Source organism: Hyaena hyaena, unplaced genomic scaffold (assembly GCF_003009895.1).
Source record: "Hyaena hyaena isolate Hyena2069 unplaced genomic scaffold, ASM300989v1 scaffold_294, whole genome shotgun sequence".
NCBI lineage: Eukaryota > Metazoa > Chordata > Mammalia > Carnivora > Hyaenidae > Hyaena > Hyaena hyaena.
Window position 1 is genome coordinate 1,362,087 of NW_024080923.1, and position 141,322 is coordinate 1,503,408.

The 141,322-nt window shown below is 46.0% G+C and overlaps 1 protein-coding gene, 1 non-coding gene and 1 pseudogene across 2 annotated transcripts; all 3 read right to left on the reverse strand.

Annotated features, from left to right (window-relative positions):
- Positions 1-4,793: 4,793 nt before the first annotated feature.
- Positions 4,794-4,878, reverse strand: TRNAR-CCG. Its single transcript has one exon. It is a non-coding gene; the product is annotated as a tRNA-Arg (tRNA).
- Positions 4,879-6,523: 1,645 nt separating this feature from the next.
- LAMB4 (laminin subunit beta 4) lies at positions 6,524-101,353 on the reverse strand. Its single transcript, XM_039247246.1, is given in 36 exon segments — positions 6,524-6,663; positions 11,026-11,179; positions 12,456-12,629; positions 15,566-15,704; positions 19,051-19,258; positions 22,930-23,074; positions 27,188-27,393; positions 30,373-30,533; positions 33,780-34,155; positions 38,173-38,269; positions 43,256-43,419; positions 43,422-43,457; positions 44,551-44,775; positions 46,487-46,644; positions 47,098-47,329; positions 49,228-49,371; positions 51,164-51,341; positions 57,462-57,489; positions 57,491-57,574; positions 58,366-58,481; positions 61,041-61,226; positions 74,169-74,319; positions 74,855-74,934; positions 77,480-77,541; positions 77,544-77,588; positions 79,942-80,127; positions 85,419-85,521; positions 85,523-85,611; positions 86,579-86,699; positions 87,660-87,874; positions 88,045-88,108; positions 89,248-89,436; positions 90,508-90,581; positions 92,930-93,065; positions 96,251-96,408; positions 101,320-101,353. Coding segments are annotated over 36 exon segments (5,058 nt in total).
- LOC120241871 lies at positions 78,790-78,914 on the reverse strand (annotated as a pseudogene).
- Positions 101,354-141,322: the final 39,969 nt, after the last annotated feature.

Consider the following 141,322-nt stretch of genomic DNA (forward strand, 5'->3'; position numbering starts at 1 on the left):
CCCCAAAGGGCATGTTGGTTCAGCGGTTTCACAAGACGAAGTTCCAGGTGACATCCCAGGAGAGGTTCGCTTTTCTATCTGGTATAAGGCGGCAGGTGGTCCGTGGGAGTCAGGCATAGACGGCTGTACTCCACACGGTCATTGTGTCTCCTCTGAGCCCCAGGACGCTAGTCTACATGGGCAGCATCGGTCTGATCTCTTGGTTTAGCAAACGGGAACCACTAACGAGAGATGGGCTGTGATTGGGGAGGGCGACATCCGGGTGTTTATGCCCCAAGAGCCTCTGCAAGGTTGTCACAACTGGCTATGTCCCTTGACCAACTGTCACGGGTCCTGATAAGTGGCCTTCCTACACACTCTCTTTGATTCACAGTTGTTACCCTCTCTCCTCACCCATGGTCAAGTGTGGCGATGACCCCCGTCCTGTGCTGCTCAACCCTTTATAGCTTCCCTCCTCCCTGACCACATCTTTGTCCACTGTCCCCCGATTAAACGGTTCCCACTCGGGGCGCCTGGGTGGCTTAGTCGGTTAGGCGTCCGACTTTCGCTTAGGTCATGATCTCGCGGTTCGTGGGTTCGAGCCCCGCGTCGGGCTCTGTGCTGACTGCCAGCTCGGAGCCTGGAGCCGGTTTCAGTCTGTGACTCCCTCTCTCTCTGACCCTCCCCTGCTCACGCTGTGTCTCTCTCTCTCCTAGAAATAAATAAAAATATTTAAGAAAAAAAAAACGGTTCCCACTCATACCCTCTGCGTCATGCTGGAAACTTGGCTGGTGGTCAATCAGGGACTTAAGTTCCTTTGGCTGTTTTCACCGGTAAGATCCTCATCTATGTGGTTATATCTGGCTCACCGTATTCCAACCCACTTGAAGGAAAGAAGAGAAACGGAGTGTATTAGTTTCCTATCACTGCTAGAACCAGTTAACCACACACATAGTAGCTTAAAAGGGCATGTGTTTATCTTACATTTTTGGAAGTTAGACATCCGATACAGAGTTCACTGGGCTAAAACCAGTGTTGCAGAGCTGTGCTCTTTTTTGGTGCAGTGGAGAAGAATCCCTTTCCTTGCTTTCTCCAGTGTCTAAGGTCCACTTACGTTCATCACAGTGCTCTTCCTCTAGCTTGAAGGCCAGCAACATCAGACGAAATCGCCCCCCATGCCGACACCTTGCTGATTCCCTCTTCCACCTCCGTCTTCCACTTTTAAAGACTCTAACGATTACATTGAACCCACCTGGATGATCCAGGCTAACTGCCCCATGTCATGGTCAGCTGATCGGTACCATAATTCCATCTACAACCCTAATATCCCTTTACCATGTGACATAACACAGTTCCAGGCTAAGGAGATTAGGATGTGGACATCTTTTGAGGGCCATTATTCTGCCTACAGCTTCCTTTTAAGGTTGCGTCCTTGAAGTTGCATACAACACTTTCATTACTATCTTGCTGGCCAGAACTCAGTCACATGGTCACATTGAACTGCCAGGGAGGTTGAGAAATACAGCTTCTTTAACTAGGCAGCTGTGGACCCAGTTAAAGCATGGAGGAGTCCTATTACCCAAGGAAAGAAGAGAGAGGAGGGATATTGAACAGCAATTTCTAGCCTGTTCCCCACCAAGCTTGTTTGTTCTTGGCAGGATCCGCTTTTGGTATCCCTTCATTTTGCCATCTTGGTGCTTTGGGCTAATTGCAGGTAACGATGGGCTCTGAGCTGCCCTTCACCTGAGACTGGCTTCTAATTTAGGAGAAGATAAGGTGGTTTCCTTAATGGACCACACCGGCTGCCTCAGAGGGATCTGTTTCCTGGTCTTCCTTAATGATTTTCTGATGAGACTCGCTGGTTTGCTGGTGTTTCTGTCTGCCCTCTGACCCACACCGCGTGTGACCAACCCAGCGCACTGTCCGCTGCCTTGCTCTCTTTTCCACATTCAGAGTCTTAGATCCTATCTGTCGCCCTTTTATTGGGTCTTGCCGGTCCCAGTCTCTGTAAGCCGGGCCACTACTCTCAGTCTCCGTGTTGGCCCTTCACTCAACCCCTGCTGTGAGATGCACAGGATTCAGTCTAGACTTCTCTCTCCTGGTCCCTCACACACCTCAAGAGGTTCCCTAAACCTCAACTCAAGTTTACGGAACTATTAGAATAATTGTAACAGAAGCAAAGGAAATGCATATCATGTCGGGGTGGCTCAGTCAGGTGAGCGCCCAACTTCAGCTCAGGTCACGATCTCATGGTTTGTGCGTTTGAGCCCCGCATTGGGCTCTGTGCTGACAGTGTGGAGTCTGCTTGGGATTCTCTCTCTCTGCCCCTCCCCCACTCATAACCCCCATCTCAAAACAAATAAATAAACTTAAAAAAAAGAGAGAGACTGTATTCATGCGGATGCAAGATAGAGCCATGCCTTCTTTCAGGGAAGCTGATGGAGGCTTCTCTATGCCATATACATGGATCTAAAACCAACAGAGAGTGAAAGTCTGTGTGACACTCTTCACAATTATAGCCAAACGACTCACAGGGCAAATTTTACTTCCTATACCTGACTTTGGGTTCTGGTCTCTAAGGAAGTATGTTCTTAACTAGATGACACAACCGTTGTACCATCGAATTGGAATGCACACCAATACCCAGCTATTCCTGGGTCCTCATGCTAGAGGGATAAACAGGCCAAAACGGGGGGGGGGGGGGATTTATACTTTTGACTGGGGTACTTGCTCTCAACTCTGAAAGGGTTGTTGTTACACAGGGGCAGCCTAGAGCGGTGTGACTACAATCTCGACAATCCAGTCCTGCCACGTCCAAGGGCAAAATGTAACGGGAGAGCCCTCGACCGCCTGCTGAAGGCAGAGGGAACGTGGAATGAGTGGTAAAGGAAGGAGATCATCAATCCTACGGCATCGTCTTGAGGAGTGACCGACACGGTTTGCAATCTCAATCTGTGTCTTTAAATTTTTTTAATGCTTATTTTTGAGAGGGAGAGAGAGAACGCAAGCAGGGGAGGGGCAGAGAGAAAGGTAGACACAGAATCCGAAGCAGGCTCCAGGATCCCAGCTGTCAGCACAGACCCAGACGTGGGGTTCGAACTCACAAACCAAGAGATCACCAACTGAGCCGAAGTCAGACGCTTAACCAACCGAGTCACCCGGGGGCCCCTGGAACCATTTGTTTTTGTTTTAGAATCAAAAGTGGGGTGAAGAATGCATCATGCTATTAGGAAGAGTTGGATTATAATGGGAATTCATAATTTTTTGTTGCTTGGCATCAAAATACTTCCTACCTTGGAAGATTCCAAAGACTGGTGGAGGTGAAACTCCCCTCCTACTACCCAAGCTAAAGGAGGCAGATGTACTCTCTTCTCTCTGGCAGCCAGGGCACATGAGGCTCAGGCTGGATAGTGTTCCCAGGGATGTTGAGTCATGAGAGAGTGATGCAAGATGCACGACAGTGGAGAATCAACCAGATGGTGCAGAGTGTCCAGTGGGACCAGCAATGGCATCCTCACCCAAGATTTCCTGGAGTGTGATCTCAGGCCTATTCCCAGAGGCATAATTGTCCTCGGTTGCATTTTCTCCAGTCATTTCTTCCATTTTATGTGCTATTAGATTATCTTTAAACAAATTCCTTTCCTGCATAATGAGCGTTAGTTTTCAACAGTTGCATCCAGGAACCAGACTGGCAAAATCATCATATTTAATTGGGCTTTTATTGTTAGTTATGTGGATTTTTTGCATTTTCAATATGAGTAGAGCCATAACAGATTATTAACAAGGCTTTTCTCCCCCTCTATTTAAGATTATTTTCTTAATATACAGGTTCAACTCTTAGAATCGATCTTGCCACACATTTCCAGATGACTCTGCAATGTATAAAAGATACTGTTTCACCAAATCTTTGCCTCGGTCCCTTCGGGAAGAACCGATACAGCAAGCAGTACAGGCTACAAATGATTTGTCTGAGGAAGATTTTTCCCATATGCCCATTTTTTAAGATAACCAAAGGTCATTAAACACCAAAGTTTAGAAAGCATAACCACTTTTTGATTTACAGTCTTTCCAAAAGACAGCACATACTTCCTAACCTCATCAAACTGGGATCCCCCATCTGTGAAGGTCTGGAGGAGATGACCGCTTTACGTTGCCCTTGCACTTGATTCCTGTGCTTTCCTGAGCGCTGGGGAATTTGCTGCCCCAGGTGACCTCAATAGCTTCCTGGTCAGAAGGAACAGAAACTCCTCCCTCTCCAACCCTTTCCACACTCTCTGCCTGGTACTTGCAGTCTCCAACCATTGAAAAGGTAGAACAGTGGAATGTTACTATTGCAAACAGATACCCCTGCTTGGGAAGTCTATCGTCTGTCCAAGGTGAAAGTCCGTGTCCTGGGGCAAAGCTGGAATGTGTTCCACTCTGTACACTGGAGCACACAGCTTAGACCCTGTGACAGTCTAGTTTGCAACTCTGGCTGACACACAGTTTGTGTGTCATTGGTTTTAGAAGTATCCAAAAGTCTAAGTGCTGGATAGATAGAGCATTACAATCATCCGTTTCAAGACAGATTTCTGGGTGGTCTTTCCGGTAGAAAAATGTCATTCCATTCTTCAGGATCTCCAGGGAAACTGCAATTTTCCTAAATAAGCTACTTAAAATTTTTTTTAATGTTTTATTTATTTCTGAGAGAGAGAGAGAGAGAGAGAGAGAGAGAGAGAGAGAGAAGGAGAGACAGCGTGAGCAGGGGAGGGTCAGAGAGAGAGAGGGAGAAACAGACTCTGAAACAGGCTCCAGGCTCTGAGCTGTCAGCACAGAGCCCAACCCGGGGTTCGAACCCATGGACCGTGAGATCATGACCTGAGCCGGAATCAGACGCTCAACCGACTGAGCCACCTAGGCGCCCCCTAAGTAACCTACGTTTTAAGAAATGTCATATTTATGTGTAATCCTAAAGCCTCTTTGTTAAATGTTTAAATCCAGTTCTTATGAGTCAGTCTTTAAAGGACATGGATCCAGGTGCTTTCCTCTTTCATACACCAGCGTTGGGGTCCGTATTCCTTATGCAAAAATGAGGGGCCAGATTCCCTTACGACAACCCCTCTGCAGGACGGCTTTCAGAAACAGAAGCCCTGTGCTGTGTTATAGATCATACACGCAAGACAAGTTAATGTGGACTCGGAGGCCTCTCTGGAAGTGAGACAAGATGATCTTTCATACTCAACAATAACAGCAATATTGCTACTCTTTCAAAAATCAGTAGATTTTGCACCAAAAAGGCTTGCAGACAAATTATGAGGAGTAGGTCAATATTTATCTTTATGAATATGGTTCCAGGGCCATTTGGGGAGGGCAGAATCCTCTGGTTGAGAGAATGGATATACAGGGAAGCAGATGTAAAAATTACATTTTGAATTCAATGCATTTTATTCAGGACAGAGTGATAGTTTCATACACAGCGTGAATACAAATAAAAATCAAATCCAGGACAATCTAGCACATGCCATCCAGATTTATTCCATTCTAGTGTTAGAGATATTGATTTATTTTAACTTAATTCGCTTACATTTATTTTATTTTATTGTGGTAAGAACATGTAATATGAGACCTACCTTCTTTTTTTCAGTTTATTTATTTTGAGAGAGCGAGAGAGAGCGTGAGCGAGAGAATCCCAAGTGGGCTCCGCACTGTTAATGGTAGCCTAACGTGGGGCAGGATCTCACAAACAAGGAGATCATGATCTGAGCTGGAATCAAGAGTTGGATGCCCAACCGACTGAGCCACGCAGGCGCCCTAAAATCTACCTTAACACACTTTTAAGTATGCGATACATTATCCTTGACTTACATATAATGTAAGGCAGAACTCTAGAACATATTCATCTTGCTTCACTGGAACTTTATGCCCACTGGTTAGTAACACATTTCTCCTGGTCCCCCAGCCACCAGCAAGTTATTTCACATGTAGGTTAGCTTGACTGAAATGATGATTAGTAAGTAGAATACTTATTTAGATTTGTACTTGCCATATATAACGAACTATTTTTATTTATTTATTTAAAATTTTTTAAATTTTCTTAAATTTATTTCTGAGAGAGAGAGAGACAGAGTGTGTAAGCAGGGGAGGGTCAGAGAGAGAGAAGGAGACACAGAATCTGAAGCAGGCTCCAGGCTCTGAGCTGGCTGTCCGCACAGAGCCTGATGCGGGGCTTGAACCCATGGACCGCGAGATCATGACCTGAGCCGAAGTTGGACGCTTAACTGACTGAGCCACCCAGGCGCCCCTATAACAAATTATTTTTAGGTTATGGAAGAGAAAGGAAGGCAAGAGAGGTTTCTGAAGCCAGAGGCGATTTCTCTGCTTCCCCCTTTCTATTCCACACGGAACAGCATTCCCTGGGCCCAGCTCAGATCTCCGGCAAGGAGCGGGCTCAGGATGGGGAGCAGGCAGGGCTGATCATTTCTGTTTCCCCAGTTCAGCACAGCTCCTCAGGTTTACTTGTCAGAAGCCAGGAGAGAAGGCACAGATGACTCCACCTCACCTCTGCCTAACTGTAGCAAGTAGCATATTTATTTTCTTGTTCAACAATCTCATTTTTAATGGCAACAACTTGATCTTCTAACTCTTTCAGGTGGTCAGCTTTTTCTTGTCTACTCAGATTCAAATCTTGGATCTTCTTTTCTAAATCTGAAGCAAGAAAAGGAAGTACAGGACGTATTATTTGTTTTCGGTGGATTCTGGTTACCCACCTTATATCTTCCACAGGGATTTGTGTGTCTCTTAAAGACGTATTTAGCTTTGTGTTTTGATTCAGCAGGCAAAACATTTATTTTCACTAGACTTCTCAAGGTTTTCACATAAATCAGGGCAGAAAAATTGATATTCTTGTCTAAATTGTATTTTACATCTAATGGCATTTATCAATGTCGCTTTAGACTTAAAGCGAGTTAGTTAGAATTCATTAGAAATGAAAAGACAAATGATGAGTTTTGATTGGATTTGGTGAATAATTTCAAAGATTTGTTCTTGCTGTTTTAACTGTTAAACAGACTGTCATTTCCATCTCTTCATTCTGCTCCGCTGATATGTAAGCCCTTGAACAGTAAAAGCAAAGTGATGCCTTTCACTCTTACCCACCCATCCACCTGCCCACCCATCCACCCGCCCACCCATCCACCCGCCCACCCATCCACCCGCCCACCCATCCACCCATTATCCCTTCTCCATTCGAATACCCGGCAATTGCGGTGAAGTCTAGCATGGAGCCCACAGAACAGCTGACAGTGTGAGGGGCCGTTAGGAAAGAAACTGCCCTTCGGTTGAAGTAAAGCTTTTTTTGAGAGAGAGCACGAGCAAGGCAATGAGCATGTACTTGAGTGGGGGAGGGGCAGAAGGAGGGAGACAGAGAACCTGAGGCAGATTCCGAGCTGTCAGCACAGAGCCCAACGAGGGGCTCGGACCCACGAACCGTGAGGTCATGACCCGAGCTGGCGTCGGATGCTCAACGACTGAAGCACCCCGGCGCCCCTGAAGGGGAACTTCTCAAGGAAGGAAAAGTACATGTCCCGCTTCACCTGGACAGATGTCACCCGGGTAGTACCGGGTGGCCCGGGGAATCGTCACCCTAGCCTGCAGCATGTGTGTAGAGGAAGGAAACAGGGTGCGGAAGGAATTTGAAACCGTTCTGTGAGCAGAAGCTGGGGATGTTCTACATAGAGAAAGAAGACTCGGGGGCATGCGCTGGAGTTACTTTCAAGTATCTGAGGGCTAGAAAAGCGGAGGAAATGTGACTTGTGTGATCCCGAGCAAACAGGATGGAAGTTCCAGGAAGGAAGATTTTGCCTGATTATAAAGAACTTTCTAGCAGTCGCAGCTGTTCAAAGAAAGAGCTGTCATGGCAGGTGGCGGGCATTCCGTCTCCAGAAACTTAAATCCAGGTCACCTGGGGCTGAAAAGGCACTTCAGCGCCGGAGGTATTTGCTCTAAAAGGAGAAGGGCCCCTGTGTTTCTGCCGCGGGAGTGGATGAGGCTGGGCCATTGCTCCTCGGCCGCCTGACCACGGCCTGCTCCGTCCTGGAAAGCCGGCCTCGGTGGATGCTGTCACCGGCCCCCCGATCGCCGGGGCTCATCCACACTTGGCCGCCAGGCAGTTCTGGGAGGCGGGGGACGGGCCCAGAGACGCTGGAGAAGGCGGAGCAGCTGTCGGTGAAGCCCGGCCCCAGGCAGGCCAGGCCCTGACCCAGGGGCTGAGAGCCCCTTCTGAGGGGCCCAGGGCAGACCCGAGGAAGGGCCACCCAGGAAAGCCGCAGAAACACAACACACGTTTGGGGAGTTGTTCGCTACGCCATGAACGGATAATGGAGCCAACTCTGTTTATAGAAAGCGTGATCCGGGGGCACCTGGGGGGCGTAGCTGGTTAGGCGTCCGACCTCAGCTCAGGTCAAGGTCTCGCGGTTCGTGAGTCCGAGCCCCGCGGCGGGCTCTGCGCCGGCAGCTCGGAGCCTCGAGCCTGCTTCGGATTCTGCGTCTCCCCCTCTCTCTGACCCTCCCCTGCTCGTGCCCTGTCTCTTTCGCTCAGAAATAAAAAAACATTAAAAAAAATATATGTGATCCAGAATTCTCTCCAGGTGTGCTTCCTATTTCCCGCTGGGACCCTGAATTACACCAAGTACTAGAGAGGGACCCTGGCTGGGGGCTGGGGTCCACTCTCACTCCACCTTGACCCTGACTGTGTAAATAAGGGCTCCTTTCCGGGATCCCAGGGGCACGTCTTCCAAACAGGTATGACCAGAGCACAGCCCTTATGCGGTTCAGACCCTTCTCGAGTGGCAGAATCAGGAAGGTGGCCAGACCGATGTCTTCTTTCCCTACCTCACTGAGCTGTGAAAACAGCTTTCAAAAGAGAGCCAAGAAAGTGGAGCGTGTTATTTTAGACTCCTCTTAGGGGGCCCCTAACTTCCCTTCCAAGCTAACTTCAAAACCTGTGAGAGTTTGAGTCTATGGGAACACGTGGGGACAATTTGCGCCTTGGCATAAGTCACAAGACAGAAAATACTCTTCCCATGCTTTGCTCCTGCAGTAACGACCAAGTTGTGTGAATAATAGCAGCTGATTTTCATGCTATTGCTTTTGGAGGGGAAATTAAAAAACGTTCTTTTTGACTCTTTCCTAGCAATTTCTTTTCAAAATCATTATGGAAATATGGAAAATGAAAACTGTGTAAATTACATAAATGTAAAAGCTGTAAATCATATAAACAAGTACATAGATAGAAAAAGTAGTGTTTTCTTTACTCCCGTCCCGAGATAATGAATGGTAACAGGCCGAGACAAATTTTTCCGGACTTTGGCCCACACCAATGGTTGATCTTCATTTTTTCCATGTCATAGTGACGAAATAAGTCATTCTAAGGTCAAAGACCCGTTTTATAACAAAGAAACGTTATACGTGAAGAGTCCCGGTTGTCTGAACATTTTGAGAGTTATTTATATCCCAAATGAACATGATTCGCTTTCAAGTTTTGGAGACAATATAAATACAACCAAAAATAAAACTAGACCACTCCTCATTTGATATTTCTTGATGATTTAGAGGTAGTTAAGGGCATGATGACTGACCAGAAAAATCATGAGTACAGGTTGTGGGAGAAGATTCTGATTAACTTTCTGATTGTATGTATTCTATGTTTACTACACTTTGTGTGCATTGATCAAAATCCTTCTTGATCAGAATCCTTTTCCACACTATAATTCCTTCTGCCATGCTGCCTACAGATCTCTGTGGCATGATCAGTGCCTTGGGGTCTCGATCATACGGACTCCAAAACAGTTATTTGCATGAGAGGGGAAAATAGGTTAGGATGGGGTATGTCAAGTTTGTCAACATCCACACTACTGATTCTCTGGGCAAAATGATTGTTCATTGTGAGCTGTCCTGTGCGTCATGGAATGTTTACCAATGCCCTGCACCCCCACCACTAGATGCTAGTGGTACCCCCGGCTGTGACAAGCGGAAATGTTTCCAGACATTTTTGTCCCCAGGGAAGGAGATAAAATTACCCCGGGTTGAGAACCAGTGGGTTAGGAAAAGGGCATTTCAGGTTGACCAAAGGCAATGCCAGTTAGTTCGGAGGAACACAGAAATGGCGGCTCACAGATACGCTTTGAAGTAAAACCATGCAAGTGGCTTGTTACACTGCCGTCCCCAAGGCACTGACCCAATTCCTCCTTCCTTTACTCAGTGGACTCGCATGTGGTTGAACTATGTCATGATAAATTGGTATTCATTCTACCAGGACGGTGCGGTACTACATTATTGTCAACTTGGTGGAGCGTGTAATAGGACAGAGAGGACTCCCATATAATCCAGTAATCCCCTTTCTGCGTATCTCTCTGAAGGAAATGAAATCCATATGGCAAAGAGATATCTGCATTCCCTTGTTCGTTGCACCATTATTCACAATAAATAAGATATGGAAACCTGAGTGTCCATCAATGAATAAAGAAAATGTGTGTGTGTGTATGTGTGTGTGTGTGTGCAAAATTCAGCCATAAAAAAAGAGTGAAATTCTGCCATTTGCAACAACGTAGGTGAAGCTGGGGGACATTATGCTAAGTGAAAATAAGCCAGAGAGAGAAAGACAAAGACTATATGATCTCACTCACAGATTCATGCGGAATAAAAAACAATAATAAGAAAAAGCCGAACTCACAGAAGCAGAGAGAATGGTGGCTGCCAGGGTCTGGTGGGTGGGGAAATGGGGAAAGGGTGGTAAAAGGGTATAGTTTTAAGATGAAGACTTTTGGGGATCGAATGGTCGGCGTGGCGCTGCCTAGTTAACGAGTGAATAAAGCTGTATTGCGTACGTGAGTAGATGTTAAACATTTTTACCCTAAAAAGTATGTGAGCTGATGGATTGTGTTGATCGGTAATTGCGGAAATCACGTTACAATGTATATGTCCATCGAGTTGTCACAGTGTACACATTAAAGGTATACAGTTTCACCTGCCGCATCAACCTCCACAAAGCTACAAAAAGGGAAGAGATACCTGCTACTCTTCTTATCTTGTCGTCTGTATCTACTGCCAGTTTTTCTGCCGCCTCTCTGAGCTGTTCCACTTTAATTAATGTTACCTTTGTTAGTGCAGTAGCACTTGTCTTCTGTTGAAGAACAGCATATTGGTTGGTTAGCTCTGCAAACTCCTGTAACAGAGAAACACTCCCGTCACCGGAAAATATTATAAAGCACGTATACATGTGTGATATTTGCCTGTTACTGTTCACAAAGGGCAAGAGGAAACCGCGATCCAATTGATATGTTGGCATCATCCTGACATTTCCAACAGGGCTTTTATTCGCATTGGTTTTTGTTTTTAGGCTGGAAAAAAAAAATCCTCAGCTTTAGCTAATTAAACATAAACTTGCTTGGTTACAAAAGAGCAACCGTGAGTCCACGTTAAGGCAATGATTTATGAGGCACCGACTGTTTGTGCTAAACTACTTAAGGTGGGAGACCCAGAGGGCTGAATGATGCAGGGCTGCCTTTGACAAATCTTTGGTTCGACTGGATCAAACAGCTGCCTATACAGGATGGAGGGCCCAGGGAGGGGTGAAGATTTAGCAGCAACGATACGTTGCTGGGCTGGCAAAAAGGTAAGAGAGAAATGAGGCAGGGAGCGAAGTGGAAGTGTTAGTATCCAGAGGTCCCCCAGTGTTAGAATGGAAGTCTCTGGGGTCAGCCTGAGTGGCTGACAGTCTAGAATGTTGAGTGAAGGCCAGGAAGGGCTCTGAAGATGGGGAGAGGGTGGGCGGGAGGTACCTCTCTCCACCCCTGTTCCGTAGACAGCATGCTCAAGTCCCAGGTGGTGGGAGGTGACCCCGCCCACTAGGAATTAAAAGCAAGAGAACAGACCGATTGTAAAAACACTTCAACGTCTTTCTTTTGGTTAAGCTCCTCTATTAATGCAGCCAACCAGAGACAGCCTGCTCAGAAAAGGAGTTGATGGTTTCTTTCAGCGAACTAGATTAATAGGGTATTTTCCGCAACTGTTTAATTAACGCACTCCGACTTTTGTAACGTGATCTGTTCTCTTTGGCAGGTGACTTTCACTTGTTTTCATTATAGGTTATGTGATTTATTTCCAGTAAAGGGTAAATATGCCCAGGACAGACCAACGGCACAGACTGAATGTTTGGAAGGGGCGGAAGAAGAGGCGAGGTACCACTGGTAGCCCCAGGAGGGGCGGATGGGGAGAGGAAGCACCCCTCGGACGGTCGAAGGGCGTTTGTCTTCCCCCGAGACAGCCGTGCACGACAGAAGAGACCTCATGACCGTGGCAATGAATCCCTACTAACACACACCACTGAGCAGGGCCCAGCACTGACGGAACAGCTCACGAATGGCACCACGAGGCGGGGTTAAAGGACTATCCTTCAAAGAAGCACTGTCTGCTCTTGGTGACACCGGTGGGCTAATGACCTGTTCGAGGCCCCCAGCCTGGCGTTGGGCCGACGCGGCCTGAGCTCTCACGCGGGTGGCTTGCTCCCCGTTCCTATGCAAGGCGGTCCGCAGCCGAGAGAGTCCACCTTCCAGCACCGAATGCTGCTTTGCTAAGTCCAGCCTGTTCTCCGTGTCCTTGGCTTCCTTTTCAGCCTGTCATCGATGGAAAGACCAGAAAGGAGAAAGTGTCTTCATGTAACAAACAACGCGAAAGCAAATGATCTAGTTATACCCTCCAAAATAAGCTAGGTGCGAACGGAAAGTAGATCATTCCTTCAATTTTTCTGTTCCATTAAAAACAAGGTTGTAATAAAATACTTCAGGCATACACAAGGATGTAAAAGTAAATATGGTACGTGTCTACACGCTCACCAGCCAGTTGAGGAATAAAGCACTCGTCAGTGAGCTCAGGCCCTCATCCCCTCCCCTCCGTCCCCCTAAAGGGAACCGCTATCCTGAATCTAATATTTGTCATTCTGTGTGTTTCTGCATGCTTTTCACTATTACGTAGTATTTTTTTTTTTTATCATATGCGGTATTTCTTTTTTAACTTTATACAAATAAATGATACTGTATATTTCTGCACCTTGAATTTTTAATTCAAAATTATGTGTGTATATTTCACCTTGGCTAATTTGCACCGCTCTTGTTTATTCAGTTTTAGCGATTTAAAGCATTCCAATGTTTGGATATATAATTTATATTCCTATTCTCTAGCTATTTATCGCAGGTGGCTTCCAATTTTTTCCCCTTACAAACAGTAATGACCATCTTGTACTTGTTGCTTATTTCTGTGACTATATTTGTCATATTTAGAAGTTAATACTGCCTAGTCATCTGTTATATCCTTTTTAGTTATTTATTTTTAGAGTGAGAGATCATGAGTGGGGGAGAGGGGAAGACAGAGAGAGAGTCTTAAGCAGGCGTCATGCTCAGCCCAATGCAAGGGGTGTGGGGGAGGGGGCTCAAGGCCACAACCCTGAGATCACCACTCAGATCCTGGGATCACCACTCAAGCGACTGAGCCACCCAGGCGCCCCTGTTATCTCTTGTATCTCAGTCTTTGCTCATACTTTCATGCCTTCTTTGATTTTCTGAAGCACAATAAACATTATGATTATGTGTTCTGTATCCAGTGATGGCAATATCCGCAGTCTCTTGTGTTCTGATTCTGGTGTTTACTGTTTCTGGTGACTCCTGCTTGAGGCAATTTGTTCTTTTATGTGTTTGAGCAGAAATGTTTGAGTCTCCGTTTTAAGGTGAATTCTCTTGTTTGCCTCTGTCAGGCACCTGAGGGTGGCCCAGGACCACCTTAAGGGACATTTTAGCCCGGGTTGTGGGGGCCACACAGGAAGTGTGAATATGACCCTCCAATTCCCGTGAGAGCCAGCTTGTGGTTGGATATTTGTAGTGAAGACTTTCCTTCCCTACGGCCCCAGTATCTTACGGGCGCTGCTGTGTGTGTGTGTGTGTGTGTGTGTGTGTGTGTGTGTGTGTGTGTGTGTGTGTGTGTGTGTGGTGGTTTAACATTTCACTAAGGATTTTGCCTTTCCATTTGGAGTCTTATTCTCACCTTGAATGGGCTTTGTTTTCTGTCTCTTCTGCACGCAGAGCGTTCGAATGCTCTCATGCACCAGGGGTCGGCAGAGACCCTCCCCGCTCTCGGGTTCATGCTTTATTACCTCTCTGGCGTCAGGCTTCCCCGTCACTGTTGGCCTTGAAGAGTTCCCCCATTTCTCACGAATTCAACTGTGTATTAAAATTTAAAACGATCCTCTGCAACACCTTGGGTATTTTTCTACCAGGAGGGCCCCTGGGGGCCTGGCCCACCGAATACAAGTCCCTTCTTGTGCCCTTGGACACAGGAGGAAGTTTTTCTAGAGTACAAGTCTAGGACTGTTTCTGTAAAGGACCAGATAGTCAGTGTTGCGTGCTGTGTCGTTCATAAAGTCCCTGCTGCAAGCACGCGACTCTGTGCCCTCCTCCATGCCCGACGGTACGGGGCTGTATCCCAACCCAACTTGGTGGCCTGGGGTGAGAAGGCCGTCAGTGTGTCTCTTTGGCCCACAGGCTCTATTTTGCCATCCCTGGTCTAGAGGACGTATATACCTACGTTAGCACCTGGTTCATGTCCAGCCCTTTTAATTTCCTGCTGCACGGCCTCCTGTCTCGTCGCTTTCTGCTCTTCCTTCCCAACTGCATGTACTTAGACCTATAAGACCCGGCTGCAGAACAGAGAGGGACCCGGCTGAGGAGCCAGCATTCCGCGGAGAAGGGGAGGGACTGGAGGAAGGCACTTCACGCAGCTTGGGACTGGGTCCCGTCCTGTCCTCCAGCGGCCAGACTCCGCTCCCAGATCCATTCTGTGGGCTAAACCAGAGCTTTGCACCCTGCCCCGAGCTCTGGACCGAATGCTTTCTGTAGGGTGAGATGTTCTTTTGGTCTTAACATAGTTGGATGAGATCTCATGCAAAACCTGGCGCTTACAAAACCCTGGCAGCAATTAGCTTTATTTCTTTGCTTGTGAGCTTTAGCAAGTCTATCTCTTTCCCTGCCGTCAGAGGGGATTAAACTCTGGCCTCAAATCTCCCTTTCATTAGCTGTGTGACCTTAGGCAAGTCACTTAACCTCCCTCAGTCTCAGTTTCCTCATTTATAAGCAGATAGTAGCACCCGCTTCACTCCCCAGGATGGGTCGACTATGAACGAAGTGATACAGTGAAAGCTCCACAGAACGTTGGGCGCCTGGGTGGCTCCGTCAGTTGAGCGTCTGACTTGGGCTCAGGTCACGATCTCACGGTTTGTGAGTTCGAGCCCTGCGTTGGGCTCTACTGTCAGCACCGAGCCCACTTCAGATCCTCTGTCCCTCTCTCTCTGCCCCTCCCCAACTCATGCTCTCTCTCTCAAACATAAATAAAACATTAAAAAAAAGAACATCAATTAATGCATACAACCACCGTCACTTCGTTTTATCCTATAATCATCCCGTCAGATGGGTTAGGCAAGCATGACATTGGCACGTGTAAAAACCATGCTGTGTCCACATTCAAAATCTTTTTCAGGTTAGTTTCAAAGAGGGTAGAGAGATACCTGCAGCGCGTTCTTTTCCATTTTTGTCATCTCTGCAGTCAGCTGTGTGATGGTAGAATTAACCCGTCCTTGGGCGATTTGAACTTGTTGCAATCTATTCAGCGTTTTGTCGAGATTTAATAGAACATTTGCTGCTTTTCTATGGTAAGATATTAACGTGTCAGATTAGATAAATATACAGTTATTCATTTATTTCACCTTGGGAGTTCATTTGACTCAACGGAAAAACTTGGCTGAATTATTTATAAAGTAAATTTAAATGACTCTTAAGCAAGGCAAAGTGCTAAAGTCTTTATTTTGAGAAACAGGTATAGTTACACGCCCGTAAGAGCGCATACATATGCGTATCAAGTAGATAGGGATTTTGACAGATATGGAAATCGGTGATACGGGTCTTGTTCCTTAGTTTCTCATAACCAGAGAGGGTTGAGGACTCTCGTCGCCAAGCTTTGAACAAAATAACTCTGCGCAGCCGATTCCAGTTCCCTGGTTTGTCAAACTTAGGCAATGCTCTCTAAATCCTTACTGGAGCGGGGGTGGGATAATCAAGAGACACCACAGACAGCGACGAGAACGAAAAGCCCTGCGTTTTCAGTTTTCAGGCTGTGTTTATTCAGGGTTATTTAAGCCTCACTGACATCCTAGCTGCCAGGGGCCCAGTCAGAGGTTAAAATCACAGGCATTCCAAGTGACAGTCTGTTTTACAGAAATAAGCTCACCTCACAGTCAGCGGTCAGCAGACCCCGAGGTCTGTGGGCTCAGAAGCACGTCTGGGAGAATGTACTTTGCAGGGGCACGATTAGAAGTGCGCGTGGAAGAGTGAGACTCACTAACTTGTGAAACACCCCCTTCCCCATGCAGTCCCACCTCTTCTTCTAGTGCATTCTCTCCCTCACTTTTTTAAAAAGGCTGTTATTGTTGTTTTTCTTTGTAAATTTTTTTACATTTATTTACTTTAGAGACAGAGAGAGAGATTGGGAGACAAAGCGTGAGCAGGGGAGGGTCAGAGAGAGAGGGAGTCACAGACTGAAACAGGCTCCAGGCTCAGAGCTGGCAGTCAGCACAGAGCCCGACGCGGGGCTCGAACCCACGAACCGCGAGATCATGACCCGAGCGAAAGTCGGACGCTTAACCGGCTGAGCCACCCAGGTGCCCTTATTTGTTGTTGTTGTTTTTTTTAAAGCAATTTTGGATCATAGCAAAATTGAGCAGAAGGTCCAGAGAGGTCCCTTATACCCGCTGCCACCCCCACCCCCCCGCCCCGCATAGGCATAGCCTCCCCAGTGATCAACAGCCCCGCCAGCCTGGTGTGGGTGTTAGCGTTGACGAACCCACATGGACACGTCATAAACACGGAAGTCCACAGCTTACACGGGGGCTCACCCTTGGTGTCCATTCTGTGAGTCTGGACAAATGCACCATGACAAGTATTCATCCTTAGAGTATCCTATGGCGTGTTTTTATTGTCCTAAAATGTCTCTCTGTTCCCCCTTTCCATTCCTCCCCTCAGCCCCCGGCAACTACTGATCTTTTTCGCCGTCCCCACAGTTTTGCCTTTACCCAAATGTCCTGTGGTTGAACCACACAGTGTGTAGTTTCCTTTCTGTGCCTCTACACTTACAGGAGGGGTTCAGGAGACTTCTCATAACACTCCCCCCAACCACCGTATCCTTTGATTGTATTCTTTTTCCTTCAGATTTTTTTAGATTCTTTTTTTTTAGTTTTTAGGGAAAGAGAGAGAGCACACATGTGAGTGGGGGAGGGGCAGAGAGAGAGAGAGATTGAATCCTAAGCAGGCTTCATGCTCAGTGCAGAGCCCGACGTGGGGCTTGATCCCATGACTCTGGGATTATGACCTGAGCTGAAATCAAGAGTTGGATTCTCAACTGACTGAGGCACCAAGACACCCCTCTTTTTCCTTTAGATTTTCATGTAGCTGCTTATTAAATTTAGAAAATACCAAAAATTAGAAGAAGAAGGAGGAGGAGGAGGAGGAGGAGAAAGAGAAGAGGCGGGGGGAGGAGGGGGAGGAGGAGGAAGAGGCAAAAACACAAAAAAAGAAACAATGTACAGAAAGGGAAAAACTTACCACTAATCCTACCACCTTTTAAGAAAGCAGCATAGGCCGGTGTTTTTACCCTACAATTATTTTTTCTTTCCATGACGGAGACCCTCTTTAGTGTATAACCTCATATCCTCTGCTTAAAAGCATTAGTATTACACTCTAAGAATCTCTGCGTGTTATTAAGAATCCTTCCTCAGCATCATTTTTAATAGCCGAGTGATTGTACTTAGTCTTAAGTACTAAGCCTGGCAGGGGCTGGGCTTACAGCTGAGGCTGGCACACCTCGTTTACACAAGTGGGTATGGAGACAGCGAGGTAGCTCAGGTCTCAAATGCTGGGCATCCAAAAATGGTGGTGGATACTGATGACGTCGCCACCATCCAACTGACCCTGTGACCCTGACCCGCAGCACCCCACGCTCATAAAAACATCAAGAGGCCTTTTCCGTTTTGCTCGGCTAAGTGAGCAAGGGCAAGGGGAAGCAAGAGGTAGTTGACGCGTCTTCCTCTGTCTCTAATTTTACTCCTGTGTTATTCCCGGGGCACCAGCGTTCCTTTCTTCCATCCCTTGCCACCATATCTTTGTAGTGTAGTCTTTAGAACAAAATTCAGGGGCGCCCGGGTGGCTCGGTTGGTTGAGCCTCCGACTTCGGCTCAGGTCACGATCTCACGGTTCGTGGGTTCGAGCCCCGCGTCGGGCTCTGTGCTGACAGCTCAGAGCCTGGAGCCTGGTTCAGATTCTGTATCTCCCTCTCTCTCTGACCCTTTGCTGCTCACGCTGTCTCTTTCTCTTTAGAAATAAGTAAAACATTAAAAAAAAATAAAACAAAATTTAGATCTTCAAAGTACTTACTGTCTACTTTGTACCAGACATAGGTAAACAAGAAAGGGAAAATATACCGATATTCCCGCCACTTGTTAAGATACTGGCATATAACTAATGTGCGACATTTATTATTTTTTTTTATTTTTATTTTTTTAAAATGTTTATTTCTAGGAGAGAGAGAGAGAGAGAGAGACAGCGTGAGCAGGGGAGGGTCAGAGAGAGAGGGAGTCACAGACTGAAACAGCCTCCAGGCTCTGAGCTGGCAGTCAGCACAGAGCCCGACGCGGGGCTCGAACCCACGAACCGCGAGATCATGACCTGAGCGAAAGTCGGACGCTCAACCGACTAAGCCACCCAGGCGCCCCTGGAAAGGCATTCTGAGTCTAAGGCAAATGGAGAACCTGTGTCCTCACCCACTGCCTCCCAATTCCCCAGCTGCACCTGCAAAGGACTTGCAGCCTTCACGGTGGGCATTGAACTACTGGAGGGTAATTTCATTTGGACGTTAAATAACCCCTCACACAAATATTTTGCAGATGGTCTTTTAGCAGATGGTCTGTGAGAAGAGGAATGGGAATATTATTATTGTACTTACTCAGCTCCGTTTGCTTTCACCAAAACCTTCCGGGCCTCATCCGCTGCCATATTTAGCCTGCCCTCATCTGCTCTGTAGTCCTCACAGAGCTGTGTCAGTTTCCGTATCTTGTCAAGTTCATGGGTCAGGTTTTGTGACGTTATTGGTAGGTGGATGTCAAGTACATGGCTTGCAACCTTCTCTATGTCCTCGGGAGGCACGTTTTCCTCTTAAATAAGAAAGTGGGTTTTAGGTCATTGTGTCTCCTTATTCAACACTATATCTTGTAAATACAACCAGAACGAACTCTAAATCAAATGTACTTGCACTTGATTATGTATCCCTAGAATAGAGGGATTAGGTTGCCTGTTTCCCCAGATTCTTCTTCATCCTCAGTTTCCCCTTCTCTCTGAATACATGCTGCACAAATGACTGCCGGAAAAATGAAAACCTACCGACTTGGAATATTGTTTATGTTCTGCAAAACATACTCCAAGAACTATTCAAGCACCGATTCAAAAGCAGTTAAAACGTTTAGATGCAGGTCGTTAAGATTCAAATACAGTAGGGGCGCCGGGGTGGCTCAGTCAGTTGAGCCTTCAACTTTGGCTCAGGTCATGATCTCATGGTTCATGAGTCCGAGCCCTGCATCAGGCTCTGTGCTGACAGCTCAGAGCCCTTTGGATCCTCTGTCCCCCCTCCCTCTGACCCTCCCCTGCTCACACTCCCTCAAAAATAAATATACTTAAAAGATTCAAATGCAGTGAGGCATTGGGGAAGCACCAGGTTTGGACTCAACAAAAGTCCATTCTAGTCCTCCATGACCTTAAAAACGCTCACCATCGTCACCCATCTCCATAACTGGACAACACCAAAGTCCTATTTTGAGAAGGCAATGTGATCATACAGAGGAGAGCACCTGATGAGTAATTTATTATAAAGAAACTGTTACATACACGCATGCCCTACTTTTCAGGAAAATAAAATTGGTCGTCCCTGAGAACTGAAGCAGAAGATGGATCATTAGGGTTCAGGCTGGTAACTCTTTGTGCCTTTCCGGCTCCTGACTGAGGCAGAATGCTACGTCCCACACGGGGAGATGGCGCTCTAATCCTCGAGGGGTTTCCCATCACGTGGGGGAATCTAAGCCGTTCCATGTAAATACTGATCACATAAGAACAGAAGCAATAGATATAAGACAAAATGAGGGCGCCTGGGTGGCTCAGTCGGTTAGGCGTCCGACTTCGGCTCAGGTCATGATCTCGCAGTTCGTGGGTTCGAGCCCCGCGTCGGGCTCTGTGCTGACAGCTCAGCATCTGGAGCTGCTTCGGATTCTGTGTCTCCCTCTCTCTCTGACCCTCCCCTGCTCGCACCGTCTCTCTCTCTCTCAGAAATAAATAAAACATTAAAAATAAAATAAAAAAAAAGATGAAATGGTATGGGGCCCAGAGGGAGGAGGAAATATTTCAGGAAGAACCTCAGAAAGGCACATAAACTGAGCATGGAGGACAGTGAGATTAGACGTGGAAATGTGGGGTGAAGGCAGGGGTCAGAGCATTCTAAACCGAGGGAACCTCCGGAGCCCAAACCCGGGAGCGATGATCAGATCTCTGCTGGTGGGAGAGTGGAGTCTAAATGGGGGTGGGGAGGGGCCCCGAAGTCCCGAAGGGCTGGGAGCAGGACACAGGAACCTCTCAGTGTGAGGCTGACGAACTTGGGCTTTCTTCAGGAGACGGCGGCACCCAGACAGCTTTTAGCTTTTGAGTGACATGAGTATATAACCCGTTTGTAATCATTTTTGCTTTAGCTGTTTTGTCTCATACAAAAGGAATGTTTTACTTCCTGTCATGTTTTAAAAAAAGGCGACAATTTGGTGAATAAATTAAAATCATACTTTAAACAGAATGTACTGTGCTCGGGGAGTTGGCTCTTGTAAGAGATAGTATTTCCTGTTATAAAAAATTATTGGCATTAATGACTAGATCACAAATTCAAAATTTGTATATGGGACTAACTTTGTTAATAGGGAATTCAGACCACAAGAGAATATTAAGAGGGTCAAGAAGAACTAAATAGTGTAGCCATCATGCAATTTAACAATACTTTTATTTGGCTTTCTGGAAAAGGTAGAGGAGAAGAAATTGGTGAGTGAAGGGTTATGGCTTCCCAGTGACTAAGGGTCTTGGGGCCCAGATCAGAGAAGCTTCTTTCATGGAATAGGATTTTTCCCTTTACCTAATTGTTGTTGTAATAATCTGGACACAGTTTTATTTTTCACTTCCTTAGGGTAATTAAAGTACATTTTTTAAAAATGGAAACGTATTCAGCAGCAACAAGAAATATGACTGGTAAGGGAATAGGTTCTATGACCCAGGGAAGGGGGTGGAAAGCAGCTGAACTTGCCCTTGAACCATCGCTGGGGCCCAGAGGTGTATTATTGCACTATTTTCACACTGCAGGTCTGGTAGTTCCGTTTAGTTTTGGTTTTCGTGCCCGAACTGACCCATATTTGCAGAAATCGCCAACACGTTCCTCACGCCAGCCAGTTCCTGGATCTGTGTCTAGCCGATACGAATCCGTCTAGCTGACTCACTGGAAATTTGCTTTTGAACAATCAGGCAAAATGTCCAGGGAACTGATTCTGCCCCCATTCATTTTTACTGATTACTTTGGTTATTTTTACTGATTATTTGTACTGCCTACGTTTCTTCTCATTTTGAAAATCAGGACTAGAGCAGCTAATACAGTATCTAGTAACACTGAGATGGGAAGAATAATCGGCCACAGGGGTCTCTTACAAATATTAAATAGATTAACGAAGTGGTTGCAACGATCGTAACAGACATCCCAGTTGTCAGTTAATGCACATGAGGAGCGTTAAATTATTGACTCTGGAAGATGGTGATGGAGAAGAAAGCCTCGTAAGATTAATTCTGTGTATTCAAACTACCTTACTTGCAGAGTGTGAGATTTTTAGGTCAATTTTCAGCTGTACTATGTGATTTTTATCTTCAGCTAATAATTCTCTATAGTTTAAAATAATCTTCTAAAAAATAAAATAAAATAAACCTTTCCCAAAATAAAGTACAATGAGGGATATAACATTGTAATTGTAACAGTAATGAATCACAAATAGTTCCTTTTGCTCAATCACAGAGAACCAATATGAAACTTGGGAAGTAATCCATGATAGTTAACATCGGATATTTTATTTTTTAAAAAATTTTTTTTAATGTTTTATTTATTTCTAGGAGAGAGAGACAGCGTGAGCAGGGGAGGGTCAGAGAGAGACGGAGTCACAGTCTGAAACAGGCTCCAGGCTCCGAGCTGGCAGTCAGCACAGGGCCCGACGCGGGGCTCGAACCCACAAACCGCGAGATCATGACCTAAGCGAAAGTCGGACGCTTAACCGACTAAGCCACCCAGGCGCCCCAACATCGGATATTTTAGATACCACTTCACTATAGTATTTGATAGACTAACCAAAATTTGGTACACCTTGATCTCATACAGTCTGTCAGCAGAGAACATCATGTTAGATTTTCCTAACCTTAGGGAATCTGACAGAATCACCATGTTAGACATTTTTCTTTAAAAAACATATAGCTTCAAACACCAAGTTCATTGCTTGAAATTTCAACTCAATTCTAGGATCTAAAAATTTTTTATCACTAAACTGATCTTACACAGATAGCTATATGTTTTGGGTACACAGTTCATATTTTGGGACTATTGTCATTAAGAAATATTAAATTAAGGAGTATATCTGATTTATGCATTTCATTTCCATTAAATGTAATTTGGAATTGGTTGTGCTGTTTGAGTATACATTAAACTTAAAAAAAGAAAAGAAAAAGTTAAAGAAACAAAAACTAGTCCCAAAATACATTTTTTTATTACCTGACAAAAACTTTTTCAGTTTTTTGATCAGAAGACTCATTTTTTCTTCTTCGGATTCACTTTGGTTTTTCATAGTCCTCAGTTTCTCACTCAGCTGTAAGGCATTGTCTTTGGAGACTTCTGTCAGTTTACTTATATTTTGGAGCTGGAATAAGAAAAGAATAACAAGACGAGGAAACACAACAGTTAGGAACATGTGTGACGTTTCATCACTTAGCTGGGCCAGCTGGAATTCACTAAAAACAAAACCGAAGTCTAGGTAATTAAACAAAAGATTTATTTTAAAGGATTCCTTTAAAAAGTGATATTTGTTTGCATTATCATGTTGTCTTAATAATGTGAATTTATCTTGTGGTGCCTGGCTGGCTCTGTCAGTAGAGCACGCAACCCTTGATCTTGGGGTCGTGAGTTTAAGCCCCATGTTGGGTATAGAGATTACTTAAAATCTCAAAAAAAAGTGAATTTCTCTCTGAAAACATTATTAGTGATCAACACTGCTATTTGAAATCCATAATGGCCTAGTATTAATGATTTTTCCTGACACAAATATGAAACACAAATTCTGATTTAATGATACTTTTGCATGCTACATCATCAGTAAATTATTTAGGACTCTTTTCGTGGCCATTGTGCTTAATAAGTTGAATTTTATGTCAGTAAAAATAGGCACTCTTCTCAACACTCCTCAAGTTCAAATAACGTACTTTCTTTAAAAGCTAAAAAGAAAGCATTCCTCCTTTTAATAAATGAGTTTGAACTCGGAGCAGCCTACAAAGATAAATCCCAAACTTTTGTACATTTGGTGGAGAAATGATAGGTTGAAAAGACTTGCCCCCCAGAAGTGCAAATTCTTAATTATGTGATTTGAGAAAGGTTCTGGGCTTTTCTTGAGATTCCAACAAGTTAGAGAAAGAGAGGAAAAAACCCAGAAAGCAATAGGACAATATCACCAGCAAGTTGAGCTGTACTGAATAAATTAATTGTGACAGAAGTGGAGCTAATTAGGATCAAACACAATTAGGAAAAAAAATCGCCCTTTATTTCCTCACAAAAGGAGCCAGCTTAATTTGAGCTGTACAGATTTTGTGGAAAAGGGTTTCATTGCAGCCATTGGCAAATGATGAAACAGAAAAGAAATATTTCCATGATTAAAAATATGTATCTTCGCTTGGTGGAGAGCTGTTCCTTAATTCTCTAGAACTTTGAAAACCTTATAACGGCTAGCTATTGCAAAGACAGTTCTTAAAAGTTCCCAGCGCAAGAAAAAAATGTAACTGTGTGAGGCGATGGATGTCAATCAGAGTTATTATATTAATCATTTTTGCCATATATACATCTATCAAACCATTATGTGATACACCTAAAACGAACACAATGTTATGTGTCAATTATATCTCAATAAAAAACGAAATAAAATGGTTAGCAGTAAATAAGAATGCATAGGAGTAAAACGAGAATTCCAGAAATAATTACTCTGGCCAGGAAAACACCAGAGTATAGAGATGGAATCTGTATGGGTTAGTCAATGCCATATTCCGAAAGAAAGAGGCCGCTAAATTACTTCACTCTTCAAACCTCTGTCTGCAATCCATCTTCTGTCACAATGGACTCCTGAGAATTCTCTTACAATCTTTTCTGGCGCTGTTCCCCCTTTCTAATCAAGAGGAAAAGAGCATACCATTTTATCAACATGAAAACTCCCGCCCCAATCCTTTCCAGTTCTTCGTGTGTATGCTGCTTAAGCCAGATTCTGCTAAAACACACTTCAGGGGCTATCTTTTAAAAGCTGAACGCAGAGCTTAGTTAAATGAGGTGAGATTTCTGTGTTTTTGAGAAGGGGCAGTAAGGATTACTGTAACCAGCAGGACGCAGGACCAGGGTTTGCATTTGTTAGCTCACTGCCGTGTTCCCAGCACCCAGGTAAATGTCTCACACATAATAGGTACCCAATGAATATTTGTTAAAAGAGTGAACAGCGTACAAGTGAAAACTATGTAGCGATGCAGAATTAGGACTGTGTAAATAAACATTTTCAACGTTTAGTGTGTGCAGGGATATCATCCTTCAGCTTGGCTCATCAGAGGCGAGTTCCAGAACTCGGGATTCTGGGGTGTGGGAGTAAGGGCTCAGGCTCATGCAGGTGAGGCTCATGGAGGAGACTGTTGGAGTGTGTGTGTGTGTGTGTGTGTGTGTGTGTGTGTGTGCGCGCGCGCGTGCGCCTGCAAGCACATGTATCCACGTGTATGTGTGTGTATGCACGCTCATCTCTTTCTCTCTCTCTCTCACACACACGCATGTGCACACACACATACACTCTTAAGCATGATTCTCGGCCATTCTCGAGCTTGGCCCTCTATCCTTCTATCGATTCTGAGACCCAGAAGTAATGGCGTACATTTCCTTTTTTGTGTTTTTCAGGAGTTGGTTTCTGTTGCTAACAAATAGGAATGCTAACTGCTCTAATATTTAACTTATGTTGTAAAAAGAAATTCAGCTCTCTGGTTGTTCCTCTTCATCAAAGACTCTATGTATATGGTCAAAAACAGAGCAACTTAGGGCACACGTCGTCATCTTGGTTACAGATGAACCCAGTGTATTTACAGAATACCTAAAATTGCATTCGTCATTTCAAGATGAACATAATGTATTCATAAAAAGAAACCTAAAGAAAACTAGGCAATTAGATATTATTCTCATTTACTGATATGCCCGGAAAAATAAATGAAAACATTTAAAATTATTAGAGACTCAATTATCAGGTACTTAAATATTAAAATGTCTATCAACATAAGAAGGAGTATGAGGCGTTTGGGTGTATTCCTATTAAAATATTTTTTGGGGCACATGGGGGGCTCGGGCATTAAACGTCCAACTTTGGCTCAGGTCCTGATCTCGTGGTCTGTGAGATAGAGCCCCGTGTCGGGCTCTGTGCTGGCAGCTCAGAGCCTGGAGCTGCTTCGGATTTCGTGTCTCCCTCTCTCTCTCCACCTCTCCCCCACTCTCACACACACTCCCTCTCTTAAAAGTAAGTAAACCTTAAACGATTTTTTTTAAATAAAATATTTTCTAAAATTAAATTCTAGGGCCACCTGGGTGGTCAGTCAGTCGAGTGTCTGACTTTGGCTCAGGTCATGATTTCACAGCTCTTGGCTCAAGCCCTGCATGGGGCTCTGTGCTGACAGCGCAGAGCCTGGAGCTGCTTCAGGTTCTGTGTTTTCCTCAGGTTCTGTGTATAAATACACACATATACAAAAATATATATTTACACATGTATAGGTAATACATATATAATAGAAAATATGTCAATATTCACACATACCTCTAAATGCACGTTTACATCCACACACATCTGTATTTTTAATCCTATCTTTCCAAGCATATGAACACCTAATATCTAGAAGCTATCCTTCCCCTTAGCAGTTAAATGGCAGTTTTAAAAATTTCAGTTTGCTCTTCTCTTTTTACTGCTACAGCCTTACAAGTAGAATAAGAGAAGACATATTTACCCGAGTCTTCCAACCTGGAACCTGGCCGCTCGAAGCATGAATCGCGGACTCTGTTTCCTGAGCTTGCTGGAGGGCTTTGCTGGAGAGGGTCCGGGAGCCACAGGGCGGGAGCACGCACGACATGTCCCCTGAGTCCCCAACACACCTCACAGGAGAAATGATTTAGGTTCAAAAGCAACATGCTGGCAGAGTTTTTTGCAACGCCACCCAGGGTCACTGAGGCAAAGCAGAGCTCTATGCACGTGCATTTCTTCAACAGTGGTTCACGGACACAACCAGGAAATCTTTCTAGGCACCGAAATATCTGAATCTCTCGTCGGCATCATGTCAATCAATGCCATTCTTTTACGCTGAAGTCTTTGGGGAAACCAGTCAAATATCTAGCGTTCCTCACATGTTCATTTCACTTTTTTTTAAATTAAAAATTACCTTTTACTTACAGTGGAGCAGGAGGTGTATATGACCATAATCTGTACCATTGTGGAAACAGCAAATAATATAAATAAATATAAGATACTAAATGAAGCCACAGTCTTACTCTGAATTTTCTCACACGTTGACTTAGAATATAAAAAACAAAATGTACATGTGTTTATATTGTTTCTATCTTATCGAACAGAGCATATATGTTATTTATATTTCACATTTATAAAATAAAAATAAGAAAATAAAACGTAAGGCAAGGATATACGATTGAAGAGATCTGTATACCAAGTAGAAACTACCAACACTATACCGTCATGAGTATTTACCTTTTCCATCAGTATTTGGATATCTGGTACTGTAATCTGTTTTAATTTTTCCGATGACCAGTTTTCTCTTGAGCTTAGCTTATCGAAGATGTGAAGTAAGTCACTCCTGGTTTTTTCAGAGTTTTTTATGATAGAAGAGGTCTCGTTAATTTTCTTTTCAGCAGACGATGACCTCTGATAATGCCTCTTGATAGTCTCTGAGCAATCTATATTAATGCAAATTGAGGTCAGATAAATTGTGTGAAGACAAATGCAATTACGTATTTGTTATCAGGACAACTCGTTCACAGATTGACCATTGTCTGGGTCGCAACGGTCGGTACAAAAATTCGTCATCGTCTTCCTTGAATTTACCGGCAATGGGAAGGACAGCATAAGGAAACAGATATCGGTAGAATGGGTATAGAGCGTTGAGGGTTGAGGTGTATCTTGTGGACAGGGGTTGAGTGTTGGCTTTACCCTTTACTGTCTGGCTGTGTCCTGGAGCAAATTGGCTAACTGCTTAGATTGTGTCTGTTTAATGGTAATTTGTGAGGATGCAGTGAAATAATATGACAACACTCTGCCAAGTGTTTCACAAATGTATTAGCTATGTATTGATTAGTATTAGTGGTGACTACCTATATGTACCTATATGTACCCTAACATGAGACACCAACCCAGTTTACCTAACTATATGGAAGAGTTGCCGAATTTGTCCGGGAAAGGGCCAGGGAATAAATGCTTTAGGCTTGCCGGCCACAGCCTGTCTGTCACAGCTTCTCACTTCTGCCCTGTAGAGTGAAAACAGCCACAGGCAATACGTCAGTAAGCAGGCGAGGCTGTCTCCTGACGAAACTTCACTTGTAAAAATAGGCTCTGGGTAGAAGCTGCTGGTGGATAGTAGTTTGCTGACCTCTGATGTTGAGGCTAATGAAAATGGCTCTCATTGCCGAGCGTTTTCTACCTGCCTGAACATCTGTCAGTTTCCGCCCTTCCTATCCACTGAACACCGTGAGGTCGCCTTGGTGCGATTGCCCCCATTTTCCACATGAGAAAATGAGCCTCTGAGGAGGTAAGTTATCTGCCTGAGGTCTCACTGACAGTAAGAGACAAAGTCAGGATTTGATTTTATAAGTCAAAGTCAGAAGTGCTCTTAAGCACTTTTCTGTATTTTCCAGACTTACAGTAAAATACACACTCGTGAATGTGATACGGTACGTTGTACTGCAAATGAGAGTCGAGGAGGAGTTGACATTTTAACTCTGTATCTTAGGAATGCGAGGTGCAGGGTCCTGATCTTGACCCCCACACGACCGTAATTCGGGCACGAGACAACGGCCCCTTCCTCTTGCTTGGGATGATTTTCTGCCTTTGTTTCTCTGGCAAACTTTATCTTCATTTGTGAACTCCAAGTCAGAGGTCACCTGCTTCCCAGAGCCTTTCCCAGTAAACCCAGGAAGAATTCTGTTCTGCTCTGTTCCTCTGTGGCTTGAAGATGCCGTAATACAGGCCTGTCGTTGTTTGGGGCTGCCTTCCGTGCCTGTCCTCCCCTGTGGACGGGAGTAACTCAGGGCAAGGACTTGCTGTTCGCCCCGCCCCATCTCTACTGCCCTGCGCACTGTCAGGCATCCAGGGGAAGCTTCAGGAATTGCTGTTGGATTGCGAGCTTGAGAGGATTAACCTGGGGGCAGTGTTCCTTTCTTCCTAGTTGGCTCCGGTGCCTGCTGATGCCTTTTTTTTTTGAAATCGTACTGAAAGGTAGCTCAATGTGATTTGATTACGTTTTGAAACATCCTGGGAAAGTTCCAGAAGCTCCACAAAATTGCCAGGAGTCCCCAGCAGAAAAAAAGTCAAGACCACCTTTATCTGGCATGTCCCAGACAGAGGCCCCTCCGCTGGCTGCGTCCTGGGCAGGGGACAAGGCGCAGAACGCTGGCTCCGGGGGACACTGGGAGGGGCCAAGCAGGCTTCAGTTGCCCCTGAGATGGACTCTGTCCTCACAGCCTAATCTACACTCTCTCTCTCTGTCCACGTGTGGATTTTTAGATGCCGGTCCAGATCGTCCGTGCCACGAACAGCTCTATAGTGGGCCATCTGGATGGCGACAGTTGAAGGTCCTTTTTCCGAGTCACTGCTTGTTCCTTTGACTCTGAGGGAAGAGCCAAGGCTTTCTGGGCATCACTGATGTCTGTGGAGGGACAAGTTGGTTTTGGAACATCCCAGTCTAGTTCTGCAGCACTCTGGAGGGGGGGCAGCCTCTGGGAACTCCCACAGCGCGCAGGCTTGAGGCACTGGGGCTCGGGCGGCTTGCTTTGCAACACGGCGAGATGATCGCGAGCTGCCTGCCTTCCCCAGCAGCTTCCCGGAGTTGGGAAATCACCCCCACACCAACCCCCCCAGCCACAGCATATGTGTCCCGGCACCCCACTGACGGGCACCTTCTTCCAGATAGGAATCGGAGCAAATCCCTTACTCTCCATAGTCCTTACGGAGCACCATCCCTAGCTATTACACTAAATTTAGACCTTCCTTGAGGGTCATAATTCTCTTTCAGGTCGAGATCCGATGAAAAACTGGAGCATGCACACAGGCTAAGGAGACGCTGGCAACGTCTGTGCCTTGAGATGAGCTTTGTGCACGTTTTCCCTGTACCTCTCCATTAGGTGGGTTAGGGGAGCGTAGGTTCAGGGCTGCCTCTCCCGGTAGTAACAGGTTATCTGTTTCTAGATATAAAACAGCGATCTCATCAGAGATCAGGAGATGAGCTAATCAAAGTTTTGCTTTTGCGTTCCATCTTGGCTCCAAGTCAATCTCTGCTCTGGCGTGATTCCCATTCATTTTAACAGTGTAAGATGAATGAAGGGCTTTTTGTACGTTACACGACTCCAAATCTCTACAAAGTTCTTATGAGACATGTTGCTGGGGTCCTTTTGACCTCACGTGCCTGTGCATTTGTGGTTGCTGGGAATGGAGGACCAGACATTGTTAGCTTTGCTCATCATTTCTGGCAAATGCCACCCAGGCTCTGCAACGTTTACAAAGTTGAAATACTCATGTACAAATAAGACCTTCAACGGGTGTGTTTTCACGTCCTCAAGTGCCCAGACACTATGTCAATGAGCACAGGGCAATTCACTCATGGAACACACTACGGACTTCATCAGCCTTTGTCCATAAACGTTGATGTGCCTCTTCTCTCTTACCCATGATGTGTGCATTACGGGCTCTGGAGCGCAAATCAGCTTCTTCCCGAAGATCTTCAAGTAAGCGGTCGGCTTCGTTCTTCATTGTCACCAGTGTTTCTCTCAGATCTCGAAACTCACGCACTGCTTTCAGCTGCACACTTAGCTGCGTGACTTGTTCCCTGGAGGGGAAATGAGAGTGAAGGTAGCAAAGCTTGTGTTACTTTTGATAGATCAGTGAAAAAACACCTAAAAAGTGCCCTCGTTATTAGGTAGCCTCATAATTCAAACAGATCCTTCTTCCCCGATGTTTTGTTTGACAGTTTATAGTTCTGTTTATGGTTTCTCTCTTTCTTGTTAATTCAGCTGCCTGGACTGTTTCAGCATCACTCAAACTAAGATCAGCCTACAAGGTCTAGTAGAACAAAGGCTTTGAATCTTTCCATTTCAACTGTTTATGCTCTTTCTGCCCTCCTTTGCTTTGGGTTTTCCAGAACATGTATTCAGACATGGTTCACTTAAATCAATGAGATCCAATCTACATTCAGTTTTCAACACAGAAGGCCTTAGTAAAACCAGCCTACGGTAAAATCCAGTTCTTTATTTAGAATAAATCTTGCTTGCAGCAAGGCTACTTCTAGTACTACTTCTGTACAAGGTCTCAATTTTTTTTTAAGATTATTTATCTATTTGGTGGGGGGAGGGACAGAGAGAGAGGAAGAGAGAAAGAGAACATTCCAAGCAGGCTCTGTGCTGTCAGTGCAGAGCCCAATATGGGGCTCAGACTCCTGAACTGGGAGATCATGACCTGAACTGAAATTAAGAGTTTATGCTTAACTGACTGAGCCACCCAGGTGCCCCAAGGGCTTAACTTTTAATTCCCACGAGTGACAAGGAAGTTTCCTTGTTGCCGTGAGCACCCCTGGGTATGTTCATTCTCCTCACCTTCTCCATGGCACACGTCTCTGTCCCACTTCAATTTACTGGGTTCAGCATACACAGTGGGTTCAAATAAATAATTGCTATATCCCTCGTGATAAGGAAATCCAGTGCAAATCTTGGAGGGCACCGTTGAGGAAAATTACAATATGAATCCACGAGGCTAATTTATCTTGGCTGAAGTGCCAAGCATTAACTAACGTTTCCTAGCATTTTCGGCTCTAACTCTCCCTTCTGATCTATAGACTTTTCCTTCACGGGCCAACTGTCAGGACTACAACTCATCAGACTAATAGTAATAACATCAACACCAACAATGGAATACGGTGTGGTTACTGCCATTATAATGGTTACTCCTGAAGCACTTACAACGCACCAGACATCATACTAGGTGGCTTGTCTGAGTAATTCTCACAAGACACCTTGAACAGAGATGCTATCCCCTTTCTTGATGAAGAAACAGAAGGTAGGAGAAGTGAAACAACTTGCCCAAGGCCACACAGCAGTGATTCCCGTCACGGAATCTATACCCACGACGTCCTCGGTTCCCTGTCCTCCCCCTCCTTTCATTTGTAATTTGCCCAGAAGACATTTGCCGTAGAATTAAACCCAGCCTGGTGAATATAAGCTGAATAAACGGGTAGCCTCCGTTTTCAAGGCTCCCCCAGGGAGGCAATGACCAGTGAAGCACAAAGAAGTGGGAAGATGGGGAAGGAAACACATGTCTTTTTCTGAGGAAATCATGGAAGGCGTCAGGGAGGTGGTGGTGTTTTGGTGGTTGCGGAGGAGGAATGGGAGCTCAGCAGGCAGAGCAGGAGAGGACAGGCGTGCAGGCTCCTGGCAGAAGAGGCCCAGTGCTCCCCGAGTTCCTCATCGCTGCAGGCCTGGCCCCGGGGGTCCTGTGGTCTCTTTGTTTAGCATGCCCACCGTGGACTGACTCATTCTGCTTTCTCAGTTCCACCTTGTTCGCCATTTGCTATAACTACAAACCTGTGGTCCATGGTCCCAAGCCCCTTCTCAACACACATTTATTTGGCCTGTGCAGTGCTTTTTCAAAGCAGTGTTGGGTTAGCTGGCTATATTTTAAAGTGGGCACATTTCCACAAAAAATCTGGAGGTCTGACATCTCTCAAAAAGTGGGAAGGTCTGGGGACACAGCTCCCCAAATTCTGCAGCGCAGCGGTCTTTACCTGTCTCACCTGCCGGCCTGACCTGGCCACGGGGCTTACCTGGGCCCTGCAGCTGCGTGGCCCTTCCTCTGAGCCATCTGGGGGGACTGTACCTCCTTCCTTTTGTAACTCTGTTCATTTTGAGAGAGAGAGAGAGAGAGAGCACACGTGTGCATGTTCATGTGTGAGTGGGAGAGGGGCCGAGACGGAGAGTCTCAAGCAGGCTCTGCACTGTCGGCACAGAAGCCAACATGGGGCTCGATCCCACAGACCGTGAGATCATGGCCTGAGCCGGATACTTAACAGACTGAGCCACCCAGGAGCCTGCCTTTTCCCTGTGTTAACTTGGAAGCGATCACTATATACTTCTGGGATTTTTGCCTAGCAACAATGAATGGCCTTAGATTTCCACCAGTGTTTCGTATAACACCAAACTGCAGCCTCAACTCTTCCTCAATCCAGGACCTTCTATGTGGGATGGGGGATATTTTGCCATAGATCACAATCATTTTGGTTTCTTAGTAGATCATTTGCTCATAGAAGGATGGAAACTATATCCAATGCATCCTGCTGTTGCCCAGAGCATTTAGCAAACTTTTTTCTGTAAAGGTCCAGGGAGTAAATATTTTAAGCCTTGGGGGCCATTAGTTTCTGTCACAACTACTCCACTGGGCCACTGTCCTCGGAAAGCAGCCACAGAGGGTATGTAACCACACGGCTTCGGTGCTGTTCCAGTGAGTCACTTACAAAACCAGGGCCTACTTGGATTTTGCCTACGGTGTGCTGACCCCTGGCCCAGAACAACCAACCAAACTTCCAGAAATGTTCGATGAATGAAAAGAAAAAAAAAAAAAAAAGGAATCAATGACATACAATAAAAATGACAATGCATTTGGAGGAAATGATCATACTTATTACAGGACTTTGCATTTGCACTCATGAATGAGTTTCTAAACAACTGAAGAATTTGGGAAGATGTGGCAAATTCCCCTGAGTGCATGATTGAAAAAAAAAATATTTGTATTATGAACTACCCTATTTCCGATTTTGCATCTTTTGGCTCCTGCTGGGTGTGTCTGGACTTTCCCAAATCAAGTTAAGGACTGCCTTGCTGTTATCATCACTGGCATCTGGAAAGATCACGTGTAATCCTAACTAGGTAAGAGACAGACAACCCTGATCGCCAGCCCGGTTATTAACCGAACAATTCTTTCCCTACTGTCCGCATAGGTACGTTTCTAAATTGAGAGCCGTTAAAGTTCAATAGGAGTTCAGGTGCACTGGGAACGTGGCTATCTAGCGCTTAGGCACAAATCTTACCGAACAGAGTCATGATAATCCTGGACTTTTAAGAATTCCCCAGATGAGCAAACGGGATGTTTTAAAATCCTTTCTATTTCAGACATGTTCTCTCTGAGGCCTTTGAAGTCAGCCTCACAGACAAGCAGGGTCTCTCTTTTATCTTCCATGTTCGCAGCCAGACCAATTAACCCTCGCACTGCTTCGGAGAGGGAGGAAGTAGTGTGGTCCCACTGATCAAAGCACCGGTGACACGGAAGGCGAGCAGGGAATTCCTGGCTGTGACCCCGGGCACAGCGATCACAGCGAGGGCCGCTCACACCCTCCCGACAGCGACACATGCCTGTGGTCTGGTCACAGACGGGCTTCTGGGTACCTTCTGCGGTACAGTCACAGGCTAAAACACAAGAAAGAGCAGAGGATGTCAGTCCTTTGGCTTTTTGCTTACGACTAGCTCAAGAATAAAGTCCACTCCTCTCTCCTGACAACGTCCCTAACGCCCATTTCTTTCACTCATTGAGGGAGAGACAGCGAGTGCCCGAGTGAGTGGGGAGAGGGGCAGAGAGGGAATCTCAAGAGACTCCACTCTATCTGTGAAGAGCCCGACCTGGGGCTCGATCCCACGAACCATGAGATCATGACCTGGGCTGAAATCAAGAGTCAGACGCTTAACCGACTGAGCCACCCAGGTGCGCCCCTCCCCGCTTCAATGCCCATTTCTAAGGTGAACACTTGAAACTGGTATAATTACAGAGACCTGGGCAATGGTCATTAAATAACTTCCGTCTTTCCATTCCACTAGCAAACCCGTTCGTGGTTCCTATCTGGAAAATATTAGGGGCCGTCTCTACTGTGAGTGTCCCTGCATGGGCTTCTTTACCAATTCGAGTAGCGTGGATCTACCACGGTATCGAGTAGTGGATGACACACCAATGGCTGCTGTCACCCCCCACGGGTGGCTCGGGTGTGTCAGAGACTCTCTAAGAATTCTCCTGACCCCCCCTTTGTCTAAGTTAAACCCAGCCTGGGTGTGCGGACCCATGCTGTTTTCCATTCTATAAGGAGAATTCATCCATTCTCACAAAAGGGAGGAAATTGCTTGTTCAGATTTACCCAAAGGGCGCGAAAGCCTGCAGACTGATGTTTGCAGAAGCTTTATTTAGAATTGCCAAAACTTGGAAGCAACCAAGGTGTCCTGCAGTAGGTGACAGATAAATACGCTGCGGTGGAAGGGATGCTTTTCAGGGCTAAAATGACACGAGCTTATCAAGCGATGAAAAGACACGGAGGGAACTTAAATGCATCATGTTACCTAGTGCAATAAATCAGCCTGAAAAGGCTCCGTACTCTAGGATGCTGACCACCGGACGTTCTGGAAGAGGCAACACTATGGAGACAGTCAAGAGACGAGCGGTTGGCACGCGCCGTGGGAAGAGGGGTGGAGAGAGAGGAACAGGGGGAACACAGAGGATTTTAGGGCAGTGAAAATACTCCATGTGATACCATAACGGTGGATACACATCCTTACACATTTGTCCAAATGCACAGAATGGAAAATACCAAGAGTGAACTGTGATGTGAACTATAGACTTTGGTGGTTATGGTTTGTAGTTTCATCAGTTGTAACAAACATGTCACTGTTTTGGGCATGTTGATAATGGGGAAGGCTATGCATAAGTGGGGGGCATACAGGAGATCTCTGTACCTTCCTCTCAATTTTGGTGTGGACCGAAAACTTCTCTCAAAGAATAAAGTCCTTTTAGAAAAGGAAAAAATCGGGGCGCCTGGGTGGCTTAGTCGGTTAAGCGTCCGACTTTCGCTCAGGTCATGATCTCGCGGTTCGTGGGTTCGAGCCCCGCGTCGGGCTCTGTGCTGACTGCCAGCTCAGAGCCTGGAGGCTGTTTCAGAGTCTGTGTCTCCCTCTCTCTCTGACCCTCCCCTGCTCACGCTGTCTCTCTCTCCCTCTCTCCTAGAAATAAATAAAAATATAAAAAAGAAAAAAGGAAAAAATTAATTTTGTCTTAGTTAAAACAAACAAACAAACAACAGCTAATGCTGCATGTACTTCATTTGAGTAGGTTTCTGATGAAGGCTGAGGATGGACGAGGGACAGAGCTATGGAAGTTACAGCAATTTCTAGAAGGTCAGGGGATCATTGGCCTATGTTACGGGACTAACTGCAAGGAACAAGGGATTTAAAAACGCATTTTAGGGGAGCCTGAGTAGCTCAGTGGGTCAAGCATTGGACTCCTGGATTCGGCTCAAGACATGATCTCATGGTTCGTCAGTTCAAGCCCCACGTGGGGCTCTGTGCTGGAATTCTCTCTCTCCTCCCTCTGCCCCTCCCTTGTTCACTCTCTCTGTCTCTCAAAAAAAAATAAATAAACTGAAAAAAATAAAATAATTTTAAAAATGCATTTTACAGCTTGAGTAAAAATGTCAATGACAAATAAAAGCTGATTGGCATGCTAGGCGCCTCGACTGGATGCCATGTGTCCAGCACACTCACTCGGCCTCGCAGGGAGCCCTCAGGGCCAGCACGATGTCACGTCACCAGCTGGAGGCCCACGTTCCCTTATTAACTGCCCTTCTCCAGGGGTGCTAGAGGGGTCTGTGCCCCGAGTTGATCATTTTCAAAGTTTTCTCTATAAAAGACGAAGTCATTTCAGAAAATAAGATTTTTGAAATATTAGAGGGGCACAGAGGAAGCGGCTCAGATGGATTTTCCAGGCACCCAAATTCCTCCCTGGTTTTTAATGCAACAATTATACTTAGAAAACTAAGTGGGCCCTGGGGAAACCACTGAGAATTTGAACGGGGCAAGGAGATAAAGGCACTTTATTTTGGCCATAGAAGCACATTGATAGGGGCGCCTGGGTATCTTAGTTGGTTAAGTGTCCGACTCTTGATTTTGGCTCAGGTCATGATCTCATGTTTGTGAGAACAAGCCCCACGTCAGGCTCTGGGCTGATAGCATGGAGCCTGCTTGGAATTTTCTCTTCCACTCTCTCTGCCCTTCCCCTGCTCTCTCTCTCTCAAAATAAATAAATAAATTTAAAGACAAAAAGCATGTTTATAAAAGAATACAAAGGAGGAAGGAGTTACCATGTGTGGCTAGGTAGAGGTGAAAAGCCCACCACATCTGATATTTCTTTGGACTGACTTCTTTTGACAGCAGACTTTAGAGATTCAAAAATCCCTCCTCCTAGAACCAACCCATATTCTAAGTCTGTGCCATCCAAGAGCACCTGGGGTGGCTCAGTCTGTTAAACATCCAATTTGGCTCAGGTCATGATCTTGCGTTCCGTGGGTTCAAGTCCCACGTCGGGCTCTGTGCTGACAGCTTGGAGCCTGGAGCTGCTTCGGATTCTGTGTCTCCCTCTCTCTGCCCTCTTGCCCGATCATACTTGCTCTTTCTCTCAAAAATAAATAAACATTAAAAAAAATTTTAAATCTGTGTTGTCCAATATGGTAGCCACTTAGCACAGGTGGCTATGGAAGTTTAAATGAATGACACACACAGCCTGTTCCTCATGTGCCCTGACCACATCGCAAGTGCTCGCCAGCTCACAGGCTGGCGGCTCCTGAACTGGGTAGTGCCGATTGGACCACTTCCATCTCTGTAGAAAGTTCCTCTGGACGGTGCTGCTCTAAATCCGACAATCAGTGCTAAGACATGGGACAAAGGGCACAAATTCCGGGAGATTGGGGCCCTTGCCTTACTGGTCATGACCTAGAGGCATGAATGCATGTTGTAAAATAAATGAATAAGCGAGTATGTGAAAGGCCCAAAATTATGAGATCCAAGGTGAGGAAACACCCCCTCTGCTGGCTTCCTACGGTCCATCTCCCAGCCTGTACTTCCATCGAGAAGCTGTTTTTGCCAACATGCTTCCAAATAGCAGAACACTGGCAACAAGTCATGACCTCCGAGGTCTGTTCCATTTTAGTGACTTTGACAAAATGCAATACGGGCTTTGACTTTTAGTATAGAGTAAAATTTAATCTAGCCTAAAGTTTTATTTATTTATATCTTATTTTATTTTATTGATTTTATTGAGAGAAAGCACAAATGGGAGATGGGCAGAGGGAAAAAGAATCTCAAGCAGGCTCCACACCCAGTGCGGAACCTGATGCGGGGTTTGATCCCACGATCCTGGGATCATGATCTGAACCCAAATCAAGAGTCAGACGCTCGACCTACGAAGCCACCCGGATGCCTTTAGCCTAAAGCTTAATACAGGAGAAAAAAAATCTTTTTAGAAGGCCTCAAAAAATATTACTTTCAAAACTAAGATTAAACTTTGTGAATTTCCTATCAAATAAGGGAATTTAAAATTCCGCTGGTTCCTACTGTGCGCATGGAAGGACCAGGTGGGTGGTCTTCACGATTTTAGAATGACGCGTACCTAACGAAGGCACGGCCCCAGTGGGTCACCACAGTAATCGTCCTTGCCCTCACTGCAGTGTTTCCCATCACAGCCTACTTTGCATGGATGCTGGCCTGTAAGCTGTGAGAACAGTCATGGCTGAGGAATTGACAAGCTTTACAATCTAAAAAAAATAATGCATTTTAATACAAAACACTTCTCCCTCCAGTGATTTAGAACATACAGCTGCGCGAAGGCCAAGGCAGGATGACGGTTCCCACGGCCAGCAGCCACCTCGACAACGCCGAGGATCAGGAGCTAATGTGTTTTGGCTCAGGGCCCCCCCGAATACACCGCCTGCCTCCAGCTGTTCAAGGCCAGGTGGCCCCACGCTGGGAAATATACACAGATGTAAATGAAAACAAAACACAAAATGGGAAGCGGGCTGCATTCTTTTCCTTTACAGTGTTATGGGAGTTCACTCCGAACACCGAGAGGCCACAGACCTGGACTGACATTCATCAATCATTTTGGCAAATCATGATTCCATTATGGAATGTGCGATGGGGTTTCTCCCAGTTGGGCTTCTGGTTTGCTCAACAAAACTTTTTTTTTTTTTTTTTTTTTTTTGGCAGTTGAGGCTTAATCATTTAATGACAGTTATTAACTGCATTTTGGGGAGAGGTCTGATCTTTTGTGCATCCTCCCAACTGGATCCTTGACCAGCTGTTCTGAAAATGGAGGAGGTTAGAAAATTGACCAGAGAAAAATACAGAAGCAAATCATTATTGTCACGGTCCTAGGTTATTCTTGACCAAATACATCTGCTTAAACAACTCCGTAAGTTGCTGGATTTATAAAATGGCTGCGTCTCCCAAGCCTCTACCCATCTTTGGAGTTCGATGAGCTTCTGCTCAAATATAAGGAGTTATGGGGAGCCTGCTGTCCTGAGTCATTCCTCGGGTTGCTCTTAACTGCTGGACGATGATTTCTTACACGGATGCAGAATCTGTTCCTTCGTAACTTGTTCCCATTTTTCAGTGTCCTGTCTTTTGGAGTTGTACAAAACAAGCAATCCCCCTTCACTCTTATAGTCCTTCTCTTGACTAGAGATGGCCATTCTCAATTTGCATTTGCTTCTTTTCCTCGGGCCGACTACCCCTAAGTCCTTCGGGCCGTCATCACAGAACAGCAAAGGTTCCATCTGCTCTTCCTGGGTGTCTTCCTGTGGCCACGTGCTACTCCATACGGCAATATGTTGTTTAAAACGGGTTCTCAGAGAGAACAGCAATGCTCCTACAGCTGTCTGACCTGCACAGGGGACAGTGGGATGATGACTGCCTTGAACGTGGACCTGGCACTCCTGATACTCCAGCCTGAATGGACAGGTCTCTTTGGCAGTCCGGCCACACTGCTGGCTCAGAGTGAAAATCCCCAGATGCTTTTCAGGCAAGCTGGTGCCAAATGATTACTCCCACCCCGTATTTATGCAATGGATTTAAAAACCCAATTGCGAAACTTTACTTTTACCCTGATAACGTTTCATCTTTTTTCCAGCCAACGGGACAGCCTGTCAGGATAGCTTGTCTCTTGTTCTGTCTTTATCACAAAGTGTACACTTTGCATATCTGCAAATCTGATAATATTTGATAACATGTTTCTCCAACTCCATCTAAATTGTTGATAAAAATATTGGATGGCACATTTGGATCTCTCTGTAATAAAGCACTAGGGATGCTTTACTGGCCGACATAAAGACACGTATCGGTGGTTGTTGAAACAGCTGGAAATCTAAATATCCACCTAAATATCCAATCTAAATATCTCTTCTATACTCCATTGAAGGTGTTCCCTGACTTTAAAGAGCAACCCTCTGGGGAGCCTGGGTGGCTCAGTTGGTTAAGCGTCCAATCTGGGCTCAGGTCATGATCTCGCGGTATGTGGGTTCGAGTCTTGCATAGGGCTCTTTGTTGACAGTTCAGAGCCTGGAGCCTGCTTTGGATTCTGTGTCTCCCTTTCTCTCTGCCCCTCCCCTGCTCACACTCCATCTCTCTCTCTCTTCTCAAAAATAAACATGAAAAAAATTTAAAGAGAAACTTTCCCCAGGGAATCCCCAATGGACCAGAAAATCCCAAATACAACTCTGGTTAAGCCAATGCCATCTGACTTGCAGCTTAGGCTTCCCTTAGCCTCCATGGCTGAACTGTGGTCTTTGTTGAGTGCTGCTTCAAATATACTTTCTAAAAGGTCTAAGAAGCATGCCAGACAGTGATGTCATAAACACTGGGAGTTCCTCTTGAGTTAGGAGGCCAAGAAGTCATGGGGAGGTCTACCATTTTGTTTCAGGACTAGTGGCTGCAGGTGTGAGGAGTGGAGGGGGATACAAGACAGGTGTGATCATCTAGGACTCAGATTCTGCTCTCCAGTGAAAGGAACCTGCGCTCCCTAAAGAAATGGCTGATTCTAGGATGGGGGAATACATCAGATGAGCTTAGAGTATCTTGCTGTGCAGAAAGTGATGAAAAAACCCAAACCCAACAACAATGGGATAAGTCAAAGGGATGCAGAAACCAAATGTAAGAGCTCCCAATGACCAAAGCTGGAGTAAGTTGAAGAGCAAACTGAAGCAGTAGCAGATTGTGACTTGAAGTGTAATATAAATACCCATGACTCCATATGAATATTAAAAAATAATAAATGAAGAAATGGGGGACGGCAGATAGATCTCCAGTACAGAAGGATTCCAAATAATTTATGGAGACACTCTGCCCTCAAGGAAGGAGTATAAAACCCCCCACCTCTCAAGCATGGGTTGGACAGGGGGACTTTCTTCCAAAGAGCATAACGGAAAGAAGGAAAAAGAGTAACTGTCAGTGGAGAAACATGACAAACACTACTTCAGCCAGGTGACCGAGATTTGTGTGGACAGTGATAAGATGTGCACATGGTGTAGAGCCCTGATGTGATGTGATGAGCGTCTCACTTTCCCTGTGTGGTCCTCATCCTCAAACCCATAATCCAAGTCTAAATCATGAGAAAAACACCAGCTAAATCTAAATAGAGGGACATTTTACAAAATCCTCCTCAAAATTATTAAGCTCTTCAAAAATAAGGAGGGTCCGAGAAACGTCACGACGAAGAGGAGCTAAGCCTACACAATGACGAAGTTTGTGTGATGTTCTCGATGGAGTCTTGGAACAGATAAAGGACATTACGTCTAAAACTCAGGAAGCCTGAATCAATTACGGACATTAGTTGACGATAATGTATCAATATTGGTTCATTCATTGTGACAAATCTACCATACTTATAAGATGTTAAACCTGATTTCCTTAGAGGAAATCTCGTGTGGGGCACATCTTCTCTGTACTATCTTCACAGATTTTCTGTAAATCTATTTAAAATAAAGAATTTATTAAGGGAAAAAAGGGCACAGTGAGTGTGTGGGTGTGAGTTGTGGGAGCAGGAGGGTTGTAGAAAAAGATGAAGAAGAGAAAGCAAAGCACATCCTGTATATGAGAACTGTCTTCAAAAGTTTACTTGCATTAGATTTGGCCTTTGAATAAGTTGAATAGTAGAGCTGAAATTGGAGGTGAGCCAATTTTTATTAGTTGGGAAAACTCCAGTTTCTTAAATTACTATTTTGATTTCAAGTAGACCCTGGTTCCTATATTGTGGATTCACTCTAAATTTCTTTCATTGTTTCATCCTTCCCTTCAATCTCTATTAATATGAAAAGTATTTCAAAGAATGTATTTATTAAGCCCCAAACCCTAATCATGACATGAATAGTTTTTTTTTCCATAAATAGATAATGTCATATTAATTTTAAACATTCTATGCTGGAGGGGGGTCTGGATGGCTCAGTCAGTTGGGTGTCAAACCCAGGTCATGGTCTCATGGTTTGTGAATTTGAGCCCCACATTGGGTTCTGTGCTGATAGCAGAATTTGCTTGGGATTCTCTCCCTCCTTCTCTCTCTCTCTGCCCGTCCTCCGCCTGATATCTCTCTTTCTCTCTCTCTTTCTCTCTTACTAAATTAATAAACGTAAAAAATTGTATGCTCGTTGTTTTATTTTATTTTATTATTTTTTTAATGTTTTTTTTTTATTTCTAGGAGAGAGAGAGAGAGAGAGAGAGAGAGAGAGAGACAGCGTGAGCAGGGGAGGGTCAGAGAGAGAGGGAGTCACAGACTCTGAAACAGGCTCCAGGCTCTGAGCTGGCAGTCAGCACAGAGCCGGACGCGGGGCTCGAACCCACGAACCGTGAGATCATGACCTGAGCGAAAGTCGGACGCTTAACCGACTAAGCCACCCAGGCGCCCCAACTCATTGTTTTATTGACTGAAGATCACATGTGCAGGTAAGAAGCATTAATTGTATATTAAGCAATGTGGGTTTGCTCCCAGTGTGTTGCTCTGCATTCTTTAGGAACAATTGATGCTGGTCTGGTAAATAACGAGGACATCTTCTCTTACCCATACATAAAACAATTGGTGAACTGTAGGAATGACAGCTCAGTTATTTTTTAATTATTATTATTTTTTAATTTTATGGAGAGAGAAAGAGCATGAGTGGGGGAGAGGGGCAGAGGGAGAGAGAAAGAGAATCATAAGCAAACTCCAGGCTCAGTGCAGAGCCTGATGTGGGGCTGGATCCCATGACCCTGGGATCACGACCTGTGGCAACACCAAGAGTCAGACGCTCAACTGACTGAGCCCGCCAGGCGTGCCGACAGCTTAATTGTTGAAAGTGGAGCTGTGCATCCTGGAAGTACCTGTTGGTTTTCATCCTGATAAAGAATTCTGATCAATAATCAATCTCCTAGAGCTTCCCTAGGATCGTACGTGTGAAAGAGGGAAAGAGAGGGTTGTCTGTGTTTCGCTGTGTGTGGATTCCGACTTCCCCAGTCAGAGGGGCCTGGAGAAAACCGAAGGAGGCAAAGCCTAACCTTGAGATGCTCCTTCTCTTTTTTGGTCCTTTTCATTCCTTGGTAAGTGCAGACTCTCTCCCCATAGAGGCCAGTCCAGTCTAAAAACACTAATTAGCAACAATACATAAAGAAAGCATTATTTACAAGTTTGGAAACCACGTCTCCTCATCACTTCCCACTCCCGGTAAGCTCTTGCCCGGTCACAGTGGCCACCGTGGGAGGGCCGGGGGTCACAGTCGCATGGCTGCCATCCTCTGCCAGGGACCAGGTTCCAGGATCTGTCAGCACAACTGGCCGGTGGCTTGGGGGGACAAGGCCATGTGCCAGGGTCCTGGAGGCAAGCTCCCTGACCAGGGGACTCTCAGCAGGAGTCACACCAGAAGGATGACAGGAACATCCTGGGACAACAGAGCCGCTGCCAGAGGTAAATTCGGCAATAACACAGCATTCAACAAGCCGCACAATCAGCTTTCCAGATCTGGACGTATCATTCCTCCAAAGGGCTCAAGGAAGAAACATCTTACAATATTTCAGATTTATCAAAGAATCTAAGTGAGCTGAATCCATTCAATTCTCTTTGATCTCCACAAATAGCAATTTCATGGGGTCCAGCCAACTGTGCTCTTTTTAAAAATTTTTTTTTCATTGTTTATTTTTGAGAGAGAGAGAGAGACAGAGCATGAGCAGGGGAGGGGCAGAGAGAGGGAGACACAGAATCTGAAGCAGGCTCCAGGCTCTGAGCTGTCAGCACAGAGCTCAATGCGGGGCCCAAACCCATGAGCCGTGAGATCATGACCTGAGCCCAAGTCGGATGCTCAACCAACTGAGCCACCCAGGCGCCCCCCAGGCAACTGTATTCTAAGAGCTCACAATTAGGATGACTGAAAACCTTGCTTTTTTCCTCATGCTATTCATTATCCGAAAATAAACAGTATATTAAATTGACTTGGGTCAACTGAAATAGTTGATAAAAACAAGCATTTTATCCCCTTAATTTTTTTTTCATGTTTATTTTTGAGAGAGAGAGTGAGCGAGCGAGCTAGCAAGCAAGCATAACCAGGGGCAGAGCGAGAGGGAGACACAGATTCGGAAGCAGGCTCCAGGCTCTGAGCTGTCAGCACAGAGCCCGAAGCGGGGCTCGAACCCACGAACTGTGAGATCATGACCTGAGCCGAAGTCAGAGGCTTAACCGGCTGAGCCACACAGGTCCCCCCCCTCCTTTTTTTTTTTTTTTTAATCCCAGAATCAAATCCTTGCCCTCTTCTACATCAGTGATTCTTGAATTTACACATTAAAGACACGGGATGAACTGGTTCCAGTGTAGGTTCCTGGAGATTCAATTCAGTGGATCTGAGGTACAGTCTAGGAATCTGCTTGTTCATATCCCTCCCCAGTCCCCGGGTGATTCTGGCACAGTGCACTGTGGGCCACACGTCACTGCCACAGCCACAGCCACACCCCCTACCCACTGCCGGAAGCCCACAGACTTACTTCTGCAGGTCTGATTGAGGGCGGATCCAAAGTGACCCGGTTTGCAGAACTGGCAGTTGGGCCCCTGAGTGTTGTGCAGACCCCTGCGGCACTCCCCTGTTACCCGGCTGCAGGACGCCGGGTCAGTCACATCGATGTTGTTATTGCAGGCACATGGCTGGCAAGGTGCTCCTGGAATTCTGGGATTTCCATAGAAACCCGCAGAGCATTCTGCACACTGCTTACCTGAAAGAAGGAGAGAGGGAAAGGGAGTAAGAGCGTGTGTGTGTGTGTGTGTGTGTGTGTGTGTGTGTGTGTGTGTATGGGAGGAAGCAGGGACGGAGATCAATATAGACAATAATGAATAATGAGGCTCTTTTAGGGATGATGGGGGGTCACACACTGGGGACGAAGAAGGAAAAATGTTCTGCATTAAAACAAAACGCTCATTTTAATTTATTATCCATTCGGAGAATAAGATGCTTGCTCAGAACTAAGACGTCCTTAGTGAAGAATGCATTCTAGTCTTTCTTCAAAAACTACAGAGCGGTAGGCACAGAGAATCCTGGATCCTCATATAATGCGGGTCAGCCGAATGTGCCTCGGGACCCAAAGCTAATCTCAGCCCCTGATCTCCCCGGGGTGCCCCGCCCTCACCTGGTCCTAGAGGTGAACTTGCGGCACCCTGGGATGCGTGTCTAGCAGTGAAGATGGGGACTGTGGTTTTCTCCATGTAATGAGCCCGGCAGCGGGGGGTCTTTATCGAGTGCTGTACAGAGAGACCACCTCTTCCCTCCTCCACTTGTTAGCCTTCAAACCCCTGGGTGCCTGTAGTCAGTTAGGTGCCTAAAGTGTGGGTCTGCTCCCCACATTTTGGTTCATCCTATTTAGGAATGCGCTTGTTGGCCGATCATTGTCTTAGTTCTTAAAAGCTGACCAACCAAGCCAGAGTGTCAGTGGAAGAGATCAGAATGATGTAGAGACACAGGAAGCAACTAAGACAAAATTAGCCATTAATTTATTATCGTGATGGTAGTTATCATTGAAGAAACAGCACCATATTTTCACAACATGATTAAATCAAGAAGCTTTTATAGGTTTTTATCCTTATTTGCATGATATACATATATAGACATATATACACTCATGCTTGAACTCTTCCAGATAAAACGTTTGGTAGAGAGACAGACACAAATGTTGAATTGACTTATACAGCATATGTGCGATACTCAAATCAATGCCTCAAGACATCTGAAAAAATAAGTTATATTTTTGAAATATCACACTGATTGGTTGGAATTATAGAAAGAAAGCATTTGATTAAAATTTTTTAATTGCTTATGTTAGATGTTGTATAAGATATACGTGTTACTTAATCAATTATGTATCTTACCTAACAAGTGATGATTTTAAAGAAATCAATTTGATTTGAATGCATTTGGTCAGTTAATTTTCCAGAACATTATTTGAAAACAGTTATAGCTCAGAGGGATGAGCTTTTAGTTGTCACTGGGTTTTGAAACATTCAAATTCTTTGTTCAGTAAAGTATCAGTGTACTAAATTGTGCCTTCTTTCTTTAGAGAGAAAGAGAGCAATAGAGTGCAGAGGGAGTGGGAGGGGCAGAGAGAGAGTGAGAGAGATAGAGAGATAGATAGAAAGAGCGAGCGAACGAGCGAGCGAAAGAGCAAGAGAGAGAAATCCCAGGCTGACACCACACTGAGCAGGGAGCTGGATTCCGGGCTCAATCCCATGAGGTCCTGACCTGAGCTGAAATCAAGGGTCAGATGTTCAATCAACTAAGCCGCCCAGGTGCCCTCCAGATCGTGTCTTCTTACTATTAACTTAAATTCTGTACCTCTCAATCGTTCAAGGCCGATACATTATGAGCGTGGGATCATGTTCTGAGACAGCAGCATGGGCTGCAAGGAAAGAGCCACCATGAGCTACACTGTGTACCTGCATAACCTTGAAGGCAATTGCAGATCACATCCGAGCTCCAAGCATCCCGATAACAGGCATGGGCAAAATACCGATTACTCGAGGGAACATCCGGGCAGGGACAAGGACAGCAGGGCTGTCCTGAAGGAGGGTCTCCATAGTAACCATCGATGCACCTGGCGAGACAATTTCTTTTTACCAAACGTGGGCAGGGAAAGCTCACATTAGCCGATGTGGATTTGCTGTGCTTGAGGACAGTGCAACCCTCAAAACTGAACACTTTAGAAGACGCTCGCTTGCTATGAAGCCCTTTTTCAATTTATAGTTTAAGTCCCGAGGTATCATCGTTAAACTCTAGACAGCAGCAGTTAACTTACGTGTCTTATTTCAGGGACCTAAAGAGCAAGGTGTCAAGCCAATGCCCAGCTCTGATCTACTCAGACACCGACTGCCTCCTAACAGAACTCTGACGGACACCAGGCTTGACACTCTGTCTGCCGCCTCCCCACCCAGAGATCATTCTACACTTAAACACGATGGAGCCTCTACTCGGTAGTTCTGCAGAGAGTGCAGGGAGGCCGGGGCGAAAAGAACTACAATACAAATCAAAGCGCATCTGAACCCCGTACCTTTCACAGTTTCTTCCAGTTGTAAAACCCCCACAACGGAAGCATGACCCTGTCTCTGGATCACAAAGTTCAGCAAAACCGTTACAAAGGCAAGGGCGGCAGCTGGGAAATCCAAAGTAGCCAGCCGGGCACCGATCACAACGGAGGCCGGCCACCTCCCCCTGGCAGGCGCACTGGCCCCTTATGTGGTCACGTACGCTGCTCTTTGAGCCTTGAGGGTGGCAGTGACATGCTAGATAAAAGAAGAGAACATGCTGGGGGGGGGGGGCACGCGGTGTGCTGGCAGAACCAAGTCTAGTCCTGATTTGTCATCCTGAACTTACTGTAACGTCCCAATCAGGTAGATAAAGCGCATCTGAAAACCTGGCATCCACCGGGAACCAGATCGATGTTTCTTAAACAATTCACTGATTTACTCAATGAACTAGGTACTGTGAGCAACTGGGTCTCATCAGCGCTGTTTATACAGAGGATCTGAACAAGGAATGTGCTTTTTTTTAATGTTTTTAATGTTTATTTATTTCTTTTTGAGAGAGAGACGATGGAGACAGAGAGTTCCAAGTAGGCTCTGCCCTGTCAGCACAGAGCCCAACGTGGGGCTCAAACCCATGAACCTGGAGATCATGACAGGAGCCGAAATCAAGAATTGGATGCTTAAGGGGCACCTGGGTGGCTCAGTGGGTTAAGTGTCCGACTTAGGCTCAGGTCATGATCTCACGGTTCGTGGGTTCGAGCCCCGCGTCGGGCTCTGTGCTGACAGCTCGCAGCCTGGAGCCTGTTTTGGATTCTGTGTCTCCCCCTCTCTCTGACCCTCCCCTGCTCACACTCTCTCTGTCTCTCAGAAATAAATAAAAAAAAAATGAAAAAAAAAAAGAGAAAAGGACTGGATGCTTAAGTCACTGAGCCACCCAGGCGCCCCAACAAGTAACATGTTTTTATTTTTTTTATTTTTTTATTTTTTTATTTTTATTTTATTTCTAGGATAGAGAGAGACAGCGTGAACAGGAGAGGGTCAGAGAGAGAGGGAGACACAGACTCTGAAACAGGCTCCAGGCTCTGAGCTGGCAGTCAGCACAGAGCCAGACGCGGGGCTCGAACCCACGAACCGTGAGATCGTGACCTAAGCGAAAGTCGGACGCTTAACCGACTAAGCCACCCAGGCGCCCCACAAGTAACATGTTTTTAATTACTTGAGTTTCCATTTCTCATGAGAGTCAAAACTTCAAGATTATAAAGAATAAAAGAAACCTTTCTCAAGGTGGTTGGATTTTTCTTTTTCCTACATGAGGTCACCGAGGCTCAATCCTTTTCTGACAAATGGGATCCTTTGAGCCAATCTTCCCTAATACAAAGATGTGATGTGGGAGACACGTTTGCTCCTCTGTGTATATCCCTTTGTGTATCGCAAGCATTTTTCTTTTCTTTTCTTTTTAAGAAAGGGGGAGTGAGTAATAATGGACCTAAGTCCTGGGTGCTGAGTAGACAATCACAGGTGTGCTGCCTTTCTCAATCATGACTGCAAAGCTATGCTCTTTTATCGGAAAGAATTAACCTACTTGGAGATTTTCATGGTTCCTAAGACAGGTTTCTGTGGGGAACAGTCTCCTCACTAACGGCTTATAGCACGAGCAGAGAACTACGTACCCTGAGCCTGACGGCCATGAGAACGTGTCACCACGTATGGACAGAGACCCATCCAAGCCCTGATTAATGGGGAGCTTCTAGAAGGAGTTCCATGGCTGTCTGTGACCCCAGCAGCACAGCGGGTAACATCCAGGTGACCCGGCCAGCCTCTGGGCTTCTGTGCCAGGTCATAAAGCGGGGTCGGCACGGTCAGCTCCTTTCCCGGGGCTCCCACACCCTCCCTAGACTGGGAGAAGCATAGGCCATGTTTTTGTCATCACTCACGGCTCCTGATGGAGCTCCGTACACGTTGGCACCCACCGAACGGAGGAACGAAATGCGATGGAAAAGTTTTCCATACACTTGATCTACACAGACAGCCTGAGTCATGTGGTCAAATTCCCAATCTCTACCCCTCTTTTCAGTTCCCACCCTGAGTTTCCTGCCTTCAAAACTCCAAGGCTGTGCCCGTGCCCGTCCGCCCCGCGTTGTTATTTTGCTACGTACGGAGGCAGCCATGACGCCCTAAACCGTGGCTTCCTGGCAGGCACCGGTCACAGCAGCGCCCGGCCACGTGGGGCTTGCACTGGCACTGGCCCCCAAGTCGGCTGCAGCTGGGCCCCACCGAGCCCTGAGGGTGACACTTGCAGGCTGTGGGGAGACAGAGGACAATCAGAGGCACAGGAAGCGACAGAGGGGCACCTGGTCCTGCTGGGCTTCAGTTCACCTTGATTCGGCACTTCTCTAATCCTTAGCTCCCTCATCTGTTAAATGGGGAGAACACAGGATCTACCCCAGGGGGTTAGAAGGACTGAAGACCGTAATGCCTGTGAAGTCTTTAGGACTGTGTGGCGTGTAGTAAGTGCTCAACAAACATTAGGTAATAAACAGATCTTAACAATAAATGCTACTTAGTAAGTTAGTGACAGGCTTAAAATTAGTTGTAATAATTAATAGTCCCAATATAATTATTATTATTATGATTACTTCAATTTCTGCTGATCCATGTTGGCGTGGGGCTATATGTTTGATTTCCCTCATTCTATGTGTTTCATGGGATGGTGGGCATCCTGAAGGCAGGGAAAACCATTTGCCCAGAATTCAGGAACCCCAGGCTTTCACTGCAGCTGTCACTCTATACCAGTGGTTCTCAACTGGGGGGAAGACTTCATCCCCCTAGGGAATATACGACAGAGTCTGAAGACTTTTTTGAATGCCCCACCTGGGGAAGGTTCGGCCGTATCAGGTGAGTCGCGGGTAGGAATGCCGCTAAACTTCCCATAATGCCCAGAACAGCCCTCCATGCCGATCCTCCTCCACAACAAAGCATTATCCAGCCCCAAATTTCAAAAGTGCTAAGGGTGAGAAATACTGCTCTATAACTTAGCAAAATGGACAAGTTACCTAGTGTTTTTAGACCCCAATAGTCTTGTTTATTAAATGAAGGTTTAGGGGCACCTGGGTGGCTCAGTCGATTAAGTGTCCAACTTCGGCTCAGGTCATGATCTTGTGGTTCATGGGTTCAAGCCCCGGGTTGGGTTCTGTGCTGGCAGCTCGGAGCCTGGAGCCTGTTTCGGATTCTGTGTCTCCCTCTCTTTCTGCCCCTCCCCCACTCATGTTCTGTCTCTGTATTGAAAAGAAATAAACTATAAAAACATTTTTTAAATAATAAAATAAATGGTTTAATAAAGGCTGAAGGATGAAAGAGGTTGTTTCGAGTTCATTCCAACCCTAAAATTCCAGGATTCCGAATAATTGTCCAGTAATATAGCATCCCAACACTCCTACAAGGCTCCTGTTAAATTTTTATTAATTTTAATTTTTTTAAATGTTCTTATTTTTGAGAGACAGAGAGTGAGCAGGAGAGGAGCAGAGAGAGAGGGGGAGGCACAAAATGCAAAGCAGGCTCCAGGCTCTGAGCTGTCAGCACAGAGCCCGACACAGGGCTTGAACTCATGAGCCATGAGATCATGACCTGAGCCAAAGTCAGATGCTTAACCAACTGAGCCACCCAAGTGCTCCTAATTTTTATTTTTTTAAATGTTTGTTTTTATTTATTTTGAGAGCAAGGGGAGAGAGAGAATGCGAGTGGGGGAGTGGCAGAGGGAGAGGGAGAGAATCCTAAGCAGGCTCTGCGCTGTCGGTGCAGAGCCCGATGCGGGGTTTGATCTCACAAACCGTGAGATCATGACCTGAGCTGCAATTAAGAGTCAGACGCTTAACCAACTGAATCACCCAAGGGGCCCTGCAAGGCTCCTTTCTTGTACCCTCACTATACTGTGCCCTGTGATTCCAACACAGCAAGAGACTGCTCTGTATATCTAATCATTGGGCAATTGGTATTGACATCGATTGCTCAGACTAGGTGCTAAAATAAATTAAATCAATTCACTCATGTTCAGAAAAGCAGTGCATCAGGAAAGTCCATTAAGCCAATACTCACCTATTGCCCCATTGTGTAGCCTGGCAGCCATGCTGGCTATAAGCCTTTCACACGCACCAGGGAGCCCCTGGGGTCCTGTTTGCAAGGCAATGTCAACACAGTTGTGCAGCTGGTACTCATCTAAGTCCTGCTTGCTGCAGAAATTCTCCAGGGAATCGATCTGGGGAATCAGACAAGGCTTTGGAAGTAATACGAAAAGAAAACGTACAATCACAATGGTCTCCCGTCCAAGATTCTAGTCATAAAAACAATTTGATCTATGAGAAGATGCTTACAACTGAAGATCTGAAGATTTTCACTTTATTTAAGAAATCTTTAAATGTGCACATTTGTTGACTTAGGACAAAGCAAATAAGACTTTTTTTTTTTTTTTTTTAAAAAAACCATCCTTAATGTATTTTTAGTTTGCTAATACATTTGTCTTAGATTTCAGAGAGTCTTAACTAGGCTACTTGTGATAAATTCAGACATTATGGCTTAGCGCATTCCCTAGTGTTACAGGGGAAGTCTAATTCCGCAACACTCTCCTTTTAAAGTTTTGTTCTTTTCAATTACGTACGAACAGTGGCATTCTACGTCAGGCCCTCTGCCTCTTCGACAGTCACAGTGTAGATGAAGACGCTAATGCTCTGAGAAGTCCTACAAGAAAGCTACTTTTAAACTCTGTGTCTCCATACTTATTTAACCACTTGCTCCTATATTCAAATAACACTAACATCCCATACGCCCAATTCCTCACAGACGCATTTTGTGACTTGCTGGCTTAGATCATACAAATGGATTGTTCTAAGCTTATTCTCAAAAATGGATCATCTATAGTTTGATACCCATGTGAATAAAAGCCATACAGTTATATTTCTTGAGAAGATTTTATCTAAGTTATAACTTATTACCATTAAAATTCCTTTAAAGTTTATTTATTATTTAGAGAGAGAGCACGTGCAAGTAGGGAAGGGGTGGAGAGGGAGACGGAGAGAATCCCAGGTGGGCTCTGTGCTGACAGCAGTGAGCCCGATGCGGGACTCGAACTCACAAACTACGAGATCATGACCCGAGCTGAAGCAGGACGCTTAACCCACCGAGCCACCTGGGCACCCCTAAAATGTTCTTGAGTGGCTTGGATGATGCAGAGGAGAACTCGTTGGTCCAGCGGAACTGATCACAACAGTCTGGTCGTTCTGAACAAGTGGAAGAAAGAGCAGCATTGCCATTGGGGCTGATTCAGCAGGTCAGGTTCAAAGAGTGAGCCGGGCGTCTGCCCTGGCCTTCCGCCTTTGTCCGTTCCGAACCTCTTTCCCATGATCCTTGACTTCAGCCTTCTTTCAACAGCTCTGCCCACCCCCAGTCGTCGACACACCAGCAGCGGAATCTCAACCCCGATGCCTCTTTCAGTGTCTCCACTCCGCAAACCTCTACCCTCACCCCCCCTGCACTTCCTCTGCCTCCTCTTGCTTCACTGAGAAAATAGAGCCCCCAACTTCCTGCCTCTCAAGCTCCCTGCTCACAGGTACCACCCCCCCCCCCCCCCCCGGCCCCCCCCCCCCCCCCCCCGCCATCCCTGGCTCAGCACTTATGAAGAAGTGTTCCAGGGGAAGAGGTGTCCACCGCTACACCCTCTGCCTTAGGGAAACTTCTCTGTGGGTTATGCTTTGTTTAAGCTCTTGCTTCAACCGGCATTTAAATGTGCCTAAATCTCTCCCATCTATAAAGTCTATTTCTCTTGCCACTGCCCACCATCTCTGCCCTTTGACTAATTCCTTGATAGCCAAATTTCTTGAAACATTGTTTCCTGACCACCCTCACTGCCTCTTCTCCCGCTTACTCTTCAGGCCAATGCAGCACCTCTTCTCCCACCCATCCTTAACTGTTGGGACCCTCAGGTTCTCTCACTCCACACCCCCTTCCAAGGTGGCCTTGACAATGGTGTCACTTCAGTTACCATCAATACGTTGTTGACGTCTGGATCTATCTAGATCTCTTGCCCACATCTCAGTTAATGCGTTCCAGATCTGCACAGAGAAGCTTACTGCTTGTCCCACAGGTACCGCAAACCAACACACCCGAAACTCACTTTCCTTTCTGTGCCTATTGGTAGGAAATAACGCCACCATCTGCCGATATACTTGGTGTAGAAAACTGAAGGTCATCTTTTCTTTCTTAAGTTTATTTATTTATTTTGAGAGTAAAAGAGAACACAAATGGGGGATGGGTAGAGAGACACAGAGAGAGAGAGAGAGAGAGAGAGAGAGAGAGAATCCCAAGCAGGCTCCTTGCTATTAGCACAGTGAGATCATGACCCGAGCCAAAATCAAGAGTCAGACGTTCAACTGACTGAGCCACATAGGCACCTCAAGAAGGTTATCTTTGATACTTGCCTCTTGGTCATCAACACTCCCCACCCACCCCACGCCCCCCTAACATCGAGTTGATCACAGGCTTGGTCCATCTAGCCTCTTAAATGTGTCTAGGATGCATTAAATGTGTCTTAGTTCCCCCATCGCTACTCTAATTGAGGGCATCTGGGTCACCATGGTGGAAGCCCAACAGAAGTCCCATCTTCTGCTCTTACCCCTTTCCCCCACCAATTTCCTACTCTGTAGTCACGCTGATTCCTTAAAAGGCAGTTTGTTCAGATAACCTCTCCTTAAAACCTTCAGTGACTTCCTATTGCCTCAGGGTAAAATCTAAATTTCTTCTCTTTTCATTCTGTCAGTCCCCTAACGTCTTGGCTCAGTGGTTCTCAGAATGGGAGGTGCTACCCCCTAAGGGGCATTTCGGAAATTCCAGGGGTGGTTTTCGTTGTCATGGCCATTGGAATGGGGTGTGTTAATTGGCTTTTAGTGGGTGGGGATTGGAAATCCCATACATATTGACAAAAAAGAAAATCATCCCATGTCTCCTACAGCTTTTGAATGTTTTACCAAGATCCATGAGGGAGAAATCCTTATTCATAAGTTGAAAGACCTGCTCTATGTTTTAAAAAACATGTTACACATGTTGTAACACATGTAACGCAAGTAACCTGCTTTCACACCTGGCTCACATAGAGTGATTCTACCCATACAAGTGTGGCCATGCCTCATTATGTCTTCTGCGTATTCATGCTTGTGCAGATACATATTGAAATACCTAATGTTTCTCTATAAATTACTCTCCTTTTATGTCTCTTTGTATTTGCACATCACATTGATATTATTTGGAAAGTGTAGGCTATAGGGCCTATGAATTGCATTTCAAATTGGTAGAGTGTTACAAAATAATCATAATAAAATACGAATGGGTTGGGGAAGGGCGCCTGGGTGGCTCCGTCAGTTATGCGTCTGACTCTTGATTTCAGTTCTGGTCATGATCTCACCGTTTGTGAGATGGAGCCCCACGTCAAGCTCTGTGCTGACAGCACAGCGCCTGCATGGGATTCTCTCTCCCCCCTCTCTCTCTGCCTCTTCCCAATTTGAGCTCTCTCTCTAAAAATAAATAAACTTAAAAAAAAAAAAAAACACGAGAGGAGGCTGGGCCAGGTGATGTTGAGAATCACTGCTGGAGCCACAATGAGCTTTTCAGTTCAGTGACCCGTTGTGGCTCTTAGTAGCTCTCCTACCGCATGGTCATTTCCCATATGATTGTCTGCCTCTCTCCTTTAGGGAGTGACTCCCCACATGTCGGGATAGGTGCTTGTCTTGGTCACACCTGTGCCTACCATCGTGTCTAATTTACAGGAAATAGTTCACAAATATTTGCTCAGTAAAGAAGGACATAGACGTGACTAGTGTGGTATCTTCAAGTGGATACTAAAATGACTACATTCTCCAAACACAAACCAAGAGAAAAGACATGCAGAAAGAAACCAGATAGGCTAGGATTGGGGATGAGGGCAGCCACCTGGGGACTAATTACCTATAGTTCTTTGTCGCAGGCAGTTTAGACGAGGCCATACCTGACACCAAGCAGATGGACCAGATGGTAAGAGTCCCCGTCAAGCTATAGGATTTTGCAATGTCGTGACTCTCTTCTTCTCCTAGAAACATCTCAAGACTTTGTTGACCAAGTCAACCAGATCCTGAGGAGTATCTTGGTTCTTATCAATTTGAATTTCATGGTTACTATTATAATAATATAATCCCTTTGTGATTTAGGAATTCCGTAATGTCTTCCTTTCCCTTTCTTTAATCTGCCTGGTTCCCAACTTTTAGCTTCTTTCCCCCTAAATTAAATCTGTTGGGTTTGATTTTCTTCCTTTATGACTCCTTGGTGGCCCATGCGTGCAGTTCTATTTAAAGCTCCTTGGGAGAGAATATGACTTACACGGAGAGGGAAGTCAGGAGAATTTAAGTCCTCATTCAAGAGTTTGTTTCAACTTTCCTCTTCCTTTCTACCATAACAGGCCAGAACCTCACAGCAATCTCACACGGCCCTCCAGGTGAAGGACTTAGAGCATCTTTGGTGAAGGTCACCAGATTAAATAGAAATCACCCAGTTGGAATTGAATTTCAGAGAAACAATGAATATTTTTTAGTATGTCTCACATAGTATTTGAAGGCAATATTTGGGACATATTTATTCAATTTTCAACTCTAGCGGGGGGCCCTGTGTTCTCTCTCCTTCTCCCTCTCACCACCCCTTCCTCCCTCCTCCTTCTCTTCCCTTCTCTTCCTCTTTCCTTCCTTCCTTCCTTTTTCCTTTTTGCTAAATCTTGCAATCCTACATCTGGTAAGATAATCTTACACAATTTTTTTTGATATTACAATACCTCCTGAAGTCACTGAATAGAATTCAAGATACACCTGTCTCATTCTGAATTCCATGGTAGATGACAAAGTAGCGAAGTTCCAGGGTATAAATTTAAAATGTCTGATGGTAAGAAATTGAACATTGAAAACACAATTCATGAAATATGGACATACAGCTAATTAAATCAGAGGTCGTTACGCTTCCTGTAAAACGCTAGACAGTAAATATTTTTGGCTTTGTGGCCCTTGAGTTCTCTGTGACAAGTACTCCACTCTGCCTCTGTGACTTAAAAGCAGCTGTGGATAATAAAAAACAAATGACCATGACCGTGCCGTGTTCAAATAAACTCTGTAGGGCAGTAGTTTGCCAATGAAATCATGATATTAGAAGATTCTCATGAATATTTAAAAACGCAACTGTAACACGTTAACTTGCTTCTGGGGCCTGGATGGCTCAGTTGGTTAAGTGTCCAACTTCAGCTCAGGTCATGATCTAGTGGTTTGTGAGTTCGAGCCCTGCGTCGGGCTCTATGCTGACAGCTTAGAGCCTGGAGCCTGCGTTGGATTCTGTGTCTCCCTCTCTCTCCCCAGCTCACACTCTGTCTCTCTCTCCCTCTCAAAAATAAACATTAAAAAATATAAGTTGGTTTTTGTCCACAAAATTACTTTTCGGAAATCCCACACAATTCCATACAATTCTCCTAGGGGGTGGATGAAACCAGTACTCACACATATTGCCAATCATCCTGAATGCACATTGGAGAACACCTTCCAGAAATTCATTTGACAGGTTATTTCAAAAGCCAGAAACCCTGGGCGTGTAGGGAATAGATAGGTAAACAAAGGCTTAAGTTTCCTCAGTGCCCAAACTCTGCCGAGTGACCAGCCTGGGCCTGAGGCTGGGGACAGAATGAAGGGACTGGAAGGAACACTTATGGCCCAACTCTGTGGAGGAACGACACTGAAGGAAGTCATTCGAGGAAATATTATGCATCATTCCTAAAAATAAGAAGACTACATAAACACCATAAGAAAATGCTCGTGATACAATGTGAACTGAAAAATACCCGTGCACAGACGTATACAAGCACCCCGAAGACGACACTGTAAGAGCACAGTTAGGTAAAAGCGGAGCTTACACGATGACGACCGTGAACATGGCAGAACATCTCCTGGAACTTTCTGCAGTGCCAGCACGTCGTGGTGGCTCAGAGCAGGAACTCTGCCACCAGGGAGTCTGGCTCTGACTCCTGACGCCTCACTCACTAGCTCCGTGACCCTATGCCTCGTTTCTGTCGTCCATAAAACGGGGACAGTGACAGTCCTTACCTCATAGACTGCTGTGAAGGCTAACTGATAGAGTCCGCAAAGCACGGCAGACCGTTGCTGACAGCTGCTGTGCCATAAGGGTTTGCACTTGGTGTTAGGTGACGTTTATAGAGAATAAGGGATTTTTTTTTTTTTTACAAGGAAAAAGCTTCTAAAGAAACATTTCACCACCGAGCCTCAAAGTAGAATTATAATGGGGCTCAGTTTAGAAGGCAGCACCCACGTTGCTTCGTGATACTTACTGAATCAACCAGGATGTGTGAATGAGCCTCCTTCCGAAGGCTGGGGAAAATAGACATCTATGGAATATTGTACATCTGGCTCTAAACAGATGGGTGTGGGAAGCAGCACGAGTCTGTATTAAGAGAAACAAAGCAAAAATTCAGTGCCAAAAGTACAGTTATGTAACCTAAGCAGCCGTAGTAGTTGGTGGAGTTCTGCTGGCGTTGATGTGGGCTCCGCCATGGAGCAGAGGCCGGGTCTAGACCAGCTTGGGTGGGTTGAATGGACAGCAAAATCACACTCGGATTCTCTGTGGCTCCTCCAGAGGATTGTGCCAAATAGCAAGGCCTGGGGAATGATTAGCCACGTGTTGTCATAACAGCTCTGGGAAGAAGATGGAATAGATGTCCCTCTTCCTGTCTACCATGCTCATCTCAACAGGGTCTCCATTTTGTCTTGCCACAAATCTCTGATGCAAAATTAGTGGCCTCCAGAGCGGTAGCTTTTTACCTGGGAGCCTCTCCAGCTGTTGAGATAATGCCCTATCGTTTCTCTCGAAGCGTTTCACTTTCTCACCTCTCAAGGCCATCTGGGGAACGGGAAAGGAATGCTCGACACTGAGAGTCTGGAGGTCTGGACTGCGATCCTGATTCTGTTATACGCCAGCTAAGAGCCTGGGGCAGGGCTCCAAGTGTTCTCCTTCTCAGTTCCCTCCTCACCTGACGAAGACTTTGTCTTCCTCATCAAGTTGTCAGCAAGATGTGCCCTTAAATGTGAAGCTCAGGGTAACACACACCAAGCACTTAATAAATGTCACCGTCTCCTTTAACACACCTCTTCTCCTGCCTAGTTCTTTGCTACGGACTGATAGACATACGAAACTCTAAGAAGGCTTCTGTGTTTGAGGACAGGTCCCGGGCATACCTGGAAGTCGCCGGTAAAGGGAAAGACTGAGGTCGCGGCCGTGGAGTCTCAGGTGTACAGTGCTGGCTCTCTCCGAGGGGATTAACCAGGACCTGGACAGCCCAGTCGGCTGCGGGCTACAAGGGAGTGACATAAAAGCATGTTTTTGTGAGGATGTACGTACCACACACACCTAACGGACAGCCCTTGCAATCCAATCTGTCACCCACAGCCCTCTCAGAAAATGGAAGTTTGGAGCCGAAAGGAGTCTTAGAGGTTGGCGGTCAGCTCTAGCTCGCTGGTGGCTGAATGGAGGTCTGGGGAGACAGAACACTGTTCCTGGCCAGAGCTGTAGTTCAGAGGCTCCAAAGACTCTGGTGCTCCTGACAGGGCTAGTCTTCTTCTTCTTATTTTTTTTTTTTAATGTTTTATTTATTTTTGAGAGAGAGAGAGAGAGAGACAGCATGAGCAGGGGAGGGTCAGAGAGAGAGGGAGACACAGAATCCGAAACAGGCCCCAGGCTCTGAGCTGTCAGCACAGAGCCCGACGCGGGGCTCGAACCCACGAACCGCGAGATCAAGACCTGAGTTGAAGTCGGACGCTTAGCCGACTGAGCCCCCCGGGCGCCCCTGCCAGGGCTAGTCTTCAACGTCTGCTCCCCAAGAGTCAACTGATCATCCTGTTCTCGGATCACTGAACAAAAATGAAAACTTGGAATCCTTGACAAAAGGATATATACGTTTTTCATGTTATATAAATATTAGGGGCCTGGGTGGCTCAGTCGGTTAAGTGTCCGACTTTGGCTCAGACCGTGATCTCACGAGTTCTGCCCTATATTGGGCTCTGTGCTGACCGCTCCGAGTCTGGAGACGGCTTTGAATTCTGTGCCTCCCTCACTCTCTGTCCCTCCCCTGCTGGCATTCTGTCTCTCTCAAAAATAAGTAAACGTTAAAAAATGTAAATGTTATTTAAATGTATTGTTACATAAATTCTATGATTTAACATTTATTACTAACTATATGACTAAAATATAAAATATATTATTAAACCTATCTATATGTATGTAAATATGTATAGATATTTATAGCATATGCTAAATAGCTAAATTCTGAAGACCATGCAATTTGGAAATGCTTTTTTTTAAAGTTTATTTATTCATTTTGAGAGAGAGGGAGCACACACGTGCGCAAAGTGGAGAGGGGCAGAGACAGAGAGGGAGAGAAAGAACTCCGAGCAGGCCCCACGCTCAGTGCAGAGCCTGATGTGGGGGCTGAGTCCAGGAACCAGGACATTGTGACCTGAGCCTAAACCAAGAGTCGGTCTCTGAACCGACTGAGCCACCCAGGCACCCCTGGAAATGCTTTTTTAAGGTGTCAGAGGGGCACCTGGGTGGCTCAGTCAGCTGAGCCTCTGACTCTTGATTTCGGCTCAGGTCGTGATCTCATGGTTCGTAAGATTGGGGAGCCTGCTCGGGATTCTCTCTCTCTCCTCCACTCTCTGCCCCTCCCTGCTCATCTGCTCTTTTTCTCAAAATAAATAAAAATTCAAACAAAAAATGTGAAAAATAAAGATGTCAGAGATGTGTTCTATGGAAAAAATCATCTATTATATTTTTAATGACTTGTCCTACCTACTCACCAGGTCCAAGTTTACTGAAGTCCCTTGGCTTTTGTTTATAAGTGATAAATAGAGAATTATGTCACATCAAGGGTCTCAAAGTGGGTCAGCAGCTCTGATCACATAACACACAATGAGCGCTTCCAGAATGCAGTCCCTAGAGGTACGCTGGGGGCCCTGAGACCACCCCCAGCCTTATAAAATACTTTGGGGGGTGGTCTGTGGGATGTCAGATTATCACTGAAAAGATTGTGCAAAGAGAAGTGAGGAACCACTGCTTTAGATCAAGCGTTTTTCTCATTTGGTTTCTTTTTCTTTAATCTTTATTTTTGAGAGAGAGAGAGACAGTGAGACAGTGTGAGTGGAGGAGGGACAGAGAGAGAGGGAGACACAGAATCCAAAGCAGCTCCAGGCTCTGAGCTGTCAGCACAGAGCCCAACGCGGGAATTGAACCATGGACCATGAGATCATGACTAAGCCGAAGTTGGATGCTTAATGAACTGAGCCACCCAGGGGCCCCTCTAACTTGGTTTCTATTCTGCCTTAGATATGTCTCAAAAGGCAGTGACGGAGGGGTAGCAAGGCCGGGGAAGCCTCGAGGAGCAGCCCGCTTTTAGTTTTGCTCTTGTTTCAGGGTAAAAGCCAAGTGCAAATAAACGCCTCTTCTGTATCTCTAGGAGTCAAAATCTCTTCACATAGGTTAGCCTGTGAAGTTTTTAGAAAAAGCCTAAGGAGGGCAGAATTTGTGTTATTTTAGTTTTTTATTGTGCTTATACAAACATTCCATCACCACTTCCTCAGACCCTGCCCCTTCAATATATAACGCTGCTTTCTCCATGGAATACATCATGCGTGCCTCTGGCTTACTGTGTTGTTTTAATATCGTTAGGAAACTCTTTGATTTATAACGCTCTCCAGATGTTCTGGGTTTTGTTTTGATTTTTGGGTGTTTTTTTTTTTTTTTTTTTTTTTTTTTGCAAACCATTCTCTGATGACCCTACCTCACAAGACTGGAATGGAAACTCTTTGAGAATGTCCTACTTCGGGCAGGTTTTACCCTCGCAGAAGAAGTTGGATGCCTGAGTTTCATAGCGAATGGCGATGGTGAAGTCCACGGGAAAGGCAATGTGGTCCACAGAAAATCTCAAGCCAGCCCCAGGGAGAACCCGGGCAAACCCACGTCCGGTCCATGCACTGGGGGTTCCAGGAACCGGTTCTTGGAAAACAACGTGAACAGCAGGCACCTGGCCAAAAGTCACTGAGCCCTAAAATTGGAGAAGAATGCACTCAGCGTCGTTAGAGCCGAGTCCTGGAAGAGTTCGGGGGAAAAAAAAGGACATATTTCCTGATGTGCATATGATCCATCTGAGTCACGGGTAGATTATTCCAACCAGGATACGATCCAGAATGCATCTGAGACGTGCTGAATCAGCAGCTTTGGAACACATGTTAAAGTATAGAATGATTGACTTCCAAGCCGTGTCACTGGAAACCACTTTAAACTTAAGTACCCAAGTGCTAATGAACTGAACACATTCCACACTGCTGACCTTGGGTTTTCTCAGATATGACCGCAGGATTCTGGCCAAAATACGGAGGGAAAGAAAATATTCCCATGCTTACTTCATGGACTTTGCCTCATTATGCACGACAGTGAGAAAACCCATTTGGAGATAGATATATATGATATTTCTTCCATGCAGACATGAGAAACACCCTTCTATCTGCTTGGAGGCATAGAAGTATAAAACGTGTAACGCACTTGATCAGCATCCCTCTTGGTCTCTGCCCAGGATGTCAGCCTGGGGCCATCTAGAACCTGGAGATAATATTTTAATGACTTTTGCATCTGTCTCCCCACGCTCACAGCATCCACCGGAATTCTGCCTCTTGTTGCTTTTTGCCTGTCGCACTACAACAGTGCCTTGGCCGGTCTCTCCATCTGTCCCTAATCCAACCCACATGACACACCGCTGCTAATAAGTGTTTCACACTCTTACCGACTGCCAACAGAATCACACCCAAATTACTTAGCCTGGGGTTCATGTTGCTCTGCGATCTACCCCAAACTGCTCCTCCTTTGATGAGTGCTTATTGAGTAACAATTCAATGTCAGTCCCTGCATTCGGAATGCAAAGGTGAATAGGACATAGTCCTGGCCACGGAGGAGAAGAGAACCTTGCTTTGAAGATCAAAATGTAAATAAGAAACTATCACCAGATTAGGTTTCAGCAGAGATCTATGTAAATTTGACTACATGCAATGTCTTTCAAACATTTAAGAAACACTCTCACAAATGCAGTAGATGCTGTAGATGCCCCTCGGGGACCTCCTTTACCAGTTTATGCCTGTGAGCTCCTTCCTGGATCAACCCAAGGCTGGTTTTACCTGAGGCCACATCTTACTCCCTCCCCCCATCTTGTTTCCTTCACTCCCTTACCAAGTTTTCCTGAATAACACTTCCTTACTGAATCACCCAAATGCGCCCAAATTCTGTACTAAATCACCTTACTAACTGCGCCCAAATCCAGTCCTGGGCTCTGTCTGTTTCCAGGGCACTTGACCTGCCACAGCTGGTGCCAACCGGTTTACCTAAGAGCAGACTCCAAGATGCAATTGCGGAGGAGGATTGTTTTCGGCCCAGCTGGCAATGGGGACCCTGTGTGTAACATGTACTGATGGTCCCTGGGATGTGGTGGCAGAGAAGTTGCTAAAGCTGTCAGCTGTGGGGAAACAGGGCGGGATGAAGGCATAATGGGAGCCACTGGCTGGAGCCATGTTCCTGGCATTGAGAGATACGGGGGAACGGTAATTATAAGGACTGTGGAAATAGGTAGGAGTTGTTGAATGCCATTGATGCTTTGATAAGCGAGGAAGACAGGCACAGGGCAATCGGTCACCAGTTTAAAGCGGAGTGTGAGAATCAGAGGGCCTCTCTGGACGTATTTAAAGAGACTCATCTCCTTCAGGTAGATGGCAGGAAGAGCTGAAGGTCAAGCACGGGACCTCACCGTAAGACTTGCAGAACTTTGGAGAAGCCTGAATTCTCAGCCTAGGTAAGTCACTTATGCCAAAGTCAGGTCCTTCACAGGGAAGAAGAGGGATCTTAAGACATGGGTGATGCACAGGAGAACCCTGAACTCTGAGTGCTCATGGACTATAGACGTAATCCACCCATTCTTACTGGAAAGTAGAGCCCCTCCCCTCCACCCCTGACGCATTTGAGGACAATGCATCAATTGACAAACCTAAATGATGCAGCTATCTTGTAAGAAAAAGTGTAGCTTCCTAAGGATCTGCCTCTACTACGCCTCCTGACCACGTGCCTGATAATTGGGGTCAAGTTGAAGCACAATCCGACTGGGAAAGTGCTAGATCTCTGAGAGGGACCTGGCTAACATGTACCAGCAGCAACTGGGAGAGAATGGGTCTGGGTCCTGAGGTTGCTAGAATAAGGAGGCAGAATAAGAAACTGGATACAGAGAGTTTGTTGATTTGGGATCACCAGGAATATAGGAGTTAATGGCCTGGCAAGAGCTTTGGAGCCTTGGGGGATGGATCCAGTATTTTGCTGGAGTAACTCTTGGAAGCTTGGCAGAAGCTGTGGCCCTGAGGAAGGGAAGTGGAGGTTCCAGAGCTGCTGTAGTAGACTGTGGAGGAAGGGATACAAGGCTCAGAGTAGTAGGCATTCTAGAACAGATCTAAGATACAAGACCAGGAAACCCACCAACTGATCAAGTTCCTTAGAGGCCTGGAGGACACTCTATTTATTGAGACAACAAGCAATGACTGGTGAGAAGGGCGTCAGCATCACTGAAAGGCGGAGTGCTGGGTGTCCTCTGTAGGCTGGTAGGATGTATCATTGCAAAAATGAGCTCCTTGGTATCAGTGTGGAGGACAGGATCCCAGACTATCGGAGGCTGGGTAGCACTGAACTCTAAAAAGCCAGAGGGGCTTAATTTTTACAGGGGGCAGCAAGGTTGGAGAAGGAGACAAGGGGCCTGACCCATAGGGATCTTCTGTGGAGATGACTGACAGAACGTGGTGTTCGTAGGAGCAACACAGATGAGCAGACAACCAAAGAATTGCTTAGTATATAATATCAAAAGTGATCAGGTATGAATTAGCACAAGGCTGAGGTCAGCTGACCCAGTGGAAAGATGTGATGTTCTGTCGAGTTCCTAGACCTGAGCCACTTCTTGCATCCAGAACCCAGTGACTGAATAAGAGGCCAGAAGCCCATGAAGACTCTTCAACACCATGGCAAGGGTAAACCAGGTACCCAAAGTGCCATCATGGTCCCCTTGTTAGAAGAAGGGCATCTGAGGGTCAGGTGACACATGGAGTCCTGGCCTAAGTCCTTTTTACAATCACTGATTGTACTGAACCAACCAATGGTCACTGATTTACTGAACCAACCATTGATTATTTCCTCCACTTCCTGACTATGTAATTGGAATGGACCTGCTTAGCAGTGGGCATTAATTCTTTGACCTTAAGGAAACGTAAGAGTTCTTCTAGAAGGAAATGCCAAGTAAAAGCTTGTGAAATGCCCATTCTCGACCACTTTCTCCCCACCAAGTCAAGAGAGTAAATAAAAAGCAATACTACAAATCAGAGACATCCTCCAAGTGCCACTCTCAGGACTTGATGGTGGTTCCCACCATGTCCCCATCATAAGCCTCATACAGACTTAACCAGCTTATAGCCCCATCTGCAGCTGTCATGCTTGATGGAGCATCTTTACCAGGGCAGATTACCACTACCCTCACACAGGGTATGCATCGACGGAAATGCAAAACATGTCCTTCTCCATAAACACAGAGAAGGAACAGAGGCGATCTGTCTTCACCTGGGGTGGGCAGCAGTGTGTGTTCAGTCTTTCCCCAAGACTGTTCATGCTCCGGGTCTCTGTGACAAGAGAGCCCAGAGGGGTTTGAACCATTTAGATAGTCCACAAAATGTCACACTGATTTCCTATATTAAAGGAAAGGGAAGTGGGTCCCTTGGCCCAAGCTGAGGTTATGTGGTCTCCCATAGTGTGAATCAGATACTCTGCGACCTCTGTCAGAATCACTGTCTGAGGGTTCACAGAGTGTCTGATTCACCAGTGGGACGACATAATCCGTCCTCAGCTCAAGGGACCCGCCTCACAGCAGAAGAAGTATGACTTTGCGATCCCCTACTCTACACAAACTGTGCCACCTAGATGTTAATCGCAGGTGGCAGTGGAGTGGGAACAGTTGAAAATGCATCAGCTTCACCAGCTTGGGGATGACACCCTGTGAGATGGGACAGTATTCCTCAGGATGTCACTTACTCCTTAAAGAGACAGACTTTAAGTGATGCTGTCCTCCCAATGGGGAGAAAACGTGGGTTTAGGAATCAGGTAGGATTAGCCAAGCTCACAGTCACAGGTGGTGACCAAGGGAATTTGGGCTCTTTGTGCTTGCAACTTTAGGCTCTGTGGGTCTAGACGTCCTGATTCTTGGTCAGGAACAAAGAATCCCACGAACTTTAGAGCTATGGCTGTGGCATGGCCGCTGGGACTCCTCATGCCTGTAGGCCAGGAGGCCCGGGAAGAAATGCCCGTAACCGGAAGGGCTGATCCTACTTAGTCAGGACATGAGGAATATGTGTGGCACGGAGGTAGCCGCTAAGACACCCGCGGTGTTCCCCCCGATGTGGCCCGAGAAGACCAGGGAAACCAGGGGCCCAGTCCTGGAAGGATGAAGGTCTAGGTCATCCCAACCAGCAGAAGTGCGAGTTGAGGGTGAGGGGAATCCAGAATGGGTGGCAAGGAAGGAGGGAGCCAGCGAGTATCGATTACAACCTTGGGGACTAACTGTGGCAGCCAGAGGCTGCGTTTGTCCCCTAATCTCCGTTTATAAATCCCCCCAGGAATTGTGACCAGTGAGAATCCTGGAGAGGCTGTATGCACACGGAATAAACTTAACGTAAGGAGGCAGATGGGCAGGGTCAGCTTCATGGGCATGCAAATGTGTACCTCCAGAGGGTCCCACGCTCAGAAGGGCCCCGTGCTTGGTTTAATGCTCTGCTGTCACCATCTTGAGATAACTTATAATTTTATGTTTGAAACTGTTTTGTTAGTGAAGTTTCTTGGTACAAGGGAGCGTGCACAGTAGCGTGCACACGAGCAGGACAGAGATGCCCCATATGTGTGTGCTTCTTTGCCCCCATTTGCAAATAGTGCACAAGATGCCGGTGAGCACAGCATTCTAGTGGACCTACTACGTGCACGTGCTCAGTGAGACTAAGAGTGTGTACAAGGTAAGTGGGTTACGTGGACGACTGAGGAAGCAGGGTGCTGACAGCTCCAAGAAGCCAGAACTTGCTTTGAAAGCCGAAAGAAGGCAGAGGGATTCTAAGAAACACAGTATTCATGCCGCTGCCCCCTATTAGCCAGCTGCGTCCACCAAGGGATGACCAGAAGGAAAGAAAGATAGGGCAACTCCCGGGTGTCTTTCTTGCCGTCCCCCCTTCCTGGTTAGTTACGCTGAAAGTATGGAGTGTTGATAGAACACATATCGAGGAGTGAACTAGAAACAGTTGTGTTCATTTTGCACAGCATTCCTGTTTGTTCTGGGGAGACCAAAATACACATGCGTTTCTAACCACAGAACACAACCCGTGTAATTTCAATGATTTCACGTGAGCCCAAACGCTCTTATATTTGTAGTGAAAACTGGCTTTGCATGATATAAAGATGCATGGCACATTTGCGTTTTTAAGTTATCTTTGCTTCAGACAACATTAGATGTAAAATAAAAGAGCACCAAGAAGTCAAGAGACTGTGGAAGAAAGTGAGAAGCTACATGTTTCAGTGCCTTCAGTGTTCTTTTTTCCCTAAGTTTTGAACAAACGGTCCTGCACGTGGGTCTGAGCATGCAAGGAACAGACACCAGCGCATGCTATTAGCGCTGACGGGTCTCCTTGGCTGGGCCACACTCTCCAGCCACCAGCTGCTGTGACACGGCTCCCTTCTGTTGAGAACTGCCCTTGCATTGGAGCCACCTCAGCCGGGAGTTTGCTGGCATCTGCCCTGGGAGCCCACAACCATGACCGGCCGATGGACACAACAGTCCTGCCCTTGGGCCTCAGTGGGGGACAATTCCGTTGTGCTATTTTGCTTCCGACCTTCCCTGGGGATAGGCCCAAGGCTAGATCTACCCCGGACCTCATCCTCGCCTCGCTTTCCCCTCCCCAGCCTCCTGCCTTTGCTGCCCTACAGGCTTCTCCTGATGAGCATTCCCTCAGAAAGGCACATGCACCCACATTTCTGCTGCACTGTCTCTTTCTAGGGAACCCAACCTAAGACCCACACGGACACATTTCTTCGATCTGAAGAGAAACCAGAGTATTCACACGGACACATTTCTATAAACTGGAAACACTTTCACCAAGAAAATAGGCCCTTGTTTTGTATTCCTTTGTTGTACTAAGCTAGGCATGGCCAATTGATTTTACAATCTTACTCACAGGCAGGACCCACAGTTTGAAAATTACCGATTTGTGTGACCCCCAAGATGGAAACAATGAACCACGTCCAGATGTCGGGGTAGGAAACAACGAACTATGTCCAGATGTTGGGATAGGAAGATAAATCTGCACTGGGTCGTAAGGGATGAGTAGAAGTTTTACAAATCAATAAATAAGACAGACATGGTCATTTCAGGCTAGAGTCAGGAGAGTAGTTTCTGGATACTTAGAGCTGTGTTTCTCAAAGAGCAGTCATGGACCACCTGTATCAGAATCACTTTGGGGTGCCGAGAAGATGTGCCTATTTCTTGCCCAGTCCCAGACTCTCTGATTTGGCATCTTGAGGACACAGCCTTGGAATCTGCATTCTAAAGGAACTCCCTGGGCAATACTTCTGTAGAGTAAAATTTGAGGTTCACTGATTTGTGCCATAGCCAGGAGGTGGGAGTAGCGCCTCATTCCCCACTCGTCTCTTTCAGATGGACTCAGAATGAGAAGTCCAGAGGCGCAGAGAAGGCTCCACGGGCATGTGGTGTGGGGGTGGGAACAGGCAGATGAAAGAACAAGGCCGCCATGACTGGTGCGAGTGGACTTGAGAGGAAGAATACCAGTGAGGAACCTGTCCCTGATCCTCTCGCCTGGAGGCAGCTCTCCTTAATCTGAAGCCCGTATCACATTATGTGCGCCTCTTCTACGATATTTACCTCACCCAGCCACCATTAGTTGTCTGTGTACACGGCTCATTTCCACAGCAATGATCTTAAGGGCAGACTTCATGCTGACATATTCTTGTTGCCATTGATTCAACCATTTTATTCCCTCACGGAGGTCTCTTATATGTAAGGAACTGACTCACATGCTGTTGTGAATGAGACCCCTAGTGTCTGATCTCATTGGCTTTCCAACATGCCCCTTCATGCATACACACATGGCAATGCTCACTAAAGATCCCAGTGTACTGAATGAATGAATGAATGAATGGGCCTAAAGCATCCCCAACTTTGACAAATATAGTTGCATGGCTAATATAGTTGGATGGCTACAAGGTCTTCAGGTCTCCTCTGGCCTTCTGAAGCCATTGGAGCAGGGTCCCGTGGAGGTGGCATTGTCCTGCACTCACACTAGCACTGACCAACTACCCCCACCTTGGATTCTAGGGCGACGCCATGCATCATCCTCAAGGAGGTTAGCATGTCGTCTTCCTTCCAACTAGGGGACAGCTCTTCCTCAGCACCATACCTTTCCTTATGTCCTTAAAATGACACAAACTTGTGACTTCGCAATTCCTGACTCTGACTCCAGAATCCAGCTTTCTGGAAAGTTCTATCTTGAAAGAAAGAAAGCTACTGAGATTCTGCCCGAAGCTCTAATTACTTTGAGCCTGTGCCCTCCTTTCCTCCATCCCGTCCTTGAGGACACTGGGAACTTACAGGGACTGAGTACTCACATGGGCCTCACATGGTTCTGAGCACATTACCAGATTGTTCGTTTGAGGCAGGGCCAACGATGGCCATGGAGAAGTGGTTTACCTCACTCTGCTCGTCAGCACGTACACTCTGCTTCTGATTCCTCTTCAGCATTATCTTGCCTTTGTTAACTATGAAGTCATTCTCTTGCTGCTGGAAGTACACATCACATGTAGGCAAAGCGGTTGCTGCTATCTTAAAAAGAAAAGAAATTATAGTGTAAGTAACCCACAGAACTTCTGGTTCTACCATAGTGCAAGAGTTTCCGGTTATCTGATAAGTTAAAAGGTAATCACAATTTTCCTGAGGCTCTGAGCCTCAGGAAGGAGCTGTGAGGCACTTTATAATTCTTGGTTTCGCTGTGAGAATGAGAAATTTTTGGTAGTCCTATGACGCCTTGGGTTTTCTTTTGGAACAATGCCGTACCGGTGAAATTCGAAACTGGAAAAACATTTATTCGTATCTCTTAGTTTCATGGTGTTAAAAAAATTAAAAAAGTACAAATGCTAAGTTTTAATGAGAGATCTCAAGAAGAAAGTTGTAGAAAATCAGCAGCGGGCATGGTGTAGAGACAGATTCATTAGCTATTGTTGTTACTCGGGACATTCTCTAGACCAATTCCTGGCCATTCTCACAGTTTGTGGGATTTGGCCTTTCAGGGTCCCGTGAGAGGTTATACCGGGAGAGCCAAATCCGAAATGAAGCAGAGGAACTGCATCCATGCAGCTCCCGTCTCCTTAAGATCCTGGTGTCACGGGCTTCCCTTTTATACCAACTCCTTAGTGGGGACCAGGTCAGAATCGCCAAATGCTCATTTCTAGACTTTCATGGTCCTCTGGATGTGGGTGCTTTCCTTGGTGGATGTTTCGTTATTGGTTTTACAGACAAGATTTTTTTCATTTCACAGGCACCCTGGTTGTTTGTCAAGAGCATGCAGGGCTCAGGTCAGCTGAGGCTCGCTTCAGGAACTCTCTTATTTTAGTGATTCTCAGCCACACTCGGACCAGCTGCCTGACCTCTGCGATGAGGACCCTTAGCCACACTGGATTATGTCTATCTGTCCTCCTCTTTCTTTCTTTTTTTTTTTTTTTCCCCTCACCAACTGTGTTTATTGCGTATCACACAATTAGAAACTATTTCATTAATTTTATACAGAAAGCATATTACGGAATTAACTTTATGCTATACTGTATTAAATTCCACATGATGTTAAATTCAATCAGTATGACGTCTTGTGACCACAGGTAGTTTCTATAAGAAAACAAGCCAGTGCTTCCCAAGCTGGCCACGAATCACATAGGGATCCCATTACCACCTAGACTCGATTCAACGGGTCTGGGGTGGACCTGAGACCCCCCAAGTCCAGCGAACTCCCCGGTGACACCAAACCTGTTGGTCGAATGGCCACAATTTGAGTAGCAAGGATGTTGCCATAGACTGATTTTTCGCATCCTTGCAAAATCCACATAGAGGAGGCTGACCCCCACACTGGTGGTGATGAAAGGCGGGGGTCTTTTCGAGGCGACTGGGTCATGAGGGCACAGCCCATGAACGGGATTAGTGCCCTTATGAAAAAAACCCCAGAGAGTTCCTTTGCCCCTTCTGCCATCTGTGGACTCAGCGAGAAGATGGCCATCTATGAACCAGGAAGCAGGCCTTCTCCAGACATGAGTCTGCTGGCGCCTTGGTCTTGGACTTCCCAGCTTCTAGGACTGTGGGAAATAAATTTTATGTTGTTTATAAGGCACCCAGTCTCTGGTGCTATTGTTATAGCAGCCGCAACAAATGAAGACACACACACACACACACACACACACACACACACACATCTTTTGAAGACTAAGAAAGTTGTCATTTTTTAAGTTCTCCAATGGTCTTGGATTCACATCCTTCCGTAACTCCCTCTCCATCCTTTCTCCTTCCTCTGCGACCTCTTAGCTTATTCCTTATTCCTTCCTATTCCATCCCAGGCCCTGCTGCTACCAGACCACACTTATGAGAACACCGAGGACAGTCTTCATCAAGGCAGTCTCTGGCTCTGAGAAGCTTCAATGAGTTCTCATTGCCCAAGGAGTAAAATACAGTCTCTTTCATAGGAGGATCTAATGTTCTTTTCCAATACTTCTTCCCTACATAAACTTCTTGTTCTATCTGTGAATATACCTACCCCGTCTCTCCTCTGAACCGTTATTTGTAACTTTTCCTGGCTGGACGGTCTTCTCACTGAGGCCACCGCCTGGAATACTTATTGCTTTCAAGTCTCAGGCCACGTTATTCTGTGCCTCAAGTTTGTTCATAAAGGATCACTTGTGAGTCTGAAATCTTAACACACCACACATATTGACCCTTCCTGTCATATGTCTCTACCCCCATCCTGAGGTATCTATGTAAGTGTATTAGCTACAGTTAAAAATTCCTGGAGGGCAGAGACCATAACTAATTGCTTTCTATGCGGCCCTTAGCCTGGAGCTCAGTGTTGAGCACGTGGCTGGCACATATTGATGGGTTAAGAGCAAGAGTTTTGGAACCAGGTGCACCTGGGTTCAATCCAGGGCCCACTGCCCACCAGGTGTGTGATTTGGGGCAAGGTAGGTAACCTCTCTCATGTTTCCCTCATCTGGAAATTAAAGGGGATAATACTTAGGTTGTTTGGAAAGTCAAACGAGATAATGCATACAAAGTGCAAAGGACAAAGCGCTAACTAAGGAGAAGTTGTTGTTGGTTTTCAGTGACCTCTATTCCCAACATGGGATTCAAACTCCTGACCCCGAGATCAAGGGTCTCACGCTCCACCGACTGAGCCTGTCAGGTGCCCCTGAAAGTTTTATTAACGTCAGCAGAAAGAGCATAGTAAGCACACGATACATATTTGTTGAATGAATATGAAAAGAATTAAATAGTGTCTAGCTTAAACTCTTTCTATTACAATTAAGGATCATCTTTTTAGTGGAGAGGACATTATTCGTACTATATTTTAAACACAACGTCAGTCCCAGCTTGAGTTGTCATAGATATTACTTTCCAATCCTCTGCACAATGTTCCTGGCCCTTGAAGCCCATTCTAAGTCCTTGATCTTCGTCTTTAAACCACGGAGCGAGGAGTAAGGCTTCACGTCGGACAGCACTCGGTTTGGAGCTTTATTAGCACATGATATTACTCTACTTACCTGCTTCTCAGCGGCTACCACGTGGTGAGCTGGGAATAAATGTTAAGTATCAGTCCATCTACTCTAGATATTACATCTGCCTTGTGTTTTCTTATCTAAAATAGTGGGAACAATAATATTCAGAGTGTATAGGAAAGATACAAAGTGTCCCCTCTACTCTTACTATGCTCACAACACTTTGGACACCAGTGTGTGCTGTATTCCCGTGCTCACCAAGTTTCGGACACCAGCTGAGTGTCCTATAATTTAATTCAGTCCTGACACCATCTCCCTGGACTTTGTGTCCAATGCCACAGGTTAAGAGCTCAGTCCCACCAGACTGCCCCCCACCCTTCAGATGCTAACAACAAATCCAGCTTGTTACCAGTACTTCTGACCAACCAGCTCTAAACTGGGATTCCCATGGCCCCCTCCTTGGGCTTGAAACTTTGCTAAAACAAAACTCAGGGAAACACTTGTGTTTGGTGGTTCATTATATAATAAAGAATTCTGTAAAGGACACAGACACACTGCCAGATGATGAGATACATTGAGTAATGACTGGGAGGGCTCTCAGTGTAGGAGTTTCTGGGCCCTGGAGTTGGGATGCACCACCCTCCTGGCACACGGATGTGTTCACCAACCTGGAAGCTCTCTGAACCCCATATGTTGGAGATTTTTATAGAACCTTTACGACACTGGCATGGTCAATCATTAACTCAATCTCTAGTTCCCCTCCCCTTCACAGAGAATGGGGTGCAGGATGGAAGATTCTAAGCTTCTAATCATGGCGGGGTCTTTCTGGCGACCAGCCCCCATCTAGGAGCCCATCAAGTCACCCAGTTAGAACCAAAGACATCCTTATCCCCCAGAAAATACTGAAGGATTTAGGACCTCTTTACCAAGAACCAGGGTTAGGGACCAATATATATTTTCTATTATTTGAGGACAGTTATGGCCTAAATATAAATACCAATATTATCTTCCCAAAGTTTTTTTTTTTCAGTTTCCATCATAAAGAAGCAAAATTAAAAATCATGAAGAAGAAGGCAGGCACAGAACAGTTTCATTTTGATCCCACCCCACCATGGTTGTAAGTTTAAGTAGGGATACTGAAAGCCTCTCGCCCTGTCCCCCAATTCCAGTTAGCAAAAGAGAACATTCCAAGCTTCCTAAGGGGCATTTTCATCCCTCCCATCAATGGTGTCCAGCCCAAGAAAAGATCTCAGGAAATGACTTGGTTGCTGGAACCTGGATGGGTTCCCTTCTTTCCTATCCAAACCCTGTCTTCTTCAGAACCAACTTTTACACGCTTTCTCTCCTCGAAGACTGCCACCACACATCACCTTTTCCTCTGCCATATTCCTGCCTGCGGCTGGCGTCACATGCCACAGAGTGTCATGTGAGAATGTCACGGAGTCGAACTTCTCTAATTGTTCCACACGTGTGTGTCTGCTCCTCTCACAAGCCTTTTAAGAAATACATTTTTAGGGAAGTATCCCACAGGACCGTGACTTGGAGGGAATGAAGCAGAGCACCACGTGACATTTGCCGTCACCCACACCAGTAAACGTCAGTGGGAACGGCAATCTGAGATCAGCTTCAGGAGGACACTGTACACTTCTGTTTTGAACCTTATCCACTCATCGTTAGCAGAGGTCTGTGAGGTTCCTGCTAGGGCTCAGGCCCACCGTGGGAGGTGCGAGGGCAACAGTGGCGAGTGGCATACACATCCACCCGTCCCTCTCGTGGTTTATAGTGTCCTGGGGAAGGCAGACAAGTAGACGCTCAAGTTAGCAGGTGGCCACATCGAGAGAGCAAAAGTCATGTCTGTTTGATCACAGCCTAATCCAATTCACACTTATGCGCCGGGCTTTGTGCTAGAATTGTAATATAAAGATCACATAACATGCAGGCTCTGGCCTCCAGTGTTTCTATAATCTTCAGTCCCATGATAAATAAAGTGCTCTGATCGGCATAGGCGGCCAAACCATTCTTGTCCAGGTACCTTACCCAGGACCTCAAGGGCGTGCTATGTGTATTTACCGACACCCCATTAAATCAAGTCTGTAAGGAGACTAAATGAAATACGAACCAAAGGTGCAAGTCCTTGGAGAGGGGTGGCTTCCTCTGCCTCGTAGAGATAGAAATTCAAAGGAGCAAAGAAGTAGCCGGGGGCTGGTTCGGTGCAGCTGCGGCCAGTGACGTGTGGACGGCATTCACATTGGCCGTCCTCGGGGGAGCACCTGAGGAAGCACAAATCCATCATGCACTGAGGGAAAGGGGGGAGGTATAAAATGAAGGCACTGTATGCCTTATGAGTTTGGACTCACTCCTTGACTTGACCAATCAATTATCTTGAGGAGGAGGTTAAGAGGCCATGGGCTCTACATGTCTGGTCTTGAAAAGCAAATCCAGATCCATGAAACTAAGGAGCCACCTCCGATTCTGCTCTCGACGCTGCAAAAAGGAGTATAGGACCTCTCTTTAGAGGGTGGCAAAACGTTGGTGTTTTAGGCAGGTCAAGTCACACAAGGCATCTCTCCCACCAACTTGTGGGTTACCCAGGCAGTTGGACTGTTGATCTCTTCCTTGGAAATATTTCAAGTAAATGAAATCACTCAGGCTATAGGTAATGTCTCAAGATCATTGCTTTTCAGTGCCCTTGGCTTGCCATGAAATCAAGGCCATCACCGATGACGAGAAGCAGATGAGAATGAAATGTGGAAAGGTGAGTAGAGACTATAGCCACAGGACTGTGTCATTCATTCAGTGACTTACACGTTGGAATAAGCACCTCCAATATCACAATCACAGGGAGAACATCCGTGGAGGTGACTTTCCAGTCCCCAGTATCCAACCTGTAAAGAGAAAATGTTCAGCCGAATCCAGCACTGAAGATATGTGCTGTTCTGAAGGGTAAATATTAACATCAGCACAGTTCAGTTGACACACGTCAAATAGCCACACAGCCTGGGCAATCACACAGTCACCTTTTTTGCCTGGGTACTTGGTAATGACCTCTGAGGACACAGCTCTACTATCCCTGGGACTTGAAATGAAGGGGAGTGCATATTACTCCAAGCAAAAATCCAGGGGGGTTGGGGGGGGGTCTACTGGGTGGCCTAGTTGGTTGAGCGTCTGACTTGATTTTTGGCTCAAGTCATGAGCCCAGGGTTGTGGGATCAAGCCCCGTGTTGGGCTCTGCTCTGAGTGTGGAGTCTGCTTAAGATTTTCTCTCTCTCCCTCTGCCCATTTCCCTTGCTTGCTCTCTCTTTAAAAAAAAAACAACGCAGGGACATCTGGATGGCTCAGCTGGTTATGTGTCCGACTCTTGCTTTCAGTTCAGGTCATGATCTCATAGTTGGGGAGATGAAGCCCTGCCCTGGGCTCTGCACTGGCAGGGCAGAGCCTGCTTGGGATTCTTTCTCTCCCTCTCTCTGCCTCTCTTCTCTCTCCCTCAAAATAAAGTTTTTAAAAAATGCGGTGCAAACTACACAGTTGCTCTGACCGCACCAATTTAGACTCACGGTGAGTTATTGAAGGCCAGTCTGGGGAGGTCTTCACCGAGCCTATTTGCAACTGCTTTTGTAAACCCAGTAGATTCCCTCCCCACGGAATCCCAAGGGATTTTGACTTCCACAATCCTAAAATGTTTTGGGGTAAAAAACAAAAAATCAAGTTGATTTTGAGATCTTATTTGCATATCACAGTTTAGCTTGTTTATAAGTAAGCTGTTTCGTCATAACAAGCTCTGCCTGAGAGAGTCCGCTCTGTTCAAGACTTCTCTTCATTGCAACATCTTGACCTTTATTCAATATAAGCAGCTGGGGCTACGACAACTATTTCTTAAATCTGATAATGTTTACTATAAAATGCTCCAAAAAATACTTCCCTTTCAAATCTCAATGTAACATGCTCAGACAAAACCAAGGTCTTAATAGGCATGGCACTCTCGTTCGAAACAGGTTTGTTATGTCTCCGTTTTGTTGTTCTTGTTACTTGTTATCTTGATAACATTTTCCTCCTGATTTGACTCAGGAAGATTGATTTTTAAACATTAAAGGCTGGCAGAATTTGTTACAGAACCACAGCAAAAGATTTTTGTGATCTCTCCCCAAACCAGACTTCGGTTTGGGCAGAAACAATGTGCAGTGACCTGCTTTGCTGGGATGTGGTTGTGAAAACCCCCCCGGGGCCAAGGGTGCCGGCACGGGGCTGGGGGTGGGGGTGGGGGGAGTGCTCAGCAGCACAGGTCTGCCAGAGGGAGGAGGGGGCGGGGCACCTGGCGGACGCCACAGTGGGCAACCCTCTTCCTCCCCGCCCCTCCCCCGCCAGCTCCTGCTCAGCGATCTTGCTCTTGCACACACAATCCAGTGAACTAGACAGTGGCTGTCAAACTGCAAACCGGCAACGTCAGCCCGAGTCTAAGGTCTGTCTGGAATCATCCGATGCGGTTTCTTTGTCAATCCTGCTAACCAGCCCAGCATCCTTCGTGCTGCCTCGGCTGCCTAGCCATGCCAGGCTGTGGGCCTGGCATGGCTCGCCTCCCTCCCTAATGCTGGAGGTGACCGGCCCCGTCTCCCAGAGTCGCTTCTTCAAATGTACCTTCTTGCCTTCTTCTCCCTGCCCCTGGGCCCCGGCCTCATATGTTTTCAGTAAAACAGCTTAAAATATGAGCACGGAAGGATGTTGTAATAGGCATATGTTTCTTATTTTGCAGCTGCATTTCTTCAGACACATCAAGGTCACTGTTCTTTTATTAGGTTAAGTTCTGGGTCTTTTCTTTCTAAAATGTCATGGTGGGCTGCCAGGATTGCAGAACAAAGGGAAAAGTTGGATTTGAACTCCCTAACTGCATGACACATCTCTTAGGGCGTAAAAAAGGTTTCAGTTTACTAATTTTAGACATACGAGCTCATACGTTTGGTGGAGTCTATGAAAAATCCAGTTTATTTCCCACAGGAATCCATAATGCATTTAAACCTGGGTTGTTGTGCTTTTAAATGAGCTCGTCTCAAATATTTCTAGGCAAAGGCTGGTAGAGGCGATAAAGAGACTCTATGCAAAACACAGAAGAAAAGGCTTCACAATCTGCTGGGCTGAAAAAGGGGAGGAGATAAATTGTCCTGTTTTACTGCTTGGCACATTGGGGGAGAACAGCAGCTAAAACTTCTGACATCGGTGCCTGAGTCTGTTCAGTCCAATCTGGTAAATGTTTAACAACCAGTGAGCTCTCTGCGGAAGGGTTAGTGTTTGCTAATTTCTGTAGTGTAAATACCTTTCCCGGGAGGGTGGAAATACATCAGCACAAAGAAAGCAATTAACAAGACCGAGTCTCTTCTAGGCAACGGCAGCAGACACCCACTCGACCACATGAAAGGGAAATCCTACGCAAATACATACGGTGCACTCTTCACAGCGTGGTCCGGGGGCAAACGGCTGTCAGGGGCACTGGCCGCTCTCCAATCACAGGCTGAGAATGGCAGACTCCCAGGGGGCTTACAGCTGCAGGCTACAAGCAAAGCAAACACAATTATTCTCATTTCTATTTCCCCACCCTGTCCTTAAATAGCTCACACTGAGCAGAATATGTGGCCACAGGAACACCCAAGAGCCAGCCCTGCCAAGTCTATTGCATGGCATACAACTCTGCTTGGGAAATCCAGTGCCAGACACTTCCAGAACCCTCATGCGGTGCTACTGGATGGCAATCAGAGAGTCAAAGTAGAAGGTGTACAAGGTGGAGCACAGTTACCTTGAGTGATGCTGGGAGCCAGTTGGCTTGCTTGATGCAGGGCGAGGGTTTGAGTGTCACGGTTGTTACTGACGGCTCCTTTTTAGGCAGATGCATCGCTCATTTCCCTGTCTCTTCTCTCTCTTCCTATTGCCTTGCTACTTTTTCATTGTCTCTCTCCTCTATCTCTTCCACGCCCGGGCACGTCTGAGTCCTGCCTCTGTTGTTATGGCTAGGAAATTGTGTTCCCAGAGCAACATACACCTTTCCTTTGGGGGAAGACACCAATGTTCATGGAAACAACCCAAATGTGTGTCAACCAGTGAATGGACAAATGAAATGTGGAGTATCCACTCAATGGATTATTACTCAGTCATAAAAAAGGAATGAAATACTGACACCTACTGCGACATGGATGAACCTGAAAACACCGTGCTAGTGAAAGAAGCCAGTCACTAAAGACGACATGGTGGATGATCTCATTTGTACAAGAATGTCCACAGTGGGAAAATCGAGAGAGACAGAAAGTAGGTTAGTGCTTGCCTAATGGGTGTTAGGGAGGTGGTAGCTAAAGGCCATGGGGTTGCTTTTCTTCTCTTACAGTAAAACACATTTAATGTAACACCGACTGCTTTAAACATAGCCACACAGTTGTGCGACCAATCTCCAGGACTCTTCATCTTGCAAAACTGAAACTCTGTACCCATTAAACACCATCTCTCCCCATTCTTCCCTCCCCCAAGGCCTCGGCAACCACTGCTTTCTGTTCTCGTGGACTTACCTACTCTGCATACCTCATGGAAATGGACTCATACAGTAGCTGCCCCTTTGTGTTTGCTTATTTCACTGAGCATAACCTCCCCCGAGCTCGTGATGCTGTTGCATAAATCAGAACTTCTTTCCTTTTCTTAAGGCTAAATAATATTCTGTTGTGTGTATGTCCCACATTTTGTTTGCCCATTCATCCACGGTTGGACACTTGGGTTGCTTCTACTTTGGCGCCATTGTGAATGATGTTGCCATGAACATGGGGGTACAAATCACTCTGCGACCTGATAAGAACAGATACTACACTTGATCTTAGCCAAAAGGCTGAGAAGCGATACAAATCCCTCTTCAAGACCCTGTTTGCAACCTTTTGGGTATATAGCCAGAAGTAGGGTACAATTTGGGGGCAATGAAAATGTCCGAAAATTGATTGTAGTGATGGTTATGCAACTCTGAATACACTATAAATCACAAAATTGTACTTCAAAGGGTGAACTGTATGGTATGTGAATTATATCTTACTAAAGCTATTATAAAAGAAAAGAAAACAAAAAACAGTATTTGGCCTCTTCTAGGAAGACATCAGGTCTGGGCTGAACCCGAGGAAACACTTGGAGTACTGAAAAGTGGGATGAGAATTGGCTGGACTATATAATCCATCGTCCTGGGATTAAACAGTGTCATTAAGTTCCAGGAGAAGGAAGGGTTCAGCACGCTGCTCTCTAAACATGCAAACAACCTACAGTTCCTTATATGGGCAAAAACACAGAGCATGACAAAGGGAAATCATTTACCCAGATTCCCCGAGGAATCTGCAGCTCTGTGAGACCCCAGGCAGCTCAGAGTTTCTGTGATCCTAGAGGCAAAGGTCTCCGCTTTTGGCCCCAGAAAACCCTGAGGTTGTTTCCTCACAACCCCTTCATTGGCTCTTTAATTTTGTTCTTCTCTTTGTCAGAGAATACAGGACAAATTCCAGGAGGGGTGTGAGAACAAAGGGGAAATGTAATTGGGGGAAAAAAAAAAAAGGACAAAGAAAAGAAACCACCACTTGAAATCTGCTTAAGAAGTCATTAGTCTATGCATAAATGCATAATGGAACTCAACGAATTTGTAAAAGGGAGCCCAAGTCGAGACCATTTTGCAAAAGGTTTTGCAACTCGGCGTTAAATTTCTTGGCATTTCCCATGCTGGCTCAGCGGGGAAATGTGAGCGCCCCCTGCTGGTGCCTTATGATAAACTCAGCTAACCACCAACAAAAAACAAATCTGCCACTAATTTAACTAAACTCTGCGGGAGGTTTTGCATCACCTTTAAAGACCCCAGAGACAGTGAGCGGAACCGAGAGCCCCAGGCCTTCGCGCGCATTCAGGCTGGCGGCCCAGGGGGTCGGCGGCGCTCAGTCCCTGGTGGCTGGGTTTGCACCGGTCGCACTTGGCTCCTTGCACGTTCTCCTTGCACAAGCACTGGCCGGCCACAGACCCCAGAGCAGGATCAGAGTGGCTCACACAAACGCCACCCGATAAGGTCCCGTCCGGGTCACACTCGCAAGCTGGGGATACAGACAAGAATCATCTTAGTTAACTGCAAATTGTGGGAAACCTGAGATATAAACATAGCCTTTTACTCATGCTATAGTACTTTACTCTGTTTAAGTAATTAAATCAGTTTAAACAACTAGACCAGTGGGCAAGGACTGTTTAGAAATGTCTCCCGGATCTCGAGCCTTGGAAAGTGTTGCACAATATCATCTATATCTGTTTGTCTATTGAGTGGAGAGAGAAAGACAGAGACAGAGAGAGAGAGAGACAGAGAGAGACAGAGACAGAGAGAGAGATAGACAGACAGAGACAGAGAGAGACAGACAGAGACAGAGAAAGAAACCCTTTCACGTGATTCTAAAGTAAGAGGACCAGAGGCAGACTGCTATTAGGAAAACTGCATGTGAATAAGAGATTGATTAATTTTGGGAGTGATGAAAACGTTTTTTAAAATTTTTTTCTTTGTTTATTTAGTTTTGAGAGACAGAGAGGGACAGAGCATGAGCAGGGGAAGGGCAGAGAGAGAGGGAGACACGGAATCTGAAACAGGCCCCAGGCGCTGAGCCGTCAGCACAGAGCCCGACGCGGGGCTCGAACCCACAGACTGTGAGGTCATGACCTGAGCCGAAGTCCGAAGCTTAACCGACTGAGCCACCCAGGCGCCCCGAAAATGTTTTAGAGCTACACAGAGGTGCTGATTACACAGCTTTGTGCTAATAAATTGTTCATCTTAAAATGGCTACTTCTATGTCGTGTCAATTTCACTTCAATAAAAGGTTAAAAAAAGAATCAATAAGACTCCAAAGGTGAGAATAAGGTCTATAGGCAAGTAGGAGTGGGGTGCTCTAAGGAAATATACAAATACAGATGTGAGAAAGAAAAAAAGCCACACAAAATGTCTATCAAAACTCTGAAATGTGGTTAAGAAAGCATGTCTGCTCTTCCCTGTCACAGAAAAATAAGGGTAAGTGGTATTATTCTCTTTAATTCTTTTTTTTTAAGGTTTTTATTTATTTCTAGGAGAGAGAGAGAGAGAGACGGCGTGAGCAGGGGAGGGTCAGAGAGAGAGGGAGTCACAGACTGAAGCAGGCTCCAGGCTCTGAGCTGGCAGTCAGCACAGAGCCCGACGCGGGGCTCGAACCCACGAACCGCGAGATCATGACCTGAGCAAAAGTCGGACGCTCAACCGACTAAGCCACCCAGGCGCCCCTATTCTCTTTAATTCTTCATGGAAGGAGCATGTACAAGAAAGAAAGGGAGAGAATGGCAAGAAAGGTTTATATCGCTGTTTTCTTTATGAAAATCTGCTGGCAGGCAAAAGCTTGGGCGAAGAGATTTCTGCAAAATGACATAAACGATCACCCGTAACAAAGAAGCAACAGAAGTACCAGCCTCTTTTTCTTTTCAGCAAAAGCTGGAATAACTCAAGAAAGGAGTTAGAAGATGAAAAACGGATGCTGATAGTGTGAATAATCCCAGAGGGGAGAAGTTCTAAAAGGCGGCGCTGGACTTGACAGAAGGAAGAACTCTCCGATAGTCAGAGGCGCCCAAGCGAGCAGTGACCGCCCAGTTAGGAGGGGAGGCACCCGAGAGAGGCCGGAACAGGATTAGCCACTGGCCTTCTGGAAGACAGGACAGGTCTGCTGGTGGGACACCAGATGACCATGTGGTGCTGCTGGGTTTCCAAGGGATGCCACGTTTCAGGAACGCAATAAAAATTAAAAAATGAATATCCTGGGGCACCAGGGTGGCTCAGTTGGTTAGGCGTCCAACTCTCGATTTTGGCTCAGGTCATGATCTCATGGTTCATGAGCTCCAGCCTCCCATTGGGCTCCATGTTGTCAGCTTGGGATTCTCTCTCTCTCTCTGCCTCTCCCCTGCTCATGCTCGCTCTCGCCCTATCAAAATAAAGAATATCCTGATTCTAAGAAATAATTATGTTCACGTTTATATATGTTTACTTTGGATTAACAAAAACAAACTCCCCGTCCCGAAAGCCATGTTGTGCAGGTTGATATAATAATCATTTTGGTTGGGAAGTTTCATGGAAAAACCTACTGAAATCAGGCGTTTGGTGTATCGAGGCAAACACTTATTTTTTGCTTCTGACAGAATTTTTCAATTTTCGATTGCTATCGGACTATGACTGGTAATGAAATCTTATTACGGAAAAACAGCATTTGGTTCTGTTTAGTTTGGAAAAACAGAATCTTCTTCTAATTAGACACATTTGCTTCTAGAAAGGAAGGAACAAGCTGGAGTCATTTTAGAAGTAGCCAAGAGGAAAAAGGTCAGCTCTATTTGAGAGACACCCAAAGGGTCAGCCCTGAGTTCCAGAGTATAATTTAATTATGCACCCAAGTAGCCTTTGGGGAAGGGATGTGGGTGAATGGGTAGTAATTTTACTCTGAAATAACCCTGTGTCATGGCCTTCAGAAGTCCAATAAAATAGACCCTTGGCATCACACAACTTAATTCCAGCAAACTTGTGTTATCAGTGGTTGAATCTACCAAATCTTTTTTATTTCTGTATCACATTTGACTGTGTTTTAATCACAGAAGACTGAAAATTAGTCAACCTCTCAGCCTGGAATCTGATTATGTAAATGTTTAGGCTCAAAGGAGGACAATTTAGAGAAAATTTATAGGAGACTGCTAGTCAGACTTAATAAATGCTATTTGTATACACAGACTTCTACAAACACAAACGTGTGTTTAGGGAAACTTGGGTGTCTCGCGAAGATTGTTTTTACAGGCTCCTCATTAGCTTTTCCTTAAAAAAAAAACTCCTTGTTTATATAGAATGACCTCTTAATTTTATATCTGGGTACCAGTTTTCTTATCTCAGTTTCCTTTAGATGTAAGTTAATACTAAGTCATTTTTTTAGGTTTATTCATTTATTTTGAAAGAGAGAGAGAGAAAGAGAGAGTAGGAGGGGCAGGAAAAGGAGGAGAGAGAGAATCCAAGCAGGCTCTGCACTGCCAGCTCCGAGCCCCATGTGAGGCTTGAAGTCACAAACCACGAGATCGTGACCTGAGCCGAAACCAAGAGTCAGACGCCTAACTGACGGAGCCGCCCACGTGCCCCGATATTAACTGGTTCTAAAGGAACAAGGTTTTGGTTAAGGTGAATATCTTGCTTGGTTACTTGCAGCCTCTTTGCAGGTTCCTAGGTTATCTGCTTCAAAACATTTTATTTTCCCCTGATTCCACCTAAGAGCAATCCTTTTTCTTTTATAAATGCATAGCATTTAAACATTAATAAAAGGTGTATGTGTGTCGGGGGAGCAGGTTATAGATTCTGGTGAAGAAGTAGGGCACTCAGGACACTGACTTAAAGAAATTACTTTGTCTGAGCATTCAGTTCTGTGTATCAATTTTAAACAGATCACATAAAGTTTTACGTCATCAGGTGCCTATTCAGTAATCTGAACAAAAACTTCATTTATGCTCTTTCTACATTGTGAGGATTTAAAGTTTGAAATCTAGAATGTTGTATATATTCTGGGGGCTACTGAACTACTTTTGTATAGGACTTCGTTTTATGTAGGATGATTATATACAGTTTGAAGCTATAATTTTATAGCAAACCCCTCCCCCTCCAATATAACAATATATTGATGACAGAGCCTAAGAAGCAGGATTTCTGGGTGTGGGGAGAAGCAACCTTCCGTGGGTCTGGGCACTGGAATGTTTCTTGCTGAGTTTACCAGCAACGCAAGGTACTGCTTGCTCTTCACCCAGGCCCTTTCTCAAGGTTGCGTCGTCAGCAAGCTACCCTGAGGGGTGAGGTAACATCTTCCCCTGGACAAAGAACAAGCATGCTCCCTCCTTGCTATAAAAGCAATGAATCCTCGAAGCACGATGTTCCTTGGCTGTGACATTGGCTGTGACATAGACTCATCATGTCTGCAGGATCCACCGGGCACCCTTTGAGTTGCCCCATGGGACTCAGGGCTTGCGGACATGGGAATACACACCAAAATAAACATCTTGTTATTTGCTGTGCGATGAGTAATAAACTCCTTGGACTCTAACTGGGGAGTTTCGTGTCTTCTGCCAGCATCCACAGAACAATAACAAGCTACTTGTCAGTCTGCAAGTAGAGTGAGAGCTGAGACCCAGTTACCTGCACTCGGTACTTGAAATCAAGTTTATCTACGGGATAATCTACAGCAGTGCTGGGATCAGAGTGAGGCAAGCAAGATGCCTCGGGCCCAAAATTTAAGGGGGTGCTCACTGTCACAGTAATGCAAATGACAAGTGTTAACCTCACACTTATATCACTCTGAGAGAGTGTGCTTCCTGAAAAGTTGGGATCTGGGAGTAAAAAATCTACTTACTACATCTAACCTGCCAGACATCACAGCTTAGCCTAGCCTGCCTTAACCATACCGGCTGACGGCTGGGCAAAATCTGCCTACACACAGCCTGTTTTATAATAAAGTGTAGAACGTCGCGTGTAATTTACTAAATACCTTAGCGACAGCGAAAACGGAGTGGTTGTATGGGTACAGAATGGTTGGTTGTTTTAAGCGATTTTTTCAAATGTTTATTTTTGAGAGAGAGGCAGAGTGTGAGCAGGGGAAGGGCACAGAGAGAGGGAGACCCAGAACGTGAAGCACGTTCCAGGCTCTGAGCTGTCAGCACAGAGCCTGACGCGGGGCTTGAACCCCGTGAGATCATGACCTGAACTGAAACTGGAAGCTTAACTGACTGAGCTACCCAGGCGTTCCCAGAATGGCTCAAGCCTATGGCTTGCTGCAGGGACTGGGAACTGCCCCTAGCTACCCGGCCCAGCACTGGGAGAGAGGATCATCTGCACACGGCTAGCCTGGGAAAAGATCCAAGTTCAAAATTCTAAGTATGTTTCTACCACACGCCCATTGCGTTGGCATCGTGGCATAGTTGAAACATCCTAAGTGGAGTGGCCAGGGTAAGTCGAGCCTCTGTGCTTAGCTAACTTGCCCCTGTGGACCCCCAGGATGCTCAGGCTTCTGCAGCATCTGCTGAACCCTCCCCCCCGCCCCCACACCCCTTCTGGCTGAATCCGGAATAGCTTCCTGATTCACCAGTACCAGCCACTGGCCAGGGCTGCCAGTATGGACCTGGGGTATCTGGCCCAATCCGTCGTGAGAAAGGAAAGCTCTTAGAGCCAAGTGCCTCTGCAAACGCCTCCCCGCCCCCGCCCCCACCCCCACCCCCAGGCCCCTAAATGCTGCTAAACCGCAGCCCAGGCAGACCTCTCCCCCAGCCTTCGCTCACACGCGGGGAAGAGGCAGGCCACAGGCGGGGGACTCACGGATGCACGCGTAAGGGTCGGACATGGCCTTGAGCGGGTCCCTGTAGAAGAGAGGTCTGCAGCGGTCACAGTGCTGTCCCTCCGTGTGGTGCTGGCAGTCTTCGCGCACACACCCCCCCGCTGCGGCCGCCGCTCGCCAGGTACGCGGCCATGTCAAAGTGACAGCGGTCCGAGTGGCCGTTGCAGTGACAGGCTGAGGAAGGAGAGGGATTAGGGGAGATTGGCCAGGGTCCGGGGGACCGCGGGGCGGCTGTCTGGGCCGGTGCCCCGTGGCCTTGTTAGAAATATACCGAGTACAGGAGGATTAGGACAGGTGCTTTCAAAGGATCTTTCTGGTACTCTGATTCTGCTCACATCCTGTCTGTAAATGTGTAAACAAAAAATATATATTTTGTTACGAGCTTGGCCATGGCTCATTTCCATCCCTTCTGGGGTCCAGTCGGAGCGAGAGAGGGAAAGGTAGTCTGCTTGGAGGACTTGGATTGCCTTGCTGGTGAAGTCTGTGCTGTGGGCCTTGTCAAGTTTTCCCTGCAAACAGCAAGGTCTCAGGCTCCGTTTTGGTGGGTGTCGCACACGGGCGCTCGCGGTTGGGACGCTTTTATAAGAGCTCTGCCTGCCTCCAAGCCCATTTCCCCGGGTCTGGGATCGGAAACTGAGGAACAAGTTTGTATGGACGTGCATCAAAATTCAGAGGCAGCAAACACATTACTAAAAGAACCCTCTATCTTAGGAGCCGAAATGTTGTCTAAGAGCTACGATAGCCTGTCAAAGTCCGTGACGGTCCTGGCCTCTCCTGTTCGCTGACGTGTGTGTTTAAGGCTGTATTCATGGAACAGATGATTCTTCAGGAGACCAGTAGGGGTCTCCATGCCAAATCCAGTCCCCCCCGATGTTACCCTTAGCGCGGCCCTGCCCCTCCTCGAGGCAGGGACCACACAACATGCAGATGGTTTCATTTTGTCAGCTGATGCTCCTCTGAGGTGTGAGGGTTTGAGACGTTGGTGTCCTTCCTTGGGCGGTAATGGGAAGCGGTATGACATCCCACCGTCAGAGCTGGGAGCCACCAGTTCATCCGGGAGCCTCTGTTGCCCACAGCTCCACAGAAGCGAGCTCAACATTCGTCGAGCTCAGGACGCAGGCCGAGAACCTTCTCCACGTACCTCTGCATGTGCTGTCCTGGAGGCCTGCTGCTGGCCTCCACGGAGCGTCCTGGAAGAAGCTCTTGCACCTCTCACAGTGCGGGCCCTCCGTATTGTGCTGACAGACACACCGGCCGTGGACCTGCGAGGTGTGAAAAGAGGGCTTTGCTCAGAGGACACTGGGGTTCTGGAAGTGGAAAAGGAAATAGCGGGCCGGGTGCCACATCGGCTCTTAGTTCTCGTGGCCCATCTTCTATTAGCGGCCTCACTGGCTTCTACATTTGGAATAAGTTTAAGATGTTCAGGAACTATTTACGTTTTCTTGGCATTTCTGAATTCTAGTTGCAGGGCAACATGCAATGAGAGACAGGATGGGGGGAAAGAGGAGAGAAAGAGAGAGAGGGAGAGATGGGCGATTAAGATCTTAAGGGAAAGAGGGAATTAGAAAGAACCTGGACAAAAGTGTATGATTCTTTTGGTTTGTCCACGAAAATGCCCTGTGTGCTCAAGTTCAAAGAGAGAAACTTATGCTTCCAGGGAAATGGGGGCTGGCTGACAGGGAAGGCGCGGGAGTTTCGGCACCCAGCCTCGTCTGCTTGTGGCTCATGGTTTAAAATTATGTAGTAGACACACCCTTGGGACTTTGCAGTCACATACAATCCTTCCTCCGCATCGCTCTTTTAAGACGCATCTCAAGAATGGAAGAGCTCAACACCAGGAATGACCATTCCTGGCACCAGAATGTTACTTGGAGGGACCATTTTTACAGCGGCAGACATGCTCCAACACCCCGGCACGGAGTACAGGCTTTCGCACAAGAGGCCTTAGAGACATTTTTGTGGGAGAATGCGTGTGAAATGCTGGGTCCTCACCGCTAAAGCTCCGGTCCCTAAAAAGCAAATACACAAGAAGGCGGGCACGATGGGCTACCCTGAGCTCAGGAACCTCTGGCCCCAGCGGGGATGTCATGCCGTGTTGAATGACACCTGCCCGTACACGGAGCTGTCACTCTGACTGCGGATCTCCATGGAGAGACTCTGATCTACACCAGCTCCGCGAAGGAAGAGAGCCAGCTGTTCTTTGGAAGTGCTCCGTGACTCACCATTCCTGGAGGGCCGAAAACATCTCCCCGCACGTGCTGCGTGGGCCCACATTCGCTAGCGTGGCCGTGGCAAAAGCAGCTGCCCCGAACCACCATCCCAGACAGAGCGTAGTAGTATTTATCCAGGGAACCATTTTCCCTCCTTCCAAGCACGGTGTCCCCCAGGGTATGGAGTTTGGTGAAGTTGATCCTCAAGTTTGTTGGTGTCACAAGGTCTGGAGAAATGAAAACAGCAAAGCAAAGCACACTTAGGTGGCATCAGGTAGATCAAGGTACTCTCTGTGACGGACACCCCCTTAACGGACAATGGACACGCAATGACAAGGGACTCTCCTAACATGAAATTTTAGAAAAAGAATTGGTACAAAAATAGAGTAGCTCATACCCTGGATGTAGGGGCTGTAAGGGTTTTCAATTTCAAACCTGGGATCCAACACTTTCAAAACGACCTGTAAAACAAATGCAGGTAAATGTATATAGCATTTCACCCGAAACAACATTGTTAAATATACTCTTTTTTAAATTTTTTTAAATGTTTTTTATTTATTTCTGAAAGAGAGATAGAGACAGCGTGAGCAGGGAAGGATGGGAGAGAGAGGGAGACACAGAATCTGAAGCAGCTCCAGGCTCTGAGCTGTCAGCACAGAGCCTGACGTGGGGCTCAAACCCACGAACCGTAAGATCATGACCTGAGCCAAAGTCCAATGCTTAACCGACTGAGCCACCCAGGTGCCCCCCCCCCCTTTATTTTAAAGTAAGCTTCACACCCAGCATGGAGCCCAGCAGAGGGCCTGAACTCATGACTCTGAGATCAAGACCTAGACTGAAATCAAGAGTTGGATGCTCGACCAAAGGCGCCCTGTTAAATATACTCTTAAAGAAGAGATTGTGACTTTACTAAAAGGCTGAGCCATTGCCTCCCAGCTGGCGTAGGATACAGATTATTATTTGGGTTCCCGTGTGAATAAAAGCACCAAGCGTGGAGACGAATGGAATGTCTTAGTCATTCGGGTGGTTTATAGAGCATGGAGAGACCACAGCTATGGCAGGGTTAGACACAGATGCTCCTTCGTCTGGGTGCCCTGCGTCCCCAGTGCCCAGCCTGGCTCTCAGTCCCACTTGCCCTCAGCAGACGATGTAACGAGAGATGTCATCTCTCACGTAGGATTGTTGTTTATAAGGTATTTACTATTTATCTGAATTTGAAATGAATTCAGGGCTCATTTCAATTTAAACCTGTTCACTCTTTAAAAAACAACAGCTTAGAGGCACCTGGGTAGCTCAGTCAGCTGAGTGTCTGACTCAGGTCATGATTCCAGGGTCATGGGATTTGGGATTGAACTCCATGTCGGGCTCTGCGCTGAGTGTGGAGCTGCTTCCTGCTTGAGATCCCCTCCTCCCCATCTACCCCTTTCTCCTGCTCCCCTCTTTCTCTCTCCCTCTAAAACAAAAACACAGCTCACCTTACGTTTCAATAAACACTATATAAACTGTGTTCATGTAAATGAACCACATTAGCCACCCTCCCCCCGCCCCCCCAAAAAAAGGTGTAACTTCTATCAGAGAAATCCAAGAAAGGACATGCTACCTCACCACCAGAGGAGGGTTCAATATCTGAATATCTGGAGTCACAGACAAGGTCCCCCAGTCCCTGGGCCGGGCCCGATGTGACATTGGGAAAGGAAGTAGCACAGTCTTTTGCAAAGTATTTGAGCACTTTCCAGGTATGTCCATGGTCAGTGGAGCGTTCGACTAACATCGCAGCAGGACGGAACGTCTGGGAAAACAGAGGGCAACCTCGGAATGCTGCACGAAGGCAGATGTCATTACCTACTGCAGATCGACTATCTGCATTTCCAAATCTCAGTTTTTCAAACTCTGTATCTTTTGAAATCTGTTAGGCAATGAACACGCAGAAATCTCTTTCCAATCAGCAGGCAAACACTTATGAGCCTATACTTTGCCTTGAATCTGGTTCCATTTTAAAACTGTGTATGAGCCTGTGTGAATTACTCTTCGAAGAGTAGCATATAGAGTCTTTAAAAGTCAGTGGAATTGATGTTACAGCAATTTACATGTAGTTTTCTTTGACTAGAAGAGAAAACTCTCATGCATCTTCCAGAATCTATCATGAAGCTTATTCTGATTCCTAAGAGCAGCATTAGCCTCATGAAGGAAACCAGCAGCATTGTAATTGTCACTTCCTGATTTTACATTTGTATATATGTATTTTGTATTATGATTTTAAATTTCTATTGATGTTTGTATCCTTGACTAGACTGTGAGCTCTCTGAGGGCAAACATTTGTGGGTTTTTTTTTTCGTTGTTCATTTTATTTTTTATTACCATAACCCAGCTTCTGATCTGACGACAAAATTAGAATTTTGATGAATGATTTGAGAATGACTATAGCACAGGATTTCTCTGGCATCTAACCATCCTTTGTAAAGACCCTTTCATTTTTCTGACTCTTTTGATCATAATCTTTCCATATTTCCTGAAATAATTTCCAGTTCCTGCTTTTTTTTCTCCTGAAAATAATTTTTTCTTGCTCTATGGTCCCTATGACCCTAGTGCTTAGAGTTTTCTTTTTTGGTCCACCTTGTAAGATTCCTTTCCTTCCTTCCCTTTTCTGTTAACCATATAAGTTATTAATTAATGAGCAGTGGAGTTTTTATTTGTTTTGTTCTGTTTTCCAATCAGGAACAAAGACCTAAATTTTGGACAAAGCTTGAATAGACATTGACAAAGCTTTTTGTGCTCTACCCAGAAGCAAGGAAGTGAAATCCCGGGGAAGCTGAGCATTTGGTAGGAAGATGAAAGGGGCAGCAAGCCCACACATCTGTACCTTAAAGGTCAGAATAAGGTGGCTGAACTGAAATAACGCCTCTAGGTCCAATCTGATGCTGACATGATCAAGACCTGAAGAAAAATCCAGAAAGAAGGAATCAGTGATTTTGAGAGACACCTATTTACCACATTAATCCCTCAAGGTAGCTTGTCTATAATAAAACCCTTTGAAATTACATTACATTACAACACTGATTCCCAGTCTTTTACAGTGGTTTCCCATAATGCTCCATTCCCAGGAAAAGGGCTATTTGAGAGCAATATAGGGTGTACTCAGACTGGGTACCCCTGCATGTTATGGTGGCTGTGCCACTGCCACTGTGTGGCAGTATTACCAACCGCCAAGGATGTTCCGGAAGTTTCCCATAGGTGGTAAGCTGCAAGTGGTGGTGGGAAGGGAGGGCCGGGTGGAGGAGGGGAGCTCATCTCTGCTAGCACAACCTGACCGCCATGCGCATAAGGGTGCGCTAGCAAACAGGAGTGTGGTAAACATCCATGCATCCTTTTCTTCCAGCGTCTGCATAATCATCAGTTGGACTAGTTTTATCGTCACTTAGCATAAAACACAGCCTGGAATGTTCCCCTGGGAGTGAGAACCTGCGGCTCCTCTGGGACTGAGAAGAAAGTACTATCCTGGTCAGGGCTGCCCTGAGAGACTTCTACTTTTAATTTTTTTTTTTTTTATGTTTTATTTATTTCTAGGAGAGAGAGAGAGAGACAGCATGAGCAGGGGAGGGTCAGAGAGAGAGGGAGTCACAGACTGAAACAGGCTCCAGGCTCTGAGCTGGCAGTCAGCACAGAGCCCGACGCGGGGCTCGAACCCACGAACCGCGAGATCATGACCCAAGAGAAAGTCGGACGCTTAACCGACTAAGCCACCCAGGCGCCCCTACTTTTAATATTTTTAACCCCATCTACCAAACACAGTCTCATTTCAACATGTACTCAATATTTAAAAAATTAATAATGCTTTATTTTGCTACTAGGAATGCTTAAATTTTTTCCAGACTACATTTTAGAAACCTGGAATGGTTTTGTACCGTAGGCACAACTCAGTGTGGATTAGCCATGTTTTGAGTGCCCCATAGCATGTGTGGTGAGGGGCTGCCTACTACACAGCAGCTCTGAGAGCAGTCAGCTACTGGGCTGCACCGAACGGGAGGCAGTTTTATTTGTGACTGAATCACTTGGGCGGGGGGTGTTGCCACTGAGAGGGCAGCCCCATTCCTGGCTCTGGGTCAAGGGCTCCTCACCCTTTCTGGAAAGGAGATCGCCTTTCCCCTCTGGAAAGTTCTTGGCTGAGAACACTTGTTCTATGTGATCAGCTTTGGCGGAGGGGCACTCCCGTGAGGCCATGTGCAGCAAATGCTGGACATGTGCGTTAAAACAGCTGTTAAGCAAAAATTGAAGGCAGGTGGCTATAGTGGAGGCATCATATACATGCACTGAAGAGGTCCAAGATGAACTGGCATTTTAGTAGGTACCAATCACACTTGTCCAATGGAAGGCATAGAAAAATAGCCTCATATTATGCTTGCCCTTTATATTATGATCCTATACATTTTGATTATTCCCACACCCCCCCTAATGCTCTAGGACCCCCTGTGGGAAATAGGTTTAGGCATCTGAAGAGACTAGAGGGATTGTAGCCTAAGGACAACATATAGAGATGCAGCAAATGGAATCATCTTGTGGGGTAAGGGTTCCAGACTGGTGTTGAAGAGGGGCCATCATGAGTGAGCCAGCCTACGTTCATTCAAGCACGTAAGGCCCATGTCTGAGTTGGACATAAGGAATTCCTTTTGGGTCCCGATCAGGGCACTTAGGAAATATGGATGGTCAGGGCCAATGTGAGTTTCAATATCACAACTGTTCACGAAGAGAGAAGAGCATTAAGTCCAGGCAGAAAAGAACTTCCGCCAGGAGCCAACTATCCTTTCAATTCAATTTTTATATTAAAATATTTGGCTTGCAGCAAGACATGAAATGCACTTTTCTTCTCTCCTGCATATGGTGCCGAAGGAAAAAGTACATGGCAGTAACTCTCGGATTTCCCCTGGCGGTGTTAAATCCATTTACAGGAGTGTGTTTTATATTAGGCTTAATGTACTGGCACCTCATAAGTGTCCTGATGTTTTTCTTTACAAAGAGCAAACGGACGCTCAGAGATTTTCTTCCCACGCACGGAAAGAGTGAAGCTTTCAGAGTTATGTGCTTAAAAAACACTTGGATTTCTCTGAAGGAAGGTCGTCTTTCCTGAAATGAAAATTAAGTTTGTTCTTATCTGGCTTTTACATTGCTGAGGGGATGCTCTTCCATTCCGGTATAAATCCTTGCTGTGAAATTGTTAAGATCGTACAGAAAGACATCTGATTAAAAATGTAAAGAAACGGAAAACCTGGAAAGGAAAATAATCGTACCATTTTCAGCTTGCCACCATCTCTTCTCTCTCTCTGGTTCAAAACTTGTAATGACGTTCTCAATGGTGTGGCTCTGGGATTGTGTGTCTGGGTCATATGGAAATCTGGAGTCACAGATGAAACATTTTTGTTCCCCCTGGAAAAGACCATCATTTCAATAAAAAAATAAAGACCCATAATGACTTATTGTTGATCTCAATTTGGAAACAAGCTGTACTTACTATATTTGTCTTTCAATCCGGCTAAAAATAAAAAGCAGAGGAAATAACAAGACATCAATTTTTCCATCAACGGGGGTTAATATACAATGAGAAGCGAAATAAAAGTTAGGACCTAGTGATTTTATAAATTTGTACATGGGGGTAAAAATGCAAATTTATGTGGAACTAATTTTTGTCTTGTATAAGAGACAAATGACCTGGAGGTTATGTTACACTGAAGGGAAATAATCAGGATACGTTCTTCGAGTAGGGATTTCTTTAGTCAAAAAACACCCAAATATTTGGGAAGAAATTAATGAAAGACTCGGCCACCAGGTGATCTGCAACCATCCTTTTCTTTCTCTCAGACATAGTTTTTGGCAGAAAAATTTCCATGACCGTGCCATGTGGAGTTTGTAAAAGATTCTCACTTTGCCTCGCTTCCATGTGGAGTTTGTAAAAGATTCTCATTAAACTCATAACAGAGAGGCTCACACTCTTGTCTTTCAGACCAGAAGGTCCTATTAGTGAACTGGAATTACTTTACAATGGAATGGCCAAAAGTGGCCTTTGAGTTTGCCTAATTCAGCGCACCCGTTTGTAGCTGTACATACTTGAAAGTCCCAAGGAAATCCCCAAAGACTTCCAAAGGACTGCCCGTGGCCTGCACAGTTGTTCACGGCTACTCCTTGCGGGACTCTAGAGAAGCATTTTTGCAAAACTTTCAGGGAACGGGGGGCTGTTTATTCCAATCCTCCACACCGGAAGTTGCCTGTAACAGCAGTCACGCTGGTAGGTATTCAGCAAACTCTGATTTGATATCCTGACCATGGCTTACAAGACCTACGCCCCCTGACCAGGACCACCTCTCTGCCTTTCGCTCTATGGTCTTCTCCTGATTCACTCAAGTCTAGCGACACTCACTTCTTGCTCTTTCCTGAGTTCACCAGGAGCTGTACTGCCTTCCACCTTAACACAAGCTGTTGTCTGCTCCTCTCCCCTCCAACCCTTGAATATTCCTATCTCTCGCTCCTTCTCTTCTTCCGGGTCTCTGTTTAAATGCCATCCTCTCAGACAGACTTCTGTCTAAAATACCACCACCTCCCCACCCTTGTGACTTCGGCCACTCTCTATCCCTTACCCTGCTTTATTTTGTAAGCTGTTATCACCACTTGAGACTATATTCTACAGCTGTTGGATTATTATCTGTCTCTGTCATTAGAATTTAAGTCCAGTGAGGGCGGGGACTTTATTTTGTATAAGGTTGTGTCCTCCTGACCAAGAACAGTGTCTCGCACATAGCAGAGGCTGAACAAAATTTGTCGAATGAATGCACGGTGATTTTGATGACTATTTCAGCTAGAGTCTTTCAAAGTAAGCCAGCCTTTCAGGAGATCCATACAATCTTTTTAGAATCACTGGCCACTCTCAGCCTTATACCTGAAAAAAAAAAAATTCCCTCTTGAAATTAAGGAGCAATGGAAGTGAAACCTGTTCTGCATATGGGGAGGCTTGTCCCAGACATGTCCTAAAAGAGCAGCAGAAGCCTTACGATTCCATCAATAGGGGTCAAGACATCAAAAGATGTCCAGTTATACTATGGAAATTACTGGGGAAAATGTTTTAACCTTGGGGCTTTACTGTAAATATCTTAGTAGCATAGTCTTTGGCTAGACTTCCACAAACATGGAAGTCTCAACTTGGGTAACGTTATGGGTCAATGTTGATTTGAAGCTTTCAAGGAGAATGTTTTGTTTGGCAGTAATTTTTTAGATAATAGATGGGGAAACAAGTCCTTCTCTGTGATGCACAAGTGTTTAAGTAGACCAGTATGTATAGCCCCACCACTTTGTAAGCCTGAAGATATCTTGAGATTCTTTTTCCTCCACCAACAATGGGAAATCTTTCCCAGATTTTGAGATTTGGGACTCTCGAGGCAAAAGAAACCTTGAGGTTTGATTTACTTCTATTTTTGGTGGTGTGACTTTGAAAGACAGGAGTATTAATTCCTAATCATTGCCAGAGCACATCATGAGTTGGCTGGGACAATAGTAAGCAAATGTCAGTCGTTTAAGAACCAGAAGGGTAATGCTGGTGTTGGAAAGTTTCTAATATTAGAGTTGAGAACAATTTCTTTGTCCAGAGGACCTGGGATTGGAAAGTCACTCAAAGGGCCCTCCATCCCACCTGGCCTAGAGTTGAACAAAACTTCTAGTGTCATTTCCTCGCGCCCGCAGAGAATTTGCCTTCTTATACAAGTACTTCCCAAACTTAGAACAGTGCTAAGCCTTCAGGTATTGTCTCCACTTATTTATAATCATCCTCTTTTACTAGAAACCAATTAGAATAAAATACAAAGCATTTCCCAGAGACCTCGAGGAATTGCTTTAAATTAACAATACGTGGAAAAGCCTGGGCCTCTAACGTCGGGCTTCTGTCCAACTTCCTGCCTGCACATCCTCTCATTTAAGGGGTTGACGTGATTGCCTTGGGCTTTTTCAGCAGGTATGATACTCAGATGACCTTGGATGCTTGTTGTCGACATCCAGCACGGAGAAGAAAAGTAACTGTAAAGCAGCCATTTAAAACTGGTCTTTAAGGGGGAGATAAAAAAGTTCCAAAAATCTGTTGACACTGGGATCTCATGGCTTTTAGACAAGACAATTGCCAAGTGGCTTTGTGAGGCTGGCAGGCAATTGATTCAAAGTTCACTACCACCCCACCTCCACCTAACGCAGGAGAGCCAGAACCCACATTCAGTGTAATGGCCTTGAGACCCTGAGGGATCTTTGATCTTCACTGCTGGGTCAATTAAATTCACCCTGAGTGAGTCCCTAATGCAGCTAGGTAGATCAGTACGTCGTAGAGTACTTCCCTTTGAAGATGGAACCAAACAGGTGTTTCTGTCCAGTTCTAAAGGTAAAAGGAAATAGATGCAGCAGATTGTCCCGATTTTCTTATTAATCAAGATCTCCTGGACTTGGAACTGAATCGCCTGTGCCTCTCGTATTCAGGAAAGAATGATGTGTCCTCCTTTCGTGGTGCCCAGCTGGCCCCCGCCGTGCTTGGAAAAATCTGTCATCGACTCAATAACGTCCCAACAAATAAAGAACCAACCCACCTCAGGGTAGCTGAGGATGCAGTATTTCTGGGCTCCGTCCAGCCCACAGGTAGAAGAAGCCATGAGCTGTGCACTGCGACCCACCAGGAGGTCGCCAGGGGTGGGATGACAGGCACCCCTGCTGCATTCATCGTGGCCTTTCGTGACACTGAGCAACCCTTGAACGCAAAAGACACAGCTACTTAGAAGGCAGTCTAAGGGTAGCAGAGGGCTTCAAGGAGCGACTGGTTAAGTTGGAAGTTAATAGCCCATTCATTTTCAAAACCAGTTCTCTTAATCGTTAGGACCATCCGGGGGGCGCCTGGGTGGCTCAGTCAGTTAAGCGTCCGACTTCCGCTCAGGTCATGATCTCACGGTTCGTGGGTTTGAGCCCCACGTCGGGCTCTGTGCTGACAGCTCAGAGCCTGGAGCCTGCTTCAGATTCAGTGTCTTCTTCTCTCTCTGACTCTCCCCTGCTCATGCTGCCTCTCTCTCTCTCTCTCTCTCTCTCTCAGAAATAAATAAAAAACATTAAAAAAAAAAAAAAAAAGACCATCCTGTTGTGGACGCTGTTGGTGCCCCTGGCCTAATGGAAATCTCTTAGCCTGGGAGGTTATACCTTCTGCATTCATGTCTCCACCTGGGCCAGTCTGTAGCCAGGGACTGATGGGTACACTGTTCAAAAGGCTGTGGGACCACTGGCTCAGGCTGGGATCAACTCTGTGGTACAATTTATGTTCAGAATCTTTCATGGCAGGAGGCTGACGCCTGACTCCAGCTGGGGCCACATCCTGTCTCCACTTGCCTCACTCCCTTACTCCTCAGGGCTCTCCCTCAACAACACAAATCCGTGTCTCAGCCTCTGCATCTGGGAAGCCTGACCTGAGACAGCCCCATGTGCCAGAAATTCTCTACGTGTCATTTGAGGGCAAATAACAAAGACTAGTACACAGACCCAAGGACAGAAAATCTCAATACAGCTTCTGCTACCTATTGTTCTAACCAGTACAAAATCAAGCAGAGAATTTAAGAAATCCCTGGGAAGTAACTTTCTCGTAAAACCCGTAGTTTCAATTGGCCCCCTTTATAACCTGGATTGTTGGGTTCAGATTCACCACAGAACAGACCATGCCCCCTTGGGAGTCCAAGAGCCACACAAATACGTCCAACTGATTTCTGAGGTGCAAAGGCAGGTCAATGGAGAAAGATTAGCCTTTTCAACAAGCAGCGCTAAAGGAATTGGAAATCCATAGGCAAAAAAATGAACTACTTCCGAAACCTCACACCTTACACAAATATTAACACAAAATGGGTCATGGGCTTCAATGTAAATATAAAACTGTAAAGCTATAAAACTCTTATAACACGTAGGAGAAGGTCTTTGAGACTTTGGACGAGCTGAAGAATTTTTAAGGTTGACAAAAAGAACGTGATCTATAAAAGGGAAAAATTGGTAAATTGAACCTCATCAAAATTAAAACTTTGTGAATTGCAGTGAGTGGGAAAAAATCTTAATTTTTTTTAATGTTTATTTCTGAGAGAGAGAGAGAGAGAGGGAGCGTACAGCGGGGGAGGGGCAGAAAGAGAGGGAGACAGACTCTGAAGCCGGCTCCAGGCTCTGAGCTGTCAGCACAGAGCCCGACACGGGGCTCAAACTCACAGACTGTGACATGATGACCTGAACTGAAGTCAGATGCTTAGCCAACTGAACCACCCAGGTGCCCCCCCCCCCAAAAAAAAACCCCAACTCTTAAATAGTTATACACTACATGACTTCATTTCTTGAATGACAAAATTATAGAAATGGCGAATAGGTTTGTGGCTGTCAGGGATGGGGAGTTAGGGGTAAGGGTGTGGATATAAAAGGGTAGTAGTAGGGATCCTTGAGGGAATGGAGCTATTTGGGATCTTAACTTTGGTGGTGATCACATGAAAAAGTTGCATAGAATACACACACACACACACGCACGCACACACACACACACGAGTGCATATAAAATTGGTGCAATCTGAATAAGGTCAAGGACTATAACAGTGTCAATTTCCTGATTGGGATTCTATACTCTTGTCATGGTAGATGTTACCATCCAGGGAAACTGGGTGAAAGGGATATGGGATCTCTCTGTATTATTTCTTACAACTACATGAGAACCTGCAGTAATCTCAAAATAAAAAGTGAAAAACACAAATGATCCTCTGTCCCTTCAAAACTACCTCAGTGGCCTCTAGATGGTGAACCAAGTAAATCCCCCACTAAGATCTCTCTCTCTCTCTCACACACACACACACACAGACACACACACAAAACCCACTCTTATATACTTTACCCTTGAGACATGAAGATTTATGCCAAGCACTTATCCCAGCAGACAGGAGGGAGAGGGATGGGCAGAAGATGGAAAATTACTCCCATACTGTGCAAGAAGCTTGGTTTCTCTCCAGTTTTTTTTCAGTTGTAAAACTATAAGAATTTTTTATGGCCTTGTTTCACATTTGATGGATTTCTTTCCTTCAGCGTCCCCTCCAAAACCATAAGCTACTGAGAAGTAATACTTTTTCTCTTATGTCCACATTCCCCACATGAACTATTCTATTCTTCTGGTCATTTTGTGATTATCATCAGGCATGAACAACACATAAATCATAATCCTATAGCTAAGAATATGATACAAAATGTCTCCTTCCATGCAGGTTACCAAATATCTATTTGGACAAGGAATTTTCCATCTTCAGTCTCATTGCCAAGATTACTATTATTCTAGAACAAAGGTACAGTACTGCTTTCTCCTTCTTGAAGATAGATAGGTGACGAAAGTGAGCTCCATCACACACTTTCATTTCATTGGATAATAAATGATCCCAGTCTGGTTAACATGGATTTTTCCTTTTATTCACCCAACAACCCAAACCTGGATCTCCGTTTATTTCTTAAAGTTGACCTCTAAGATAAATAACGAATCAGAAGGTTGGACTCTTGTAGATGGAGACTTTTTAAAACAGGTCAGGTATAAAAATCTCTGCTAATGCTACGCGTGGATTAGCTAAGACTTACCTTCCAGGGATGTATTCTTCTCGACAAGTTCCGTCCTGAATTCTTTTATTGGAATTGCTGCCTTAGAGATTTAACATGTTTTTATAACCTGACGTGGCCTAACTTGTTTTGATCAGGTGTGTACTATTCAGAAATAAAATATCCCAGGACGTAGGCACATTGAATGATCATTCATGTAACATTCTAAATGCAAATATGAATTTCCAGCCTCAAATACTTGGCCCAAAGTGGCTGGAAACCAAACAGTTAAAGCTTCATGCCTGAACACAGATAACCTTAGCAATACCCTGCCTGGCTTGAAGTTTTCAACTGCCAGATTATCACATTAGCAACGGGTTGGAATTGGTTCAGAAAATAAAGGTGCTCATGCCTTTAGAGAATCAATGCGTTCCTCGAAGATGACATAGAACTTGAAGATACGATCTGATTAAACACCAACTTAGGAGATCTGGTCATTTAAAGAAAAGGTACAGCAAATGTTCTGTAAAGTGAAGGATCATTTTGTAGAAATCATCATTATTATATAATCTCTAATTTTGTATATCGTTCTCATTTTCTTAAACACAGGTGATGTGTTCATATACTTCAGAGGTCACTTCAGAGTTCTAGAGGCTGTAAACACACATATACGCACACGTAAGAACACTTACAAAGAATGCATGTTAGATAAGGTTTGTACTTTGTGCCCAGTTCCCAAAACCTGGGGCCAATGCACATTTTGTGGTTCTTTTCCCTAACCTTCCCTAGTCAGAATGTAAGACAAACTGTTTCGATAGGCTCCAGTTTTCACGTAAATGCCTATGGTTGAACCAGAAAACGTCTGAGCAATGACATGGGATTAACCATGTATAGTAGTATGTCATGGTAACCATGATGTTTTAGTTTGACCATAGGTGACCCTAGAGATTTGGGCTGGTCAGAGTAAGTTTACATTTAGAAACCCAGGATCTACTGCAGCGAGGACTTTTTCTGCCCCAGCTAATTCAGGTTTGAAGATCTTTCATCCTGAGAGAAGGGTCTCCCAATTGAGGAGGGATCCCTGAGTCACTGTGCAGTGGCTTAGCATTCTGGCAAGGTGTCAGGAAGTTATCCTAACGGAGGTTCAGCAACCCCCAGTGGCTGCTTCTGATTTTGGATACTGGTTTAATTCCAAAGAGAGCATCCAAGGCAGATACAGATTGCAACAACTCCTCTCTGGCTGTCTGAGGCCAGATCTAAGCTCCATTGTCCTGGGGGACACAGTGTAATCAGTCTCTGTTCCCACTGGCTTGCGGCTCCCCTCTCGGGGGCAGAGAATTTTCAACAGAGAACAAATGAGCATTTCTTATTTCAAGGTATTCTTCTTTCCTCCATCACCAGCAAATCTAACAGGGAGATTGCCTCAGGACTTGGGAATTGCAAAATGAGAAAATGAGATTCTTAAAGTTTGCTGCCATGAAGAAATTCAGCATGAATCTTTGAAGAGAACATTCTAAGCAATTTAGTTAGTACTTAGGAACCAGAAGCAGGCCGGTTATAGAAAAGTCAGGATCAAAGAGAATAATTGTTGGAAACATCCTCTCTATGACTAATGTAAATTATTCTCAGCTTATTACAGACAGCAGAGGCATGGAGGATTTAGCAGAGCTGCCGCTTACTCAGAAGAGGGAATTTTGCCTGTAAATTCTTCACAAGCAATTGTGTCTCATTTCGGGGACAAGAGCTACTTTCAAAACAGACCTATATTTAAAAGTTGAAATGCTTTATATTTGTAAGTTAAGAATCTGAAAGTATTTCCACGTTCTTTAGTATCTTACTTTACTTAATTATCTGCTGACAAGAACATATTTCATGAAAGATGATCGAAATAGCAATGTGTGGATAGTAAACACGTGGGAGTGGAAATTTCCAGTTGCTTGACACAATGATACAACAGAAAAACCACGAAATATGTAGTAGTACAGACAAAAAGAGGTGGATAGGTTTTAAAATATTTTTTCTAGATATTTTAGAAGAATTCAATACAAGCAGAAAATGGATTTTGACAATGACTACTCACCAAGGTGTAAAAAAATGGTCAGTGGAAATTGCATTCTTTCGTCAGGAAATGATTAAATTCAGTTTTTCTAGGCAAAAAAAAAGGTTAAAGTCAGCCACTGATAGAATCAATGACGCCATCAGTTGTCAAGGAAATTGAAAATTTGTCTGACGATTCTTGAGTAAGAAGACACAAAGTATCTACGGTGCCCAGTTCTTTCAAACTAAGAGTGCATAAAACTTTCACCCATATTTGCCATTTTTTGAAATCAGAGAATGCAATAGTTTGTAGGAAATAATGTGAAACAAATATAATTTCCTTTGCATATTTTTAATTTAATTAATTATTAAGTAGGCTCCACTCTCCGCATGGAGCCCAATGCGGGGCTCAAACTCATGAGATCATGACCTGAGCTGAAATCAAGTGCCGGATGCTTAACCTATTGAGCCACCTAGGTGACCCTGCCAAATTGTATTTTAATCTATGTTTGTCCTCTTGTTATTTAGAAAAAAATTTTTACTTATGCAGTTAATATGTAGTCATTATTGAAGAAATAAAAAATAAGACAGGCAAAGCGAAGGAATTATGATCTGTACCACCACCACCGAGGGAAAAGTGGGTAATATCTCGCTACAGCTTCTTCCATACTGTTTCCCTTGCATAAAAGTATTTCTCAGAAATGATATCATGCTGTACGCTTGTTTCAGTCGATGCGTCCTGGACATCTCTCTGTACCAACAAATACGATTTCACATCAGTAATATTCAACCTAGTGAGGGCCATCAGGATCACCTAGGAGCTTGCACAGACCAACCCTGTGTCCCCCTTTGTAGATTCCTTCTAGGTAGAGGGCCCCCAGGTCACTGTGTGGGGCACCCTTAGCAGCTGGGGGGAGGAAAGAAGGTAAAATGCTCTCTTGTGCCAGTATTTTAAATTACTGGATAGATTCCTCTGAATGCAGGAACCAGAATTTATTTAATAAGTATCCTATTGGTTGATGCGTACTTTGCTTTTAATATTTTCCTGTAGTAAATAATTTCGCTAAATCTTTCTTCACATCCTTAATTATTCCCCAGGATATGTTAAATGGAGTGGAAATAATGGATCCAAGAACGTGTGTGTATTTGGGTGTCTGTGTACATACAAACATATGTGTGCATATAAAGAGCACATATATATATAAAGAGTACATATATATGCATATATACATACTACGCACATGAGCGTGTGTGTGTGAAGCTCTTGATGTTAGCACATGAGCGTGTGTGTGTGAAGCTCTTGATGTTACTGCCATGTGCAAATTTCATCCCAATATACAGGGTCACCAACAGCCTATGAGAAGAGCCACTGACTTGAGCCCTTCCCAACACTGGGTATTATGAAGTTTTAAAGCTTTGTCAATTTAAAGCACAAAAAAATTATATCTCATCATCATTATTATTTATTTAAATTCATGTTACTTATCATATAGTGTAGTATTGATTTCAGGAAGAGAACCCAGGGATTCATCACTTACATACAACGCCCAGTGCTCATCCCAACAAGTGCCCTCCTTAGCGCCCATCACTCATTTACCCCGTCGCTACCCATCTCCCTCAGGCAACCCTCAGTTTGTATTTAAGAGTCTCTTGGGGTTTGCCTCCCTGTTTTTAATATTAACTTTCCTCCCCTTCTCCTATGTCCATCTGTTTTGTTTCTTAAATTCCACATGAGTGAAATCATATTTGTCTTACTCTGACTTATTTTGCTCAGCATAATACATTCCCGTTCCATCCACATTGTTGCAAATGACAAGATTTCACTCTTTTTGATGGCCAAGTAATGTTCCATTGTGCACGTGTGTATGTGTATATATACCCACCCCCAACATCTTTATCCGTTCCTCCGTCCTCGTTATTATTTTAATGTTTTTATTTGGATACTTGTGAGTGTAAAAATGCTTTTCCATGTATTTACAGGGGAGAATTATTTTCGCCATTCCATCCTTCAAGGCTTTTCCTAGCGAATTCTGTGTTTTCCTCCCTCCCCCACATTCCAAGTCCCTCTAATCTTATGTGTCTGGCCAGCCACTGGCACATCACTTCTCTCTGAACCCTCTTCTCATGCTGTTTCTTTTGCCTTGAATGCCACCCTCCTGAAGTCTCTTTTTTAATGCCTGATTTTAAGTGAATTTCCTTCTGTGCTCCAAGTTCTTCACACAGCCTGGGCTTCACTGGGATGCCCAACATCACAATAAAATGACTCCTGAGCGGCAGTGTGCCCGTGCAACATGTCCAACTGACATGAGCTCTCTCTCTTTATAAACGTCTGCAGTTGCGGCTGGTGACTGTATAACAGAACCTTTCAAACCTACAAGAGACCCCAGAATAGAGCCCTCAGAAGGTCCATTCCGTACGCTTCACCCGAGCACTTTTTCTAGGTGGTGCTTTCTTGTCGTCTTTTCCACAGTCAGAGCGTGTGGCTTTGGTCAGCCACTCAGCTACACTTTGGAGAGCATGAACCCTCCCCCCATCCTGATGTCGCCCAGAAAGACTAACAGTATGGTTATCCTTTTTTAATAAGAATGGGCGTTATAAGCAAAGTTTGAAAATAGTATTCTCTATAACCAAAGAAACCGAATTCAGTGAGATTGCGATGTATGTGAATGGTGTACAATCAGGGCTTGAGCCCATCTAGCCTCTGGGTTGCTGGAGGCAATCGAAGCTACATGGGTAATATCACGGGCATCCCCGTTTCTCTCCAGTGGGGAATCCGTTCCCAAGGCAGATTCCAAACAGAAAGACGGTTTCCAAGCACAGACCATGAGCAAAAATCTCCCTCCTTTGGGAAGGTGGGAGGGATGCAGACTGCACAATTCCAGGACCCAGCTGTAGAGAGAAAGAGGCAGAACTGCCGTGCTGATCAAAGGAGCAAAAGATTGTATCAAAGGAGTACCTTTTGCAGAGCATGTGGGGGGACAAACTTCCTCAGTATCACAGTTCATCACATGTCTGTGATGAAAACAAAATAGACTTCTGGGAGCGTTCTCAGTGTGAGAATTATCTTCAAGCTACAACAAAGATCACGATACAAGGGAATGAGTTTCCCAGCATGCACTGGCCAAGTTCAAGAGTGACTTGCCCCAAAGATGAGGAAGGGGGGTGCCTGGGTAGCTCAGTCGGTTAAGAGTCTGACTCTTGATCTTGGCTCATGATCTCAGGGTTCGTGAGCTCGAGCCCTGCGCTGACAGTGTGGAGCCTGCTTGGCTTTCTCTCTCTCCACCTCTCCCTCACTCACATGTGCTCTCTTTCTCTCTCAAAACAAATAAGCCTTTGAAAAAAAAGAGGAGGAGGAGGAGGAGGAGCACTAGAAGAAGAACCCAAACTAGAACAGATACCACTCTCTTATTAATACTAGCTCAAGGAGTATCACCAGTTTCTCAGTGAGGACACGAATGACACCGAGCTTCTCGATAATTCCACGGCTGGCTAAGCACCTCCACAGCCCTGGCGGCCCCTTAGAAGCACCTGCAAAGATTTTTTTTTTTTAATGACTCCTTTTTAATTTTTTTTTAAATGTTTTATTTATTTATTTCTAGGAGAGAGAGAGAGAGAGACGGCGTGAGCAGGGGAGGGTCAGAGAGAGAAGGAGACACAGAATCTGAAGCAGCTCCAGGCTCTGAGCTGTCAGCACAGAGCCCGACACGGGGCTCAAACCCATGAACCGTGAGATCATGACCTGAGCCGAAGTCGGACACTTAACTGACTGAGCCACCCAGGCGCCCCTCATGACTTCTCTTTAAAAATATTTGTTTATGATACAATACACCTAACATAAAATTCACCATGTTTACCATTTTAAAGTACACAGTGCAATACATCCACATTGTTGTGCCCAAGCTCAGAACTCTCTTCATCTTGTAAAACTGAAACTCTCTATCCAGTGAACACTTTGTCAGTCTCCGGTCCCCCAGCCCCCGGCAGCCACCAACCTACTTTCTGCCTCTCTCTGAACTGGGCCACCGCAGGTACCGCATGTAAGTAGATTATATGGTACCTGTCATTTTGTGACTGTCTTGCTTCACTTAGTATAATGTTTTCAAGGTTCGTCCGTGCTGCAGCATGTCTAAATTCCCTTCCTTTTATTTCTTAAATATTTATTTGAGAGAGAGACAGAGACAGAGAGAGGCAGAGTGTGAGAGGGGAGGGGTAGAGAGAGAGGGAGAGAGACACAGAATCGGAAGCAGGCTCCAGGCTCTGAGCTGTCAGCACAGAACCCAGCACAGGGCTTGAACCCACGAACCACGAGATCATGACCCACGCTGAAGTCGGATGCTTAACCACCTGAGCCACCAGGTGCCCCCGCTTTCATTTTAAGGCTGAATAATATTTCCTTGTGTACACTTGGGGAGATTTGTAAGTTCCCAATGTTCAAGCCCAACTCAGACCAATTCAATCAGAATGGTTGGGGTGGAACTCAGGTGCCAATGTGTTCACGATGTTCCCCAGAGGATTTTTAAGTTTTATTTATTTGGGGGGGGGTGGAGCCAGAGACAGGGAGAGACAGAATCCCAAGCAGGCTCTCCACTGTTAGCATGGAACCTGACGCGGGGCTTGAACTCATGAACGGTGAGATCATGACCTGAGCTGAAACTAATGGCTCCCAAACTTTGCTGCCCGTTAGAATCGCCTGCCCAGCTTAAAATTCCTGCTGCCCAGGCAACATTTTCCACCAGTCACATCAGAATACCTGGGGGTGCGGTCCCAGCAACAGTTTTTTGGTTGGTTTGTTTGGCTTTTTTTTTTTTTTTTTTTTTTTTAAGATTGTAGCTTTCACACTTGTACAAGCGCTGCCGAGGAGTCTGGTGTGTGTCATTTGAGAACCACACTCCTCAGGAACTTCAGGTTGACATTCTGAAGACCGGAGACGGTGCCCTTCCTGGGGACGGCTGTAACACTTCGCGTGAACCTACCCCGTGGCAGGGGCGCATTTGGCTGTGTGGTCTGCCCCCCTCCCCAGGACACTGCAGGTCCAGGCTGTGATACTGGGGGGACAGAGCGGGTGGATGGGGGCGCCCTTCCCGGAGCTCTGTGTCAGCCTGACCCGTCGGGGCTGAATGCGCAGGCCCTTCTTAGAGCTTGGTCAGCGAAGGCTGCCTTCTTCGGGCTCACAAAACCCAAAGAGATAGTCCCATTAGAATAGAAACTTCTTGCATTGTTATTGAGCTTCCAGACAGGAAACAAACAAACAAAAAAAAGAGAGTTTTGTTTCTTTCATATAGGAGGTCTCTCCTATGAAAGTCCTCATTTCTCGGGGCGGGGGGGGGGGTGTGATTCTATTCTCCACGGCTCTTACGATCTCTGGAAAGGCGTAAAGTAGATTTGCTCTTCATTTTGGGAGGACACCTTTACTAAGATGATTCACAGATCATAAAATTCACCCGTACAGTGACTTCTAGTTTTCCGCAGAGTAACCATCACCACTAGCTAGCTTAGAACATCTTCATTATCCCAGGAAGAAATCCACGTGCTTTGGGAGTCACCCCGACTCCCGTCGGCCTCTTCCCGAAGCCCCAGGAAGAGTAGAACTGTTAATCTACTTTCTCTCTGCGGGTTTTCCTATTCTGGATACTTTATGAAAATGAAATTATGTAATATGTGGTCTTTCGTGACTGGCTTCTTTCACTTAGTATAATATGTATATTTTTAATGTCTATGAATTTTTATTGTTGCAATATTTATAACATTCAAAAATTGGATAAACCTGTATAACCCAAAAAGAACATTAAATAACTGATGATACAGGACTATGACAGAATACTATGCAGATTTTTTTTTCCTAAAATGCATTTAAGAAATCTAGCATAATATTTTCAAGGTTCATCCTTTATTGTAGCTGGTATCAGTATGGCAATTCCTTTTTTATTCCTGAATATTCCAGTATATGGATATGCCATTTTGTTTCTCCATGCATCAATTCATGGACGTATTTTCCTACTTTTTGGCTGTTATGAATAATGCTGCCCATCTACAAGTTTTTGTATGAGTATTTTCATTTCTCTCGGATAAATGCAGAACGATAGAAAAACATTCTGTTTCCTTTCCTCTCTTTCTTTCTTTTGAGTAGGCTTCCTGCCCAGTGCAGAGCCTGATGTGGGGCTTGAACTCATGACCCTGAGATCAAGAGTCAGACTTAGCCAACTGAGCTACCCAGGCACTCCAAACATGCTTTTTTCTGAAATAACTTTTATGACCTTGTCTAAACCTTCCTAATAGATTGTAAACACTTGAAGGCAAATTTTCATCTTCTTGTCCCCAGACGTGCATAAAAAAACATTCGTTGACTTGAATTCATTGCAGTTTGCATTTGTGTCAAAATACGCCATTGTCTAACCTTGACCGTAACTGCACGTGTACATCGTAGCTTGATTTTTATTACTGGTTCTTCCACCACCTTCACCTCGTCTGCCCTGACTTGAAGCCCTCGACTATGCCCTGAAGGGGCCCGTCCCTGCTGGGGCTGCTTTGGCCTTGATTTCATGATCCTCCGTCGATTCCCAGTCCCGGGTGTTCACTGGCACTGAGCTGTCTCCTGCCTCTTTCCCCACAGCCTTATTCTGTGGCTTCTGGGCCCTGACTCTTTGCTCATTTCCATATTCTTTGCTTTCCAGAGCCCCAGTGTGAATCTGGGGGTGTCTTTAAACCTGAACATTTAAATATCGTACTAGGAGGCACTTGGGAGAGAAATACGGCTGTAGAGGAATGTAAGCATTCCTCCACGCTCCTCAGTTTGCTTTCATGTCACAGCTGGAAGAAACTCTAACGGAGGTCGTCTGTCCCGGTCCTGGTCTCCATTTAGAACCGGTCTGGAATGACACTTAGGGAAAACAGTCCTGGATCGTATCCCGTGGAAGGTTTACAGCTTTCAGGCCAGGAGAATTGGGCTGGGGCGGAGGCTCTCACCCATGGGGCTGTACAGGGCACAGTGGCGTGACGGGCAGGGAACGGGCTGGGGACTCCGGCTTCCTCTCCTCCTCCCGGGGGTGGGAGTGGTTCCCAAAGGAACGGCAGCGCTAGGGCTGTAAGCCCTGTCCCCCGGCTCCCCCGGAACTCCGTGAGGCACAGGCAAGGAAGAAGTGAACTCCTTCCGGTTAACTCAGGCTCCTAAAAATATTCTCCTTGAAGTGTCCGAACACTGTGGTCAAGGGTGGTCTAACTCTTCCTTCACGTTCTTACTTCTCTGTGTCGCTTTGCAGGGGGTTCTTGGCATCCTGTTACCAGCCAATCCCTTCTCTCCCCTCACTCAACTCTACCTCCTGAAACAAAATCCCCTTCCCTCTCAGTGAGGGTGCATTATGGCTGATCCCTGTAATTACACTGGAAATGCCCATATCAGCTTTCCTACTTCTCACACGCGCAATGGTTTTCAAAGATTTCGTTTGCCCCGCAGGGAACCAGTCTGGGGACACTTGTGGCTGTCATACAGGGGAGGTGGACCTACTGACATCTAGCGGGCAGACCCGGGAAGCTCTAAAGAGCTTCCTATAATGTATGCACAGGGCGACCCGTCCCCTTAAGGAAGAATGACCCATAGTGCCCTTAGCCAGGGCCTTGTCACCGCACATTTCATTTCCAGAAATTGCTCCAGAAGTTGCTCGACTTCCAGAAGTTGCTCTTGCTCTCAGTTTTCTGTTTCCCATTTTAGATGATCTAAGTCCCAAACCCGATGGGCGTTGGGAGTATATGGTCTGGCAGTGTTTACAAATTCTGTTTTCTGAGATCACCTAGTCACTGCAAAACCCACGGCCACACACACAGCCCACGGGGCGGTCCTCTCTGCCACACCCTCCTTCATCAGGCTCGCCATTTGGTTGGTGCTGCTTTTCTGGCTGGTGTACCAGGCTGAACTTTGTGGGGTTTCACAGGGGCCACATGAAAAGTTTTCCTGCTAAATCCACTGGTGAGCTTAGGCGGTATCTGTTAAAGGAATTGGGATGGATAAACAGAATATCACCCCTCATTTGGACAAGCAGTGTGAAAATATACTTACAAAGGCGGTGAATGCATTTTGGTAACTGTTTCACGACTGCTGCTACCTGACCCGGGTCTTACACTACACCCTGTGTTGCAATCAACAGAAAAGTACATGAAACTGACAGTCACTAATTTCCCAGCACTGATCGATTTTAATTTACCGACCACGATCATTACCTATCTGCCCTCACCTGAAGGCTGTGCTCAAGCCAACATCTTGTCAAAGAGTTTCTTACTTTTCGTCAAAATGAGGGGGAGGAATCGGAGGAAGACATGAGGCAGATTTACTGTCAAGCTGCCCAGAACAGTCCGAACTGTGCTCGACCCACACGAGCACTCAGTGTCTGGTAAACAGTGCCTGTGGCCTTCCCTCTGCAAATTGTACAGCAATCTCTACACGGGGGAAATTGTAATCTCTATATTTACATCAGTCCTTAATTCTTGTTCTGGCACACTTCAAATGGGTGATTTTACACGTTTAAACGTGGCAGTGCTCATAGAAAGCTTACATTTAACTTTCCCTCGTCCATGCAGCTCATGCTTTCCCCCCACGTTACAGCAGGAATCATTAGGGATCTCAGCTGTGTCACCGAATTGCATCGCGGTGAGGAATTCAGAATGCGAGGCTAGAAAGCGTACTCTCCTTTCCACGCCAGCAGACACCATACTTCCCCTTAAAGCTTACTATGTATACACACCTACGATATTAACAGTAGGTGTTGAAGATGTGGATCGTTCCATAGAATTGGAACTCGTTCCCGATTGTCACAAGTTACAGCACCGTGATAAAACAAGCATTTACCTAATACACAATTTAAATTGTGCCGCTGAACGTGACATCAGTTGAAGCGTCCCTTCAAGGAACAGAGAAGCCCAAGTCACTGGCTGCTCTGTGCAGGAAGCACCAGATCTTCCCCCCTGGATATCGTACTGCAGATACGTGTCTTCTGTATAAATGTTATGTGATTATTTATCGTTCTGTGAACAGAGTGGTAAGCACTCTCTGACATATGCTCTCTGCTGGCTCCCCACGGACCCATCAAATTCTGAACTTGCTGATACCTTCACTTAAAAAAAAAACAAAACCCACAACAACCAAAAAATAAACACCAAGTTGTCAGTGAGACAGAAGGTGAGACTCACCGGGATTTGTGAGGCTGTTGAGAGGCGCGGGCAGCAAACGGGGCATGTAAAGACACACCTGAAAGCGAGAGTCAATTTAAGCAGAAAACATCTCCCCCGGAAGGCACCTACAGGGAGGGGGGGAAAAAGATGAGAGGTGTTCTAGAACCTGCCATAAAAGGTGACTCGTGAAGTTACCTGCCTTAGGTTTTGACTTACACATGCGCACACACGCGCGGGCGTGCACACACTCATACACACGCACACACCCCTTGAACACAGAGGGAATGAGCTCGCTTTTACAGCAAATGTACTGCATGTACCTGCCAGAATTCTGAAGGCAGTGCCTCGCGGAGGAGGGGAGATCAGGGTTCGCAGCAACAAACTGCAACATTCCTACCAAATTTGTAACTAAGTTCCAGGTTCCCCAGAGCCTCCAACACAATGAAATTAAGGAGGAACACTCAGCCAAAGGCTCACACTGTGCTGGCAAAGGAACCGTGCCCCTCCTGCCCCCTGCTCTCTTGAGCAACCGATTGCCTGTGAGAGCAGCTCCAAATTCCTCTGGATGACCGCTGGGGGCACATTCAAACCCGTTTTACTCAATACTTGCAGTCATAATGCTTTACGAAGTAGATCTCAACCTGGAAGAGAGTGGCGGATAAATGCAGACACTTCCTATGCACTGACTTGTGTAGTCTGCTGCCTGCACATCCGACTATGCCTGCAGACCCCAGGACTCTGGTGATCTGGAGAAAAGAATCGGTGGCTGATGAAACTTACAGAGAAAGGGCGAGGTGGGCCGTAGAATATTTTGTCTCCTACAATAGAAGTAGTGAGCTTCTTCCTCCAGAAATGTAACGTGTAGACAAAATTGACTAATAATGCATTTCACTTATTTACATTATTGACAAGGATCAAAGAGAAGCCACGGCTCTTCCTGAGCAACCACAAAATAATAAAGGAATTAAAACCCCAGGAGGCTAGATCATGGCTCGGCCAGTAATTGCTGCCCACGACACAATGTGTGTTCACCCTCCGGGTGGAAAAGGTCAGGCTTTCAGGATCCACTCAGCCTTGAAACTCCCTCTGCCTTTACCTTTCCCCAGATACTTTGGAAGCGCATGCTCCAACATGGAAGTTCCAGAAATGCTATCAAGTACCTCCCAGGTTGGGAAGAGATGGGCTTCCATTGCTTCAGTATTTAACTGGATGTGAATATATGAGTAAGTCATGATGCACACAGTGTTTATATTTTCATCTACCGCGGGGATAAGCAGAAAACATTCCTGTCTTCTACCTCCCCTTACACGTTGGTGTTCCCTCCGGGCTTCATCACCTGCGCCATCTCCGTGTGTCTTCCTTGGGCGGACTTGTTCCGATGCCTTAATGGCTTACAGCCGCCTCGTTCTGGATGTCCAACCCCCCCTTTTCCTCAGCGTTGGCTCGAATCCAACTGCCTATGACGTCTTCCCTGGGTGACTCACCAGTACCTCAAACATGGGGCTCACCATTCACCCTTGAAGTCTTCTGTTACTCAAACCTTTCCCTCTTCTCTGTCTCTGGCATCTTTATCTAGCTTTTTGTTCAGGCAGCAACCTCCGCTGTGCTTGATTTCTCCGTCTCCCACTGCCCTGAGACAGGGCATCAGGACCCGGAGCCTGGCCTCCCTACGCGTACTCGATGGCGTCCGGTGACAAAGATGGACGTGGTCTTCTGCTGCTCCCCCAAGTTCCTACGGTGTCCCCGCAGCACGGATGCGGCTGGTGGTCAGGGTCAAGGTCTGACTTCCCCAGACCTTGGCTTTGCTGGTGCCGGGTCACTGGCGTGTCCTCTCAGAGGGTGGTCGTGGGGCTCAGCTGGGACCTCAGAGCATCACCAATGGGAAGACGTAAGAGCTCAGTCCTCACAGGCTTCCTTCCTGTTCTGGCCTATTTGGAACAGCCCCCGATTCCCACGGTTTCATCCCCCTGGACTAATATTTAGTCTCCCTGGTCATATATTTCACTGGTTTTATCCTATGATCTTCTCAGGTCTGGTGCAGGGGAGAGGGGAGGCTGGGGTGGGGAGGAAGCTAAATATTTCTGACCGAACTATTTCATTTCGCTTAGAAAGACTATATTTAATTGAATATTTTGTGGCCAGGTCTTGATGAAGCAAAACGAAACTAAGTCTACCTCAAGTCACTCAGCACAGAACGCTCTAAAACATCACATTTTCGGTTTGACTCTTAACTTAGCTCTTCCCAAGAGACTAAGCAAATAGTTTTATGAAGGAAATCCCCCAGTTTCCAAATGCTGATAAGCCAGCTGTTTTAGTCCACTTATTCTTTCTTCAATAGTCTTACATCCGTGGATTAGTTGGGCTGTCGTCATTTCTGACAGTCCCCGTGGCCCAAGTTTTACCCGTGCTTTTTCCTCATTGTCACCAGAGAACACAGATTTATGCTTGTCGCTTCTCTTACAAACCAACGCTGGCTCCCTTTCACGTGCAGGATCCAAGCCTCTTAGGGTGGTGGAACAGAATGGATTTGCAGCCTGGCCCCAACACGGCTTTGTCTTTTTTTTTTTTTATATATATATTTTTTTAATGTTTTATTTATTTCTAGGAGAGAAAGAGAGAGACAGCGTGAGCAGGGGAGGGTCAGAGAGAGAAGGAGTCACAGACTGAAACCGGCTCCAGGCTCCGAGCCGGCAGTAAGCACAGAGCCCGAAGCGGGGCTCGAACCCACGAACCGCAGGATCATGACCCGAGCGAAAGTCGGACGCTCAACCGACTAAGCCACCCAGGCACCCCCCAACACGGCTTTGTCTTAGAGAGAGATGGAGAGAGAGAGAGACAGAGACAGAGAGAGAGCGAGCATGAGTGGGGGAGGGGCAGAGAGAGAGGGAGACACAGACTCCAAAGCAGGCTCCGGGCTCTGAGCTGTCAGCACAGCTGCTCTCTTACTCTTTTTTGTTTTACTCTTTTTAAAAAATGTTTATTTTGGAGGGTGGGGAATGAGAAGCAGAGAGGGAGGGAGGGGGAGAGAGAGTCCCAAGCAGGTCTGAGACGTCAGCACAGGGCCTGACGTGGGGCTCGCTCTCACCGCTATGAAATCATGACCTGAACAAAGATCAGGGGTTGGAAGCTTAACCGACTAAGCCCCGGTGCCCCTCAGACTCTCAATTATGGGAAACAAACTGATGGTCACGGGGCGGGGAATGGGTTAAATAGGTAATGCAGACTAAGAAGTGCACCTGTGATGACCAGTGGGCGTTGCATGTTAAGTGTTGAATCACTAAATTGTACACCTGAAACTAATATTAGTTAGTTTACCGGACTTTAAATTAAAACAAAAAAAGAAGAAGAAGGGGGAGCCTGGGTGGCTCAGTCAGTTGCGCGTCCAATATCAGCTCAGATCACGAGCGCAGGGTTCAGGAGTTCGAGCCCCGCGTCGGCCTGCTGCTGTCAGCACAGAAAGCCTGCTTGTGCTGCAGGAGTCTCACACAGTCGTGACGCCGAGGCTATTCTTTCCAGGAGGCAACTTTATTCGTGGCCGCACCGCTCAGTCGGGCTCGTACCCAAAGAACTGAGGGGCCCACATCACGTATAGTTTTCTTATACATTTTCTATTTCTTTGTCTCCCGTATACGGTACCACACAGAAACACGCGGTCTGATTAAGTTGCCTCAGTTTACAGGGCCGGGGGGTGTGGGCAGCTGGACCCACATCTAGGTGAGCTTGAAGTCTGCTCTCCTCTCTTCTTCATTATTTTCTCTCTCCTTAGGGAGGGCTTCCTACCACACTTGGGATCATCTCTCTCTCTGTCTGCCCCTCCCCTGCTCGTTCTCCCTCTCTCTCAGAATAAATAAACTTTAAAATCCAGCAGCAGCTCTCTCGGCCGGCTCCAACAGCCAGGAGAGCCTGTCATCACCCCACTGGCATGAACGCACTTGGGGGTGACCCTGCACCCTCTAAGGTTTCTGGCCAAGGACGTAAGCAACATCACGCTGTATTTCCAAACGCCAAGCTGAGTGCAGGGCACACAGAGGGCACTGACTTTTTTGAATGAGCTGCCATTAAATTGCAGACACTGCTAATAAAATGACAAAGAAATCTTTATAGAAGAGAACTCTAAATCCCTGGACCTACTTTTAGAACTTCTCTTCTAAAATTTGGGGGCATGTGACTTGAAGCACTTTGGGTGGGCTTTCAACGGGCGTGATAAGTTAGCAGAGCAGACGACACAGGAAAGCGATCAAAGAGAATTTCCAGGGAGCAAAACGTTCAAGGCAAGAGAGTGACAATTTTCTCTAGTGGCTAGTAGCTTAGAAGGGCTGCACAATTCTTCTTCCTGCCTTAATAAGGCCCTGCGGTCATCTAAACCCGCTGTTATTTCTCCTGCCGAGCATGGTGACTCCGTTTCACGAAATGTAATTCTCTTTTGTTTCCTCTGTCCCCCCCGCACCCCGACTCTCTGTGCCTCTCTTAGAGCTTCTCCTGTTCGCCCAAGCTCATTTTAATTGCGAGGGATAAGGCAGAGATATTTTGTTCCCTGTGTTCGTTATTCATCTCTTTTTCTGGTTCATGCTTCAGTAATCGTTTTTCAGGCAGCTTGATACTTAACAGCTATAGAATGTGTTGACCCAGAGGGACTTGGTTTCCTAGAGATGAGAGGCCCAAGCCCACCCCCTTCTACTCCCAGGGGCCAGGTGCGGCACCTTCTCTCTGGTTCTCAGGGTCTGTCAAGTCCCGAGCAACTTTGGATCATCCTACGGGTCTCCCGCATCTCCTGTTTGCCTTGGGACTCGGCAAGCACAGTCGCTGCAGCGGATGTGTGTGGCTTGGGACTCCGTGGCCCTCCGTTCTCCGACAAGGATTTATAGGGCAAGAATGAAGTGAGGGCAGAGTCTTAAACTTCACTCACCTGACACTATATTAAAATATCCATTTCAAATCTTCTCTGCAGTGTCAGGTGGTGTGTTTGCTGGTTGCTCGAAAGGACACGTTTGGGATTCCTACAAGATCGTGGAAGGCGATGACTGGACTGAGCCAACATCTGGTATTCATTTCTTTATACGATATTGACTAATGAAGGAATAGATTGAACATTCTTCAGACACTAATTTTATAGATGTTTAAGCACTTTTAGAAGCATTTTACCAAAGTTTCTTACTTTGTACAAAGTTACTTATGTGTATTTATTGCTATATTTTAAACTGATGCTAGGGTGACTTCAGTCAGTTGAGCGTCCAACTCCTGATTTCAGCTCAGGTCATGATCTCATGGGTTCGTGGGTTTGAGCCCTGTGTCGGACTCTGCGCTGACGGTGTGGACCTGCCTAGGATACTGTCTCTCTTCTTCTCTCTCTGCTGTGCACCCGCCCCCCCCCCCCCCCCCCCCCGCCGGCTTGGGCTTTTCCCTGGATACGACATTTCTCCAGTGTTATAATGAAATTAAAATGACAATATCATTTAAATTTCAGAAACTTGCTTTCAGGTAACAGGTGATCATGGGCTATTTTTCTGAGAAATGGATGCCATGTTCTTAGAATATCTGCCTTTGTCTCAGAATGGCTGAATTGTATACCTCTTAGGATTAAGGCTAGGATTAGAGTGTTGTCAGCCAGGAGGGATTGTCAAGAAAACTAACTTGCCTAGTGAACCAAAAATTTGTTCTCTTAATTAATCAGAAGCGGTCTCAGCTCCTCTTAAATAAAGATCTTGGCTTTGGTTGTTTTCTTTTCTAAAACGAAAACAGATTTGTTGCTTTTCCGAAAAAATAACAGACGCTCATTTACCCCATATCAGACAATATAAAGAATTATGAGAAAGAAAAAAAATCACCAGAAAGCCTAATTTTTTTCAAGGCATCACATTATTCACTTTATTTTCTTATCAATTTTTTTGAAGTGTAATTAACATACTGTGTTATATTAGCTTTACTTGTACCACATGATCATTCAACAATTCTGTACATTACTCAGTGCTCATCTTAAGGGTGTTCTTAAGCCCCACCCCCTATTTCCTTCTTCTCTGACCTACTACCCCTCTGGTAACCACCAGTTTGTTCTCCAAATTTAAGAGTGTCTTAAAAAAAGTGTTTGGGGGCGTCTGGGTGGCTCAGTCGGTTAAGCAGCTGACTTTGGCTCAGGTCATGATCTTGCGGTCCGTAGGTTCCGGTCCTGCGTCGGGCTCTGTGCTGACAGCTCAGAGCCTGGAGCCTGTTTCAGATTCTGCCCCTCCCCAGCTCGTGTTCTGTCTCTCTCTGTTCCAAAAATAAATAAGACATTTTTTAAAAGTTCAAAAAAATAAAAATTAAATTGTTTGCTTCTTTGTTTTGTTTCTTAAGTTCCACATATGAGTGAAATCATATGGTATTTGTCTCTCACTGACTTAATTCACTTAGCTTTATACCCTTTAGTTTGGTTTCATCCACGGTGTTGGAAATGGCAAGATTTCCTTCTTTTTACTGACAAAGTAATATTCCAATATGTCTTCTTTATCTGGTCACCTATCAATAGACACTCGTGTCGCCTCCATGATTTGGCTACTATAAATAAAGCTGCTATAAACACAGGGGTCCGTGTATCCTTTCAAGTTACTGTTTTGTTAATACCCAGTAGTGGAAGTGCTGGGTCATAGGGGAGTTCCGTTTTAAACGTTTTGAGGAACCTCCATACTGTTTTCCATAGAGGCTGTCCCAGTTTGCATTCCTACCAACAGTGCGAGAGAATTTTGTTTTCCTCCACATCCTTGGCAACACTTGTTATTCTTGTGTTTTTGATTTTGCCATTTTGACATGTACGAAGTGATATCTCATTGTGGTTTTGATTTGCATTGTCCGGATGATGAGTGATATTGAGCATCTTTTCACGTGTCTATGGACCATCGGTATCTCTTCTTCGGAAAAATGTCTATTCAGTCCTTGTACCCATTTTCTTTTTTAAAAAATTTTTATAGTTTATTGTCAAGTTGGTTTACATATAACACCTAGTGCTCATCCCAACAATTGCCCTCCTCCATGCCCATCACCTCTCTACCCTCCCCCCCAGCCCTCAGTTTGTTCTCGGCATTCAAGAGTCTCTCATGGTTTGCCTCCCTCCCTCTCCCCCACTATTTTTCCCCTTCTTCTCCCGCTTCATCCTCCAGTAAGTTCCTCCTAATCCTCCTATACGTGCAAACACATGGCATCTGTCCTTCTCTGCCTGACTTATTTCGCTCAGAATAACACCCTCAAGGTCCATCCATGCTGCTACACAGGCCAGATGTCATTCTTTCTCATTGCCATGGAGTATTCCATCGTATAGATGAACCACAGCTTCTTGATCCATACGTCCGTGGATGGACACTTAGGCTCTTTCCATGTTTTGGCTATTGATGAGAGTGCTGCTGTGAACATTGGGGTCCATGTGCCCCTACGCATCAGCACCCCTGTGTCCCTTGGGTAAATTCCTAGCAGTGCTATTGCTGGGTCCTAGGGGAGTTCTGTTGTTAGTTTCCTGAGGAACCTCCACACTGTTTTCCAGAGGGGCTGCACCCGCTTACATGCCCACCAGCAGTGTAGGAGGGGGCCCGTGTCTCCACATCCTCGCCAGCATCTAGAGTTCTCTGATTTGCTCATTTTAGCCACTCTGACTGGCACCTTGCACCCATTTTCAATTAGATTATTTGTTTTTCTCTGTTGAGTTGTATAAGTTCTTTATATATTTTGGATACTTGCCCCTTTTTGAATATCTCATTTGCAAATACCTTCTCTCATTCAGTGGGCTGCCATCTTGTTTGGCGGACGGTTTCCTTCACTGTGCAAACGCTTCTTATTTTGGTGCTGTCCCAATAGTCTATTTTTGCTTTTGTTTCATTGGCTGAGGAGGAGATAGACCTAGAAAACTGTTTCTACAGCTGATGACAAAGAACTATTTATGTTTTCTTCTAGGACTTTTATGGCTTCAAGTCTCACATTTAGGTCTTGAATCCAGTCTGAGTCTATTTTTGTGTACAGGGTAAGAAAGTGGCCTGTTTCTTTTCCTAGCACCATTTGCTGAAGAGACTGTCTTTCCCCCATTGTATAATCTTGCCTGCTTTGTCCCAGATTAATTGACCATATAAGCATGGGTTTGTTTCTGGGCTTTCTATTCTATTCCATTGATCGATGTGTCTAGCTTTGTGTCAGTACATACTGTTTTTGATCACTACAGCTTTGTAGGAAATCTTGAAATCTGGGACTGTGATACCTCCGGCTTTGCTCTCATTTCTCAAGACTGCTTTGGCTATTCAGGGTCTTTTGTGGTTCTGCACAAATTTTAGCATTTCACGAAAATTCCAGTTTTGTGAAAAATGTTGGAATTTTGATGGGGATTGCATTAAATCTGTAGATTGCTTTGGGTCATCTAGACGTTTTAACAATATTGGTTCTCCCGGTAAGCATGGCATATCTCTCCATTTGTTTGCGTCATCTTCAATTTCTCTCATCAGTATTTTTGTAGTTTTCAGAGTACAGGTCTTTCACTCCTTTGGTTAAGTTTATTCCAAGGTATTTTGTTCTTTTGGTGCAATCGTACATGGGATTGTTTCCTTAACTTTTCTCTCTGCTACTTCTTTATTAGTGTCAAGAAACTCAACAGATTTCTGTAAATTAATTTTGTATCCTGCAAATTTACTGAATTAATTTATCAGTTGTACTAATGTTTTGGTGGAGTCTTTAGGGTTTTCTACATACAGTAGCATGTCATCTATAAATGGTGACAGTTTTACTTTATCAGTTTGGATGCCTTTTATTTCTTTTTCTTGTCTGAGTGCTGTAGCCAGGGCTGCCGGTACCGTGTTGAATGGAAGTGGTGGGAGTGGACAGCCCTTTCCTGTTCGTGATGTTAAACACCCGCCAGTTTTCCTTGCAAGATGTGATGTTACCTGTGGCTTTTTCGCATATGGCCTCTTACACGTGGAGATATGTTTCCTCTGAACCTGCTTTGTTGAGATCTTTTCTCATGAATGGATGTTGAACTTTGTCAATTGCTTTCTCTGCATCTATTGAGATGATCATATCGTTTTTATCCTTTCTTTTGTTAATGTGATGTATCATGTTGGTTGATTTGCAGATAGTGAACCTCCTGGCATCCCTGGAATAAATCCTACTTGATTGTGGTGAATGCCCAAAATTTTTTGGTGAACATCTTCCCAGCTATCTTCTCTCTTCCTCTCGTTCTTGCCTGCTTTGTCATCTTGCAGAAATAGAGGTAGGAAGACACCTGGGTGGCTCAGTTGGTTGGGTGACTAAGTTCAGCTCAGCTCATGATCTCATGGTTTGTGAGTTTGAGCTCCACATTGGGCTCTGTGCTGACAGCTCAGGGCCGGGAGCCTGCTTTGAATTCTGTGTCCCCATCTCTCTCTGCCCCTCCTTGCTTGCATTTTCTTTCTCTCTCAAAAATAAGTAAAGATTAAAAAAAAAAAAAAAAGAAATAGAGGTAGGACAGGCTGAAGAGCATGAGCAAGTCCCAACTCAGCAATGTGGAATCTTAGCTCTATTTCTTTAGTCAGAAAACCTATAAAACTGACAAATTCCATTAGGTATAATTTATATACCATAAATCCACTTGTTTTAAGTGCATAATTCACTGCATTTATTTGAACTCAAGTTAAATGTGGGAGGAATGAATAATAACAGAATAGTAAGGGACTTTAGCACATCACTTAACATTAATGGACAGATCGTCTAAACAATATCAACAAGGAAACAACGGCATTCAATGACACACTGGGACAGATGGATTTAGCAGATACGTTCAAACATTGCATACTAAGACAGCAGAATATACTTTGCCAGGTTCACACAGAACATTCCCCAGAGTAGATCACACATTAGCCCACAAAACCAGCCTCAACAAATTCAAGAAGATCAAGTCATAGCGTGCACCTTCTCTGACCACAACACTATGACCGCAGGAAACAGTCTGGAAAGACTAAAAATACATGGAGATTAAACAACCTGCTACAGTCAATGAATGGGTCAACCAGGACATAAAAAAAAAAAATTAAGAGTACACGGAAAAAAATGAAAATGAAAACACATGGCCCAAAGCCTTTGGGATGCAGCAAAAGTAGTTCTACGGGAAAATTATAATAGGAGAGGCCTATCTCAAGAAAGGAGAAAAATCTCTAATGAACAACCTAACTTTATACCGAAAGGAGCTGGAGAAAGAACAATAAACAAAACCTAAAACCCGGAGAAGAAAGAAAATAGTAAAGACTGGCTACAGAAACAAAAAACAAAAATAAAAACAAAAAGCAATGGAACAGATCAATGAAATCAGGAGCTGGTTCTTTGAAAAAAAGCAATAAAATTGATAAACGTCTAGCCAAAATTCTCAAGAAAAAAAAGACCTAGGACTCAGATAAATAAAGCCACAACTGACAGAGGAGAAATAACAACCAAGGTCACAGAAATACAATTATAAGAGAATATTCTGAAAAACTATATCCCAGCAAATTGTACAACTTGGAAGAAATGGATAAATTCCCAGAAACATATAAACTACCGAAAGTGAAACAGGAAAGAATCAAAAGTTTGAACAGACTGACAATCAGCAAAGAAATTGAATCAGTAATCAAAAAACCCCTAACAAACAAAAGTCCAGGACCAGAGGCTTCACAGGCAAATTCTACCAAACATTTAAAGAAGAGTTAATACCTACTCTTCTTAAACTATTCAAAAAAATAGAAAAGGAAGGAAAACTTCCAAATTCATTCAATAAGGCCAGCATTATCCCAATACCAAAACCAGATAAAGACACCATTAAAAAGGAGAATTATAGGCCAATATCCCTGTTGAACATAGATGTAAAAATCCTCAATAAAATACTAGGAGACCGAATTCAACAATACATTAAAAAAATCATTCATCATGATCAAGTGGGATTTATTTCTGGGTTGCAAGTGTGGTTCAATATTTACAAATCAATCAACATGATACATCACATCGATAAGAAAGGAAAGGAATGATCATTGAACAGCTGCAGAAAAAGCATTTGACAAAGCACAATGGCCACTCATGATTAAAAAAAAAAAACCCTCAGCAAAGTGGTTTGGAGGAAACATAACAAAGGCATATGTGAAAAACTCACCACGAACATCATCCTCGAACATCATCCTCGGTGGGGAACAACTGAGAACTTTCCCCCTGAGGTCAGGAACAAGAAAAGATATCTACTCTCACCACTTCTATTCAACAGAGTACTGGAAGCTTACCCACATAGCAGCCAGACAACAAAAAGAAATAAAAAACATCCAAATTGGTAAGGAAAAAGTAAAACTCACTCTTCACAGATGACACGATACTATGTATAGAAAACCCAAAAGATTCCACCAAGAAACTGCTAGAACTGATAGATCCTGCATCACAGGATACAAACATAGAGTTTCTACAACTCAATACCCAAACCCAAATAACGCAATTAAAAAATGGTCAGAAGACATCAACAGACATTTCTCCAAAGAAGACATTCCCAACGGCCAAGATTGTCACTTACCCTTAAGGAAATGCAAATGAAAACTACAATGAGCTATCACCTCACACCTGTCCAAATGGCTAAACTCAACAACACAAGAAACAACAGGCGTTGGAGAGGATGTGGAGAAAAAGGAACCTTTGCACACTGTCGGTGGGAATGCAAACTAGTGCAACCTCTGTAGAAAAGAGTATGGAGGTTCCTCAAGAAGTTAAAAATAGAACTACCTACGATACAGCAATCGCACTACTAGGTATTTACCCAAAGAATGTAAGAATACTAATTCGAAACGATACATGCACTCTACTGTTTACAGCAGCATTGTTTACAATAGCCAAGATGTGGAAACAGCCCAAGTATCTATCAGCTGATGAATGGATAAAGAAAATACGGCATATACAAATCATGGAATATTATTCAGCCATAAAAAAGAATGAAATCTTGCCATTTGTAAGGACATAGATGGACCCTGAGAGTATCATATTCAGAGAAATAAGTCAGTCAGAGAAAGACAAATACCATTTCACTCATATGTGGAATATAAGAAACAAAACAAATGAGCAAAGGGAAAGAGAGAGGGAGAGAGAGAAACCAAGAAACAGATTCTTAACTACAGAGAACAGACTGATGGTTACAAGAGAGGAGGTGGGGGGGATGGGTGAAACAGGTGATGGGGATTAAGGAGCGCGTCTGTCGTGATGGGCACAGGGTATTGTATGGAAGTGTTGAATAGTTGTCTTGTACACCTGAAACTAATATAACACTGTATGTCAACAGGAATTAAAACAAAAACTAAAAAAAAAAAGAATATAAAGGAAAAAGAAAAACAAGAACAACTTTACTCACATGTTTTACAATTCACCCATTTAACATGTACAACTCATGGTTTTAAAACACACCACAGGGTTGTACAACCGTCACCACAATCTAATTTTAGAGTACTTGGTCCCCACCACAAAGCTACTCTTTACGCATTAGCCGTCAGCCCCCATGCTTCCTCTAACCCTTCCCTCAGCCCCAACCAACCACTATCCTACTTTCTTATCTCCACAAACGTGCCTACTCAGGACATTGCCTATAAATGGAACGTATAAAGTGAACAATTCAAAGCTCTAGAACAGGGTATTTCCTTGCAAGGCAGCCTGGGAAGAAATCCCTTGACGAGCCTTGTCCGGCGGCGGCCCCCACGCCGTCGGGCACAGCACCCACACAGGTGTGCCCTGACCCAGGATTTCACAAGGGCTCAGACGTCTTCCCTGGGCACAGGGAGCCTTGCAAGCCGTGACGGGACACGGGGAGGATTTCCGAATCTCAGGAGACATCAGACGGCTAATCAGCCTTTCATGAGATTTGGTGGATCTGAAGGACACGAAGACCACAAGCCTAATGCAGCTGACACGCTGCCCGAGCCCTGAGAGAACACAAGGGTGGCAGCTCACCTACAAAGTCCTCGGGCGGCGAGGAGGCCGCAAAAGCCCTGACCGGACTATGTCAGCCCCTCTGTGTTACCTCGGACCGACCTCAGGCAGAGAGCCACGGGCACCTGGAGAGAAGACAGGTTCACCCTTTGGCTTCTTTTATAACCAACTTTCCAGGTTCCTCTCCTTACAGAGGAAGATGAGAAGACCCGTAAGCCTTCGGTGACCTGGAGCGGAGGTAATCCTGGCAACTCCCACTCAGAATCTGCCCTGAAATGTTCCAGGTACCAGACTGAGGTAGACGGGGTTCACAGGGCATTCAAGAACATTCCAAGGGACTCAAGTCCACTGAGGAGGTTTTAGATTTCCTATCAGAATTTTAAAATGCATTTCGACACTTACAGGAAGATGTTGAAATGTACCAAATTTTCAGTTGTCGATAACTGTGTAAAAGTGTGTCATTTCTATGCAAAAACTGTGAACACAGACTCCTGGATAATTATAGTTCTAACTAACTCTTTGCTCTCAAGATGAGGAAACTGAAATCTAGAGAGTTCTCTTGCTCAGCTAATGCCACACCCTGGTCCACAGTTATCCTCAATCTCCCCCCCCACCCCCCACCCCCCGCCAACGGCCGTGGTGGATGGCCGCGTTTCTTTTATTTCCTCCTTTGCTGTGGTGGCTTTGTGGCAGTGTCATGCGAGTTCACTTCAAGGTTTCAGTGAGTTCAAGAGAAATGGGAGTGTTTTGCGGGAGAACGAGGCACACTAAATCACTTAAATCCCACATCAACCCTGTGAGGTAAGTACTGAGTTATTCTCATTTTGCAGATGAGGAAACTGAGGCATAAAGAAGTAACTTCCCATGGGTCTTTTTTTAAAAAATTTTTTTAATGTTTTTATTTATTTCTAGGGGAGAGAGAGAGAGAGAGAGAGAGAGAGAGAGACAGCGTGAGCAGGGGAGGGTCAGAGAGAGAGGGAGTCACAGACTGAAACAGGCTCCAGGCTCCGAGCTGGCAGTCAGCACAGAGCCCGACGCGGGGCTCGACCCCACGAACCGCGAGATCATGACCTAAGCGAAAGTCGGACACTTAACCGACCAAGCCACCCAGGCGCCCCACTTCCCATGGTTCTACCAATAGCAACATTGCCTTTAATTCTTTTGAAATGAATGGATATAACCAAGAAGCAGAGGAAGTGCAGTAATGAAGGCCAGGTTGTTGAGGCCTATCCTGGGTAAATATCCTGGTATCATGTGCCTTAAACCTGAATGTCAATAGCCAAACATTCTAAATTAAAGTCAGCTCTGGAATGTTTTGGAGGCAAAAAAATCCTCTGGAGCCCTTCCCTCCGATGACACGGAACCGTGCCAAGAAAAATTGTGAAAATTTTTGAAATGAAGAAAAAGAAAGTACTCATATCCCTAGTAATGTATCTTTCTAGATTACCTTTGTCTTTCGTAGTCTCTGAGCTATTTTGCAACTTTAAGTCTTCGAACACAGATAGTAATAAAAATGATTGTTTTGTCCATCGAGATGCAAACTGAGTCCTGTGGGGATACAACTGGTTGTTGCTTGTAGATATTGACCAATTGATTTCAGCATTTCTGACGTCACATATATACATATGTGTATACATATGTATACATATATACATACAGACTCAAGTCTGCCATACTTGAGTTCACACACTAGATCCCTCCTCCATCTGGGAGATCTCTGGAAAGCCAAGTCTCACAGGACTGAGGTGAACATTCAGTGGGAAGCTTGTATATGTCTCCCTGCACAGACAACCTAGCATTTAATAGGCACTGAAGGTGGGTTAGTTCTTTTCTTCTCTGTCCCCATTTTAACCCAACACATTCTTACCAACTCAAGAGGATTAAATGCTGAAAACATGTATAAAGGAGGAAACCACCACAAAGATTGTTTGCATTTGGGTGACTGTGTGAAAGAACAGGAAGTAATTTGCAAAGGATTCTCTCTTAGCTCAGGCTGCTGTAGGAAAACGTCACAGACTGGGTGGCTTAAACAACAGAAATTTATTTTCGCGCAGCTCTGGAAGTCCCGGATCAAGGCGCCAGCCAGACCGGTTCCTGGCGAGACCCTTCTTCCTGGCTCACGGATGCCCGCCTTCTCTCTGTCTCCTCACATGCGGTGGGAGGAGGGGAGAGCTCTCCACTGTCTGTCTCTTCTAGTAAGGACACCAGTCCCGGTGGACCAGGGTACCACCCTCATGACCTCATTGAATCTTAATGACCTCTATAAAGGTCTGTCTCCAAATACACTCACGTTGGGGGTGGGGCTTCAGCGTTAGAATTTGGGGGAGACATAATTCAGCGCATCATGGATGACACGGTCAAGCATTTTCTTTCATTTCTGATTTTGCACTGGGCATTTTCAATTGTGTTAAGACCCATTGGACCGCTTCCTGCCCCAATTCTCCATTCCTGGACGAGGCCAGAAAGGAAAGCGGAGGCGTGGGAGCCCCCTCCGGCTTCGGCATTTCCCCACAGCTCTGGAGAGGAGTGGGCTCTTCTGATGGGTGCCTGCGTGCCCCTGTCCAGTGAGCATCCCTGGGGCTCATCGCAGTCGAAACGGGGCCCCTCAGGCTTCCTCAGGGACAGGACTCAGCCCTGTGTGTTTGGAGAGACATACGGATGAGGAGAGAGACCCTGGACCTCAAACCCCCCGGTCCCGTCCCAGCTGTGGGGGGAGGCTCTCCGCCCAGGTCACTCACCGACCCCATCCCTAGGCAGGTGTCCGCTGAAAGCAACAAGATGCTAGTTGTTGCTACTTTGATTTGCATTGATTCTTTTTGTGTTTTAATTTTTGAGAGAGAGAGAGAGAGAGAAAGAGAAAGAGAGAGAGAGTGAGCATGAGTAGGGGAGGGGGGGGAGAGAGAGAGAGAGAGAGAGAGAGAGAGAGAGGTGACAGCTCAAAACCATGAGCCATGAGATTATGACCTGAGCCAAAGCCGGAAGCCTAACCCCCTGAGCCCCCCAGGGGCCCCTGCATTTTGACATCTCTGTTTATCCTCAACAAGGCTGCAGCGCCTTACTCTGAAAATACACTGGGTCACCGTGTTCCGGTGAGAAGCGGCTCCATGCCTCTTTTCTTGTACATAGCATCCAGCAGTAGTCTGTAAAATTATATCTTTACTATTTAGGGGATTATTACCATTTTTTTCCCTTTTAGCCAGAGAAGACAGAGTAGAATGGGGTCAAAGGGAAAGGCACAAACAGGTGTGGTGAGAAGCGGGAGGTGTGTCCCTCCCGCTACAGGAGGGACATCCAGGTTTGCGCTGGCGATCTGGGGAAGGAGGTTTGTCACTTTCACTAGTGACACCACTGAGTGCCAAGCAGTCCTGAAGCCACGAGCTCTGCTGTCTGGGAGGAGGTGGAGAAAGGAAAATCGTAATCATTTGGAAGAGAGAAGTTCCCAGGTTAGCAGAGGACCAGTCTTGCCCCGGCCAGAAACTTTCTAGTCCTTGCGTGGCCAGAGTCAAGCAGACGCTTATGGCTTCCTGGGGCTTTCTGAGCCCGAGTGAGAATGTAAAAGTCCCACTCTGTGTGCGGAGTCACGCATCTTCATAAAGGGATTCTGGCAGTTAGATGCAGGCATTTGTTCAAACGTCCATGGAGAGCTCGGGGCACCCATCAGCAGGGTGATGGCAATGTAAAGGAATCGCTTTAAAAGTACTGAAGCGGGGCGCCTGGGGGCTCAGTCGGTTAAGCGTCCGACTTCAGCTCAGGTCATGATCTCGCGGTTCGTGGGTTCGAGCCCCGCGTCGGGCTCTGTGCTGACTGCCAGCTCAGAGCCTGGAGCCTGTTTCAGTCTGGGTCTCCCTCTCTCTCTGACCCTCCCCTGTTCACGCTCTCTCTCTCTCTCTCTCAGAAATAAATAAAACATTAAAAAAAAAGTGCTGAAGTGTGTGGATGGAAGGCTGCATTCTCACCCCAGTGAGGCCTGTAGGAAGACTCTGGAAATGGTAGCAGTCACACATTTTTTCCTTAACTCACTCAACCAAGATTTATTGTCAACTCTGAGCCTAGAGCAGCATCTGCTACATCCTAGACGCTGAGTAAGTATTTGTGAATGAATACGAGAATACAGGAGTCTTTGGCGTTTTGTTCTGGGCACAGGGACACGTGGTGAATGGAAAAGCCCAGTCTCTGCGTTCCCAGGACTCCAGCTGGGGACTGCAACGCTCAGCAAATAACTTAATCAAAACACATGTGAATATGGACTGTGGTCAGTCCTATAAAGAAAACCAACGGTGGTTTGTGCATGAGAGGTGCAGCATTAACACTTGCCCTTCTGCTGCATTTACACACTTTCTGCTGCAGCTACAGAATGAGAGGGAGCTGCCCGGAGATCTGCGGGAAGAACTTGAGGCAAAGGGAAGAGCAAATACAAAGGTCCGGGGTATGGAGGCGTCACAGTCAGGGGCTTCAAGCTGCATTACAAAGCTGTCATCATCAAGACAGCATGGTACTGGCACCAAAAAAAAGACACTCAGATCAGTGGAACAGAGAACCCAGAAATGGACCCACATGCGTATGGCCAACGAATCTTTGACAAAGTCGGAAAGAATATCCAGTGGAATAAAGGCAGTCTCTTCAGCAAATGGTGCTGGGAAAACTGGACAGCGATGTGCAGAAGAATGAACCTGGACCACTTTCTTACAACAGACATAAAAATAAACTCAAAATGGATGAGAGACCTCAATGTAAGAGAAAGCCATCCAAATCCTAGAGGAGAAAGCAGGAAAAAAGCTCTTTGACCTCGGCTGCAGCAACTTCTTATTCAACAGATCTCTGGAGGCAAGAGAAACCAAAGCAAAAATGAACTATTGGGACCTCATCAGAATAAAAATCTTCTGCACAGTGAAGGAAACAATCAGCAAAACTAAAAGGCAACCGACAGAATAGGAGAAGATATTTGCAAATGACATATCGGATAAAGGGTTAGTATCCAAAATCTATAGAGAACTTATCAAACTCAACACCCAATAAACAAGTAATCCGGTGAAGAAATAAGCAAAAGACATGAATAGACACTTCAGACATGAAAGACATCCAGATGGCCAACCGACACATGAAAAAATGCTCAACATCAATCATCATCAGGGAAATACAAATCAAAACCTCACACCGGAGAGACCACCTCGCACAGAATGGCTAACGTTAACAACTCAGGCAACGACAGATGTTGGCGAGGAGGCGGAGAAAAAGGATCCCTTTTGCACTCCTGGTGGGGGTGCAAACGGAGCAGCCACTCTGGAAAACAGTATGGAGCTTCCTCAAAAAATTAAAAAAATTATTTTACAAGCCACCAGTTGCACTTCTAGGCATTTATCTGAGGGACACAGGTATGCTATTTTGAAGGGACACATGCACCTCAATGTTTATAGCAACACTATCAACAATAGCCAAAGTATGGAAAGAGCCCAAATGTCCATTGATGGATGAATGGATAAAGCTATGGTATATATTTACAACGGAGTATTACTCAGCAATCAAAAATAATGAAATCTTGCCATTTGCAACAGTGTGGATGAAACTAGAGGGTATTATGCTAAGTGAAATTAGTCAGTCGGAGAAAGGCAAGTATCATATAACCTCATATGAGGACTCTAAGATACAAAACAGATGAACATAAGGGAAGGGAAGCAAAAATAATATAAAAACAGGGAGGGGACAAAACATAAGAGACTCTTAAATACAGAGAACAAACAGAGGGTTGCTGAGGGGTTGTGGGAGGCGGGGATGGGCTAAATGGGTAAGAAGTATTAAGGAATCTAATCCTGAAATCATTGTTGCACCATGTGCCCACTTGGATGTAAATTATAAGAAATAAATAAATTATAGAAAGTAAAACAAACAAAAAAAACCCCCCAAAACAGGGGCACCTGGGTGGCTTAGTCGGTTGAGCGTCCGACCTTCACTTAGGTCATGATCTCGCGGTTCGTGGGTTCGAGCCCCGCGTTGGGCTCTGTGCTGACTGCCAGCTCAGAGCCTGGAGGCTGTTTCAGTCTGTGACTCCCTCTCTCTCTGACCCTCCCCTGCTCACGCTGTCTCTCTCTCTCTCTCAAAAAAAAAAAAAAAAAAAAAAAAAAAAAAAAAAAACCCAAAAGAAAAGCTCTGGGGCAGAAAGTCCCCGAGCAAAGGTAGTCAGAGGAAGATACAGGGGCTGGTATGGCCGGAGCAGAGAGGAAGGGAAGGAGGAAGAACTGTGGCAGGGAAATTGGATTATCTTTTAAGCGGAGCACAGAGATTAGCAAATCGGGGCCAATGCGCCTAATCTGGCCAGTCACCCTGCAGTGTAAGCACCTGACAACTGCCTTTTTTGTCTGTAACATGCATGCTGGACATGAAGCTTCCCATTGCTGAGGTCTCCACTCCAAAGGCATCCATCTCAAGTAAACACAGTGCCAGATATAGATCCAGGCCCTTGTGACCTTGAAGTTGCTTTCTTGGAGAGCTCTGGCTGGTGTAGGGAACAGACCATCTGGTCACTTGCTTTTCCTTTCTTGAGCTTTCATTCCGACTCCTAGGTTTCAAATTTGCCAGTAAAGAGTGAACCCGGGAAACCCTAGGTACATCCCCCGGGACCTAAGGAAAAGCGGAACCCCAGGTCCATGTTCTCTCTCTCCTCCCTTGACCTCACCGTGTGGCCCTGGGTGTGCTGCGTACTCTCCAGGACTTGTGAGCGATAAGCCTGGTCTTTCCGAAGTTCCATGACGGCTGTTGTGGAGACGCATCTTGCAGTCGTAATAAATACGACCAGGGCCATTCCAGGCACAAGAACGGCTCTGGTGAAAATGTCTGTCGGGGCTCGTCATGGGCCCAGGCGAGCGTCCCAAGCATTTCTAGCCAGAGCATCACTACGGATTGGCCGCGACTGACCCAAGACAATAGGCATGGTCAGCAGGAAAGCATAACCGCCCTTGCAGTTAACCAAGGGAAGTGATCTGTCACTGCAACTGCCATGCTAACTGGCCAACTCGGGTGGGCAACCCCATCTGGGAAGGAAGCTCTGCTTTCTGGAGGTCTGTCACGCTGCTGCGTGCTTTGGCACATTGACTCTGTCGTGTGTCGCCTGCTCTATCCATCCCAGAAATATCACTGCTGTGCTAACGGTCCGAGCCACACGATCAAGGTCATATGATTTATCATGATGATTAGACCACTAATTATAAAGGCCTTAACTGACCATTTTGTATGTGAGCCTCCTCCATGCCTTGAGGAGAGCTAAGGGAGGGTGGACTGGATCACAAGGCTATTGCCACCACACAAAGAGAGGCTCTGGCTAAAGGCCCAGGGAAGTATTTCCCGTAGGTGAGGAGGCTGGAGACGTCCGTCTGAGACTAGATCAGTGGGTCATGCCTGGACTCCGTGTCCTAACCCAGAGGAGTGAAATAGCCTTGCAATAGGAAGCCAGCGATCCCACCAGAGGAAAAATACAACAAAGGCCAAAAATCCCTGTGTCACCGCTGAACCCCCTGCTGGTTGCCCCTTGTCACTGACCGGATGGGATATTGTAGTCAATCCTTGTCATGATATTGCTCCAAAATGAACGGACAAAGAGAAGTGTCCTGAGCATCTGGTTCCAGTGTCTTCTAAGAGCCCTGAGGGAGTACACCAGCTCCTTGTTAAACATAAACCCCTAGAGGCTCCCTGGGCATTGCTCAGTGCCATGCGAACCAAGATGCCAAGGCTCTGGCATTAAGCTCCAGAAGCCCAGGCTTTTTCCCGAAGACCCTGTGCATGTCGTGCTAGCGGAGGCAGAGCCAAGCCCAGAGAGGTCTCTTGGGACAACGTGACAAGGGAAGCAGTCGCCTGTGCAGAGGGCTCACAGTGACGTCATCCACATATTTTTTCCAATAACACGTAAAACTAAACAAAAGAAAATCAGGAAGTAGAAACTGAGATAACAAACTCTACCTTCACTGAAATCCACACCTTCCTTAGAGGCTTTGTGCAGCAGGAGGGAGAGTAGGGAGCCGGTTGTTTTTAGACCAGACCCGGAAGTGTCACTGGTGAACTGGCCAGGGCCTCTAAGGACCCTAAAACCCGTAAGCTCCACCCAGGTGGTACACTCGGTTTCCTCCAAGATACCACCCATCCCAGACCCCTAGCCTGTCCCCTGAATGGGCCAGAACCAAGAAACACCTCTGGCGACGGTCCCTGACACCACGGGAAGAGCGGACAGGGTTCTTGAGGGCCCCAGTGAGGAGGAGGAGGAGAGGGAAGGGCAGGCAAAGGCTGCTAGAGCCTCTGACGTCCACACCTTCATACCCGGGCCCTCCTCCTTACCTGAGCAGCTACCGCATGGGGCTGTGCGCCGTCTGCGGCCTCTGTGATCACTGCTGGGGCTCACAGTGGGCGGAGTACATCAGATGAGAGCCATCTCCCGCTGTGCAAAACCGGTCTATTGTTTGCATGACCATAGTGACCCAAATGACCTCCTCTTCATTTCCGACCCTCGAGAGGCTCCCTTTGACCCTGAGTCCAGAGAATTCTTTCTACAGCCCCCAGTTATAGGGCAGTGCTACCACATTTTATCGGGATGGTGGAAACCATCTGGAAGGCACCAGAAGGTGTGGATATGGTTGCTAGATATGGAAGAGGTCCCCACCCACACACCCAGACACTGCAGACGCCCACTCCGCTCGCACTGCCCCTGGGGGTCTTTGTCAATGGAAAGAGCTCCCACTCCCTCCCAACCTAGCTTTGGCCCTTATGGGAAGGCACGGATGAGCCACAACTGGGAATTATGAAAGCTTCGGGGTCCTGGCCGCTTCGTCTCCGCACAGCTTGTCTCTAAACTCCAGGCGCTAAACCCAGCCTTCTCCCAGCCACGGCCCCTTCCCTCCTCTTGCTACACAGCCCCCCGGACCCACCTCCCAGTCTGTCCCCACCGCTCCCTTCCCCAAGGGGGAGGTCACCTAAGCCCTACCCAAGGAAACCGGGAGCTCCTGGGCTTGTCTCCTCTCCTGCGACAATCACCCCTACGCCACGCTGGTGGTCCACTGGGACATTAAGAATGCACCATTCTTTTTGGCCCTTTTAGACACCAGGACCCAAGTCACTGTCATTTGGGACAATCCCTCAAAATTCCCCAAAGGGAAGCCCTTCTACCTACAGGGCAACGCCAGTAAAACAATCAAAGGCGTATACCCCACTTGGACGTAACTATTAGGTCCACTCGCCTCAAACCACTTCCTCTGGTGGTGGTCCCTGGCTCTTTCTTTCCCCGTTGCAGCCATGGGCGCACTGATGTGACATCACGCCACGTGGAACAAGCCCAAGCTCTCCGTCTTCCTGGTGGGACTCACCAAATGGACACTGCTGACTCCTCCTCCTGAGGTCGGGATGGGAACCCCTCCCCAGACTCACGTAAACAGGGCACCAACTGCCTGTACCGCTCATTAGTGATACGCTGGAGACACGAGTCATCAAAGACCCCATTTGGTGGATACTTCAGCCAGCCTAATGACGGCTCCTCACTATTGACTATTGACACTTTAAGGCTCAGGTTCCCCTGATTAAGGCTCCAATTCCTAATATTGAGGAACTGATGGAGGAATACAGACCCAGCTGCTTTCACTTTGGAAGGGGGCTCAGCAGACAGTTACACGGTTCCCAAGGGGATATTCAGACAACCCTGCATCGCATATAACCTCTGCCACCAGGATTTAAATACCTTACAACTGGAAAGTGTGGCTTTTGGCATTACACTGATGACGTTCTGCTGAGGGGTCCCTCTGAAGAAGTGGTCCGGGCAGATTTGCAGCCCCTCACAGACCACCTACACCAATGCGGCTGGACAACCGCCCCTCTCAAGACCCAAGGCCCCACCTCATCAGCCAAGTTTCTGGTCCTCTAAGGGCTGAGAAGTTCCCCCAATGGTCAAACATCAGTTACTTGCCGTTACACCGTCCACTACATTCAGGCAGGTACAACCCATACTTGGTCTTCTCGTTCTGGAGGCAACACACCCTCCACGTCTCACTTATTCTTTGCCGTACATACGCAAGCCCATCCAAGTCGGCCATCTTCCACTGGGGCACTTGGGAAGCCACCTCCCTGCCCCGCTTACTCCCCCTGCTCTCCACCCCATTCTGACTTGAGTCCTTGACCTCACCTGACTATGCCTCTTGGCATGGTCTCTGGAGTTTCTTGGAGTCTCTGGACCAAACAGGAGTCCACCTGGCCTCCTAAGCACCTAACCCCAGCCCAAAACACTCCCCTTGGGCACCAGCTCTTGGTGTGCTGTCGGGTTCTCATAGAAACCAAGGCCCTAACTGGCCCCTAGAGGGCACTACTCTGTGCCCAAGTTCCTGTAATGCCCACGGTTAGAGATGCCTCTTTGGTAAAATAGAAATGGTGCCTTCAGGAGAGGGCTAAACCTAATGCCAAAGGCCTTTCCAGATTACAGGAAAACGCATTTTCCTCCACGCTCAGCCTCTTGCACGAGAGGTTGAGGAAGAGACAGCAATGCTCCCAGCTTCCTCCTCCTTTGTCTACCTGGGGAGACCCCTGGGACAATAGTGTGCGGTGAGCAAGAGGTGGTGTTCTTCACCAATGGTGGCGCCACCACCACCGCACGCTATGCAGCTGGGCGGAGAGCTAGGCCATTATGCCCGGGCTCAGGCATCTCTCTAGGGGAGAAGGCACTCCCAGCTCGGCCCAGCTGCCGGAACTTGTAGCCGCTCACCTAGCCCTTAAGGAGGCCATAATAGGGAGTCTTTCGTTGCTTCACATTTTCACAGATTCCTTGTGGTTTGCTTTGGTCAATGGCTAGGGGACAGGTTTCTCATACAAGGCAGCCGATCTGGGATGACCAGATAGGGAAGTACTTAGCAGAGTCCCTACCATTGCTAATCCAGGTTCCACACACACTAACCACTTTACCCTTCCCACCAACTTGAAGAATGGGCCCACACATCCTCGAGTCATCAGGGAATTCGTGCCTGAATATCTTGGGCTCAAGTGAGGGGACTCCCCAGTCTGGCAGGCAAGGTTGTGATAAACAACTGCATTCTCTGCTCCCAAACCGAACAGCAGAGGCGATCTAGATGGGGATTTCCCCAGGAGACTGACACACTCCTACTGGCAGACTGATTCCATTGGCCCACCATCCCTTTCCACTGGGCTTCCAGATACAGCATCACAATCACGGGTACTTACACAGGACTCCTCTTGACGACCCCCACCTGGAATTCCTCTTCGAAACAGATCGTCTCTTTCCTTGATAAATGTATTCTCGTTCCCTTGGATCGCCAGACGTTATGGGCTCTGACCAGGGTACCTCTCGGCAGACTCCACAGTGGGCTCTCCAACATTGTTTGGAACTTCCATCCAGGTTACCACCCCCTGGCAGCTGGCCCCACTAAGCATCAGGACTACTGGCTTTCTTAAAGACACATTCCTCAAATGACTTTCAGGCAATTTCTTTCTTCTTAAAGAGACACTCATTCAATTACTTTCAGGTGATTAATTTCAATTCCCCGAAATGGATTGATCTCTTGCCTTTGGCATTTCTAGGTGATAGCATCACCCTGGATAGGCTGAGATCAGCACAAAACAAACCCATTATGTAAATAAAGTTTTATTGGAACACAGCCACAACCATTTGCGTAGGAATCTTATACATCTTAGATCTTATGTTGGTGAATGCTCTCCTTTTACAGCAGCAGAGGTGAGTCGTCCACGTGGCCTGCAAAGCTTCAATTATCTGCCACCTGGTCCTAGAAAGATTAAGTTTGCCGATCTTGTCCTGTTGTGTGGAGTTTGGCTTGCAGGGGGGCAAGATAGTGTTGAAATAAACTTTTAGGTCCAAGATGGCGACCGAGCCGAGGGCTGACGTGACCCGAGGGCCATGCCAGCAAGTCAGAAGTTAGGTAGATAACTTCTGTGTCCCAGAAAATGCTGCACTTGACCAGAAAGAGTATATCCAATGAGCCAGTCCCCAAAGTGAAGCCAACTCTGGCCTTCTCATGCCCAGTAAGGTTGACTAGGTGGCCCCAGCCATTGAGACATTTTTCCTTTGTCTCTTCCTTGATCTTTGTTTGTTGTCCTATAAAATCTTCTTGCCTGCCACCCCATTGTGCAGTCCTCCAGAAGGAGACTGTCTGCTGCACAAAGTGTTAAATAAAGTTTGTACCCCCTAACTTGTCTTCTTTAATCATTTTCTAACAAGGGCAGGCAACATGCTTGGGAGACTGCAGGTAAATAGATGTGGATGCATTCAACACGAAGTTTGGAAAAGACCCAGAGAATTGGCTGAGTGTCATTGGAGCGGGGGAGGAAGAACAATCTTTCTGCCTGGAGCTGGTGTGGTAGCATTGACCAGACGGGGTGCACTGGGGGAAGGGAAGGTACAGGGCATAAAACAGCTCAGGATTTAAATTCACAGGTTAATTCTGAGTTGTCAATTAGGTCTCATTTGAATGGAGAAGTCAGAAAACCGGATGCTGTTTAAGTCCTGTAGAGCAAAGAGAGATACCAGGAGGCAGTAAGTAAGATGAAAAGTCCCGGAGAGAAAAATAAGAAAGACAGAAGAGGGATAGCAGCAAGTGCCAAGCTGGGGACTCCAAGACAGGTGTCTGAAAAGCCCCCAAAGTGGCCTTGCCCCACAGAGACGGAAGTTAGAAGGGACTGTCTCCCAGATCTTGGGGGCTGCCCCGCATGGAGGTCTGGGTGTGTTCTAGAGCCACATACATACTCAGCTGCCTGACGGGCAGCCATTAACCCCGCGACCGGTGGGGTGGGAAAGAGATGGCGCCCAGCAGCCTTTCTCTAGAAGGTGGGCTAGGGGCCAGGTCCCTTGCACTCGCCACGTGGAGACAGGTGCAGAGCCAGATGCCCCTGCACACCCCACTCCCCTTTGGGCAAGGTGTCGAGAGGGAAAGGGAACCAAGAAAGGGCTCATTCAGGCCCAGTTCCTTTCATATTTGTTTTCTCTTTTAAAACTAATTTTATTGAGCTAGAACTTATACACAATAAAACATATCCATTGTAAATATAGTTTTCAAGTCCTGACCAATGAACACACCCTTGTAAACACACCACAATCAAAATATAGACTATTTCCATCGGCCCTAAAAGGTCCCCCCACCCCTTTGTAGTAAATCCCCACCCAAGCCCAGACCCCGCCAATCGCCAGTGGGCTTCCTGTCATTATAGACTAGTTTTGCCTGCTCCAGTGTTTCCGATAAATGAGCCTTCTTTCCTTTGGCTTCTTTCACTCAATGAAGTGAGTTACCTGCATCAGCAGTTTCTTCCTTTTTATTGTGGATCAATATTTCATTGGTATGAATATTAGTATATATGCCAAAATGTGTTTATTCATTTACCTGTCGACAGACATTTGGGTTATATCAAGTATTTTTGCTATCATTATTTTTTAATTTTTTTAAATGTTTATTTTTGAGAGAGAGAGACAGAGAGACAGAGAGAGAGAAGGAGTGGGGGAGGGACAGAGACAGAAGGAGACACAGAATCTGAAGCAGCTCCAGGCTCTGAGCTGTCAGCACAGAGACCAACATGGGGCTGGAATTCGTGAACAATGAGATCATGACCTGAGCCAAAGTTGGAAGATTAACTGACTGAGCCACCCAGGCACCCCCGTGTTTTTGCTATTATTAAAAGAGCCTCGTTTTCCCTCTTGATCTCAACAGGTAATCACTTCCTTGCCTACAGGTGGGAGAGGAAAGAGGCCAGCGTGCAGACTGAGCGCCGTGTTTCTCACACGTTAGTTCATCAGACTCTTATTAAATGACCTAAGCTAAGAGCACTTGCTAAACGAAGTACACGTGTTGGTCTCTACACCCGCGAGTTTCTGATTCCGTGAATCTGGGGAGGGCCAAGAATTCACATTTCTTTTTTTTTTTTAATTTTTATTTATTTCTAGGAGAGAGAGAGAGAGAGAGAGAGAAAGCGTGAGCAGGGGAGGGTCAGAGAGAGAGGGAGATAGAGACTCTGAAACAGGCTCCAGGCTCTGAGCTGGCAGTCAGTACAGAGCCCGACGCGGGGCTCGAACCCACGAGCCGCAAGATCATGACCTAAGCGAAAGTCGGACGCTTAACCGACTAAGCCACCCAGGCGCCCCAAGAATTCATATTTCTAACCAGACATGCCGATGCTGCTGTTCCAGGGAACACACTTTGAGAACCACTGGTCTTGAGGAAACAGGAGGCCAGGGAGATGAAATGGCGGTGATGTGGTACTGTGCTCACCATGAGCCTTATGTATACACAGTCCTGATCATTTCTCAGATATATACAAGCCTGGGGACGGTTTATCTGAACAGCTTTACTGAGGTATAACTTACATACCACAAATGCGCTGGTTTTAAGTATACAATGTGATGCATTTGGTTAAATTCCCCAAGTTGTGCAACCATCAACACCATCGAGTTTCAAAACATTTCCATTATTCCAGTAAGATCCTTCCTGCCAATCTATAGTCAATCCTTGCTCCCATTCCCAGTGCCAGACAGCCATTAGTCTGCTTTCTGTCATTATAGATTTATTTACTGGATATTTCAAGTAAATGGAGTCATGCAACATGAAGCTTTTGTGACTGGGTTCTTTAATTTAGCACACTATGGAGGGTCCTCCATGTTGTAGCACATATTACTAGCACTTAAAAATCTTACCAAATAGTATTTCATTTAATTGTATGGATATACTGTTCAAGTGTATGGCTGGACCACATTTTGTTCATCTATTCATCGGTTTCTGGATATTTGGCTTACTTTTTTGGCTATGATGCTTAATGCTTCTGTGAACGTTCATGTACAGGTTTCAGTGTGGACGTATTTTTTCATTTCTTTTGAGTATATACCTTTGAGTGGCATTTTGGGTCATAGGATAAATTTATATATATATATTTTGTTTTATTTATTTCTAGGAGAGAGAGAGAGACAGCGTGAGCAGGGGAGGGCCAGAGAGAGAGGGAGTCACAGACTGAAACAGGCTCCAGGCTCTGAGCTGGCAGTCAGCACAGAGCCCGACGTGGGGCTCGAACCCACGAACCGCGAGATCATGACCTAAGCAAAAGTCGGACGCTTAACCGACTAAGCCACCCAGGTGCCCCTGGATAAATTTATATTTAACATTTTAAGAAACTGCCAAACTTTTCCAAAGTGGCCACACCATTGTGTATTCCCACCAGCAATATGGTGTCCATTTTCCTTAGGGATGTGTGTGTGTGTGTGTGTGTGTGTGTGTGTTTTAATGAGAGGAATACAGGAGAACTTGAGATCTCTTAAAGCAATGTATTCAAAATACCGTTCATTAAATACCTCAAGTGCATACACAGGAGGTGGCAACACCCTGTTTCCTTACACTGGTTTCAATCTTGTGCATGTTAGAATCATCTGGGGAGCTTTAAAACATCTCGCTTCCAGGCTACATCTCAATGACACCAGAGAAAAGAGGGGGCGGGCGGGCGGGCAGGCAGTGGAACTTTAAAGCTCCCAGGGGATTCCAACGTGCAGGCCGAGTCCCTCTGATAAAAAAAAAAAAAGAGAGAGAGAGAGAAAACAAAAAAAGGTTGAGTCACTCGCTGAGATGATAGTTGAACAGTTACAGCTGAAGACGACTGGCTGCAGGACAGGCCGTGTGAGCAGCGGACGCTCGACGGCGCCCGGAGAACAGGGGATGCCTCCTCTGGCCAACAGTAGCTTCCATAACCATCATCCTGGGATTATTTCAACCTTTGCAGCCTTTCGGCCACGGAGGAGAGGAAAAGGTAACCGGAGGCGGTGTACGGTGGGGAATGAAAGGTGTCGAAGCCTGCGTGCTCTAGACGGGAGAGACCCGCAACGTGTTTAACCCGCAACACACGGTCCGGGCGAACACGAGAGACAGGAGCGCGGAGCGGGGAGGCGCCCAGGCCCAGGGAGCAGACCGGTCTTGGGAGGAAGGGAAGGGGGGGCGCCTCTATTCCAGCGGGACACGGGGGCCGGAGCGCATGGGCGCAGGCGTTCGGTCTGCAGGCAGGAAGAAGAGGGAGTTCCCATCTCTGCTCTGCTTCTTTTCTCCGTGAATCGTGATGCAAGATCGTCTCGTAGAAAGTTGTGATTGGGTGGGTGGGCTCATTTCGCACAGAGTGATGTGTGAGGCTGGGTGGGGAGGGTGGCAAGGGTTTGAAATAGCCCTCGCTGAGTGTGACACTAGAAGTTCACCTGAAAAACAAATAAGTAGGTCTCCTGGGCAGGGTCGGAGCGTGGCCACTGAAGAACCTTCCGGTTTGACAAGGACACTGACCTCTATTCCAGTCCTCAGCCCCTGGGGGCGGGCAGGGGAGAGCAGACAGCAGACTGGATCCCCGTGGTGCGTCCACAGGCATTTAGAAGAGACAGACGGGCAAAGGGCTTTGCGGTGAAGCAGGGGTGTTTCAAGGAGAATGGACATTAAAGTCCATGCTGGAAAAGAAACGGAAAATGAACAGACTGAAGGGCTGAAAGCAGAGGGACACTGGGTTTGGGGAGACCTTGTGGGCAGGGAGTGGGGTGCTGGGTCATGTGACTATGCAGGGAGAGATGCCAAGGGACCGACCCAGGGACTAGTGGGCTGTCCTCGTGGGTGACGGCCGATCTGTGTCCATTTCCTCCCCTTCTCCTCACCCCCCCGCCCCAGTCGGTTACCACCGCTGACCCGACAGCGTTTACTAATGGCTCAGATGGGCTCCGTGCCTTCACATCTAAAACGTGTTTCCCAGCTTGATTTTTCAGCGTCATGTGACACTATGGTCTCTCTCGCTGGGACAACACGCTCTCCGTATTTCTTCCCAGCGTCTCTGGCCCCTGCTCTGGGCTGCTTGAGGGGCCCGTCTGCCTCCTCCTGTCCCTACACGGGGGAGTTTCTTTGTAGGGTGAAATCCTCAGCCTCTTGCTTACCTTCCCTCCCTAGGCAACATCATCGCCACTGGGATGTCTCCGAGGCTTTTCAAACTCATTTATTAACTTCAACTCCAGACTTAGCCCCAAGTCTGGTTCTTTCCTCGTGTTCCCACCTCAGTGAACTTGTCCGATTAGACAAGTCAGAAACCGAAGAGCAATCTCGGATACCTCCCTTTTCCTCAACTTACCACATTGAATCTCTTGCTCCCATCAATTTTTCTTCCCTTTTTAAAAATGTTTATTTATTTTTGAGAGAGAGATCATGAGCTGGGGAGGGAGGTGGGGCTCTGGGCTGACAGCCGACGGCCGGATGTGGGGCTCAAACTCGCGAATCACTGGATCCTAACCTGAGATGCTTACCCAGTGGAGCCGGCCAGGTGCCCCCATCCATTTTCTTCCTAAACAGCTTTAGGACCCACCCACTTCTTTCCATCTCCAGTGAGACGATCTGGATCCAAGTCCAGAGCCCGATGTCTGTGCTCCGCGAAGCATCCCAGGGGCTTCTTATCAATCTCTCTGGCTTTCATCCTCCAGCCCATTCCTCACACTGCATCTCATGAATTCGGCCTTCTCTCCTAATACAAGTCTAACCGTACAACCCTTTACTTCAACCCCTTCAATTACTCCACACCTCCCACCGCTCTTGAATCAAAACAAAAACCTGTCCTGTGGACCTCAGGGTCCAGCTTGGCCTGAACCCTGCATCCATCTTTGTTTTTTTTTTTAATGTTTTTATTTATTTCTAGGAGAGAGAGAGAGAGAGACAGAGTGAGCAGGGGAGGGTCAGAGAGAGAGGGAGTCACAGACTGAAACAGGCTCCAGGCTCTGAGCTGGCAGTCAGCACAGAGCCAGACGCGGGGCTCGAACCCACGAACCGCGAGATCATGACCTGAGTGAAAGTCGGACGCTTAACCGACTAAGCCACCCAGGCGCCCCCATCTTTGTTTACCAGCAGTGTGTCCTGACTTCCCCTTGAGCCTTCCAGGGCCCAGCCCCCATTCCTCAGGGGAGACTCCCCGATGCTCCGCACCCGTCAGCCCCCTCTGTGGCTTGCTCTCCTGGAATGCGG